The 144,179-nt window shown below is 48.2% G+C and overlaps 1 protein-coding gene across 1 annotated transcript; it reads right to left on the minus strand.

Moving 5' to 3' along the window:
* Window positions 1-3,142: 3,142 nt before the first annotated feature.
* On the minus strand, window positions 3,143-116,248 carry LOC147736656 (glutathione S-transferase P 1-like). The gene is made up of 7 exons (XM_086953412.1): window positions 115,759-116,248; window positions 113,454-113,489; window positions 63,511-63,623; window positions 58,969-59,056; window positions 58,101-58,204; window positions 34,271-34,372; window positions 3,143-3,432 (listed from the first exon to the last, which is right to left on the minus strand). Coding segments are annotated over exons 1-7 (633 nt in total). The 5' UTR covers window positions 115,760-116,248; the 3' UTR covers window positions 3,143-3,243.
* Between the last annotated feature and the right edge of the window lie 27,931 nt (window positions 116,249-144,179).

Below are 144,179 nucleotides of genomic sequence, written 5' to 3' on the forward strand. Positions count from 1 at the left end.
GTTTTAGGGAGCCCTATGAGTGGCCCGAGAGGCCTGTGTCTTCCCCCGTGGGATGCCTCAGTGCTTGGGGGCAAGTTCTTCTATTTTGGGTGCATAACTAGTTAAGGAGCCAGAGTGCTCCAGGGGCCTTATGTATCTTTCTAGAGCCTAGATTACTCCATCGTTTGGGCGCAGTTTTGTTCCAAGGGCTAGTAGGAGCCCATGCCGCAGTTTACTTTCCAGCGGCCCAGCAAGAAGTGGGCAGCTGCACCGTTTAGGAATTTATTTTCAGGGGACGTCTTTGTGAATCTAGGAGTGAGACGCACTCCTTCGCCCTACCTTGGCCTCCCACAGCTGCGCAGCACGAAGTGCCAGCTACAGCGTTTAGGCCCCAGTTCATTGTTCTCAGCTGCCCAGCAAGTAGTGGGCAGCTGCAATGTTTAGGTTTTGGCGCAGTGGCGCAACCTTGACCTTCGCTGCTTAGGCTGCAGCCCTGACTCTCTGGACATAGGGCGTTTGAGCCCCCTTTTTAGATGGCCAGTTGGCCAGGGGGATGGTTACTTTTATAGGGCGCAGGCCCTAATGTGATTTTATGTGCTGAAGTGATTTATGTGCTAATGCTTTTGGGTGCTAGGAAATATAGAGTGTATAGTATGTTTTGCGCACCCTGTTTTTATACCTCTAGATATGGTCTATGCATATGAGGTTGTGTTACCTGTTTTGGTTTGTGTTGGGGATATTATACTTCCCCGTGTGATTTACGACCCTAGTGTAATGTTAACTTAGGTGGTTAGGGTCTAATGTGTTTAGACTTGTGGGATAATGTGCATAATGTATTTCATGTCACAGACTGTTGCAAAGTGCAGTGATTACCAGTGTTTACTGGTTGTACGTTCATGGCCTATTTTACTTTTACCAAGTTATTTATTTTACTATTTCTTTACCAAGTGCTAATTCTGACAGTGGCCCACGTGGCCCTGTCATGTGTACCTTATCCCTTGTAGATATATGCCCAGTGCCAGTTGGCACAGTGTACATAATGTGATTATTATTCTAATATGTTTTGAGATACCAAAGGCTATTTTTGATATAACCTTGTGTGGAATTCCTTTTGTGGGGGGCCTGGGATGTTGTTGCTGATGGGTGCGTGCACAAATGCTTTACACATTGCCTCCGGGATAAGCCTTGCTGCTCGTGCCACGCTACCAAGGGGGTGAGCAGGGGTTATCTTTGGCATGTAACTCCCTTGCCCTGACTAGAGTGGTGGTTTCTGCCTGGCTTTGGCGCAAGCCTTAGCCAATCAGAAATCCTATTTCTAACAGCACCACATACCTAGTGGAGAAGTGTGGCTCAGTGGTTAGAGGCGGCAGACCCGGAAGCTGAGAGCGACCGTGGACCAGGGTTCGATTCCCGACGCAGCAGGGTCTTGGGCTCAAAAATTCCACAGACTCGATAATTCTCGTGCCGGTGCCTACTCAACTCACGGGGTCACACTCTGCGACTCTGGGCAATAGCTTGCTTAATCTCCACTACGGCCCCTTGCGGCGGGATGCCTGGCTTTCACCTTGTGGATACCCTGCCGGGGTATCTCACAGGGGAATACCAGGACGGGTTCCCTAAGCAAGCGCCCTGAGACCTTCGGGTGATTTGTGCGCTATATAAGTCAAATTACATTACATTACATTACCTCCTTTTTTCTCTGACAGCTTGAGCACTTTTTAAAGATATTCCAGAGGTGATCCATGAATAATACTCATAGTAAACATCTACAGAAATGCCACATTTCAAATCAATAAATAACATTTTGTTTTCAGTTCTGTTTAGCATCCGCTCTAGGCCTTTGCAGACTTTTTTTTAACAACAATTAATGAGCAGTTATGTCTCTATTCGAAAGGTATCAATTCTAAGGTGACTCACCTGAGGGCTACATTTTGTACAGTGCCTGGGAGTGCATCTCAAAGCTGAGATTCTAGCCGGCTAGCTTTGTGTCTTGCTACTTGAGGCAGGGAGGAGAGTAAACAGCTACAGCTGCAATATAAATGTGCTGGAGCACGGCGAGAGCCATCTTCTGATGTTCCTCGCCCAGGGTCTTAGCAGTTTTTACTCCTTACAGGATCCTCTGCATGCTGTTTCACAGGAGCCCGCCAGTGTGGCTCAGCAAATGTGAGGTCATCTACAAAGCTCAGATTACCTTGACCCCCTTCAAGCAGGCGTCTGTCCACTGCATGAAACAGAATCTGTGATTCTTCCAGTGATCGTGATCTGTGTTGGGTTGGTGACAGAGACCAGACTTCTACATTGGTTTTATTGGATCTGTCCGCTGCTTTCGATGTGGTCGACCCTGAAATAATGGTCCATCATGTGGAGGTTACGGGACTGCAGGGTCCCATGGGGAATAGGGTAACGTCTTTCCTAGTAGATAAATCTCAAGCAGTTCAGCTGTCCCCTTGCCGTGGCTTCCTGATACCACCATCCGTAGGCTTCTAGTGGATCAAACAAGGCTGCCAATTTAATCCATAAACTGCTCAGGAACCCCCATGTTACCATACTATTGAAGCAACTCTGTTGGCTGCCAGTGAAACAAAGAGTTCAATTTACAACTTGCTGCCTCATTTCTGAGGCCTTGAAGAACTGTTCTCCTCACTAGGTAGCCCAGAGGATCAAACACTAAATTCCATCACTTGTTCTCCAGACATCCTACTTCAACCTTCTGACCATACCCAGTTACAAAAAGAAAAAGCTATGGGCAGATGCAGCTGTTCAATGCAAGCCGCACAGCTGTAGAATTCACTTCTGGTCCCTCTATGCAAGGAAACTGAGCACAGGTCATTCAGAAGAATGGTCAAACAAGCTACCATTATTAATACGGTTTTCCTCCCACTCCTATAAATGCTCATTCAATTTTTCACTTAGCGCCAAGAAACCTTTGGTGAGCGTGCCCTCTATCAAAATTCCTCAACATAACATTACATAACCTTAAGCGCTTTGTGGGAAGTTGGTTCTTGTGCTATGAGTCAAGCAGCATCTTACGCCCCATCACTTTCCGCACCAGTTGCCACCACTTTTGCTTCACTTTGCACATTGACTCCTCAAGGGTTGGATGGATCTAGGCAGGTGAGGGCAGGATAGGGTGGACATGTAGACACCTCAGTCTAATAACTGTTTGTATTTGTTTATTTTTTGAAGGCATACAAAAGTTAAGAAGGTCCACTGTGGTGCACTCATGTCCTCCTCTGATCCACAGATGTTCTGCCATTGAGGGTTTCACAGGTTGTCCTTGCGGTGAGCAGGGCGTTTCTTGCAGGCGTCGCTCTCCTGGTAAGCCTTGAGTTTTGGGCGGGCATTCATCTTCGCTACGAAGGCCTTGAGGAGTGGAAAACCACTGAGGCACCCAGGGACGAGCTTCGTGTGCACATAGAGGACATGCAGGAGGTAATAGTCTGCATATGAGATCTGTGGGGAGAAAACAGAGCAATGAACAAACCTGTAAGAGACTCCATGACCAGAAGCCCAACCAGCCAGCCACATACATGCGTTGAGTAGAATAACAGAGTGAATGGACCTTGGGCTCTTTCTGTCTCTGGCGCTTGCAGGAGAAGTCACCTCCTCGATACAGGGGTGAAGTTCACTCCATGGATGTCAAGATTCCCTCAACTACTTCCAGCCTAGCATTATTTGGCCAAGGACTTCACTGACGTGTGGGACAAACTCCATGGAGAGGAAAAATGTACTCTCTGTTTCGGTCTCTAGGCAGTGAGCTCAGCGCGAAAGGAGGGACACACTCAAGGAACAGGAGACCACAGTGTCTCTGTCACTCTCTAGTGTTACGAGTACTGTAGGAGACAGACTCCATGGACAGGAGTCCACACTGTCTCTTTCGCTCTGCGGCTAGCGAGGTGAGTGCAGTAGGAGCGCAGACTCCATGGACAGGAGTCCACACTGTCTCTTTTGCTCTCCGGCTAGTGAGGTGAGTGCAGTAGGAGCACAGACTCCATGGACGGGAGTTCACACTGTCTCTTTCGCTCTCCGGCTAGTGCGGTGAGTGCAGTAGGTGCGCAGACTCCATGGACGGGAGTTCACACTGTCTCTTTCGCTCTCCGGCTAGTGAGGGGAGTGCAGTAGGAGCGCAGACTCCATGGACGGGAGTTCACACTGTCTCTGTCGCTCTCCGGCTAGTGAGGTGAGTGCAGTAGGAGCGCAGACTCCATGGACGGGAGTTCACACTGTCTCTTTCGCTCTCCGGCTAGTGAGGTGAATGCAGTAGGAGCGCAGACTCCATGGACGGGAGTTCACACTGTCTCTTTTGCTCTCCGGCTAGTGAGGTGAGTGCAGTAGGAGTGCAGACTCCATGGACGGGAGTTCACACTGTCTCTTTCGCTCTCCAGCTAGTGAGGTGAGTGCAGTAGGAGCGCACACTCCATGGACGGGAGTTCACACGGTCTCTTTCGCTCTCCGGATAGTGAGGTGAGTGCAGTAGGAGCGCACACTCCATGGACGGGAGTTCACACTGTCTCTTTCGCTCTCCGGCTAGTAAGGTGAGTGCAGCAGGAGCGCAGACTCCATGGACGGGAGTTCACACTGTCTCTTTCGCTCTCCAGCTAGTGAGGTGAGTGCAGTAGGAGCGCACACTCCATGGACGGGAGTTCACACTGTCTCTTTCGCTCTCCGGATAGTGAGGTGAGTGCAGTAGGAGCGCACACTCCATGGACGGGAGTTCACACTGACTCTTGCTGCGGGAGGGACAGACTCTATAGACCAAAAGACCACACTGTCTCTTTCGCTTGCTGGGCAGGGAGGGAAGTGCCACAGGAGGGACAGACTCCATGGACAGGAGTCCACAATGTCTCTTTTGCTCTCTGGGCAGTGAGGTGAGCGCTGCAGGAGTGACAGATGCCATAGACTCTGGGTAGGGAGGTGAGGCGCTGTGGTGCAAGGGTGCCTGTGTTGCAGGCAGGATGTTTAGGTGCATTAAGGGACACCTTCCTGCACAAAACAATCTGTAGAGGCTGCTCCCTCTTTCTAAGAGTACTGCATAACAGTGGCATAGCTAGGCCTTTTGCAGCCAGTGGGCGACCCAGCCTTTGTCACCCCACGCAGCTGCAGGTAAGAGTAAGGTGGGGCCGCCACCCTGAAAACTCATGCCGCCCACGGCAGACCATCCCTCCACCTCTGCCTCACTACTCTGCACTTCCTTGTGTTACTCCAAATTTACCAAGCCACACAGGGCCACACAAGGTGGCCTTGTGTTGCCCTTGTGACATCCTGCGTGACTCAAGGGCAACGCAATGCAATGATGAATCTGACTCTATGTATGACTCACCGTTGCTCCATGCTCAATGCCAGGAGAAGAAAAGCTCCATGACTTAGAAGGAGCTAGACAGACTGAAATCAGGACAAGACCTCTCTGTCGCATTATCCCCTGTGGTAACAAACTCTGTGCGATGAGTACCCACAGAAGCTCTTGCTGAGGTTCATATATCAGAATATTATTGTCAGAAATATGCAGGGGCGGCTGGGGACATTTGAAAGTGGTGTGGCGCAAACTGATTTGCATACTGCACCATAGCGAGCGAGCCCGAACCCAATAAGGGAGGTTAGGGGGGTTACCCCCCCCCCCCGAGAACATTTTGAAAAAAGAGAAGAAAAATCGTGCATTTTCAAGCAAATTTAATAAAGCAATTGTGAAAGTGCAGTTATTACATTAATAGATGGCATAACATAGGTAGCTGCTTATTCAGTAAAACTACAGAGCTTCATACATTCCGTCCTATTATGCTCAGGTGCTGAATTCAGACTGTAAGACTTTCATAAAAATCTCAGCTCTAAGAGTAGAAGAAGTTGCACAGCAGTTGGGAAACAGCCTTCAAAAGCATTGGGAACCACGCCCTACATTTACCACGTTTCCATTAGAACACATGTGACTTTATCACGCATGTCTTTCCACACAGATGATAGTGTTTAGGTGAAACAAAATGTACTTAATATGCCATTTGATCAGTAAAATCTGTTTAGTCCCCAAATAGAACAAACCAAGAGAACAAACTCATTCACCAATTTACATCATATGCATTTTGTGATCTGCATCAGGTACATGTTCTTTGCAGCAGGCACATTTCACTACAGGCAGGCTATTTCACTACTGGGCCCTAGGTTTCCTCTGCCATCATCTCCATCTCCCTGTAACTATTGAGTGATCCTGTTCGGCAAAAGGTTCAGTGTCCTGGGTTTGCGTATCCGGTCCCTCGTCCCCCTACTGATCTCTGTACATCTTCTCCATCAATATAGCCCAGGCCTATAAGTCTTCCTGCAACTTGTCGTACCTACGATTGAGTTTCATGTGTACCTACTACAATCACCCCCTCATCTACATCCCTGTACCACAGTATGATGGAGGGGACTCTGACACCCAATCACAACCACCCTATGGCCACCCTCCGCCGGGCAAACACTAGTGCCAGCTGTAGGAACACTTTTCCAGTGCTTTTTTACCCCCTCTAAGTCATATAACAATACCATGCAAACACACTTGGGGCATTTCCTCAATTGCAAGAGCAGTCACTTCTTTCAGTCTCGCAATCACTTGTAGCCAGTAAGGATGCACGTTTGGGCACTCTCATGCTATATGCAGGAACGATGCCCCCTCCACACCTCGGACAGTCAGCCCTCTGGTCACATACATTCTGTGGAGTTTGATCAGTGTTAGGTACGTGCGATGCATGTAATTGAAAGGAGCCAGTTTGAATCTAGCATTACATTTTCTGTAGCCCTTCTGGGTCTGTCAGTGGTACCCCCAGGTCCTCTCCTCACGCCCAGCGGGCCACATGCTCGGTCCAGGCCCTGTCCGCCTTGAGTGCCTTGTATACATGTGCCACCATGTGCCTTGCCGAATCTGCTATCAGTAAGCAGCTGCAATGTGACCGTGTTTCACCGCCAATGGCTAAATTGCCACCCAACTGCAAAGAGCAAATGGCCTAATCTAACCAGGTTCAACTCCCTGGCACTATATCCAAAACCCCCAGGGGAAGCAACAGTGATTTTTCAATACACAGGACTGACCCCTCCCTGAAGGCCTCCTCTAGTCCCACCAGAAGCAGCTGCACTGACTAAGCTGGGTGCTGCAAACAAAACAGCATGTCATCCACATATAGGATATCCTGTGTGATGACGTCCCCTCCCCAGCCTCAATGCTCAAGTCCCCCATGTCGGTTTGGTGTTTCACCGTCAATGGCTAGAATGCATTGCCACGCCACCGCAAAGAGCAAATGGCCTAATCTAACCAGGTTCAACTCATTGACAGCTCCAGTCCAGATTGCTCTTTCTTTATTAAAGTCAATGCAGGAATACAAAACACCCCTCAACTACAATAGCCCATCCCATAAACATTCTGAATAGAACAATTTGCTCCAGATCTCCCCCCTCACTCCCGCAAACCGCCAGGGCCTGAATGCATGAATTTTATTATGCAATGACCACTTCCCTGTTTGGCTAGGCTCAAGGTGTATCCCCCTATAGTGGGTCCAGTCTCACCAACCATATGCTGCTATATTTGTGTGGACAGCCATGTGCAGTGTATATGGGAACTTCTCACCGCAGGCAGTGGTCCAGTCAACTCTTATAGCCCTCCAGTGGCGGTGTCTTCCTGTCCTTCCAGGGATTTGCGCTATTTCGTTTGGCTAGCACAAGGCCAAGCCACTCAAAGGCCCCCTTGGAACTATCACTCTCAATACCTTTATTCATTTGAATAAGTGCACATCTAGGGTCCCTCCACCCCAGGAACCCATCCACAGAAGCCTAAGATTCTGTCACTTTTCTACACTGTGAGCATAAAAATTCCTTGTCTCCATGTTGCACTGCAAGCAGCGCCTGATTGTAATGAGCATCTTTCTTCACCACCTCTCTCTCTTGTGAAATGTACCCGATGTAGATACTTTGAGTCCTATTCACACAAAGGGCTTCCGCACTCGTGACTGCGGCCCCCACTTGTGGCAGGACCTCCGCAATGAGAAACTCGACTGCAGAGGCCCTGTGTGAATTGGGCTCTTTAACTGTATAATTCAGTATTAGGTTGCAATGGCTGCCTCCTATGAAGATGCCAACACCTTCCGCCGCCCTTCATAATCTGTGAGTGGGCCTAAGGGCAGGCCCGAGCCAAGGCGTTGCATATGCGGCGAAAGGAGTCTGGCATATAAACTTATAGTGATCGGTATATAGCCACGATTTTGTGGTCCATCAGGCGTCACGTCCCCAGCCTCAATGCCCACATCCCCCATGTCAGTTTGGTGTTTCAACACCAATGGCTACATTGCCATGCGACCGCAAAGAGCAAATGGCCTAATTTTGCGCAATTACACAATGGGAATGGTCTGGATTATTATCAACACAGTGATTCGTTATGCGTTGCCTACCTTTCGTTGCACAGCACAAGTCACGGAAGTCAGCACACAGCACAGCAGCAGTCGTGACGTCGGTGAGGCGCCTCAGGGAGTCGGTCACGGACACGGTCTTGTCGGTCTCTGCCTGCGCACAACAGTGTGGTGAGCTCCAGGGAGGGACCACGCTACAAGAACCGACATCACAGTGCGGCGCAGGCATCCCGGGGAAATGGCCAATCACTGCATGGCTTAACATTGAGTCACACAGTGATTGGCCATTAACAGTGCGGCTGAGGCAGTGTGCCACCCCCACGCGCTGCATCCAATAATGGATTGCCTGCCCTGCTGCGCGGTGCAGCGCCAGGATTGGCTAGGGGGGCACATTTGCTAGTCGCCCAGTCGCCCTTTGTAAACCCCGGGGGCTGCGGCCGGCTGCACCAGCACCCCCTGGTCCCTCTCTCTAAGGGGAACCGCATAATGACAATATGCGCATGCTCGGGCTAGTTTCAGCCCCAAATTGCACTTGCGCACTAGGGTCTGCTGCAGCCTGAGTGTGTGGACTGTCTGTCACTCAAGCTGCAGCAGGCCACCCCCCTAAAACGCCGGGTGTGTCCCAGATGCCCGGCGGCGGATGACTAATTAAATTATAGGATTGCGGGAATGCGGATTGCATTGACGACGCGCGACGGTGGGTCCATGGTGGCTGGTGGGGCTACGCCCCTACTCCCCAATGGACGCACCATGCCTGGAAATATGGTCTGATATAAATACCGGGTCCTACAAATCATTAACAAAAGCTCGATCCTTTTGGGTAGAAAAATATTTTTGTAAATGATATTTATGACTTCCAATATTTATGTCAGGAAATATTTTGTCCACAAATTCAGGTAACTCACCTCGCTGAGGTCTGGGACTCAAGCTGCCTCACCAGAGCTGGACTCAAAACCATGAATGAGCTTGCCTGCATTCAAGGAGGAGCACTCACAGGTGTTGGAGCTTGAGCGCTGAGTCAGGGAGCAGCAGTGAACGGAGCTGTGGTGCGGCGGCATTTCATCGCTGTGAGGCAGGCCATGAGAAAGGCTGTGAGAAGGACGTGAGCGGGCTGTGGGGGCTGCGAGGAAGACCCGCGACGGGCGTGTGGTGAGCCCAGAGCGTGGTGAGCCCAGCCACCAACTACAGCACTACCGCCGCCAAGCCACTACCACCGCTGCGAAGCTGCAGTGCTGTGTGCATCAAGGCGGGCTGCCAGGAAACGCAAGCAGTGTGTGGTGAGCCAACTACAGTACCGTTGCCGCCAAGCGGGTGGCGTTTGGAGATGCAGAGCAGTGCCGTGTGGTGAAGTCGAGTGGTGCTGGATCAGTGTTGAATTGGCGTCGCGCCGCACCCTTTGTGTACCGCAGTCTGCCACAGGAGTACCAGGGAGGCAGATGAGCTGTGTGCTCTTGTGACAGTGAAAGAAAGTGGCGAGAGCGAGGCTGACTCAGGAGATGCTACACTGACTGCTCACTGAGCACCAAAGAGTGGCAAAAGAATTAATATTGAGCAGCACTAGAGCAAGGGGGAGCAAGGGTAAGCAACCCCTCCTGGCACGAGTTTCTAGCTTAATCCTTCAAAGTAATTGCGCCTGAAGTGAAGAGGCACTGAACAGACTGGATTTTCCATTTCACCGTAGTCAGCAGAGCAGCGGTGAGGCAGCCTCGGAGTGTGTTGGGGCAGTGTAACAGGACCAGCACCTGGCCACAGTTTTTTGGACCCGCAGGCCTGACCCCCCCCCCCTCCGCCAGCTGTCTTGGAACAGCCCCCAGAGCAACGGAGGGCGGTGGGCTATGAAGTTGGACCAATAGCGGTGTTTAGTCTGCTTGTCCCGCGGGCCAGAGCCCGCCATCTCATGGAGCGCTGATGGTGCAAAGTTGGATCTGCGGCGGCTCCCAGCTTGCATGTTACACGGGCTCGAGCCTGCTACTCCGCGAAAGCAGCCCGTTAATCTCTGGACCAGGAGCGGTTGGCGGAGTGTGACGCGGACAGCCACATTGGCTCACCCGCCGCGTTGGATTACCCACCATGCCCACCTGGAAACTCCAGCACTTAGGTTCCCACTGCCATTAAATATGGGAAAGAAGGCTTGCCAGTCAGCGCCATATTCTTGAGCACGATGAGGTGATCACCTGGAAACAGGCGGTGAGTTGGTGGCAGGAGTTGCACTCAGAGCTAGGGTAGAACCTGGCTCGCGGTGCGTGCAGCTTAATAGTTTATCCGCTCAGGTTGCCCAGTTTTTTCAATCTGCTGGCCACGGGCTGCTTGGCTGCATACTGTGATATCACGCTCTTCTTCTCTGTGCTTCCTCGTGGCTTCCCGTTAGTCCGCCCCAGCCCGCCTCAACCCGGCAGCGCCAAACTGCACCAGCTGTCCGGCTGCCTTTGTTACCTGGACCACCGGTCCACTTAGGTAAACTGAGTTCCAGCTCTTTTCAGCTAAGTGGCTGATTTGTGGTGGACTTGCGGCAACACTTGGGACACCAGGGCTTGAGTCGACAAGCGTGAGAGAAAAGTGTAAATGACAACGAAGCACCAAAGAAGTGAGAAGCAAGGACAATAAAGTAAGCAAAGATTCCTCAACAAGTAAAAAAGTGGAAGTAAGGTCACTACAAAGGCCCAAAGACTCAAAGGCTTTGCAAGGGCAGGGCATGGCAAGTAGTGAATTTCACACTGACCCTACTCCCCCTGCTCTGCTGCTTTGCTCCACAGCAAGCTTGGGTTCACCTGCAACTTCTACGTAGCATTCGCGTTGCCCACACAGTCATTTTGAACAGTCATTTTGTACAGCCTGGACAGGCCACCCAGCTCTCCCCTTCTTTCCCTTCTCCGGCTAAAGCAAAGGATGAGATCAGGGAAGCAGAGGTCTACAGTCCCGCAAAAGAAAAGGAAATGGAGAGAAAAACTAGATATATCTACCATGGACACAGACTGGTTACTTAACCTGTCGCCAAGCATTTCTGAAAGCACTACAGTCAGTACGCTCCCGGTGCAATCGAAGGAAGCAGGCTTGGTGGGCCAACATCTATTCAGTAATCAACCAAAAATAACGACAAAATGTGCCTTCCTGAAAGACGTAGGGTCGGCAGTAATTTGAAGCAATATGAAAATTAAGGGACTACCCATTCCTCTGAGCCCCACAGTGACCATCAGCAGGTGTAGCTCAGGCGGTAATAATGAGAGGGGCAAATCTCAAACCAACAAAGCGATAGTCACCAGCCAATTTAACGAGTTCACCCCATCACAGGAGGGAGGAGTCCCTAACATATCCACACAGAGCAGTTTAGGGGTCCTCATAGTTTCAACTTCAGAAAGTTCCAAAACAAAGACCACCTATGACAGAGGGGGGAGAAGTTATCTACTCCCCTTCCTGCTCTCATACCATCCGCACCGCAAGTGCTTGCACCCTCCGGGGGGAGGGAGAAAGTGAATCCGCCCAATGTGCACAACATGATTCTACCGGGTCTGCTGCTTTGCCATATACAGAGGAAGCTCACGCCGTGGAGAGAGATCTCTCCTTTCTTGAATCAAAAGAATGGGAAAAAATGCTGTCCTCATATGGTAAAGACGCCCCTGACCATTTTCGACCATCAACATCTCCAAACGAGGAGAAGAAGGAGGACTTTAAACAAGAGAAGGCATGGGCTACACCTCCGGACATCCTACAAAGGTTAGCTGATGCAATGACATATCAAGCAAATAAAATGGACATACAAATACGCCTTTTGAACACACTAGCTGTGTACGTAGCCAAAATAGATGACAAATTTACAAACTTGAATAACCTGATCAGACGGGCCCAAGCGGCCGCAGACCACCCACAACAAGGATGTGATTGCTCACCAATAATCGAGAAACTGAGCACGCTCCCAGTAATGATGGAAAAACTGTTGGCAGACCTAAAAGAAATTACAAACTCCAAGCCATCTCCCTCAAGTAATAGCGACGGTGACTCATGTCATGTAACCAAAGAAAAGGTGGCAGCAGATCCGGGGGTGCGAAGGGATGAAATCAATGCATTGTCCTCACCTCTGGATACATCAGCCACTGGCAGTTCAAGGAGCGACCAACAAAAGTCCCCAATTGCGGGCAAAGCTACATCCACCTCACCACCTCAAACTGATCAGGACATGGAAGACCAGATTGGCGAAAAGACAAAGAAAGCGAAAAGGCCGCAATAAGATCTGCAGGAGCAAACAAGATCTGAGCCTTTACCCTTTGTTTAACACCGACAGACGAGCTGCTGCTACAGAGCATAACGACCCACAAAGAATTGGCGAGCCAAAAAATCAACAAGAGGTCCAAACAACCCCACTGGAAAGCGACAAACAAAAAAAGATTGGCACTCTGTTCCCTGCAATAGAAAAGGTCGCAGCCGGGGCAGATCATGATCACTTGGCCAATAGGAGGAAAAAGGAGTCAACCACAACCACCCAAATGGCATTTTTTGACCCAGTACCATTGCAAGAGGCAGAGGGCCAAAGTTCCACCGGGCCCACGGATCTTCTTGGTAGCGCCAATTCAGCGAATCCGACTCAAATCAGCAGTTCACACCAAGATCACTCGGGCAATTTTACTATACTGGCAATGGGCAAGGGAGGTGAAGTTCCCACCGTCCGTGGCATAAACGAAAAGAGCTCTAGTACACGAAACATGCCACCTCACACACCTGTTTACAAAGCAACGAACGTGCAATTATCAGAACCCCCAACAGGAACAGATCCAATGCATTGGGCCCAAAGATCAGAGCCACAATCAAGGCTTCCAGTGGCCCCCTCCCATGGAGATCCAACTTTCATGTTTTTTTACCCGGAGTATAAGTCCAAAGGCAGCTGCGACATATTAAATCATGGGAATATCATCAAACTGTTAGAAGTGATAGGCCTGTCCAATGTCGTAACCTCAGAGGGCATTAAACCAATAGAATTCATAGTACCGGGTCAGGGTCAAACAAATGAAAGCACAGAGGTCACTTGGAGCTCCATAGAGGCAATAAATAATGTCATACGACAATCAGAAACCTTCAAGCAGCGGGGCATACTCCTACAACCCGGTAGGGAACCAGGCTACCCACACGTTCTGCAAGAAACCCGAAGCCTTGAGCGTCCACGTGCCGAAAAAAGAGCTGTCTATTTAGTCTTGAGGAGTACATGTGATAAAACTCCCTCCTCCGTCTTAAAAGCACCAAATGCAAGAGAGGATCAGCCCACTCTCAAAAGGGACTCGGAAGAGGCCGTCACATGGTAATGGCTGGTGGTCTCCCTAAATTCGACCCGGCTGCTCCGCTGACATCACAACCACCAAACGGGTCATGACATCTGCCCATTAAGGATCTGCTCTTGGAACATTCATGGGTTATCAAGCAAATTGGGGGACACAGTAACCATCTTTTACTTACGATCATTGAGATAATACTACTTCAGGAGACATGGCTTGTGGAGAGGCAGCACATAGAAGGGTTCAAAACACATTACATCCCAGCCCTGATATTGAAATCTTTGGGAAGAGGCAGCAGTGGCTTAGCAATTAATATATCAAGAAAAATTGCAATCACCTCATGGGACCTCGCGAGCCCTTCCCATTTTCTCCAGTCGGTGGGAATCTCACTTAGCTCAAACAAAGGCCAGCCCAGGTCCATCACTCTAATGAATGCCTATATTCACCCAAATTTAGTGTCCAGACAATCCTTCTCAGAGGAGGTGACGGAGCCAGTGTTACAGAAAAATGAGGTAACCAAAACACAGGAAAGCGCCTGGGTCATACCACCGCAGGACCTTCACGGATGGCACTAGGAAGACCGGAATGGTCGCTCCTTACAAAGAAACCTGGAACATCTGGGTCTTAGAGCCCTCAACGGGCGCTTTCTCCCTGACAAGCCACCCGGCCTCTCATATTTACCGAAAAATGGGTGCATCCTTAATTCGTTACACCTTTGTTAGCCACTCCCTCCTGCATCAAATATTAGGTTTCGGATTCGGCAACAGAACAGAAAGTGACCACAGCCCTCAAGAAATATTGCTTAGCACTAGTCTAGTTCAACACGCAGAGGCAAGGGCTCAAGCTTTCGAAAGCTATATGATCAATTTAAAACAAATCAAGTGCTCGGTTAACAATCTACAGCAGGTAACAATGGAGGCAAAACAAATTTTTGAGAGTACTAGTAGGACAACCGATGATTATATTACTAACTGGACGACATTTATTACAAAATTGACAGACAGACACACAAAACCAATAACTTATTCAAAATCCAATGGGTCGAATCAGTCGACCTCTTGGAATCCAGCAATACGTTCAGCAAAAAGAACTATAAACCTGCTATGGCGGGAATTAAAAATAAAGCCAATGGACCCACCAACAATAATCAAATTGAGAGAACCTGCAATCACCTGAAGATAGTAAAAAGAGAACATCGTAGGGCTCACTGGAATTCTTTCTGGGCTAAATTACATCAAGACATTAAGTCAAATATTTCTGGGAGGTTCTGGCGTACCATCAATAGTTTTGGAGGGAATGTCCGGAAAGCCGCTTCATCAAACATACTGGAGTCTCAATGGTATTTTTTCTTGCACATCCACTTAAAACGATCATCAAGATAACACAGTTGATCAGCGCCCCAGACAAGATGGCAGCAAAGCTCCAAAAGTGGTGATCATGCCTCCAAAGCAATTAATTAAAACACTAACCATGGAAGAATATCCCTACCAAGGCCAATTACCTGAAAAGCAATCAGTGTGATTAAATCATCCAAGCAGCATCGTTCAAAGCACAGTCCTCGAGGACCAAATCGAAAAACAGATTAAAAAGGCGCGGAAAGAGGGAGCTCTAGGCCCAGGAGGCATCGCTCCAGCTTTGTTTATGGAAGATTTGGCCTTCTGGGCTTCTAAGCTATCTCCACTCTTTACCTCTATCTTACAAAAGAACATCATTCCGCCCTCTTTCAAAGGTGGGGCCAAAATATCTCCAGGGAATTACTGATTGGTCGCCCTTATCGACAACGAAGCAACGTACTTCGCTGGGACACTGCTCAACTCACTTCAGGCATGGGCCGACAAACATTCAGTAATTCTTCCGAACCAAACTGGCTTCACAAGTGACACTGGTACCTCGGTTAATCTCATGACTCTCTCTTGCTTGATAGATCAGGCGGTAACCAGCCCTAGTCCGTTCTACATGGGATTTATAGACTTTAAATCTGCGTTCGACAACGTCAACAGGGCAAAGCTCTAGCAGAAGCTTTCCAGATTGAATATCCCAAATGGTCTTTTAAGAGCCATACAGCTACTGCACTGGGACACATGGGTCAGGATCAATATCGGGGACGGCTCCAGACTGTCCCGCCTGATTGCAACAACTAAAGGACTAAAACAAGGATGTGTCCTGGCCCCCACACTTTTTAATCTATTTTTATCAGATTCCTCAGATTCCCTAAACAAGGTAAACTCTCATGCTCCTAAACTAGCCAGCTTTCAGCCGTTAACATCCTATACGTAGATGACGTAGTTCTCCTAAGCAACACAAAGATTGGCCTACAAAGACTTATGGACGTCACGGCCGAATATTCAATAAAGAACAAGCTCCAGATAAACAATAAGAAAACGAAAATCTTGGCGGTCCATCCAGGAAGGCCCCAGAAGCTGGCTTGGGTCCTAAATTCTGAAAGCATCATAGAATCCAAGTGCCACAAGTACCTTTGAGTTCTCTTCGATAACAACAGTAGATACAAAACCCGCCTAGAAGAGCAAGAAAAGAAGGAAGTCGAACTATCATTCACACTCAGTTCTATTCATAAGAAGCTTTTTGGCCCAACATTCTCTCCAACACCACAGGCATCACAGGCAAAAGTCATTCCTACACTAACATACGGAAGCGAGGTGCTAAAAGGGCTTGACAGTGGCCAATTAGACAAAATCATTGCGAAAATCTTCCGAACAGTGTTCCAGTTATCAACATACACGTCACCTGCCCAAATCAGGCTGGAACTTGGCATCTGTAACCAATCACTGGCCAGATTGATGAGCATCCTAATGTACTGCCACAATCTGAGGTCGTCAAAAGAAGGCAGCTTAGCGCAACACCTGTGGTCAAACCTGAGTACGTAACGATGGCGGGCAGGGTACGAACATTGGGCGAGAGGGCTAAAAACTTTAAGCCTGAACGAAGTTTGGGATTTACATGTCAGCCAAAACAAATTTAAAAGGCTAGGTAAAATAAGTGCAAAAAACTCTCTTCACTAAAAGATAAGGCATGTCTCGCAAGAAGAAGTCACGGCCGGATGACTCTTAGATAGTACGACCAGCCGACGCCTCAGGGGTATCTAATTTTGCTGTTCATTGCACGCACTAAACTTTGCTTCTTAAAACTAAGAATGGAAGTGATCAACTTGTCCTGCCATCTTCCCAAATGGAAAAGAGAACTAGCCCAGTAACTCTGTCGGCTTTGTGGAAACCATAGACATAACACACATCCTTTGCCTGTGTCCAAGTCTGTTGAAGGAAAGAAGGTCCCTTTTACGGAGAGGCTGGATCATCAATGAGGTCAGATCGTGCTGAGCCACAGTACTAGCCTGCTTTGATCCACGGAACACCAACCTAAACTGTGCTCTAGTAAGGTTTATGGCTCGTGCTGCAAAAAAACTAGGGGGGGGGGGGGTTCATTAACAGCAACCTCCACCTGAAAAATAACCAACAGATCCCTCTTGCAGGTACTCAGGCAAGGAAAAAATATTTGTCAAAGGCACCAAACTAACTGACCAGAGGGGCTCAGCGCATAGGTTAGCACACTCCGGGACTCGATTTCCAAATCTTGGTCACCACCACCAATGTCCCAAAGGGTTAATATTAACGTTTTGGCAAAAGGCAACTATTATTGTGTATTCTGTAAAATGGGGAGCCTCGGGCCCTTTACCAAGAACTGGGGTTATATCTTCTTTTAATGCGGGACTCGATTTCCAAATCTTGGACATTACCATCATTCCCCCAAAGGGTTATATTTAACATGTCGGCGAAAGGGTAACTACGATTTTCTACTCTGAAAAACGGGGGGCCAGGGGTCTTTTACTAGGAACTGGGGTTTTATCGTCTTTTAATGCGTATATGATTTTTCTTTTGTAACTTGCAAAGGTTTTTTTGAATCATGCAATAAAGTTTTTGACTCAAAACCAAAATCAATTAAAATCAAGAGACTTCAAGCCGGTCCCAGACTGCAGGAGGCTTTGAGTAGAATGGGGATGGGGGTATGCTTGGGTCATGGCAGCCTCTACTGCTCTGAACGCAGCCCCCTAATCCAGCAATCCACTGGGACAGAATGTAAATGTAAAATGTAAATTGATACTTGTATAGCGCACTACTCACCCGCAAGGGTCTCAAGGCGCTTGTACGAATACCGCTGTGGAACCCATCCTGGCTTTCCCTGTGAGGCGTCCACTCCTGGGCACCCCCAAGGTGGAGGCCAGGCATCCTTAGCATTGTGGGGGCTGTTGTGGAGATTAAGCAAGCTATTGCCCAGAGTTGCAGAGTGGGACTCCATGATTGGAATAGGCACGAGGCGAGAATTATCAGGTCCGTGGAATTTTGAGCCCAAGACCCGCCGAGGCGGGGAATTGAACCCTGGTCCCGGGCTAGACCTCTGCATCAGGGTCTGCCGCTCTAACCGTTGAGCCACATCCGGCCCTGCGCACTAAACTGATGACACCAAAAACGGACAGCACCAGTCTGGGTTGTGTGTGTGCTTCTTTGCAGATCAGATATGGCCTAGCAGTTCTGAGCAGATGCTACTTTGGGGCAAGATCAAGTGTGATTTGCATAGTTGCAGTCCCCGTCTGGAGTGGCATGGTCAGGAACAGTGCGTAATCTGTAAATAAATAAGTGTCAGGGCCCTCGTCAGGAGAACACTGCAGCTTACACCACCCTTTGCCCCTGCCAGCGCTGCCACTCACAGGAGCAACACAACTACTACCCATCGCACCCCTACAAGGGTGACAATTCACACTGTTCCAGGGCCGCAGGTATCAGTAACTTTTTATCTGCATTGAATTAATAATCAACTGTTGATTTGCTCATCTCTTAATTAGACAAACACCGCCAGAGTGACCTAAGTGCTGGTGATGACAATTAAGTGCCGCTGCCAAGCCCCAGAAACCACGGGCTCAAATTAAGCACTTGAACGGAACAGACTGAGAGTAATTACTAGTGTCTGACACTAATTCGAATATTTAACCCATCGCTGTTTTTATTCGCAATACGTTCATCAGAGAGGTGGTTTATGCTGCTACCTTTTGGGCAGTGAGTCTGTGCCAGAGACAGGTAGATTCGGTGACCACAAAGATTCCTCTGTGTCTCTTTCACTCTCTGGGCAGTGAGGTCCCTGTCTCTCTCACTCAAAATAATTCTACAAAGAGCTGCAGGTCAACTGGTGGTTACTAGATATCCCTCACGAGTCAAATGCAAATGCTCGATGAAAAGGTTTCAATGGTTTTGCATTTGACTCGTGAGGGACATCTTGTAATGACTAGTGGAACTGCAGCTCTTTGTAGAAATATTTTGATATTGGATACTACAATTTTCACTTCCCACTGCTAATCTCGTCCCATAATGCTTTGCAGGGCCTTTGGTTGGGATTGTTTTTTTGCCAATAACTGTGCCTGGGGTGGTCCTAAGAGGATGGGACCAGCACTGAAGTTCAACAAAATGTGCTTTTTGTTTATGCTCTTTCTGTTCAAAGCATCTGCTTGGTCCTCCCCCTAGGTTAGGGGGGACCCCAAAATAATCAGCTCTCTCATTGACTAATGATTTCATTGTAAAAGTTCACTTTTGTGAATTGGTTATATCATTTTACGCATGTAGAATTGCTTTTTCAAATTATCTGAGGATGTTGTTGATTTAACTGCTTAGTGACAATTTAGTACAAACTTTGCATGGTCTGGTAACAAGGATAGTATTATGCCCAGGGTTAGTGTATACTACAGGCAGGTCCCACAACTTTAAGGCCATCTGTCCCATTCAGTGTTCATGGTCGATTTCTCTAAGCAGTAGGTTTGAAAGGCGATACAAATGCCACTGTGTCTGTCACTGGGTCTTTCGCCTACAGGCAGTGGGTGTGACAGGCTCCAAGGCCCATCTTGTGTCTGTCACTGGGTCTGTCCCCTACAGGCAGTGGGTGTGACAGGCTCCAAAGCCCATCTTGTGTCTGTCACTGGGTCTGTCGCCTACATGCAGTGGGTGTGACAGGCTCCAAGGCACATCTTGTGTCTGTCACTGGGTTTGTCGCGTACATGCAGTGGGTGTGACAGGCTCCAAAGCCCATCTTGTGTCTGTCACTGGGTCTGTCGCCTCCATGCATTGGGTGTGACAGGCTCCAAGGCCGCTCTTGTTTCCGTCACTGGGTCTGTCGCCTCCATGCACTGGGTGTGACAGGCTCCAGGGCCCATCTTGTGTGTGTCACTGAGTCTGTCCTCGCCATACAGTGGGAGTGACAGGCTTCAAGGCTCATCTTGTGTCTGTCACTGGGTCTGTCGCCTCCATGCACTGGGTTTGACAGGCTCCAAGGTCCATTTTGTGTGTCACTGGGTCTGTCGCCTCCATGCAGAGGGTGTGACAGGCTCCAAGGCGCATCTTGTGTCTGTCACTGGGTCTGTCGCCTCCATGCAGTGGGTCTGACAGGCTCCAAGGACCATCTTTGTGTTTCACTGGGTCTGTCGCATCTATGCATTGGGTGTGACAGGATCCAAGGCCAATCTTGTGTCTGTCACTGGGTCTGTCGCCTCCATGCTGTGGGAGTGACAGGCTGGAAGGCTCATCTTGTGTATATCACTGGGTCTGTTGCATCAATGTGTTGGGTGTGACAGGCTTGAAGGCCCATCTTGTGTGTGTCACTGGGTCTGTAGCCTCCATGCAGTGGGTGTAAAAGGCTCCAAGGTCCAACTTATGTCTGACACTGGGTCTGTCATCGTCATGCAGTGGATGTGACAGGCTCCAAGCCCCCTATAGTGTGTGTCTCTTGGTCTGTCTCCCTATGCATTGGTTGTGACAGGATCCAAGGCCCATCTTGTGTGTGTCACTGGGTCTGTCTCTCCTATGCAGTGGGTGTGACAGGCTTCAAAGTTCATCTTGTGTCTCACTAGGTAGGTCTTCTCCATGCAGTGGGTGTGACAGGCTCCAGGGCCCATCTTGTGTGTGTCACTGGGTCTGTCTCTCCTATGCAGTAGGTGTGACTGGCTTCAAAGTTCATCTTGTGTCTCACTAGGTAGGTCTCCTCCATACAGTGGGAGTGACAGGCTTTAAGGCTCATCTTGTGTCTGTCACTGGGTCTGTCTCCTCTATGCAGTGGGTGTGAGGGCTCCAATATCCATTTTGTGTGTCACTGGGTCTGTCGTCTCCTAGCAGTGGGTGCGACAGGCTCCAGGGCCCATCTTGTGTGTGTCACTGGGGTTGTCGCCTCCATGCAGTGGGTGTGACAGGCAGCAAGGCCTATCTTGTGTGTGTCACTATTTCTGTCTCCTCTATGCAGTGGGAGTGGCAGGCTTCAAGGCCCCTCTTGTGTGTGTCACTAGGTCTGTCTCCTCTATGTAGTATGTGTGACAGGCTTCCAGGCCCATCTTGTGTCTGTCACTGGGTCGGCCTCCTCTATGCAGTATGTGTGACAGGCTTCCAGGCCCATCTTGTGTGTGTCACTTTGTCGGTCTCCTCCAAGTAGTGGGTGTGAAAGGCTCCAGGGCCCATCTTGTGTCTGTCACTGGGTCTGTCGCCTCCATGCAGTGGGTGTGACAGGCTTCAAGGCCCCTCTTGTGTCTCTCACTGGGCCTGTTGCCTCCATGCAGTGGGTGTGACAGGCTCCACGGCTCATCTTGTGTCTGTCACTGGGTCGGGCTCCTCCATGCAGTGGGTGTGACAGGAAGAAAGGCCTATCTTGTGTGTGTCACTATGTTTGTCTCCTCTATGCAGTATGTGTGACAGGATTCCAGGCCCCTCTTGTGTGTGTCAGTGGGTCTGTCTCCTCTATGCAGTATGTGTGACAGGATTCCAGGACAATCTTGTGTGTGTCACTGGGTCGGTCTCCTCCAAGTAGTGGGTGTGAAATGCTCGAGGGCCCATCTTGTGTCTGTCACTGGGTCTGTCCTCTCCATGAAGTCGGTCTGACAGGTTCCAAGGCCCATTTTGTGTGTCACTGGGTAAGTCGTCTCCATGCAGTGGGTGTGACAGGCTCCAAGGCCGCTCTTGTTTCTGTCACTGGGTCTGTCGCCTCCATGCAGTAGGTGTGACAGGCTCCAAGGTCCATCTTTTGTCTGTCAATGGGTCTGGTGCGACCATGCAGTAGGTGTGAACGGCTCCAAGGCTCATTTTTGTGGGTTTCACTGGGACGGTCTCCTCCATACAGTGGGTGTGAGGGCTCCAAGGTCCATTTTGTGTGTCACTGGGTCAGTCGCCTCCATGCATTGGGTGTGACAGGCGCCAAGGTCGCTCTTGTTTCTGTCACTGGGTCTGTCGCCTCCATGCACTGGGTGTGACAGGCTCCAAGGCCCATCTTATGTGTATCACTGGGTCTGTTGAATCCATGCAGTGGGTATGAAAGGCTCCACGTCCCATATTGTGTGTCATTGGGTCGGTCTTCTCCATGCAGTATTTGTGACAGGCTTCCAGGCCCCTCTTGTGTGTGCCACTGGGTCTGTCCCTTCCATGCAGTGGGTGTGACAGGCTCCAAGGCCGCTCTTGTTTCTGTCACTGGGTCTGTCGCCTCCATGCACTGGGTTTGACAGGCTCCAAGATCCATCTTCTGTCTGTCACTGGGTCTTTCGCCTCCATGCAGTGGGTGTTAGAGCTCCAAGGTCCATGTTGTGTGTCACTGGGTCTGTCGCCTCCATGCAGAGGGTGTGACGGGCTCCAAGGCTCATCTTGTGTCTGTCACTGGGTTTGTCGCCTCCATGCAGTGGGTTTGACAGGCTCCAAGTCCCATCTTGTGCCTGTCACTGGGTCTGTCGCCTCCATGCAGTGGGTCTGACAGGCTCCAAGGACCATCTTTGTGTTTCACTGGCTCTGTCGCCTCTATGCATTGGGTGTGACAGGATCCAATGCCAATCTTGTGTCTGTCACTGGGTCTGTTGCCTCCATGCTGTGGGAGTGACAGGCTCGAAGGCCCATCTTGTGTATATCACTGGGTCTTTTGCATCAATGTGTTGGGTGCGACAGGCTCCAAGGCCCATCTTGTGTGTGTCACTGGGTCTGTAGCCTCCATGCAGTGGGTGTAAAAGGCTCCAAGGTCCACCTTGTGTCTGACACTGGGTCTGTCATCGTCATGCAGTGGATGTGACAGGCTCCAAGCCTCCTCTAGTGTGTGTCTCTTGGTCTGTCTCCCTATGCTTTGGTTGTGAGAGGATCCAAGGCCCATCTTGTGTGTGTCACTGGGTCTGTCTCTCCTATGCAGTGGGTGTGACAGGCTTCAAAGTTCATCTTGTGTCTCACTGGTTAGGTCTCCTCCATGCAGTGGGTGTGACAGGCACCAGGGCCAATCTTGTGTGTGTCACTGCATCTGTCGTCTCTGCAGTGGGACTGGCAGGCTCCAAGGCCCATTTTGTGTGTCACTGGGTCTGTCACCACCATGCAGTGGGTATGAGAGGCTTGGAGGCCCCTCTAGTGTGTGTCACTGGGTCTGGCTCCTCCATGCCGTGGGTGTGACAGGCTCCAGGGCCCATCTTGAGTGTGTCACTGGGTCTGTCTCCTCCATACAGTGGGTGTGACCGGCTTCAAGGCTCATATTGTATCTGTCACTGAGTCTGTGGCCTCCATGCAGTGGGTGTGACAGGCTCCAAGTCCCATCTTGTGTGGGTCACTGAGTCTGTCCCCTCCATACAGTGGGAGTGGCAGGCTTCAAGGTATATCTTGTGTCTGTCACTGGGTCTGTCTCCTCTATGCAGTGGGTGTGAGGGCCCCAAGGTCCATTTTTTGTGTCACTGGGTCGTCGCCTCCATGCAGTGGGTGTAAAAGGCGCCAAGGCCCCTCTTATGTGTGTCACTGGGTCTGTCTCCTCCACGCAGTGGGTGTGACAGGCTCCAAGGCCCATCTTGTGTCTGTCACTGGGTCTGTCTCTGCCATGCAGTGAGTTTGACAGGCTCCAAGGCCCATCTTGTGCCTGTCACTGGGTCTGTCGCCTCCAAGCAGTGGGTCTGACAGGCTCCAAGGCCCATCTTGTGCCTGTCACTGGGTCTGTCGCCTCCAAACAGTGGGTCTGACAGGCTCCAAGGCCCATCTTGTGTGTTTCACTGGCTCTGTCGCCTCTATTTACTGGGTGTGACTGGATCCAAGGCCAATCAATTGTCTTTCACTGGGTCTGTTGGCTCCATGCAATGGGTGTGACAGGCTCCAAGGCCCATCTTGTGTATATCACTGGGTCTGTTGCATCAATTTAGTGGGTGTGACAGGCTCCAAGGCCGATCTTCTGTGTGTCACTGGGTCTGTCGCCTCCATGCAGTTGGTGTGAAAGGCTCCAAGGTCCATCTTGTATCTGACACTGAGTCTGTCGTCTCCATGCAGTGGGTCTGACATGCTCCAAGGCCCATTTGTGTGTCACTGAGTCTGTCGTCTCCATGCAGTGGGTCTGACAGACTCGAAGGCCCCTCTAGTGTGTGTCACTGGGTCTGTCGCCTCCATGCAGTGGGTTTGACAGGATCCAAGGCCAATCTTGTGTCTGTCACTGAGTCTGTCGCCTCCATGCAGTGGGTGTGACAGGCTCCAAGGCCCATCTTGTGTATATCACTGGGTCTGTTGCATCAATGCATTGGGTGTGACAGGCTCCAAGGCCCATCTTGTGTGTGTCACTGGGTCTGTCGCCTCCATGCAGTGGGTGTGAAATGCTCCAAGGTCCACGATGTGTCTGACACGGGGTCTGTCGGCTCCATGCAGTGGGTCTGACATGCTCCAAGGCCCATTTGTGTGTCACTGAGTCTGTCGTCTCCATGCAGTGGGTCTGACACGCTCCAAGGCCCGTCTTGTGTGTGTCACTGGGTCTGTGGCCTCCATGCAGTGGGTGGACAGGCTCCAAGTCCCATCTTGTGTGGGTCACTGAGTCTGTCCTCTCCATACAGTGGAAGTGACAGGCTTCAAGGTATATCTTGTGTCTGTCACTGGGTCTGTCTCCTCTATGCAGTGGGTCTGAGGGCTCCAAGGTCCATTTTTTGTACACTGGGTCGTCGCCTCCATGCAGTGGGTGTGACAGGCTCCAAGGCCCATCTTATGTCTGTCACTGTGTCTGTCGCCACCATGTAGTGAGTTTGACAGGCTCCAAGGCCCATCTTGTGCCTGTCACTGGGTCTGTCGCCTTCAAGCAGTGGGTCTGACTGGCTCCAAGGCCCATCTTGTGTGTTTCACTGGCTCTGTCGCCTCCATTTATTGGGTGTGACTGGATCCAAGGCCAATCTTATGTCTTTCACTGGGTCTGTCACCTCCATGCAGTGGGTGTGACAGGCTCCAAGGCCCATCTAGTGTGTGTCACTGGGTATGTCACCTCCATGCAGTGGGTGTGACAGTCTCCAAGGCCCCTCTAGTGTGTGTCACTGGGTCTGTCACCTCCATGCAGTGGGTGTGACAGGCTCCAAGGCCCATCTTGTGTCTGTCACCGGGTCTGTTGCCTCCATGCAGTGGGGTTGACAGGCTCCAAGACCCATCGTGTGCCTGTCACTGGGTCTGTCACCTCAATGCAGTGGGTCAGACAGGCTCCAAGGCCCATCTTAGTGTTTCACTGAGTCTGTCCTCTCCATACAGTGGAAGTGACAGGCTTCAAGGCACATCTTGTGTCTGTCAGTGTGTCTGTCTCCTCTATGCAGTGGGTGTGAGGGCTCAAAGGTCCATTTGGTGTGTCACTGGGTCTGTCGGCTCCATACAGTGGGTGTGACAGGCTCCAAGGCCCATCTTGTGTCTGTCACTGGCTCTGTCGCCGCCATGCAGTGGGTTTGACAGGCTCCAAGGCCCATCTTGTGCCTGTCACTGGGTCTGTCGCCTCTAAGCAGTGGGTCTGACAGGCTCCAAGGCCCATTTTGTGTTTTTCACTGGCTCTGTCACCTCTATGTATTGGGTGTGACAGGATCCAAGGCCAATCTTGTGTCTGTCACTGGCTCTGTCGCCTCCATGCAGTGGGCTTGAAGGGCTCCAAGGCTAATCTTGTGTCTGTCACTGGGTCAGGCTACTCTATGCAGTGGGTGTGACAGGCTCCAAGGCGCATCTTGTGTCTGTTACTGTGTCTGTCTCCTCCATGCAGTGGGTGTGACAGGCACCATATCCTATCTTGTGTGTGTCACTGGGTCTGTCTCCTCTCAGCAGTGGCTCTGACAGGCTCCACGGCCCATCTTGTGTCTGTCACTGTGTCTGTCTCCTCCATGCAGTGGGTGTGACAGGCTCCAAGGCCTGTATTTTGTGTGTCACTGGGTCCGTCTCCTCTATGCAGTGGGTGTGACAGGCTCCAAGGCCCATCTTGTATGTGTCACTGGATCTGTTGCCTCCATGCAGGTGGTGTGACAGGCTCCAAGGCCCATTTGTGTGTCACTGAGTCTGTCGTCTCCATGCAGTGGGCTTGAAGGGCTCCAAGGCTAATCTTGTGTCTGTCACTGGGTCAGGCTACTCTATGCAGTGGGTGTGACCTCCATGCATTGGGTGTGAAAGGCACCATATCCTATCTTGTGTGTGTCACTGGGTCTGTCTCCTCTCAGCAGTGGCTCTGACAGGCTCCACGGCCCATCTTGTGTCTGTCACTGTTTCTGTCTCCTCCATGCAGTGGGTGTGACAGGCTCCAAGGCCTGTATTTTGTGTGTCACTGGGTCCGTCTCCTCTATGCAGTGGGTGTGACAGGCTCCAAGGCCCATCTTGTATGTGTCACTGGATCTGTCGCCTCCATGCAGGTGGTGTGACAGGCTCCAAGGCCCATTTGTGTGTCACTGAGTCTGTCGTCTCCATGCAGTGGGTGTGACAGGCTCCAAGGCCCCTCTAGTGTGTGTCACTAGGTCTTTGGCCTCCATGCAGTAGGTGTGACAGGCTGCAAGGCCCCTCTAGTGTGTGTCACTAGGTCTTTGGCCTCCATGCAGTGGGTGTGACAGGCTCCAAGGTCCATTTTGTGTGTTACTGAGTCTGTCTCCTCAATACAGTCGGTTTGATAGGCTCAAAGGCCCATCTTGTGTGTGTCACTGCGTCTGTTGCCTCCATGCAGTGGGTCTGACCGGCAAAGGTCCATCTTGTGTCTGTCACTGGGTTTGTCTCCTCTATGCAGTGGGTGTGTCAGGCACCAACACCCACCTTGTGTGTGTCACTGGGTATGTCGCCTCTATGGAGTGGGTGTGTCAGGCTCCCAGGCCCGTCTTGTGTGTGTCACTGAGTTTGTCTCCTCTATGCAGTGTGTGACAGGCTCCAAGGCCCCTCTAGTGTGTATCACTGGGTATGTTGCCTCCATGCAGTGGGTGTGAAGGGCTTCAAGGTCCATTTTTTGTGTCAATGAGTCTGTCTCCTCCATACAGTGGGTGTGACATGCTCCAAGGCACCTTTAGTGTGTGCCATTGGGTCTGAGTCCTCCATGCAGTAGGTATGACAGGCTCCAAGGCTCATCTTGTGTCTGTCACTGGGTCGGTCTCCTCCATGCACTGGGTGTGACAGGCTCCAAGGCTCATCTTGTGTGCGTCACTGGGTCTGTCACCTGCATGCAGTGGGTGTGACAGGCTCCAAGGCTCATCTAGTGTATGTCCATGTCTCTGTCACGTGTATGCAGAGGGTGTGACAGGCACTATGGTCAAGAAATCTCTTTTGTTTGCTTTTAAACGGGCCCTAACCTAAAAGACAAACTGGTGCACACAAGACCAAAGAGCAAGATCCAACATTCAGTCGGCACACTTTGGGACCTACCGGCAGTGGTGGTCCACCATCCTTGCAATACGTGTGCTGCTTGCCCCCAGACTTGCCGATCAGTTAGCATTGACATTGGGACCAATCGCCCTTGGCAACACAGGAGATTCACCAATTGTAACAGCCAAAATTTGATTTATCTGATAGCATGCCCTTGCCAACTAAAGTACGTTGGCATGACAACAAGTAAAATTAAAGTCCGTATTTCTGAGCATAAGAGTACAATTCGATGCAAGAAACAGGCAACTCATCTTACGAGTCACTTTCTGGAGGCAGGTCATGGACCTACAGAATTTTCTTGGATCATGGTAGAACAACCTTTCATCCCCAATCACGTAGCCGACATTAGTAAATATTTATTCAACAAAGAACAAAAGTGGGTGTATAGACTTAACACTGATAATGAAGACTTGAACAAAGACATTCCATGGTTGTCACTATGATCACATACATACAGTTCAGGTTTCTCCTACTTGTATCACCCAGTCGGCCTTAATATATGTGAGTCCCCTGTACTAGTTATGGGATGAGTGTGGTTCTTATCTTCTATTTACACACATTGTGAGAAGATCGTTGGGTCCTTAGTACGAGTCTATCGTATTGAATACGAGATGTTTGGGGTCTTCCTCTTTAAATCCCCATATAACTAGCAGATCGATACACAGAGTTTCCACATGATTCTGCAATAGTGGGTGTGACGCTCAGCAGATACAAATTTCCCTTACCACTAAGTTTCGTTCTGTCCTATGTTATGTTATGTTATGTTAAAAATGCTTGTTACCGCGCACAGACACCAATTGGTTTCATGGCGCTCGGAGACAAGTGGAGAGGAGACGCAGGAGGGTAAGAGAGGCTAATCGTAGGCAAGATGGAACAGATGAGTTTTCAGGAGTTTGCGGGAGGTGATGTAGTCCGGAGTGAGCCGAATTGAAAGGGGAAGGGAGTTCCAGGTAAATGGAGCAAGAAAAGAAAAACAGGCACCATCGTGTTTCTTGCGTTTAAACCTGGGAGTGATCAAGAGATTATGGGCAGAAGACCTAAGGTGTCGTGAAGGAACGTGAGGGTGAAGGCTGATAGAGACAAAAGCAGGGGCAGAAGTGGATAGAGATTTAAAGACAGTGCATCCCATTTTGAAAATACAGCGGTACGCTACCGGGAGCCAGTGTAGTCTTTTCAACAAGGGTGTGACATATTGGTATTTAGGCTGTTGAGAGACCAGTCTGGCTGCCTGGTTTTGTACCAGCTGGAGCCGGTGAAGGTGGAATGCAGGGATCCCCACGTACAGACAGTTGGCATAATCAATACGTGAGGTAACCAGGGCCATGATGGCAAGGATGAGAGCCTCTGATGATAAGAACCTTCGGATTTTCCCGATTCTACGTAGGTGATAAAAGCAGGCCGAGGTGACAGCGTTGATTTGGGGCCTCATCGATAGGTCGCTGGAAATGATGACACCAAGGCTCTTCACAGAGTTGACTGGGCAGGGGGGGGGAACCAAGGGCTAGGGGCCAGAAATTAGGACTCCAAGGGTTCGTGGACCCACCGATCAGAACCAACTCAGTTTTGCTGGGGTTGAGCTTCAGCTGGCTGAAGTTCATCCACTCATAGATGGTGAGCATGATTGATTGAAAATTAGAGCAAGAGAGAGGGAAAGAGTCGATGGGAAAGATTAGTTGCAGATCATCTGCGTAATTGAAGATAGTAACAGTAGAGTGACGAAGAGAGGCTAGAAGGGGCTGCATATATAGATTGAACAAGAGAGGGGACAAGGCGGAACCCTGGGGGACACCACAGGAGAGTGAGGTTTGGGGGGCAGAGAAAGTGGACAGCTCAACCGATTGGGAGCGGTGTTGAAGGAAGGACCCAATCCATGACTCCATTACAGGGCTAGGCCCTGAATACCCGCATTTCTGACACGGTCGATCAAGATAACATGATCGACCGTGTCAAAAGCGGCCGAGAGGTCTAATAACACTAAGGCCTGGGCCAAGTTCTTATCCGCCCCCTGTCTCAATGCGTCCATGACCGCTACCACCACTGCCTCCGTAGAATCGGCCGGTCTGTAGCCTGCCTGCTGGTCATCAAGAAAATGAGTTTTCTCGATGAAGGCGCTCAGGCAGCGGGTGACATAGGTCTCCAGTACCTTCCCCAGATAGGGGAGAAGGGAGATAGGTCGATAATTCCCCAAGACAGCAGGGTCAGATCCGGGTTTTTTCAGAATGGGTACTACCACTGCTTTTTTGAAAGCATCGGAGACAGAGCCTGTAGCGAGGGAGCGGTTAAGCAAGTCAAGAGGAGGACCTGGGCAGGCCATGAAAGCGTCCCTTAAAATTTGGGGGGGCAGCAGTCATGGGGGGAGCCGGATCTAACTGCCTGCAGTATCGAGAAGAATACATCTGGGGAGATAGGAGGGAACTCGTGCAGAGAGCAAGGATTCGAGGGAGGGAGGACACTGACATGGGACAGGGAAGGGGGGATATTATTTTTGATGATAGAGATTTTGTCTATAAAAATTAGTTAAGAGAGTCACACAAGGCCTGCGAGGGTTGAGGCTGGGCCGTGGCACGGTCAGGAAGGGAAAGTTCAGCCACAATGGAAAAGATCTCCTTAGTTTTTGATGCTGAGCTAATGATTTTCTGGGAGTAGTAGGAGGATTTGGCCAAAATAATAGATTTTTTGTATGATTTTAGTAGATCGGTGAAGATGATCTTAGATGAAGGGTCATCATTTCGCCTCCAACGGCGCTCAGCTTGTCTGAGAAGTAATTTATTCCGCCTTGAGTTGTTCGGTGAACGAACGCTGGGCGTCGTGTGGGCGTTTGGATTTGATGGTTTTCACGGGAGCAACCACATCGCTGGCTTGGGACAGCCATTGATCCACTGTGGTGGTTTGAGAATTCAGGTCGGAGGGATCATTGGGAAGTGTAGTAGCGAGGGTTGAGTGAAAAAGGGAAATGTCGGCATGTTTCCAGTTGCGTGCCGAGAAATTCGACACTAATGGAGGGCGAGTTGGTAATGACAGTTTCAGTGAAAAGGAAATAAAGAAATGGTCAGACCAAGTGCAAGGGTAGACCAGGGGAGGAGAGATATCCAAGTTGGTTGCCCATACCTGATCAAGGATATGACCCCTGTTATGAGTTGCGGCGGAGATATGTTGCAAAAAAATAAGGCAGAGTAATAGGTTTGTGAATTCAGTTTATGAGGCGGTTTCATGGGGGTCCAGTGGCCAATAGTTAAAGTCGCCTATAATCATAATCCTGGCGGAATTAATGACCAACTGAGAAATAAGATTGCCAAACAAAGATGAGAAAGAATGCATATTAACGGGGGGCGGTAAACTAAAACACAAATGAAGGAGTATTTAGGGGACGTGAATTTCAAAGTAAGTATGTCAGAATGTAATATAGGAGTAGTTATTAGGGAAGTGAATTGTAGTTTGGAACGGATGATGGCGGCTACACCACCGCCCGGTCTGCCAGAGGTCCTATTAGATTATTGGAGAATATAGAACCCTGTGGGGATGGCGGCCAGGATGTCGGGAAGGGAGTCCTCATGGAGCCAGGTTTCTGAGAGGAGCAGGATATCGATGTTGCCATTATCCAGTAATTGAAACACTTCAAGTTGGTGTTTAGGGAGTGAGCGGGTATTAAGGTAAACAATCGAGAGGGAGCAAGCATCTAGGGAGCTGATCCTAGTGGCAGTGGGGGCGGGGTTACAATGAGGGGAGGGGGCAGGGGTGGAAGGCAGAGGGGTATGAGAGGGGTGGGAAGACAATATGCCACAAATCTGGGCAATAGTAGCAACGTGGGGGGCAGGAGGGGCTGAGCAGTGGAGAGAGTGAAGATCCTGGGAGGAGTAAGAAATGCGACGGGCAGCATGCGAGGCCCCAGGCCCCGGTCGGCCGCGGACGGGTGCAGACAGGCTTGACTTGTGCGCGACTTCGGCGCAAAGTCGGCGCTCCCGCTGCGCTTCCTCCAGGTCGCCATTTATACTGCCTGACGTGAACCACTAGACCTCTCAACTGCACGGTGGAGAGGCAGGGCGAAAGTGGTGCAGAGCAGAGCAGGAAGTGTCGCTCGTGAAAAGGACCCTCCGCACAAACAGTACACTTCCGGGGCGGACCGGGGTCGAGAGCGAGGGTAATGAGGTAAGCTGTTTGCCGAATCAAGAAGTTAGAGATGCGGGCGCAGTAGCACAAAGCACAATGTCAAGTTAAAAAATACACAAACAGCTCGTAGTCAGCTGAATTGCAATTAAAATTATCAGCAGCGCTGGAACACGCCCGCGGCCTGCCCGCCACGTTGACACTGATGGCTGAAAGAATTGCGGATAAATCATGTATTGGCTGAGGATGTAGCGCGTCCATATGAGTTCTGATATAGCGTTCATGATTTACATACAACACATGAGAGAAGAAGCACTACAAATGAGTGATTACTACATCTCCCACTGTCCTTCACAGGAACACGTAATCCATGCACATACGATATGGGATGATTGAGGTCTCAACTTCTATCTTCCCATATAGCGAGAAGATCAACAGGGCTGTCAATACCAGTCTCCCATATTAGACATGAGATGATTGAGGTCTTTCTTGCCCCCGCCCCCCCAACTCAGCGAGAAGATCGTTGTCTAATATAGACTGCACAAGTTTCGGTAATAGTGGCAGTGACGCTTGATAAATACAAACCTGACCTGTCACTATTTGACGCTTTTTCTAAGAAAAGTATGGTAACACTGAAGGCTGCAAAAATAAAGTACTGGCTGATTCTGTAGCGCATACATATGGTTTCCGTTGTAGTGCTAACGATTTCCACATAACTCATGAGGAGCTCTGCAATTGGGTTTTGACTACATCTCCCACTGTCCCTTATCGGAATACGCGATTCACGTACGCACGTGACTAAGGGGCTGACGCTTATTGCAAAATACAAACCTGACTTGTCACTATTTGCCGCCTCTTTTCTAAGAAAAGTATGGTAACACTGATGGCTGCTAAAATAAAGTACTGGCTGATTCTGTAGCGCATACATATGGTTTCTGTTGTAGCGCTAACGATTTCCACACAACTCATGCGGGTAAAAGCACTGCAATGAAGTTATGACTACATATCCCACTGTCCCTCGTTGGAATATGCGATTCCCGTACGCATGTGACTCACGGGCTGACGCTTGTTGCAAAAATAAAAATGGCGCCGCGGTCCAACTGGTTACCTCCCCGAGTCGGCTCAGAGGGACGCCTGGAGTACCGACGGTTAGGCAAGCAGACGTTCTGTCCTTTTCTTCGTTTTCTTGTTAAGAGGGTCTCTTTACTGGTATGGTGCTACAGCTAGAAAGAGCGTGCCTGCGTGATGGCCGACTCGATCCAGGCATGAGCAATCGCTCTCTTTCTCTTTAATTTTACCTAGTGTGGAGAAGAGTGTGGTGTAATAACATTGTAATGCTGCTAAGTGCGTTACGGGAGACGATACAATGCTAATGCCACAGAAACAATGTTCTATGAATAAGACAGACATGTCCCACTGCAGCACGGCACGGACACATATTTAGCACTCTTATTGTCCATTGCAATGCTGCAGTTTCTGAATAACTTTTACATATATAGAAGAAACTGACAAGATGCACCATACCGCATGTTGTATATTCTTTTGTATATATTTTTAAAGGGTCTACTAGCTGGTGCACTGTACTCTAATTAATAAGGAGAGGTTGGGCAACATGACCTAGATCCCTGACCTTCATCTCTTTGTTTTGACCAGAGCGGTGCTCTACTTACCTGAGCTGCTGCCAGGTGAGGCGATGCCTTATCCTCCTACCCAATAGGTAAGCGGATCCACATCTCGAACATGGGGTCAATATGTGTACGGTTGACGCATATAGATCTATCATCATTGATAGCTGTTAATGGATGTTTTTATGATTATGACACCATTTGTTATTCTTTTTCCTTGCTTCCTGTATCTGGCATGACTCTCTTTCACCTCTGGACATCATTCAGTACCCCGGAGGTATTACCCTATGTACCTGGGATATCCAGGTGACATGATTGTTAACTTGTATTATTTATCACTTCTCACTCCTTGCAGTAGCGATCATTTGGTCCTGATGAAGGCAGCTGACAATCTAAGTGCATTCACTGCTGAAACATGTTGACCTGTAACTTTATATAGCAGATATTTGTCAAACCTACTGTTGTTCTGTACTGTTTTTAAATATTAGAAGTTTGAGAGGTACAATTAAACTTCTTTTCCTCTCTTCTCTCCAATTTTACACACATCATCACTTTTTCACTCTCACTTTTTCACGCATTGCAAATCCGTTATCTCAACACATTCTCTCCTGATACCCTCAAATTCACCTCATATCACTGGTTTAGAAGCAACCACTCCAACATCTAGTGGCTGCAAGTATATTCTCCTTGGTTTGAGGAGATCCAGATGGTGACAAGGGCGGTATCGGACGATAACTGATCGGTACTTTTTATACCCTGGGAATATCCTGTTATGCTTAAGTCACACATAGGAATATGTTCTTTTTCTCTATTCTTTTTTTCTAATCCTTACTGAGTAGTTCATGCCTCTGACAGGACGTGTAGGTGATCCTTTAGACCCATAGGCACCTTTTGTTTCTGTACAAGAAATCTCTCAACCATACTCCCCTTGAGGCTCTCTGCCCCATTTAATAAATATACGGATGTTTTTTATGTTTTTGTCAGCGCCCCCTCACCACCAGACAAGTAACTGGAAAGATGCGCCACTGTTGCCCAGTCAGCAGAACCCCAGGCCTCTCAGATGCAGTTCCCACTTTATGTCACTAGAGGGGGCTCATGTGCACATTGGATGGTGCCATTTCCTCTTCTGACCCTCATACTCAGAGGCATAACACAGCCACCTGTGGACCCTGTGGCACATGGGGCCCCACCCTCCAGGGAGCCCGAAGCACCCTACGATCAGCGCATGTCTGTGAGGCATTGATAATCCCAGCTTCCCCTCACCCCTGTTCTACCACTTCTCTTACCTGGCTTCCTGCGACAAAACCCCCTGGATGTTCAGAGAGGATGCGCTCGAACGGTTGAAACTGATTAGGCAGGTCTGCGATGAACTTTTCTCTTCCGGTTTCCTGCAGTGGGAGATCAATATTATTAGAACACGTTGCCTCCTGTAGGGCGAACGATGCACGAGGCACACCATGGTGAAACAGTTGTGCTCATCACAGTTTGAGCATTATTGCTTGAGTTTTATACCTGATGCACTCGAGGCTGTGGAAAGGGATTCAACGGGCCCTGCCTAGTATGTGTTTATCTCCGGGGCAGTGTGATTAGTGCTTGATGTACTTTAGTGGGACCTTGCAGTGATCTGGGGGATTAACTAGGACCCCGATAAAACCCACTGATGTGGAACAACCCTCTCTGCTTTTGTGGTCTGGCCTTTGGGGACACTGGAATATGCTACTGGGGGGGCATGGACCCTGTTGGTGGTTGTGAGTGTATTGTTTTTGGTGTTTGGGTGTCCCCCACAAGTGATAAAGTCACTATAATGTTAGGTCCAGGCAAAGATTCCAGTCATTTACCCTGAACTCAGACCCTGGTAGCTGTGGCACAGAACAGACAGACCTAATTTGGAAACAATGGGTAAAGCATTTAGAAGTACCAAAACAGTTACAAAAAGGATAAACCCCAAAATATAAAAATCCAATTTAATTTAGAAAAATAGAGCAAAAAGTAATAATGAAAATGACACCCAATGACAAAAATCCATTAGGTGGAACTGCAGATTATTTTTTAAAGATTTTAGTGAAAGAGATTTAAGTGAATGGCTGTCAATGGTCATGGTGGAGCAGACATGGGCACGATTTGAGGCCGACCACAAAGGAGCATGATTTGGACACACTAAATAGATTGGTCCCACTGGTACCTGGAATTATGGAAGTTCCAAAATGTTTCCAAGTTCCAATCTGAAAAAGGACTATGTCATATTTCTGAAAAAAACTTCTTTTCTGCTCAAGACAAACTTGGAAATCAGCCTGACGCTGCGGAACTGTTGGTTGGATACCTTACACTATGGGTGGATATGTGGTCTGGTGGCTCAACCTGCCGCCTTTGAAACCTTGAGACCCAGGTCTAAATCCCAGCATCACCAGCTCAACCATTGTGTGAATATGGCCAAATCACTTAAATATCTATGTGCCTAAATGTGTAATATGTATTTGTGTAATCCCCACTTGATGTACACGATCTACTACTCTTTCCTAATACCTCATGAAATGTTCAGTCCCCCATTGCTTCAAAGCTAGATTTGCATTATATTAATACCAATGTATACCAACCATAGGAGTACACTGCTAAGGAGCTTAAGAGAGGCATTTAGAGACTCTCTGGGTATGAGGCAGAGGGCAACAACAAAATCCAGTCTAGGTCCAGCTTCCACTGGTCAGATGCAATTCTTTAAAGGAATGTCCACTTCAGCTTTTTTTAATGTTCATAACTTGTCCTTTTTCAGAGTCAGCAGTATTAGTATTTTAATATGCACTGTGGATTTCTACATAGGACAGCTAGGCCTGCCACAGTTACACTAGCTTGTTGGGCCTTGTCACTGTAGGACATATTAACATTAATCTACCTGTCCTACTTTTAAATACCATGCACAATACCTTGTGGGCTACAAGGCCAAAATACGGTTGACTTACTAATATTTAAAAGGGAGGGGCCTGATTCACAAACGCAGCTTGCAGTTTTGAATACGTTTACACTTTTGAGTTGATTTTCAACTTTTTGGTATTCTCAAGCTGCACTTTTGTAGAAACTTACATTGTTATAGTAAGGATAACACACTCACATAGAAATTATGAGAGTAGATACTCTCTACAAAACTGTAAGTTACAACTAAATTATAAGTTATTACAAATGTGCTAATTGTAAATACCGAAAAGTAGTAAACGTACTCAAAAGTGTAGGTGGCTGCAAAAGTACAGTTTGTGAACAGCACTTTGTAGCATATTTTGTAGTACTAAAGTAGTACTACAAAGCCTACTACAAAGTGCAGTTATTGAATCAGGCCATTGTTTTTACCTGTCAAAAAGGGTTCTTGTAACAGGCACATTGCAGGCGTAGAGTGCTCTGGTCAGGATACAATGGTAGGCTCAAGCCATGTTTCCTTGTCACACTAGCAGATGGTACAATAAATGCTGCAGTCCATAGGTGACATGCAACTTTTCATGCCATGGGTGCATTTCTACAACATATACTGGCCTTGTGGGAGAGTTAAATACGCCAATCCGGGATTTGCCAGCTCCTACATGTTTTAGGGGTCAGAGCACATACACTGGGCTGTGCCCCAGGGTGCAGAGTAAAAAAATTCAGCAATAAAGTTCAGCAAAAATACGGACGGTGGTGACCACACAAAAAAGAGGCATTTGCTTACAGTGGAGGTAGCATCCCCTGGGCCACAAAATCATGTCAGGGAGTTTCTGTTCAGTCCCAAGCATGTGAGGACTTGTGCTTCATCTAGTAGGGAGTGCAGGGAGAGGTAGAAGGTTGTTGTTGTCACTCTTACAGGTTCAAAATGGTGCTTGTGTGTGAAGAACGATACCAACGGGAACACACCCACCTTCCACGGTGTGTCCCCTGCCGAACCCTCTGTCGATCTCTCACCCACTGTTTCTGCACCCCCCCTTCATGGTGCTTCAGTCCCCCAAGTGTTGCTTCTGCTCACTGGTGTGCCCTCTGGGTTGCTTCCACACCCAGCCATCCATGTTATTTCCCTCCACCCAGGACCCCATGCCCAGAACCTGGATGCCTGACCCTAAGATGGCGCCCTTCGCCACCAGATAGTGCATATAAAATGAGCAAGGATGAGGGGAGCACAACAGGAGGCAAGAGACACGTTGCCCTAATAGAGCTGCCCAGGAGAATATGGAGTACCAGCCTAGGAGTACTTGTATTGCCTTTACCGAACACCTGCTGCTTATGAGGGAAGCCTTTCACACTCCTTTGCTCAAGGTATACCTTGTTTTTTTTGTTTTTTTTAGTCCGGTGTTTGTCACATACAGGCACGGTGATCGGCACCGTGATAATGCCTCACCCGACCCCGCTCCTGCTCACCCTCCATGACACTTGACTCAGAGATTTTTCCATCAGCAGCTGAGACCTAGACATTTTGACTGACGCTCGGTGGAGCTACCTCGCGAGCTAAAGGGGAGATGGGCTATGGATTTCCCTCCTTGGCCATCACCTACCCAGCCAGTCTTTGGGCAAACTCTCCTGCGTCTCTCTAATGGACTTTTCTCCCTTCTCCTCGTCTCCATACTCCCTACCCCTCCTCTCTACTCTTCTCTTTCCAGCTATTGACCTTTGCCCTCACTCCACTGGACTTTCTTCTATGAGCTTTCCCTCATCAGTTGAGACTTAGCAATCTGACTGATGCCCGATGGAGCTACCTGTTTAGCTATTAGGGTGATGGGCTGTGGATTCCCTCCTCGGACATCACCTACCCAGTCGGTCTTTGGGCAGACTTCCTTTCGTCTCTCCTGCCGTCTTTTCCTTCATCCTTACCCTTCCCCTCCCTCCTCTCTATGTGTCTCACCTTTCCTTCCTATCTCAATTTGTTGCTTAATTTTTGACGTAATGTGTATTTGTTTTCATTCTCGATAACATTGTATTTGTTTTCATTCTCAATTACATTGTGTAGCCCAATGTAAAGTGCTCTGATACCTACGGGTCTAGCCAGCACTATATTTGACTCTTACATAACATTCCTCTGAACTTCTGATGGACCTCTGATGATGCCCCATGGGCATCAAAACTGTTTGTACTCACCTCGATACACGAGCAACATTGGATGATTCCCGGTGGAGCTGTCATATGCAGCTATTGAGGAGTCAGGCCCTGGTTTCACCCCCTCGGCCGTCACCTACCCAGTCGGACATCTGTCATTGTTTTCCTCGTTTTTCCCGTTGTGTATTCCCTCCCTCCCCATCCTCCTCCCCCTGTGAATCTTTGATTTAAGTGATGTAACGATGTAACTTGTAACTAGCTGTAACTCATGTAAAGCACTCTGATACCTCCAGGTCTAGTAGCGCTATATAAAACTTTTGAAATAAATAAATAAATGGCTAATATTGTAAATTTGCTGTACCCTATTTTTGCCAGCTTTAGAACTTTGTGTACTTTACCCCTGCTATCTAGTGAAAAGTAAAAGGAACAAATGATGGACTGAATGCTGAACAATGCAAACATTCACCCCCAATCACAAAGATCTGGGTTTAATACATCGTTTTTTGCTCACCACACAACCCCAGTTTGGACACAGCCATATGCAAATGAGCCTTGACCCTGCTACTCATGGGAACAGTCCAGCTGGAACTGATGAGCCAGGTTCTCCCTGGACCAGAAACAAGTATCCAGGGACCGGCTTCGTGGTATCACCCATCATCAGCCAGCTAGCATGAATCCAGGGGCACAGTGAGCACAAGACCTTTGTCTGAGCATATCCTCCCAGTGGAAAGTGCCTGTTATCCCCTTTAAACATGATGACATTTACATAGCCATAATTAGCATCTTCAACGTACCTATAAGTTCCTAGTATACGGTACGTAAAGTGTAAGCATGGGCGGAAAATCCGTTCCGCTCGCGGATTTTGCGGATTTTCGGTAAATTTGCAATCCGCGAACTCTCGCGAATTTACCGAAAATCCGCAAATTCGCACGCAGCGGATTTTTTTTCTTGGTGATACAATATTGCGGCGTGCGGCGATCACTTACCGTCATTCAGCGTTTGCCGAGTTGTTTTTCTCGATATTTTGCGAGTGCTGCGCCATTTTGGATCTTGCTGCGGGATCCCGCGGGAGTTTGGCGACGCATCGCGAGAGTTCGCAATTGCGAACATGTAGGTGCGGCGGGCAGCAACAATCTTGCACTCGCGAAATTACAAAATTTGCAATTCTGCACAAGAAATCCACTAGCAAGCAGCATAGACCTTCTGAAAATGATGATTTTTATCAGAATAACTCCTCAGGTTGACATTTGCCTGCACTTTTTTGGATTTGAGGCCTTTTGACTTTCTTTGGATCACTTTTGGATTAGAAATCAACTTTCACAAGTAAGTTTAAATGGGGCATTACAGTTGCTGTTCTGCAGAAAAACGAGTTTTGCAAAACTGAAAGCACTCAGCAGGTGCAAAAGTTCACTCATCATTAGTAACCATTCCCTGTAGTACTTCCTGAGGGGCCCCTCCAAATTCAGTTGCCTATGTTTGTTTGGGGCATTACAGTTGCTGTTCTGCAGAAAAACAAATTTTGCAAAACTGAAAGCACTCAGCAGGTGCAAAAGTTCAAACTCATCATTAGTAACCATTCCCTGTAGTGCTTCCTGACTGGGGCCCCTCCAGAGTTCAGTTGCTAGTTGCAACAATTCTATGACCCTGCTCTGACCCTCTCAGCAGGCTCATAGAATAGCTACAAGTAGGCCACAAAGGTCCTGGAAAAAAAAATTGCACTGCAACAGAAAGCAAATTACAGATAAGGAAGCAGGTGCCAGACTGGAACTTTAAAACAGTGACACATTAATAAATCAACCCCAAATTAATTCATGTCCGTTGAAGCCTGGCAGGTGTGCTTGCTTTCCCCCCCCCATAATCTACAGTGATGAACCAGAGGGTTGCATTGATGTACCAGAGGGTGGCATGGGTGAAACAGGGTGGCAGTGGTGAAACAGAGGGTGCTGTGAACCTGTGATGATGAACCAGACATAGAAACAACATAGTCGCGACCGTTGCGAGCCGACAAGTACGTTCGCAATTGCAAACTGGTACAAAACCCTCGCGAACTGGCAGAAACCCTTGCGAACACAAAAAAAATCCGCAAATTCGCAAGAATTCGTGGATTTTGCGGATTGCGAGTTCGCAAATACGCAAATTCGCGAACGCCAGATTCGCAAAATTCGCCCATGCTTAGTAAAGTGTACCAAGGTCTTGTAAATTAAATGTCACACGTGGTCTGCAGTAAACATTGTGCCACCCAAAGCAGTGACAGAAAAAAACATGACTGCAATCCTGCCACCAGCAGCCTGGCTATGCAGGTTTAAACTTCAAATTCAACCTACTAAAATAACACCTGTTATAAAGAGTAAAACTCTCCCTTTGAATATGTATAATCACTCCCATATGAACCCTACTGACTATTAAGGCAGGCACATTGTATTTAAAAGTAGGACATGTAAAGGCTAAAGTTAAACATGTCCTTACAGTGACCTGCACTGCAACGCTATTTGCACGGTAGCAAGGTTGGCTGTTCAATAGGAGGGCATTGGGATACAATATTAAGTTTATTAAATTTTATCTTCACCTAGAAAACAGCTACAAATTACATTTTAGGAGTCTTAGAAATATTTAGTATACGCGCAGTTCACTGATGAACTTGGATTTGTAATACATTTTGGAAAATTGAGTTTTAGCTTCCAGGTACTTCGGTCAAGACAAAGGTGACTTTTTAAATCTGCATTTGGTCTATCCCTCCTGCCAGGCAGTAATTAGCATGTGAATGGACGTGAACAAGGCGTGAACGTGCTACCATGAGAGGTACAAAAGGCATTGGGCATAGGGAGGTGTTGCTGTGCCCTTGACCGGGTGGACTATGGGCTTGGCCCAAGAACTTAATTAACTTCAAAGAGGCCTACCCTGTCACAAGCAGATATAGCTATCGCCCTTCTTTTTGCCCTCTAGCAAGACTGGCCTCCATCACAGTGTGCTTCTTGGTGACATCACAGTGCCAGATCCTGCTGGAGTGTCAAGACCTTAGTTGGGGGTACAGGGAGTCAGTGACATCTTAAGGATTTTTGGGGACATTGGGAAAGCTATATTTTTGGGCCTCCTGTTTGGAACAAATTTAAATTTGCTTCCCTTTTCTTTTCATTAAAGCCCTCATGATAGCAAACACAAACAATATTGAATTATACGTTTAACCTTCAAAAACGGGGGTACACAAAAACAGCCGGAAGCTCAAGCTGCCAAATTGTACCAAAAGAAAGCTTAAACAGGCATTAAATTGGAGCTAGGTTTTTTAATTGCAACAAAAAAGTTTTACGTAGCATTCTGGGTTGAAACAGGGTTGAAACAGCTTGCTGTTTCCAATGCATGGAAAACATGCTGTGAGTGACTTCTTAGATGTTTAGTCAACAATTATACAATATTTATTTAAGAACTATGCACATAGCACTTGAAATTACAGCTTTAAGTGGCAATTAATTATAATCACTAATACATTCTCCTTCACTAGTGCTGCTATTCCTTTAACAGTGAAACCGAGGTGGGTTGAAAGATAGAGAAAGAGTGGTGGTGAAAAGAAAAATGGGGTAAAGAGGGAGATGTGAGGTAGAGAGAGGCATGAGATAGAGGGGTGAGGGGAGTGATGAGGTAGAGAAAGGGCTAGGAGAGAGATAAGGTAGTAGAGACATGGAGTGAAAGAGGTAAAAATAGAGACCATGGGTCCCATTATGTAACAGAATATGGGACTGACCCCAGAGGTGCGACGGTCCCACGAGGCCTATTAGTGTGGCGGGCGCATTCTTGCCTTTAACACGGGGTGGTGTAAACAGCACCCGCCGCAATGTTAAAGAGGCATCTTGTCCATTGCAATGCACAACGAGACAGGCACTGTGCGGTGCCTGCCACCTTGTGTAAGGCAATGTAGGGGGGTACCATAGGTATCTCCCAAGTGCAGCTCTCCACCCCCACCCCCCTGGGGGCCCGTAACGGGCCCCAGTGCACTTTCGGCTGGCCTCATCGCCGCCATGGAAAGGCCTTGAAAAATGCACATTATTATATGGATGGCGGTCCCTGCTCGGCACCGCCACCATATTGTCATCCCAGATCTGCATGGCAGGCCATCGTAACGATTGCCTGCCAGCGGAAAAGCTGAGGAAATATAAATTTTATGGTCAAGAAATGTTCCCTAACGTGTACCCCACCGTCTCCATGTACGAGCTTAAAGTGCATGTAACTTCCCTCCTGTGCCAGCTATGAAGACGCAAATACATTTGCGTCCAACGTTAACATGTCCTCTTTCAGATCCACCCTGAATGGGTTGAATATTCCGTTCCTAAGTATGCCTTGCCAACGTCTTTATGTGGTGTACTTTACACGTTTCCCAGCCCAGGCGAAGTAGGCCCTGAATTCTGCCATCAAGCCTTTTCCTGCCTTCTGACTCTAAATGCCTTAGCCTGGGCCTGCCTTTGTACCCGTGACCTCTACCTTACTCCCTGCGCGGCTAACGGCGCTTAGCTCAGCCTGTTGCCTGCCAAGACTGTATTCAACCTTCGAATTATCTGCTCCGCTCCTCAGAAATACATTCCTGCCTACTAGTTCAAGTAAACATCCTTCCAGCTGCAGAGCAAAGGGCCCGGCCTCACTGTCTCCGTGCAAGTAATTCATAGCTCCTGTTACCATGGTAGGCCCATGCCCCTCGCATCTCATGCAGACACGTAGACGCTTATACATGCACTCACAGTCAGTATAGAATAGCCTCTGCCCAAGAGACCTTTCCCTCTAGAAAATATGGTTCCCAAACAACAGATATCAGATATGATATAGGAACGAGTTGATCTGACATGCCAGACTTCTGTCTCTTTCCGCTAGTGTAAATGTCAAGTCCCCTGCACCCTCCAGCTTCACGTCAATCACACGTCATGCAGCTGCCCGTGCATCCAGATCTCAGATTTCTGCTGACATTGCCAGATTCTGCTATGTACCCACCCACTTGTGACACTTTCATGTGACGTTTCTAGCACACACCTCTATGTTCACGCCTAGTTCACGCCTTTTGATTACGTATTGCTAACACGTGTGTGCTTTTATCTTGTTTCTCTCAGCTGTTACGCCTACTGTATTGGTATCCATTATATGATTTAAGTATAAAAGTTATGTCTTGTCAATAAAGTATGCTCTATCCCTTCCTGAACCCCAGTGGTGTCAGGAACATGATATCCGGTTCAAGAACCATTCCTTTTTAAGGAATAAAACCCCTAAGAACTCTAACACCACGGACTCTGCGTCTTTCTTTCCGATTGAGTTATTTTTTTTTCAGTACTTACCTGCATAGAAATTAAGACGGTAATTAAATATTTACCACATTATTTTGGCGCCCGAACAGGGACCCCTCCCCCACCTCACGCGCCGGTTGGTGCGTTGCAACCTTTGCCCCCTGCCATAAGTCAAGACGGACAATTACGCGTACCCGCAGGATTTCCTGTATCTCCCTCAGGCCTACGGAGGTGACGGAGACTGCGATCAGCACCCAGACGAGGCGGTGAGGAGTGCGGAGGATCCCGACCAGAGCCTAGCCAAAAGAAGCAAGGTCCGAGGTGTCAAGAGGCCCACCAGTTCCGAAGTATTCACGTATCGAGCCGAGTTGAGTCCAGTCCGGTCCAGTCCAGTCAAGTTTTCCGAGGCCTTCTGTTCCGTGCTTCCCGGTGAGTACCATTGCTGGGGACGCATCTAGACGGGTGCATTATTATGTATCCGGTAAAGACGGGTTTGGGTACACAAACACGGTCTGCACTGTTTTAGACAGTGTATCTGTGCTGTTTAGCAGTACATCAGGTATTCAAGTTCTTGCGCTGTTCTCCACAGTGTATCTGTGCTGTTTAGCAGTACATCTAGTATCAAGGGTAGTCATATGCGTTTAATATGTTTTTCATGTGATTAATGTCGTGGTATGAGTGATCGTTTGATGTACATTACTGTGTTTTTGTGTAACTAGCTGTGTTCAGAGTAAGTAACAAGTATCGAGTATCCAGTACTAAGTAACAAGATGCCGTTTTTCAATAAATTAAGACAGATAGGAACTAGGAAGGGGATACTAGAGGAAGAAATTCCTATTCCCCCTAGGGACACTCCTGGAAATTTTATGTATCATAAGCATGGCTTAGATGCCATACTGTATCTAGATTTATGGGCCGATTATACCAAGCACCTAGACGAGAGACACAGATGGCCCGTTACAGGAACATGGGATGCCGAGTGCATCATGAAGGTAGAAGAAGCGCTATGGAAAAAGAAAGCCAGACAATCTCAGAAAGACGCCATAGAATTTTGGCGAAAAGAATCACATAAACGTGCCGAAAAAGCACTCCGAAAAGAAGACAGACATAGAGAAGAGACGGATAAAGTCCGAGAAAACGAATTAGTTAATGAAGGGATCCGAGTAAAAGCAGAACAAGTGGACCGCATGCGAAACAATCTTGTAAATGGCATGTACTTTGTGGCCGAGGGTTTGCCTGAAGCCACTTCAGAAATACCGAAAGATCTGCCGCCGCCATTGGTTCCGACTAAAGTAAGTCACAGGACCACTAAAGATATATTCCTTGCTTCCTATCTAGACGATGTAGCTCCCGCTTACACCAATTCACGTGCCCACGTACCGCCTACTGACGGTGACGGAGGTGGCAACCTACTCCAAGACAATGTCCAGTCATCACCGCAACAAAGCTCACCCGTTCAACAGTCTGCTCCACCTGCTCCTCCACCTCCACCACTTCCCACACCTAAGATTAATATTCCAAATCCGCTTGCGCCTGATTCTAGTAAGAGACAAGTTCAGGTACAGATACCGACTCCACAGACATACAATTTTCAAGCTTCCGCTACAGGAGGTGCGACAGGAGGTCTCCAGACTCCGCCACCAACACACAGATTGAACGTTAGGGACATAATGAAGCAACGTACACCCCAAACACCACGTTTGGACATGCTAAAAGAACCCCTTCCAATTTGCAGATACGATCCAGTACCAGGTAAAGACGATAGAATGTTGTTAGCATCACTACGCATACGAAAAGTTGCAGACTACCTAGTGTTATTACCAGGAATGACTGAACACCTAGATAGAATATATCATTTTATCCAGACTGGGGAGAATCCTGAAAGTATTAAAGAGGCCCTGGCTCACCAGAAAGTAGACATTTAAGGTTGTATATTAAGTTTTTTCATAAATTGCTTAATAAGAGAACGAGACAGGCCTGGAGTAGACCAGGAAGAGATGGAAGCACTAAACAAGTGGGGTCAAAATATAGCCGAGGGAAAACATGACAAACTGAATTGTATAGCAAGCATGTACAAGAAAATCAGAAAAGCAGTAATAGAAATACACGAAAAAGAACAAGAAAAAGAAAAAGAAAGTGACAGGAATGACTCCTCCGAGGAGGACGGACCTGAAGAACATGACACGGCTAAAGAAATGATAGCATATGTAGGTAAGGGAAATTATCATAGGAAAGGCATTCGTCCAGAAAGCAAGAGAGTTTTTCTCTCTGGTATATCAAAACCAAATTCTCCTGAATATCTGTTTCAAGGTACCGATAAAATTCTTCAAGAACAAATGGGGTACCATGTACTCAATTCTATGGATGAACAAGAACTAGCCCGGTCAGCAGTCCTATGGGCTGACAATCCTAGCACATACAATGATGATACAATAGCACAGACATTTCTGAACCTTTCCCCAGACGAGCAGAAATTAGCTGGTGTATACATGATTCAGCATCTCATCACTTTATACAGACAACAACATTCTGATCCAGGTCCCTTACCGGATACATTAGAAGCGCTACTTATGAATAGATGGAGAGGCCTAAGTACCAGATTAATTCAAATAATTCTAGAACAACGCCGCAGATATAACACTTTCTTAGGCCCACAATATGTTTCAGCTCCGCCCCCAGAAAGAAAAATGTTTCATTTTGACAGGCAGAATCCTTTACGAGAAGTACACCCAGTTATGAATGCCAATAATGCCTTGGAACGTGTGTTTGTGTACACACCTTTGACAAAGTTGGAATTGTTAGAAATGAAGAAACTAGTACCCTGTCATGATAAAGACCCTGCCGGTTTTCACCGAGAACTTAAGGACATGTTACTCATGGGAGATTACACGTATACGGATATTATGAAATTATTAAAAGTACTGCTGCCCACCGGCATTTACGAGAAACTGAAGGAAAAAGAATGGGAGGTGGGAGATAAAAAGATTATTTGGACTGAAATAGAAGACGAGGAAAAAGCTCGTACCCCCGGGCTAGGCCTTGGGGACAAAGCTAAAGCATTACCAGGTCTAATAGTACAGGTTTTGCCAAGATTATTGACAACTAAGAAGGAAGACTGGGACGCAATCTCAGCCTGTAAACAGAAACACGATGAAGATACTAGTGACTTCTATTCAAGATTCGAGAAATGTTTCATTATTAATAGTGGCCTGAAACCAGGTAGCGAGTCATACCCACATCTCTTCGTAACAAAACTAGTCGAGAATTCCCTGACACAAGTTAAGAACCGTGTATATAAAGTTGAAAGTACATGGCAAGCAAATACGCCATCCCAGATGTTACAAATGTTACAATATCATCAGAACAGAATTAGAGAAGAACAGGATCATGAATAGAGACGTATGAAAGACACGAAAATGAAAATGTTAGTGGCCCAGTCGGTCCCAGCCGACGGTCAGAGAAAGGGTGCGACCCAGACAGGTAATTCAGCAGCTCCCGTTAAAGGGACATGCAACTATTGCAAACAGCCAGGTCACTACGTACATGAATGTCCGGTCCTGAAACACAATATAGCAACAGGTAAAACTAAAGAAAGACCGCGTCCGCCTAGACAAGACCAGGTCCAGCAACAGACTTCACAGAATACACAGCCTATGCATGCTCCACCACATACAGTACAGACCACAGCGGTATCACAGCCACAGCCCATTGCCGCGACGCAGCAAGTTTCACAGCAGATGTATCAGTATGCCCAATCTGATTACCCCGATTATCAGCGATACACATGAAACAGCCTAGAGAGGGAGGTTGGCTTGCCTCTTATTGAGATTCCTGTAGATCAAGAGGGTCCTTATGTACACAGTCAAGTATTGGGAAAAGACCGAAAGTTTTTAATTGACACAGGGGCAAGCCGCACAACAATCAGCCATGATGAAGTCCCAGGGGCACCCCTCTCAGGCTCACAGAATGTTTCCCTTGGTTTTTCAGGACAGCCTATTGTGAATGAAGTATCGAAACCAGCCCCCCCTAGCAGTAGGTCCATTATCACGTGTTACAGACTTGTTACTAACTAAATCATGTCCAGAAAACTTGTTAGGTATCAAAACGTTGAAGGCTCTAGGAGCTGTGATATGTTGTTCTCCGGAAGGAGTTAGACTTTTTCTGCGTGACTTTAAGGGTCACTATGTATTACGAGAGTTTGATGTCAGATTGAAAAATGTACCGAAACACCTGTGGGCACAAGGCCCGACCGATGTAGGTTGTATGCACATTACACCATACTGTGTTACACTCAAACCAGGAGTTGTTTTACCACGAATCAGACAATACAAGTTACCACCCGATGCTGTAGTGGCTTTACTGGAAATCATTGAAGAGCTCATTGCCCAAGGAGTGGTCGTAGAAACCGACTCCAATATCTGTAATTCTCCTATCATTCCGATTCTTAAACGTACTGATCCCAATGCACCGCCAGTATATCGGCTGGTGATTGATTTACGAGAACTGAATAAATGCATTGTTCCACAGTATCCTGTGGTTCCCGACATCTCATCCTTATTGACTGCTATTGATTCAGAAGCGACGTTCTTTACCGTAATTGATCTCAAGAACGCCTTCTTCAGTGTACCCATTGATCCAGAGAGCCAATATCTCTTCGGATTCAGTTTAAATGGCCGAAGTTTCAAATTTTCACGCGCACCTCAAGGATTCACAGAAAGCCCCAGCATCTATAGCCAAGCACTGAAAAGACAACTTGACTGTATCCAAATGCCAGTTAACACTGCCTTACTACAGTACGTCGATGATCTGCTGATCACCGCACGAAGTGAACCCGAATGTGAACAAGCATCACTGACAGTTTTACATTTTCTGGCCGACAAGGGACACAAGGTGTCTCCTTCGAAGCTACAATTCTATGTTCAGCAAGTTTTGTACTTGGGTCACTTGCTGTCCAAAGTGGGGAGACAGCTCACTCCTGATCGCATCCAGTTAATTGTAAACATGCCACAACCCCAGACACAAAAGGAAGTGCGGGCCTTTATAGGTCTCACCTCGTACTGCAGACAATGGATTCCTCAGTATGCATTTCTAGCTAAACCACTCATCCAGTTGACAACACAGGAGGCAGCGACTTCGACTGCCCTCCCTTGGAAACAGGAACATACACAGGCCTTTGAGGAATTAAAGAAAGCTTTATGTAAAGCACCAGTTTTAGCGACACCATGTTACAGCAAACCTTTTACACTTTTTGTTACAGAACGTGATGGTACAGCGTTGTCTGTCCTCACACAAGATCAAGCAGGTTCACATAGGCCTTGTGCTTATTTTTCAAGTACATTGGATTCAGTGGCCCAGGCTCTGCCTGCGTGCTTAAAATCAGTTGCAGCACCAGCCCTAGCAATCAGACAGAGCGACTCAATTGTATTAGGACATCCATTGACAGTAAAAGTTCCACATTCTGTAGAGGTCCTTCTAAACCGAACCCAGACTCAACACTTGACTGTAGCACGACTGACAGTTTATGAATTGACGCTATTCCAGCCACACATAGAAATCAGACGCTGTAACATTCTAAATCCTGCAACATTGTTACCTTCGATTACGACAGATTCAGCCCAGCATGATTGTATAGAGATCATTAATGCAGTAACAAAGCCCCGACGAGACTTAACAGACGTTCCATTGACAAATCCGGACCTGACACTTTACGTGGATGGTTCATGTATGAGAACAAACACAGGAGAATTAGTGGCCGCATATGCAGTGACCACTGAAACTGAAGTTAAAGAAACACATCGTATTGATACACTGTCCGCTCAAGCAGCAGAGCTTATCGCTCTGACCCGAGCCTGTATACTAGCCAAAAACAGAAATGTTAACATATTCACAGATTCACGTTATGCTTTCGGAGTCGTACACGACTTCGGAGTGTTATGGCAAGAACGAGGTTTCTTGACCTCTCACGGTGCCAAGATTCAACACGGTCCCCTTATTCAAGCACTGTTAGAAGCAATACATCTGCCTTCAGGCATATCCATCATGAAGTGTAAAGCACATACTAAAGATCAAGACTCTATTTCCCAGGGTAACGACCTGGCAGACCAAACAGCAAAACATACAGCATTGACTCACACTCAGACAACGGATGTAACAAAGATCATAGTGCCGACACATTGTATGACAGTTAGGGATCCCACACTGGATGTAATCGATATTCAGACACATGCTACTCCAGATGAAATCAAGAAATGGACTGAACTAGGAGGGATCCAGACAGATCAGGGATGGATGACGAAGGGAAAATCTACATGGTTTCTCCCCGACTCTATGGTTCAAGTCATAATAAATACCGCACATAGTCCAGCACACCTAGGAGAAAAAGCTATGTTAGACAGTTTACAGAATCTCTGGTACAACAAACATTTACGAGCAGCAGCAAAACAGAAAGTGCGTACTTGCATGATCTGTTGTCCGTTCAATCCAGGTAAAAGCGTCCCTGTAGAGCAAGGTGGATTTCATCCTCCCGATCACCCTTTTGAAGTCCTCCAGATGGATTATATCCAGATGGACCGTTGTCGAGGATTCAAGTACGTCCTCGTAGTTGTTTGTGCACTTTCCCGTTGGACCGAAGCATATCCAGTCCCAGATTACACTGCCCCGACCACTGCCAAGCAGCTGGTTCGAGAATTTTTCCCACGGTACAGCTTGCCTCGTATCGTGTAGTCAGATAACGGACAGCCATTCTCATCCGAGCTCATGAAGCAGGTTTCACTTCTGTTAGGTTACCAGTGGAAATTCCATTGCGTCCGACATCCCGAGGCAGCTGGCCTTGTAGAAAGGCACAATCAGACATTGAAGACACGTCTCGCCAAAATATGTAAAGAGAAAGGGGTCGACTGGATAGTCGCCCTGCCAGTTGCACTATTCTACATGAGAATGGTCCCGCATTCGAGATCAGGACTATCCCCGTATGAGGTGGTCTTTGGCCGACCACCAAATATGTGGGGGATGCCCATGCCTAAGAAAATAACCGATGTTGACTGTAATATGCTGACAGATTACCTTGCCTCCTTGATGTCTGCACTCCAATCATGTCATTCACAGGTTGCCGCAGCCTTTCCCGACAACACTGATGTGAAGCCACACGATGTCCGTCCTGGTGATACAGTCTTAATACGAAATTTCGACAGGAGGAGTCCGCTGGAGCCTCGCTGGCAGGATCCGGAGCTCGTCCTTCTGACCACGAGGACTGCAATTAAAGTTGAGGGCCGAAAGGGGTGGATCCATACGAGTCATATTAAAAAATTTAATGAACTGTTGCCAGAGACTGACTCTTCCACCCCCTCAAAGGACTGCCCCGATTCTAGTGACTTTAAAGTTTGCAAGAGAGAGAAAACTCCGCAAGAGGAGTATAAATTAAAATTGCGGTCTAGCAAGTCAGACAGTTTAATTGTTTAAGTCCTCCCCTAGGCGAATCGGTTAAATTAGTTTCTGACATGTATCCCCTAGACCGAGACAGAGAGAGAGAGAGACAACTCAAACGTGCATATTGTAAATCACTTCGTAGTCACTGTATAGTGACATTATTGGTTATGTTTTTTCTAAGCCTTCTGATTATTGCTGCCAGTATATTGTTGCATGTATATTACCCTATCTTCAAGCGTGTCCAATCTGCTTACAATGTCACTGCCGAACATTCTTTTAGTGAATTACCCCCACATGAGCTATCTTACAGACTTGCGCTGCGCAACAACACATTCATTAGTATGTTACATCACTCCCATCAGACTAATAATGCTACAAACTGTTGGATATGTGGCCGACTCCCTCCCTATCAGAAATACAAGGGAGTTCTGCCTCTCTTTCCATACCCGTTCACTCACAATGGCTCATGCGGAGCATGGTTTAGATTAATTAATTCTTTAGATTCTGATATTGCTGTTTTCGAAGGAAATTGGGTTTGGGGAAACCTGAACTTAGTTTTGCTTAACGCCTGTTATCCTGACAAGAAGGGACTTCCCACTAGGATAGGAACTGATCTAGAAAATGAAGTATATGGATTAGGTAATTATACAATTACCCTCATGATTCTTACTGTTGAATCCGAAGCTGCACCAGTTCTCTCTGCTATGTCAGTATTACCAGTCACGGGTGACTTATGTGTTAGAAAGAAGAGCAAATGATGTTACATGAACAGACTGATCGATTCATGAGGATCGATATATCATGAAGGGTCCGTAGGGAACAAGGAGGGAATGAGGAAATATAAATTTTATGGTCAAGAAATGTTCCCTAACGTGTACCCCACCGTCTCCATGTACGAGCTTAAAGTGCATGTAACTTCCCTCCTGTGCCAGCTATGAAGACGCAAATACATTTGCGTCCAACGTTAACATGTCCTCTTTCAGATCCACCCTGAATGGGTTGAATATTCCGTTCCTAAGTATGCCTTGCCAACGTCTTTATGTGGTGTACTTTACACGTTTCCCAGCCCAGGCGAAGTAGGCCCTGAATTCTGCCATCAAGCCTTTTCCTGCCTTCTGACTCTAAATGCCTTAGCCTGGGCCTGCCTCTGTACCCGTGACCTCTACCTTACTCCCTGCGCGGCTAACGGCGCTTAGCTCAGCCTGTTGCCTGCCAAGACTGTATTCAACCTTCGAATTATCTGCTCCGCTCCTCAGAAATACATTCCTGCCTACTAGTTTAAGTAAACATTCCCCCAGCTGCAGAGCAAAGGGCCCGGCCTCACTGTCTCCGTGCAAGTAATTCATAGCTCCTGTTACCATGGTAGGCCCATGCCCCTCGCATCTCATGCAGACACGTAGACGCTTATACACGCACTCACAGTCAGTATAGAATAGCCTCTGCCCAAGAGACCTTTCCCTCTAGATAATATGGTTCCCAAACAACAGATATCAGATATGATATAGGAACGAGTTGATCTGACATGCCAGACTTCTGTCTCTTTCCGCTAGTGTAAATGTCAAGTCCCCTGCACCCTCCAGCTTCACGTCAATCACACGTCATGCAGCTGCGCGCGCATCCAGATCTCAGATTTCTGCTGACATTGCCAGATTCTGCTATGTACCCACCCACTTGTGACAATTTCATGTGACGTTTCTAGCAAACACCTCTGTGTTCACGCCTAGTTCACGCCTTTTGATTACGTATTGCTAACACGTGTGTGCTTTTATCTTGTTTCTCTCAGCTGTTACGCCTACTGTATTGGTATCCATTATATGATTTAAGAATAAAAGTTATGTCTTGTCAATAAAGTATGCTCTATCCCTTCCTGAACCCCAGTGGTGTCAGGAACATGATATCCGGTTCAAGAACCATTCCTTTTTAAGGAATAAAACCCCTAAGAACTCCAACACCACGGACTCTGCGTCTTTCTTTCCGATTGAGTTATTTTTTTTTCAGTACTTACCTGCATAGAAATTAAGACGGTAATTAAATATTTACCACAAAGCGGCGGACAGTCTTTCCGTCCACCGCCGTACCCCTCGCCATACTAACCCAGGCTGGCTACACTAGTCTCAGGTTTTGCATCAAAAGCTTTGGGTGCTTGCACTAGTCTGAGTAACGCCTCCTGATGGAAAATGGCACAGAGTGGTGTTTGCGCTGAGAAATGGGATCCTTTCCAGTGCGAAAAACTTGGCGCACTGGAAACTAAACACATTACTAGAGTCTGCGCTGCTTTGGGCACTTTGTGTGACCTTGTCGCGCCTAGTAATCTGGCGCCACAATTCTGTTAATCATGCTTGGCTTGTTGTTATGAGCAGCGCTATAATGGGAGGAATTTCTACTATCCCACTAATTTTACCAGGGGCCTCTTGAAAGGTGGGGCCCTGGACAATCGCCCACATTGCCCAGGCCTTAAAATGTCTCTGTGGATAGAAAACAAATAGGGCTCTAACCACCCTGTTACCCTCCAGAGTGGGTAGAGGGATCACTCCTGGGGATACTGACGGGATTTCTCCCCTGCTCTGTTCAATAGGGTCCCTATTACACATAGGGCTCTCTCTCCATGTTTTCACCACAGGACACCTTAAACAGGCATGCTAGGACAAACAAAGAAATTGCACCCTATCAGGAAGAATGCGCTGCCTTCACAGTAACCGCGAACACGCACTGCTCTCAGGGCAGCGCATTCAGGAGGAATACAGAGCGGCTGTTTAAAAGCTGCTCCATGTTTCTCTGTGAAGGTGGCAAACAGCCTGCATTTTAAAAAAGAAATAGGGGCATATTATCAAGGGCCTTATCTCTGCTTTTATGGCTTTAAAAGCCAAAAAAGCAGAGATAATGTTTTCGCCCTATTAACAAGAGGGTGATAACATGTATTAGCGCATGTTAGCACCCTTTTACCCGACGCCTCTTTTTGCCTCTCTAATGAGATGCAAAGTGGGCGTCACTGGGCAGAACAACATTGTAAATATCACTGAAGTGCACATCGTGATATTTACAAGGAGGCCCAAGCATTTTTACAGACTAACGTCTGCAAAAATGCTGACTTACCTATACTTTATATTGGAGGTGGATTATGCTGATAGAACCACAAGGTCGAATCAGCAAGGTTATCTCCGTTTTCCATTGAACATCGCTGGAAAACCAGTGATGTTTCACCTGTGGAAACTATGAACCTGCTCCCTGTTGTCCCAGGACCGAAGAGTGAGTGCCATGAGCTAGTGGGATAGACTCCTGCTAAGCTCCAGGAACACAAACGCTGCAAGTGGTCTGCAACAAAGAAGAGCCCAGCTGAGCCGTTTCAACTATATTTGCCCAGGACTCTGCTGGCAGCATCTGGGACATTGAATCTTTACTCACTACGTGGTATCCAAAAGGGTTCCCTGAGAAATATCGATGTAATAACTAGGGATATATACAAATAGCAACTCATATAAAAACAAAATGCATACATTTATCAATAATTTAAAATAAAGCATTCTATAATTAATTAAAACATTAAACTATTAAAAACAAATGTACATTTCGCAACACAATAAATATAACAGTATGGAAAATGTTGGATAGCGTAGGGGTAAAAATTACTATTCCCACTCCAGTGAATGAAACAGTAGGGAAAGCACTGGATGGTGTAGCGGTAAAAAATTACTATTTCCACTCCAGTGGGTGCAACAGTAGGGAAAGTATTGGTTAGCAGAAAAAAATAAATTACTAATAACATTTCAACAATAAAAAAAAATATTTATATTTCCAAAAATAGATAAACAATATTTAAAAAAATACCATTGAACATATAAAAATAACACATATTATAATGATAGTTATATATAATACTAACCTCCAAATATGATATTAAAGAAAAAAATACATTTATAAACAATATTTATTTAGGAGAAACAAATATTCACAAACAATCAAATTATTTAAAATATATATGTATTTCTTTTATTTCCTACCATATAACACCACACCAATAAAAAAGGCAACATTTTTATTAAATTTCATTTCCATAACTAACATAATCAATATTAATTTTAAAATATGTTATTATTAAAAAAGATAATAAACATTCATGAATTACACATTCTTTAACAATATAATATCCACAATACGCACCTAAAATTAATTACACAATTACATTTATTAATGACAAATTCATTAATTTAAATTAATTAACAAATAATTAATCATTTATAAAAAAAGATACTTCCCACCCTTCCCTCCAGTTACACCTATAAACACCAAAACACACACCTAAAATTAATTACACAATTACCATAATTAATTACTAATTAATTAATTTTACTTAATTAACAACTTTTTATCAGACAATCACTCATGAATTAATTTACACATTTCACACTATAACATCACAATTATACAAGTATGAATAAATATAAATATTCAATAAATGTCATATAGTAAAATTACTTCCCACCCTATTCCCCTATAAACCCACAACCTGTTACCAAACTAATAATTCAAAAATCAATAACAAAAATTAATAACTACTATAAATAATAAATAAAATGTATATAAATAAATTACTTCCCACCCTATTACCCTACAAACCCACAACACGCTGCGGGACTAAAAATGCAAAATTCAATTAAAAAACTGATTACCAACTAACATTTTGACATATATAATTAAAATACAAACAATCTTATACGAAAACAAACATCACACAAATAGAAAATATATACTAAAATACATAACATTAATAAAAAATCGATATTTTTAAAAACTATGGGGCCCATTAGGATCCGCCCTACATCCTAGCCCGCCCGCCACCCATTTCCCCCCGCCACATTAGTAGGGCAGGGGGGACCGCGGCAGACGGGAAGACTGTCTGCCGATTTTCCGCCCGGTCAATGAGTTGACCGGGCGGAAAAGGGTTTCATTTGGTGGCGGTATCTGCTAACACTGCCTTCCATATCAGGATGCAGATGGGAGGGTGCCTTTCTGTGGAGGCAATGCCGCCACGGAAAAGCATGTAGTGTTAGTGTTTGGGGGCCCGTAGTGGGCCCCCAGGATGTTTGAGGGGTGGTACATGGGGGTACCTATGGTACCCCCCAGCAGTTCCATGCACAACATGACAGGCACCGCGTGGTGCCTGCCATGTTGTGCATGGAAGTGCACAATATGCCTTCCTGGCATTGTGGCGGGCGGTGCTGAGTGCACCGCCCGCCACAATGCCGGGAATGCAGGAGGCGCCCGCCACTGTGGTGGGTGCATCCTAATCACACACACGGGACCCCCGCCCTTATGGCAGGTGGTCCCTATTCCCGAAAGGATGGCAGACGGACAAAATCCGCCCGCCATCCTAATGACCCCCTATATTTTTACAAACGATATCTAACACTTCAATATTTCTTAAATCGATATTACTTACCTAACATTGATATTCTTGGCCATAATATTGTTTTGGTCAATATTTCTGACCCACAATATTTTTACCTGGATATTTGTGAAAGTCGATATTTTTACATCAATATTACTTACCTCAACTCGATATTCCTGACCCACAATATTTTTACCTCAATATTTCTGAATCAGGATATTTTTATCTCAATATTTTTGCAAGCTGATATTTTTACATCGATGTTGTGTCTCTGCACCATCCAAAAGGTGCTGGCCCCCGGTCTGGCATTAGAATGTGCTCTCTCCACCTCAAGACTGCAAAAGTAGATAGTTTGGTACTTTCATTAAAAAGTTCGGAATACGTTTCTGAGGCATCAACTGGACCTCCATCGAACTGCAGCTTCTGACAGTGCCTCGCCAATTTAATTCAACTTTCTGGTTTCCCCACTGTAAGCAGCTCGACTAACAGAAAAGTTTCTAAGTGTCAACATGGAGGATTTCACCTGGTCCAATGCCGAGAAGCCCCTGGCCATCGTTGAGCCCTCCAAACTATCCAGCTGGCAGTCAGCGCTGACCAATCAGGCCATCCTACGCCAGGGCGATGGAGTATTTTACTTTGTCGCCCAGACGAAGGGTTTGACAGACAAATTTAGAAATGTCGATAGGTCTGACAGACATTTCTAGAATTGATTGGAACCATCAAGTTGGTTCCTGTCAATGCATTGTAACTTTGCCATATGACTCTGTCAAACATGACAGAGTCATATTGAAAAGTTAGAAAAAAAAATTCAAAAACGAAAATCTTTGGGGGATTTTGCTTTTGAAAATAAAAAAAAACACAATGGCCTACCTCACTATGGGAGTTATTTCCAATGGCCAATGGGTCTGTTTGAAATTTTTGCTGCCCCTTACCACCAGGATGCACCTACTGTTAACGGCCTTAATAAACGGCTATATTTCTGTTCATCTAAACTGGGCAGGCAGGCATATAGTTTATTCTCCAATGGCCCTTACTTCAGTGGGTTGTTAAAGATGTTTGGGTACAGCAGAGATACTTTTGGTAGGAACGTTACTTCTTCACTGTGGAGAAGGAATGCCCTTTTCACCATGGTATTAATAAAACCCTAAGTCTGAAGGTAAACATTTCACCAGAATGACCCTGGCTTCTGTATATTAGCGCGCGCTATTGCGGTCGGCCCTAATTTTTTACTTTGACCTGATCTCCTGATCAAGCACGACCAGATACCTGCGATTAGCATTTTTCTGTTTTTGGTGTTAGAAGTTTTAAAACTTCTAAAAATCACATCTCTGTTTCCCTTCATCAGATTTTTGATGTCTTGGTGTATATTTAAACTAGGCCTGGGAGGTAAATTCCGTTCCGCTTGCGGAATTTGGGTAATTTCGCATTTCGCGGAAAACGCAAAATTGCCCAAAATTCTGCATTCGCGACTTCGTGAAATTTTTTGCTTGTTCACGTTCTCAAATGCGTGTTTGCAAGATATTTCTGCCGGAGTACGCAAACAGCGATTGTGAACAGTAACCAAGCATCACGAACAAGAAAATGACACGTGTTCGTGGAGATTTTTTACCGTTTCGCAGAGATTTGTGTAACGCGATTACTCAAATTCCACCCACCCCTAATTTAAACATTACAAAATGCAGACTTTTTTTACTAGAATTTGTATTTTAATTGTGTTATGTTTTTTACTTATTCACTGTTTTGGTACTGACAAATGCTTTCCACTTGTTTTCCTTTGAGTTAAGCCTGATTTCTCTGTGCTACAGCTACTCAGGACTGAACTAAGGCCTGATTTAAAGAAACCGAACTGGACCTGATATAGAATAGTGACATTACTACAGAATGAGGTCTCACAATCACCCCTACTATTAATACACTTCCTCACACCAAACAAGCTTCCCCTCAGCAACATGTACAACCCCTAGATCCTGAGATGTGGACAATATGAAACAAGTGCCTAGAACGTACGTATTCAGTGTGAATGTGGTGTCCAAATTTCATGCGTAAGTCTTCCACCCCGTCGTTCACCATGTCAATAAGTGCGGCTTCCTTGTCATTCTTGCCGCAGAGACCTGCGGGGAGCATAACATGTATAAGAGATGGAAGGCAGGCGTTAGAATAAACATTCAGAAACTAGGGCTAGCAAGAGGATCTGGGTTGTGACGGCCCATGCATGGGTGTGACGGACAGTGTGGGCGGCTCGAGGGGTCTTTGTGGGTGGATGTGGGTTGGGATGGCCCACGCATGGGTGTGATAGACAGTGTGGGGGGCTCAAGGGGTCTGTGTGGGGATATGTGGGTTGGGATGGCCCATGCATGGGTGTGATGGACAGTGTGGGGGGCTCGAGGGGTCTGTGTGGGTGGATGTTGGTTGTGACGGCCCATGCATGGGTGTGATGGACAGTGTGGCGGGCTTGAGGGGTCTGTGTGGGTGGATGTGGGTTGGGATGGCTCACGCATGGGTGTGATGGACAGTGAGGGCGGCTCGAGGGGTCTGTGTGGGTGGATGTGGGTTGGGATGGCCCACGTATGGGTGTGATGGACAGTGTGGGCAGCTCGAGGGGTCTGTGTGGGTGGATGTGGGTTGGGATGGCTCATGCATGGGTGTGATGGACAGTGTGGGGGGCTCGAGGGGTCTGTGTGGGTAGATGTGGGTTGGGATGGCCAGTGCATGGGTTGCAATGGACCGTGTGTGAGATTGTCCTCATCCTGCCCCAGGATGTGGACAGTCTCTGACCCAGGGCACTGGTCATGCTGAGGGCACTTGTCTGACAGATATCCCCACAGGCCCGTCACCTCTCCGCCCACAGGTCCCCAAAAGACTCCTGCATTCTCACCATATTTACGCCCCAGGTACCGCAGGATGGTGTTGGACTGGTACAGGACAAAGTCTCCATCTTGAAACTTAGGCAGCTGTCCAAACATCTACAGGAGATACAAATGAACAAATGTCATACTGATGGGGCCCCAGAGGGCCTTGTGACTGCCAGGAGTGAGTACAGTGCAGCAAGGGCCCCTCTGAGAGGCCTGTGGTCTGGCCTGTTTACTAGTAGAGGCCCAGGTCCTCAGAAAGGCCTGGGGTCTAGCATGCTTTGTAGTATATGACCTTGAAGAGGTCTGGTCACTAAAGTCAGATAGGGGCCCTCAAGGAGGTCTAGTTACTAGAGTGAGGTAGTTGCCCAAGCACAATATGCACAGCAAGCATAGCACGAAAGCTAAGCACAGTATACATGCCAAGCAAAGTATTCATGCCAAGCACAGTATTCACTCCAAGCACAGTATTCACGCCAAGCACAGAAAGCATGCCAAGCACAGTATGCATGCCAAGCACAGTATTCATGCCAAGGACAGTATTCATGCCAAGGACAGTATTCATGCCAAGCACAGTATTCATGCCAAACACAGTATTCATGCTAAGCACAGTATTCATGCCAAGGACAGTATTCATGCCAAGCACAGTATTCATGCCAAGCACAGTATGCATTCCAAGTACAGTATTCATGCCAAGGACAGTATTCATGCCAAGCACAGTATTCATGCCAGACACAGTATTCATGCTAAGCACAGCATGCATGCCAAGCACAGCATGCATGCCAAGCACAGTATTCATGCCAAGCACAGTATGCATGCCAAGCACAGTATTCATGCCAGGCACAGTATTCATGCCAAGCACAGTATGCACGCCAAGCACAGTATGCAAGCCATGCACAGTATGCACGCCAAGCACAGTATGCAAGCCACGCACAGTATGCATGGCAAGCACAGCATGCACGCTGAGCACAGTTTGCAAGCCAGTCACAGTATGCATGCCAAGCACAGCATGCACGTCAAGCTCAAAAGTATGGCAGTTACAGCATGAGGTCCAGGGGTGTAGCTTGGTTAGTCTAGTGAGATTCGGGGGCTGTGAATCTTAAATCTCCCAACTAAAACAGCAGTGGGCCGCCCCCAAATCACCCTCTATGTGTTAATATATGGAATCTGTGTGGATGGGTGAGATAACCAGGGTTTGGGATGGACTGTTCCCATGAGGAGCGGGGCCAGGACTGATTTGCCTTGGGGGCATCTGGGGCGGAATTCGAGTTGAGCGGCTTGGATTTTGCAGCTATGTCCTGGCATCCCTATATCTACCACAAAAGTAACACTACACCCACAACAAGCCAATCTATGGGCCTTGTCGATGCTGCATAAGATATATCAGCCACAACTGCATCTCTGCCGCACAGCACATTGAAAATTGGTTCCATTCTGAAATGGCGAGACTGTGACGTATTTGTATTTGTAACATTGAATTAAATGTCTCAATTAAATTAAAAGGGCACGTTCTACAGCCAATGAGACGTGAAACTAAAATCAACCGTACCGCCCTGTGGAGTGGACAAACGTAGGTGCAGCCCAGCTCTTACCAAACAAATGCAATAGAAGCGGGACAAGCCTCAGCCAAAAACGCACGAGGGTGACCTCACTGCAGCAAATGTGGCTTCAAACCCCTGGCCGCGGGGGACTTGAGATCCCAACAGGCTGGGCCCCCTTCATCCAGAGAAACCCTCAAGTTTACCCAAACTGTAGCCCCTCAGCAATGATCCCCCCTTACGTTGCCAACACTCAGTGACCAAAATCACAGTCCAAGCCGCCCCGCCGAACAGGGAAACATCACAGTGGACAAGGAATACTGGGAGCCCGGGATTGGAACTCTCCGGTGACTGTATGCTCAGGGGTAACAAAACTTGAGGGGGCCTCCCTGCAAAGCACCTGGAGGGGGCACCCCCCGGGCTCCATCAGGAGCTCTGCAACCAGAGTGCTGCTGTGCTGAGGGGGCCCCTGGAGCTCGGGCCCCCCCCACACCTCGGGAGCTGCAGGGGCCTGTTACACCCCTCACTGCGTGGACGCAACCATTGACGGTGCCTCTGTGCTAGATAGAGACACCTACTCCAACCGGTGGGATCGGCCTCCTGCCGATGCGCCGCGAGACTCCGGCGCAAGACTCTCTGATCCCCCATATTATGCCGGACCAGGCGAACCCGAGACAACCAGGGCACGACCAATAGGCGTGATACAGATCTTTGCGAGAAACCTCAAGACCTGGCTCTTCGACAGACCCCCTCCTTGATGGACTGGAACCTGCACCCCCTCCCCAGCACCTTGAGACCCTCATGGGTGGGTAGTCGCACTATAACAGACTCCTGGTTGATTGGTTGATTGATTGATTGATACACACCCATTGTGTAATAGACACGTGATTACCCCTCTCAAGTCCCCTGCAATCACAATATCCACCGGATGTAAGGCCCTGAACTCAACACCATAATACCGAGTTCCTTTGCGGTCTTCGGACTATTAACGGCAATATCGTTGCTACCTATTGATGCCACTCAAACAATCCTATCATCAACCAGGGTACAACATGTGTAGGATCATTAAGGTCCCCGGTGATCGGCATCTGAGGCTCGAAGCAGAACCAGGCAGTGCCATGAGGACACCGCCACACCCTACCCTCGCGGCCTGGCCCGGCAAGGATGGATACACTCACCTTTCCCAGATGACACCGCCTGATATGCCCTGAGCACCACACGCATAACGCAGTCACGCTTGCGCACACGACTCAGCTGGGCAGTGGTGCTGATACAGAAACCCTCAGGCGCGCCTCCCAGTGATGGCCTGATAGTTCAAATTGTGAGCCAAGGGTTTGGCTGCATCATCCTGCCCTTCCCCCATGAGCCGCCACCCATCATGAACATCTCTGGAAATAACGTCACATGAACGTGACAGGTCATGTCTGGGTCTTGACCTGTGAAAATCTACTATGTGTATATATATATATATATATATATATATGTATATAGAGATAACTCTAATCACTAGTATATGCGTAGACCTTTGTACTCTCTACCACTCCTATGTGACTCTTAAAGTATATCCATTTGTATCCCTTCCCTATGTATTCAGAGATAACTCTAACCACTAGTATATGCAGTAGACCTTTGTACCATCTACCATTCCTATGTGACTCTTAGAGTATATTCATTCGTATCCCTTCCTTATGTATATAGAGATAACTCTAATCACTAGTACATGCAGTGGACCTTTGTACTCTCTACCATTCCTGTGTGACTCTTAGAGTATATCCATTTGTATCTCTTCCTTGAGTGACTTTACTACTTGTACATTTGCAATTGTTCTTTCTGTCTGTATCTCCTCCTTGTGTGACTTTACATCTTGTACATTTGCATTTTTTTTCTGTTTGTATCTTTAACGTAACGCATGTAATCCTAAGTCCTTATGTTGTGCAACTAGTTCTTATGTAAAGCGCTCTGACACCTTCAGGTAAAGTTTGCGCTATATAAAATCGCATTAAATTAAAAAAAAAAATAAATAAATAAAATAAAATAAAACGCAACAAGCCTCTGATCAAAGGACATGGCCACTCAGTTCCAATCACATGTGATATTATGCAAAATAAAGCATATTTTTAAACATCACTTCTGATAACATATTCCTTTCCGCACTGAAGACTGGCGACGGTATTGAAAACTCAATACCTATTTTCAATTTTAAAATATTGACAGCCTCCGAGTGTAAATACTTACTCATCTGCTGTTCTTTCTTCCACCTTCTGCACTCTGCCTTCGGCGCTTGAATGGCAACAAACCCGGCCATTCCAGCGCAGTCACTCAGAAACTAACGTGCTTGGTTAGGGATAGATAGGGCCGGAACCAACTTGCATAGACATTATGCCTTCAATAATTCAACCATACACTCAGGAGGCAAAAGCAAATTTAAAACATACTTTCCCTCCAAGTATTGAGGGACCTCGGAAAGGTTTGTGGTTAAGCAGCCAGGGATAGATGAGAGGGTTTGTGCAGCTGTGGCGGGTACATGCGCAGTCTCCAGAGACGGTACCTCTGGCCCCATCGGACACGGTATAAAACCTGAACTCGGCATGTTCCAAAGGGTCGCCAGGTGGACGGGAGAGGTAAATATACCTGGTGCACCAGAAATGACGCCGGGACGCACGCGCGTCAGACGTACAACATAGTGCTCTTTTAATTACAGAAGGGGACGCAATGACTGAGGGGCAGGATGGAGAGCGGCCAGGCAGGGGAGGCGGCAGACAACAGGTAAGGGCCTTCGTTTACATTTTTAAAGACTTTGGGAGGTGGGATGGAGTGGCTAACTCCGCTCCGCCACAAAGGTGGAGTTTGTTGCCTACTCCGCGTTCACCATGGAGCCCGGAGTGAGGCAAATCTCCACAAACTCCGCTGGCGGGGCAGAGTTACTCGCTCACGGTTAACCATGACAGCAAGCTCATCATGTACACCAAACACAGCAGGCGCAGGCACTCCAGAGTGTACCATGAAAGACGAAAGAGAATTTCTACTCACCGCCTCCTTTTTCAGCGCTATTTTTCCATCCATCCAATCCTGGATCTGTATTACTTCATCCTTCCACTGGGCGCCCTGGTCAGAGAGCAGAAGCCGTATGGCCTCTGCCCGTCCTGTGGGGGGCAAAACAACTTCATTAGCGCTGGCAGCCACCCTTCCGTTCACTTCTTAGGAGAAAAGGTCCTAAAATCCTCTGCCCACAATTCATGTGGACGCTTACTGACCCATTACAGTCTGATGGTACAGGCTTAGAAAGATTTGTGAGTCCAGGGAAACAAGCATTTGCAATGCAATAGGTCTCGCATTCATTAGGTTTTGAGCTACTGGCATTGTAAATTACAATGCCTTTTAGTTATGTGTTTGAAAACCTACAAGCGGTGCGCAAATACGCACTTTCTACTTATGGTCGTTGCAAAGCTGGCAATAAATAAGCCTCTTTTACTGCCAGCCTGGCTTCTTCCATTATAATATTTTTTCTTTTTATATATTTAATATATTTACTTTTTTATTTCTAAATATTGTTTATTTATTTTTATGATTTGTAATAATTTGTATTTTTTTTGTTTTTTCTTTCAACTGTTTGAGTGTGAAAGGAAATACTTGTCTGTTTGCTATCCAAAATGTTTTTTAATGTTGCACTCACTGGAGTGGTAGCAGTAAGTTTTTTACCTATCAGCTATCCAACACTTTCTCTACTGTTGCACTAACTGGAGTGGAAATAGTAATTTTTACCCCTCTGCTATCCAATACTTTGTCTACTGGGTCGCTCACTGGAGTGGGAATAAAAATGTTTACCCCTACGCTATCCAACAGTTATTCTACTGTTGCATTCAGTGGAGTGGGAATAGTAGTTTTGCTGTTTCGCTATCCAACACTTTCTCTACTGTTGCCCTTAATGGAGTGGGAAAAGTAAATAAATGTTACCCCTTTGCTATCCAACAGTTTCCCTACTGTTGCAGTCACTGGAGTTTAAATATTAATTTTTACCCGTCCGCTGTCCAACTCTTACCCTACTGTTGCATTCTTTGGAGTGAGAATAGTAATTTTTACCCCTCCACTATCCAACACTTTCCCTACTGTTGCAGTCACTGGAGCTGGATTAGTAAATGTAATTCATCCACTATGCAACACTTTCCATACTGATGCTTTGAGGTTATTTTTGAAATGTAAGTTTGAATATTTTTTGATAGTTTAATGTTTAAATTTATTATAGAATGCTTTTTTTACATTTTAAATGACCTATGTATATATTTTTATATATAATTTTAAACATTTGAATTGAATTAAAAATAATACTTTATTTATTATTTTAAAGTAAATACATATATTTATATTAATTATATTTGTATATTTATATTTTTTTATTAAGCCTGTTTGTTATAGTTTGTTAAAATGTGTATTAAATTAAATGTATTTTGTTAAAATTAATATTTATATTTAATATATTTAATATACATTATTTTATTTTATATATATTGAAATCAATATTTTTTACATCTATATTTTTGATTCAATATTTTTGTGCTCATCTGTTTAGGTATGAGAGGCAATATTTTTGTAGACTACATTTTTTTTCCGATATTTTGAACAACGATATTTATGTCATCGATATTCTATCAGGGAACCTTTGCGCACCAAACTCACACAGATACAAAATGAATACACCACAAAGAGACTCCACACATGTTTAGAAACATTTTAATTATTTATCTATACAGAAGAATCCAAAAACGATAACATTCCAACAGTAGATCATGAGGTATCACTGTTAAATGGATTATGGTAAAAGTGTTGCGTTCAAATATATGATTTATGTAGAATACGTAAACATACATGAACAGATAAAGAGATACCACGTTTAAATAAATCGAGGCAAGCAGTATTTTATAGTATATATATATATATATATATATATTACCTACTGGCGGTCACCAGTAGGTAGTTATAGTTAGGACCTATTTTCCATAGGAAATCAGCAACATTCTATTTGGAATACCTTTTGCGCTGGTTGATGAATCTTCGCCAAATTTTCAAAACTAATGGCCAGCTCCGTTCCGCTCTTTCCCTGAAAGTTTTGGGGTATTTCGTGTAGCGGGGGCTGAAAAGAAAGGGGGTCCCCATGCAATTTCCCATAGGACCTTTAGCCACAGCTACAGCCCGAAAAGCTGAACGGAATTACGCCAAATTTGGCAGAGATGTAGTCCTCAGTTCAGACTAGTGCCTTTTGATTAAATGGTGTCAATCTGTTTAGTATTTCCTGAGAAAATTAAAGTTAAAAGGAAATATATATCTATGGGTGTGGTGGATCCGCGGACTATGAGCGCACCGTGAGTGTATCATAAGTGCACCCTCCCGATCACGCGCTGAATTCTAATTGGCTGTCAAGTGGTTGTCAACATTCAAAACCAGGAACTATTGGCAGCCATTTTGTGCCTTGGTAGAAGCGAGGCTGAAGAAGTCAGTGGAACAAGTGCACAAAACGTAGAGAGGGGGCAGAGTAGAAATACTTTGACCCTCTAGACCTGCTTAGGGGGCCCGAGAAGGACCTCCAGGGCCAATTAAAATATATACATTTGTTTAAACTGCAAGTGGCGTAGGGTGCTATAAAAAAAATAATAATAAAATTGAGCGCCCCGGGGATTGTCCAAAAAATATGGTTGGGTGAGGCTCAAAGGTCCCCGGGGCTTTATGTATTGTGGGAGTGGGGCTGCGTGGCCTCCTCCTGGAGCACTCGAGAGCCTCATCATCCCCCAGGGCTAAAAAAAAAAAATGGTGGGGGGACTCCAAGGTCCCCAAGGCCCCGGGGACCACTACTTCCTGCGGATTTATGTATTGTGGGAGGGCTGGCTCCTACAGTGTCCCGGGGTGCCCATCCCGCCCTCCCATAGGAAGGAAATCTGTTCTCTCTTTCAAATTCTAAACTAGATTGCTTTTCCACTTGGGGAGCTGCATGTTAGTAGCTCTCCATGTGGAAAAGCAATGCCGGCGAACAAACGCGTAGAAGTTGTGCACAAGAGGCGCTGGAGTCATGCACCCTAAGGATTATGAGATGTGCACCCAGCCTGTGCACACCAGGGGGCCGCACTGAGCGCCGCGCTAGGTACGCGACTTCTAATTTTACAGTAAAAAATAGCCCCTATCAGTAATTTCTAATATCTCCTGGGACCCTATCCCGCGGGTCTTATAAAAAGTGTTGGTGACCATGGGGGGAGCCAAATTGCCCCCACGTTCCCGCCGGTTCCCCGTGTCCTTCGGGAGCCGGCATTGCTTTTCCACATGGGGAGATGCTAACATGCATGTGGAAAAGCAATCTAGTTTGGATTTTGAAAGAGAGAACAGATTTCCCTGCTCTTTCTTTCAAAATCCAAACCAGGTTTGCTATGGGAGGGCGGGAGCCACGAGACTCCTGCCCTCTCATAGCAAACAGCAGTGTCCCGGGGGTAGGGACCATTTATTTTATAGCCCCAGGGGGTGGCTCCCACTCTTGCACGGTGTAAAACCTGCCAGCCCTAGGGTGGTCTTTCCCTATTTTTTTCGCCTTTGCCTCATTTTTCCCACCTTCTTTTTGTGGCCCTTAGGTCTCCGGGCACCTTTCCATGGCCAATACATGTTAGGGTGCAGGTGCTCTCTACTACAAACATGGCTGCCACTGGCCCCTGCTACTGCAGTGTGGTCTTTTAGTGTAGCACCCTAGTTGCCGGGAGCTGACTGGGACCTCTTACATTGTTGCAATGCCAGCCTGCCATCCCCTGTCCATAGGTAGAGTGGGGAAGCTCCTGGAATCTTCCAGAAGAAAGGCGGGGCCTAATTTTTGCCGCCTTAGAGAGTGGTCACCTGACCTGGGCATATATAAGCAAGGGAAGGAACTTTTTCTAGTCAGTTGGGGCATCACTGACCTGGGGGACCCACGCAGGAGATGTAGGCAGGAGGGCCTAGTCAGGGACTTATGCCACTGGGAGTGACAGGATTTAGGTGCTGCCTCTTAAGTTGAGTGAGGTATCCTAGACTAGCCCCCTGATATGGCCCAGCGGTAGGGGAACCCAGGGACCATCTTCAGTGACCTGAGGGAATTTGTAAGCCTCCAATTCAAGCCCCCCCTTCTTCAAGAAACCACCTCTTAAGGGCGCAGAACCATCCAAGCGCCGAGAAGACTACTTGCCCTTCATCTAGAGACTACTGGGGGATCGACCAGGTACTGGATTGTGCTGCCCCTGTACATTCCCTGCCTCCATCTGGGCCTATCCTGTCCTGCCTGCCTCCCCCTGACTGAATTGCTCTGATTTCCATCCTGCCTGCATTCACACCGTCGGAGCCGCGTTGAGGGGAAGGCAGCCTACCAGGCCTTGCAGTAACCGTTGCCACATTGAGCAGGAAGAAAGAACCCCCAATACTACGCTTTGGTTCATGAGGCCAGTTAGCCTTTGTCCATAAGTTCTGTACTATTAACACCAATTGGGTGCAACAGACTTCATTCGCCATAACACGAATAGGTACATTTCACCTTTTTAATTTTTGTAGAGTACACTTTCACATCTATATTTCTATGTGAGTAAGGTGAGGATAGATGTGCATATCCTATTCCTGAAGAAGGAGTTCTTACAATCCAAAACATGTCGACGCACTTTTGAGGTTGACGTACCCTAATCAGTAACCGACAACCTCACCCTGCACCTTTTTATTGATACCAGCCGAGGGCTTAATAAAGACTTTCTTTTTTTCCTCCTACGAGCCAGGTATATTTTAACCTTCACTTTCCATCACCTCACCACTCACACTTATTTCCCTCACACACCAACACATAGTTCACTTTCAGTGCTCCTACGTATTCGTGAGTCGTAGCACGCCGCATCCCGTAGAGGGGTGCGAAGACCCCAATGATGAAACATGACTCCAAGGGGCCTGTTGGTGTGTGAGGGGTATTTAAAAACAACACTGTGTGCTCCCCACCACTGTAGGGATTACTACCACTACCAGAGTGGATTCCATTTTGTTTATGTGAATTGCTAGGGGAGACAGAATCCACTCCCTCCTCTTGTTATTTTCTTCTTCTTCTTCTTCTTCTTCTTCTTCTTCTTCTTCTTCTTCTTCTTCTTCTTCTTCCTCCTAGACTAGCCCTCTGATCTGGCCCAGCAGTAGGGGAACCCAGGCACCATCTTCAGTGACCTGAGGGAATTTGTAAGCCTCCAACTCAAGCCCCCCCTCTTCAAGAAACCACCTCATAAGGGCGCAGAACCATCCAAGCGCCGAGAAGACTACTTGCCCTTCATCTAGAGACTACTGGGGGATCGACCAGGTACTGGACTGTGCTGCCCCTGCACACTCCCTGCCTCCATCTGGGCCTATCCTGTACTGCCTGCCTCCCCCTGACTGAATTGATATGATTTCCATCCTGCCTGCATTCCCTGCTGAATCGCTTGAAAAGCGCTGTAATCTGCTCCCCTGTCAAGCGCTGTGTCATAGACTGTCTGCCCTGTCAAGAGCTGCTGAGGGTGCTCCCCTTCATGTGCTCCTGAGCGCTGTAATGTACCCCCAAATGCTGGATTGCCCCCACATAACTGCCGTGTGAAGTGCTTACTCAGACTATACTAGCAATTGGCAGGCCGACTCACCGCCACGGCCCGGAGCCGTATGCGCCCTCCTGAGGCGCCATGGAAACTCCCCTTGTGGTCGCGGCTCCAGAGCCGCAATCGTGCCCCTCAGCGGCCACCGCATGCCAGGAGAGGGCCGCCGGAATCCTCCACAGGCCTCCCTAGGCCGGAAGCCTTCCGCCTTCCAGCACCCCGGCGCTCCCCTGGAGTCCCCGCCGACATCGTGCCCCCTCGGCGGCCCCCGTATACCAGAAGAGGGCTGCCGCACCGAGCGCACTAGGCCTGAAGGCGAGCTCTCCCTCCTCACGTGACGGGGAGTGCTGCCGCGTCATCGGCCGCGCCCCCGCCAGAGCCGCGCAGCCATTGGCTGCCAGGATCGCGCCCCTTTCAACGAGGCCCGGCACCCGGGGAAGGCCCAGCCAAGCCCGGACTAGTAGCGGAGGGGGTCGTGGAGCACAGGAGCCCCCCTCCGATCTCCCCACACACGCTGGGCCTGCCCCTCCACGGGCGCCGGTGCCCCGCATCTGTCGCCTGCACCGCGCTGGGCCAAGTGAGGCCCACAGGAGGACCGGAGCCCCTCCCCCAGCCGCAGAGCCATCGCAAGGGTCCCGGAGGGCCGAAGACATCAGGTAACTCCCAGGGGAGGAGGGCGGAAGGCCGAACAAGGCCCCGAGTTCGCCCCTCCCCCGGGGAAAACTGTGACTGGGCCCCGTTGGCCCCAATGAGCCTCTGGTGACTGTGGGGCCTTAATTAAACGTCTAGGGTACTCGGTCCCATTAACTGTTCCTGCCCAGTGACAAGTTCAGACTTGATTCACTGTTTATGCCTGACGCTAGGCTTACACCTAATCAACTGTTATGCTTGATGTCTGGTTGACTCAGCCTGAACTAGTTAGCCCTGCACCAGGGAGTTGTCAGCCGTAATGAAATGTTAATACTTGCTAATTAGAGCTTCATGAAATGTTTAGTGGTTAGCTCTGGCCAGAGGGATTGACGACCGGTACTTCTACTTGATAAAATGTTTGGTTGCTTGTATTAAATGAAACCTGAGACCAATGCTGAAAAGGTTATTGCGACAGGATGTGTTACTTATTGATTTGCTACTGTTGCTCACATGATGAAAATGCTTTATTGAAGTGTTCTTGGAAATGTTGATGAATTGATTACCCTGATCTGAATCCTATATAAAAGCTATTGACTTTAATCAAAAGAACAGATGTGGTCTCCATTATTGCGCATACTTATTGACTCAGTGGATGAGTGTGTTATGTAGCTACTTTACACGTAAGCCCCTGGTTGCCTACCTGCTCAAGCCAAGCTACCCCCCCCCCCCGGGGAACTGGTGGTCCCAGTTCTTACACATAGCAAACAGCAATGTTGAAAAAATCTTCTGGTACGATAACAAAGCATGTTGAAGTCCATTTTCGCCATTTTTGTTGTAGTTTGCTGCTGTTAAAGTGACGACAATTTTAAGGCTGTGTTTGTAAATATGCCCCAATGTTTTGTAGTGTCGACAATCCCATCTCCCATTTAAATAGGCACGAAGTATTTATTGAAGTGCATCTTGAATTGTGAAGCAACACTGTCGAATTGTGATCAATAAAGAATTGAATGAGTTGTGTACTTCTTTTGCTCGTAATGTGCACAGGGGCAGATTTACAAGTTAATTGCGTTACTGTTGGATAATTTTTGAGATGGGAAAAGTGACGCGTTGCACAAGTTACTTGGAAATCTGCTACACAGTGTTCTGTATTACTTTGCTTTCCTTTCTGTTATGTAAAGGGTCCTGGGTAAATATAACCGTTTCTGTACAGCCAGGGCCTTCCAACCCTACCCCCAAACTGCTTACTGCCTGTTGCCATAGTAACAGTTCATGGAACAGTTAAGTGAGCACAGAGGTTAGAAGTTCACTACACAATGTTGGTAATTAAAACAGTTACTGTGCTGGAGTTTTAAAATTTTTCCATAGGAACAGTTAGTCGTAGAAGAAGTCACTGGAAAATATAATAAAAATAATAGCAGGGGTTCGCTGGGGCCCCCACAGACCCGGGGCTTCACTCATGTTGGGAGTGGGGTGCAGTAGGCTGTGGAAATTATATCGGGAAAACAACAATGCGGCGTATTGCGCCTTTTCTTTAATATAATGTTTAATAATGTTTATTTATTAGGCAGTGTTCACTTTTGTTACGGATAGAGTCACTCTGTTCCATGAAATGTATTAATTTGTAGGAGGGTGTGTTCTGTATGTGTGCGTGGAACAAATTTAACGTTTAATTGGCTAAGGTGTTCCAACAACAAGTTTTATGTTGAAAGTAGAAGTGTTTTCTACAATTCACTTCTGCTCCGGAGAGTAGCAAGGACATCTAATTGGCTTACATGTTGTAAGGAGGACTTTCCTGAGCTTTATGTTGGTTGGTTGCGAACTATTGAAAGTAGAAGTGTTGCCAGCCATTCACTTCCACTCTGTGGAGTAGGAGGGACCTCTGATTTGCTGACGTGCTCCAAGGAGGACTTTCCCAAGCTTAATGTTGATTGGATGTAAACTGTTGAAAGTAGAAGTGTTGTCAGCGATTCCTTCCCTCTTCGCGGAGTAGTAATTTAATTGGGTAACTTGTTCCAAGCTGTACCTTACGAAGCTTAATGTTCATTAGCTGTGAAGCATTAAAATCAGAAGTTTTGGTAGTCATTCCTTCCTCCTCTGTGGAACAACATGGACATGTTATTGGCTAAAGTGTTCCGAGTACAAGTTTGCTCCTTATTGGGTGGGAACGGTACACTATTGTCAGTGATTTTGTGATGCACTTCCAAAGGAGTATGGGAAAAGAAAGTAGTAGAGGGGAGGTTAGGAACACTATTAACTCTGTACAATGGTCACAAGGTGGTGGACAGGGATTATGAAGTTAAAAATAGTTTTTATATGTTTTAAGGGCCATTTATATAATTGCTGTGTGGTGTACAATCACGGTGGAAAAATGACAGTGTCTTGCTGTGTTTTTTTTATCAAGTTTGCGGGTGGGATACTTGCCAGGAGCACTATTTACTTATAATGTGTTGTTTACTTGGTGTGGGGAGGTGTGGTTTGGCAGCAAAAATTTCAGTCTAGGTTTGAAACTGACACTGTATAAGTGGTGACAAACAAAAATGGAATTTCATAAAGAATCAGTTAAGCATGGCCATACCTTCCCTTTTTCTGCTATAGTTTGTAAAAGTGTTTCCCCATATTCTTGTTAATGTAAGAGGGCATCAGTTACTTCTAGATAAAGTAGAATAGAAGTGCTACAACAAACACTCTCGCACTACATTATCTGAGATAAGGATAACAAGTAAAAACAGTTAAATACAAGTGATCAAAAGGGGGGAACAGACTAAAAACCAGAAGCTGGTGACGTTGCTTATATATATTTACTCTTTGTGCCGACAGGTCATGAACTCCACTGAGATCGGCATTACTGTTAATATTACAATATTCATATTAACAGTATATGATCCCTAGGGGAAAACACACTAACAACTGGAAGGTGGTGACGTTGATGGTAAATGTTTAGGGTTTGCACCAATGGGTCACCAACACCTCTGAAGAGAAGTACAGTGTCAATATTATAATATAGAAAGTCACAATATATAAGCTGAAAACAGCCAGAAAAGGATCAATGTTTGTTGTAATCTATCTGTTTCTGAAAACAAGCTGCTGGTGTTACAGAGAAAGAGGGAAAACATGCAATAACACTTTTTTCTAGATATAAATGTTGAAATATTTACAAATAGACACAAAAATATAACTATCTACTATGCCATAATGAAACAACATACAACTCCAGAATATGTATGTTGACGCAAAACAAGAATCCAATGCTAGAAAAGGGAACCTGCGTCACAGATTGGCGATGCAGAAATAACTCACAGAAACAAAACTAATCACACAATAGGTGTGGTTTATATAGTTTTTAGTGGTTTAGTAGTCTATGGAAGGATGATTTGGCTCCGCCTATGTAAATGTCACGTTTTACAGTTTACACGTGCTCACATTTTAACTGTTTTACTTGTGCACATGTTGGGAAAAGTTACAAACTGTGAAGCTGTAAAGGTTTCGATTTCCATAGTAACACGTATAAGGTTCTTATTATCTACATTTGTTGGAGAGTTTAAAAAGTGTTACCTGGTAAACTGTGTCCTTTAGATTCTCATGATTAAAAACATCTAAATAGAGACATTAAAAAAAAAGATTGTTTACATTAGAAGAAAAAAAATTCTTAATATTTGTTATCACTATGCTGTTAAATTAAAAAAAATTCCATCATTTGTAAAGCGTAAAGCTACCCCCGGAAAGGTGGGCCGGCGCTTGGGGCATTGGGAAGATTAAGCAAGGTGTTACCTACAGTGAGATAGGGGTGGGCTCAGATGCTGATGGACTTTGGAATCGAACTGTGTACGCTGTCGTTCGAAGTCAGGTATTATAGGTGCTGTGTCATACTTTTACCGCACTTATATGTTAATTACTTCTAATTATGTTGAAAACATTAATACATTATAAGTAGGGCTCCTTTTTATGTTTTTACTGATTTTTACAGATAAATACTGACAGAAAAGTACTTATTTTCCTCTCTTAAAGTGTGGATAAATACAGACATTGAGTTATTTTTTTAGCAATTCTAAATGCTGTCAATGATGAGTAGTAAGACAATAGGTCTGTTGTTCTAAAAGTAAAAGGGTAAAAACAATAAAAGACTTTTAGTAAAGAGCCTTAAAGAGCAATATATATGCTCGTATGAGAAAACTTGCACATTTTAATGTGAAGGTTGTGTATAGCTTATCATCTAAGAGTGTTTACATGACTGAAAACGGTCAGTCTTTCAGCGATGATTGCATATTTAAACAAGCATTTACAATGCAATAGGTCTCGCAGCATTAAAGTTTGAGTTATTGGCATTGTGTATGACAATGCCAATAGTTATAACTTTTGCAAATGTGACACCTATAGAATTTGTAATGCAATATGTGTTGTATTTAAGTGACTTAGATGTATTGATATTACAAATAACAATGGCTTTTAATTTTTTAAAATAATTAATACTTAAATAAAAGTTATTGTAATTGTCTTGCCTTCTGATCTTATACCTTAGGTGATAGTTATGACGATGATGGGAGCTGATGTGTGAGTCAGCCAGGTGTCTATCAAGATAAGCAGGTAATTTGAGTTGTGTGGAACACACAGTTGCCATAAACACCAGGACCTCAAACTTCCCACAAAGACTATAACTTGCTTTGTAAACTGGCGAGCTGTGTAAAGAGCACAGTGAACGTAATGAAGCCAAGGGGAAAAAATGTGTTTGTCTATTCAAGTCCAGAGAAGTAGGGATGAAGAAGGCCAGTAAACGAAAAGTGCATGAAGCCACTAACCAGCAGAGGGACAGGGTGGTTGGTAAGTGACGCACATCTGGTGCTGCTTCCGTCTCCATGACCTGCTGTGATTTCACAAGCTGCACAAGTGAGACACAATTAGAGAACTGAAACAATAATCGGTGCCCTCTTAAATTCACACCAGTGGTGGTTAAAATAAAAGACGAGTGCTTCCTGTCAAATATGCCTTCCAGCTTAAAAAAAAAGTGAAAGCACACACCGTCAGCATATGTATACCGCGAATGTACGGGTAAATCGGCAGCGTGCATTCAGCTTAAAGAGCTTACTTATCTGGCAAAGTATAGTTGCAAGATTTGAGCACGGAAAAAAGAACACGGGAAAAGAAGGACGAAAAAGGCTGTTCTGCGTTTTTGCAACGTGTTTTTCTTGCAATGCTCAGGATATATAGCCCTGAGCGATAATAAAATAATTTGTAGATCTCTAAATTCGACTGCAGGTCTGTGAGCAGACTCAGTGCATTTTACACCCCAGAAACGAGTGCAACACCTCGCACGTTATCAATCCCATGATTTAAAAAAGCAACAAAAAAAGGAAGCAGCCTGCTAAGTGCCATCGGTGACTGAATAAACAATGGTCCGTAAGTATTCTGGAGACAGCATACAAACATTAAAGGGGAAAGTATTCATGAACTGCAATCTGAAACACCCATTAAAAAGCTGCGCTTACTGTAGCCAGGGAACTTCACAAACAAAGGTGAAGGTTTGCGTTGGGTTTTACATTTCTGCTTTCGTTTTTCTGCTGCACAGACCGTGTAGCCAACAGTCAGCTGTACATTCTGTCATTACATTTTCTCAGCTATCCGCCGTCAGAAAATCGTTTTTGTGGGGGTCCATATATAGGCGCAGACCCCTTTGCAGCACAATTATGCAAGTCCTAAGCTTTATTTTATACTGTTTGTGTGTAAACACATTTCACACAAATTAAACAAAACGTTTAGAGCTAGAACTGCAACGGAAATACGCGAGAGCACCCAACACAATGCGTGTTGATATTTTCTCCACTCCCTCCCCTCAATCCTTTTGTAATCTAATTCACTTACTTTTTTCATGCTAGCTTTCGCTGTGGAAGGCTTTCTTCCACCCCACATGCAGAGTTCCAAATAGAATCAGCCAACTAGCCAATCAGAGAGGAAGTTGAACCCTAGGCTTGCTGGAAGCTGTGTTTAAATACAATGGTTTGACATTTATTTGATGACTGTTCAGTGGAATTATGTTTTTTTGCTGGATTTTTATTCTTATTCATATCTGGAGAAAATCGCGTACGTCTGTTTTAGACCAGTATATACACACGAATAACATCACGTCATACAACAGCAGATGCCAACAAAAAAGTACGACAACTGTTTAAAAACGAACTGCATATTTATCTCTTAACTTATGCGTTCAAGGTTTCCCCGTCTCACGAGCATAAATCGGGTGTATATAGTTATACTGAAATTAAGATATGGAGAAAAAGTTACTCTTAACCTTCAGATTGTTTAATCTATCACATTACCCAAGTGTTAACCTCTTTGCTCTGTCTAAGCTGTCTCTCTTTTAACAAACAAGGGTGATTAAATCAGAGCTGGATTCACCTGCTGCTCGAAATGCCTGAGACACGCAGCTGCGGAGGGAGCGTCCTACGCTGGCTGGAGCTTTCAGCTGGACGGCTCTGCTGCGGCGGGCTCTCTCCTCATTTCAGGTAACAAGCATTGGCGGCCGCACAAGCATTTGCGGCCGCGAAATTAAATAAATACAAGCAGAAACAAGCGAAGGACGTGAGCATGCACCTCAGCTGTACGTGAGCATGCACCTCAGCTGTACGGGAGCAAGTCACGCTGTGCGCGTTTCCATGTGCCGTGAGCATGCACATCGGACGTCTAGGGAGCTCGTCATCACCTTCTGCGTCGCCTGCTGTTGCCGAGCCTGAGCCGCTAACCCTGCACACCTGAGGAGGAAAGACCGGCCTCGAGAGCAGCGGGGGACTCCTGAGTCAGCCCGGTGAGTAGGGGGGGGGGGACGATGTGTAAATACTGTGTTTTTGGTGCATCAGGCTAGCGAGACAGGAGATGGGCACTTCAAGTGTGTGGATGCGCGTGTGTGACTGTGTGTGTGTGTGCGCGTGAGCCAGTGAGTAGGTGAGGGTGTGTGTATGCAGTGTGTGTGCCTGCGTGTGTGTGTATGCAGTGTGTGTGTGCCTGCGTGTGTGTATGCAGAGTGTGTGTGTGTGTGCGCGCAAACGAGAACTGAGAGAGGCATGGCTGACTCTGACTGAGAAGTGCACGGCTGGGGGGGCGGGGGCTGGGCGTGCGCGGTCACGATGGGCAATCGGCGCTCGTCCACCTGTGAAGGTCGCTTCACAGGCAACTCGGCAGCAATAGGTCTACGAGACCTAAAAAGGGGGTAGTGATGGACGGAGCATCTGAATCAATCAAACACTCACACCCAGTCAAAAGATCTGGGTTTAATCCATCACCGTTCTTTAGCCCACTCTGCCACCCCAGTTCAGACATGGCTATATGCAAATCAGTCTGACCCTGTGCCTCTTGGGAACAGTCCAGCCCGAACTGCAAAGCCATGTCGTTCCTGGACCGGAAACAAGATTCCGAGGACCGGTTTCTGGCATTCCAGTCGTCTTCAGCCCGGCTTGCATGAATCCAGTGGCAAAGTGAACAAGGGACACGTCTGAGCATACCCTGCCAAAAGCAGGAGAAAAGGGGGTGGTGATGGACGGAGCATGTGAATAATTCAAACACTCACACCCAGTCAAAAGATCTGGGTTTAATCCATCACCATTCTTTAGCCCACTCTGCCATCCAGTTCAGACATGGCTATATGCAAATCAGTCTGACCCTGTGCCTCATGGGAACAGTCCAGCCCGAACTGCCAAGCCATGTGTTCCCTGGACAAGAAACAAGCTTCTGAGGACCGGTTTCTGGCATTCCAGCCGTCTTCAGCCCAGCTTGCATGAATCCAGTGGCAAAGTGAGCAAGGGATTCATGTCTGAGCATACGCTGCCACACTTATGGTGGCCAAAAGCAATACAAAAGGGGGTGGTGATGGACGGAGCATCTGAAGCAATCAAACACTCACACCCAGCCAAAAGATCTGGGTTTAATCCATCACCGTTCTTTAGCGCATTCTGCCAACCCAGTTCAGACATGGCTATATGCAAATCAGTCTGACCCTGTGCCTCATGGGAACAGTCCAGCCCGAACTGCCAAGCCATATCTTCCCTGGACCGGAAACAAGCTTCCGAGGACCGGTTTCTGGCATTCCAACCGTCTTCAGCCCGGCTTTCAGTATTGCTTTCAGCCTTTGATCATTTAGCCTGTTTTTGACTTTGTTAGTCTTTTTTAACTAGCGGCTTAACATTACGCTCACCTCCTTTATTTTCCGTTTAAGCTCCGGTACCTTTAGACCAAAAACCTGCCGATCCCAGTAAGTCCCGTTCTCTCATTGGAGAACGACACATTTCGCCGTACTGCATGTCCTTTATACACCGCTCACGTTCCCCTCACCACACACTTCTTCACTTGGGATATATTGGTTAAACATCATTGTATTGTATTGTTTGTATTTGTATATGACATGAGGTGCTTAAACAGTAATTCTAAGTTATGTCGTTCCTTCTAGATATGCTCCCAGATGATGGGCGGTAGCCCGAAATGCATTGGAGCTAGAAACACCTATGTATGGATAATGGAATGAACCATTGTATGAAAATGAATACAATTACTAACATAATATCGTGAATATGAAGAAATGAATTTGGACTGTACAATCTTCAACTTAGCGTCACTAATATTTTTTGAAAATTGATTGAGGAATTATTCCCGCAAAAGCTGCAACCACCCAGCCGTTTGCGTCTAAAGGATGAGATGGTGAGCTGAAGGTGGTGGGGGGAGCGGAGACAGCGGCTGGGGTTGTATTTAGTGAGCCGACTGCTGTTAAATTTAGGGCAGTTGCCGTGCACAGCTTTACAAGCAGCCAGCCTTGAAAGACACCCTGTGGGTCAGCGGGAGCCAATGGAGTTGAGCAAGGCAAGGGCTGGCCGAAGACCACTTAGGGAGTTTAAATATCAGTCTGGCTGCTTGATTTTGGACCATTTGGAGCCTTTTTAGTAAACCAGCAGGAAGACTGAGGTAGATGGAGTTAGAAAAGTCCAGCCATGAGAGTATCAGTGCTATTACCACCTGGATCAGGGCAGAGTGAGTAAGCAGATGAGCGATCTTCCTTATTTTCCGTAGCTGGTAGACACTGGAAGAGATCACAGCGCCCACCTGCCCGTGAAGCGAGAGGTCGGCCTCAATGATAATCCCCAAGCTTTTCACAGAGGAGGAGGGGACTGGTGGAAGCCCGAGTTCGGTGGCCAAAATTGCGGGCCCCAGCTGATTTTACTATTTCCAGGCAGGACCAACTCAGTCTTGCCTGAGTTAAGTTTCAAATGATTGATGTCCATCCAACGCTGGATATGGAGTAAGGTGGCCTGAAACTCACTAACAGCATTGGGGAACTAAGGGAAAAGATGATCTGGAGATCATCAGCATAATTGAATAATGTGATGTTTCTAGTTTTGAGAGAGTGAATAAGGGGTCTGAGGTAGAAATTGCAAAGCAGCGGGGACAAAGAGGAGCCCTGCGGGATCCCACAGGTAGAAGGAAGTTTGGGAGCAGTGAATTCTCCAAGCCTGACTGCCTGGGTGCGGCCTGTAATGAAAGATTTGATTCATTCTAAAACAGCTCCTCGCAAGCCGGCCTGCTCGACACGGTTGAGAAGGATGGTGTAGTCAACCGTGTCGAACGCGGCCGACAAATCCAGGAGCACCGGCGCTTGATGTTCACCTCTGTCTGCGTTAAACCTCATGGTATCCATGACCGCTAAGATCACGGCCTCCGTGGAGTGTGCCGGGCGAAAACCCACTTGATTTGGTTCTAAGAACTCTGACCGTTCAATGAAGTTGGACACACAGCTGGTCACATGGGCTTCCAAGACTTTAGCAAGGAAGGGTAAAAGAGAGATAGGACGGTAGTTAATAGGGTCAGTGGGGTCCGTTTCAGGCTTCTTTAGGAGGGGGACAACTGTGGCGTTTTTGAAAGCGCTTGGGACCATACCTTGAGACAGAGACTCATTAAGAAAAGAAAGCACACTCTGGGGCAAGGTGGTAAATATGTCTTTGGCGACAAACGGGGGCAGCAGTCGTCGGGGGAGCCTGATTTGACATGAGTCAAGAGTGCTGCTAAGGTTTTGAAACAGATCGGTTGGAGCGTATCTAGGGTAAATTGGTTACTGGCAATGTCTTGTGGAGGTTCCCAATTAGAGGTGTTAGGAAGAGTAGCTTTAATGGCAGAAATTATATCGCAAAAAAGCGATTTAAAGAGTTACAAAGTTCTTGAGTGGGAGTCTGGGTCAGCGAGGTTCTGGTGTCGTTGCACAAGTCATTAACAATTTTTAAAATTAATTTAGAGTTGTTGGGGGCATTGAGTAATTTGGAGGAAAAGTAAGCTGCTTTAGTTGAAAGGATAGCAGTTTTGTACTCTCTACGAGAACTGACAAAAAGTTCCCTGTCTTTAGTAGAGTAGGTGGATCTCCATTTCCTCTCAGTGTGGCGCAGTTCAAGTTTTTGTTGCTTAAGGTCCTGAGAGAACCACCTGTGTGCCTCCGAGTGGCGGGCGCGAGCAAATTTCACTGTGGGGGCATGAGTGTCACTTGCAGATAAAAGCCAGTTGGCAATGTTTCCCTCCATAGAGTTGACCTCACCACAAAAAGAGGGAACGGAGTTCTCCAGAGTTTTGATAAAGTCAGATCTATTTAAAGAGTTTCACTTCCTAGATTCTCTGCCCGCTAGCGTTGTGGCTTCTTTACAGATGGAAGATGCAATGGTAAATTGTATCAGGTGATGATCTGACCAGATGCAGGGCTGGATGACTAGGGTGGGTTTTGATATGTTATAGGTCCCTATATGGTCCAAGATGTGACCCCTTCGTGAGTGGGGGCAAGGACCTGTTTGCAAAGATTGAGGTTAGATAAGAGTTCGGACAGCTCAGCTGACTGCGGACCTCCAGAAGCATCATTGAACCAGTAATTCATGTCCCCAACCAAAAGCACCTTGTTGTAGTTAATCACCAACGTAGCCATTTGCTCACTAAGGCTCGTGGGAAAAGTGGGCGCTGACTTGGGAGGGCAGTAAATCAAAAGCAGCACCAGGGATCCCGACTCCATCTTAAGTTGTATAACCAGATTCCCAGTTTTGGCGAGTGCCAGAGGGGCTAAGGTCGTGAATTTGAGGGTTTTATTGATAAGTGGTGAAGGTAGGGGATGGGGCCTGAGGTGACGTGTGCAAACACGCCCTGTGGTGGGTTTTAAGAAGGGGAAGTAAATTGTCTTCAATCCTGAGGACCCCTGGGGGCCAACTAGTCCACCAGGTGCTTCCAGTAAACTCCACTGCGCAGCGTTGCAGAGAGGTGGTCCAGGCTGTGTCACTTTTCACACCTCTCTGCAAAGTAGCTCTTTGACGCTAACTGGAGATACCTGGTGGGCTAGTTGGACCCAAGGGACACTCAGGATTCAAGGGGACTTTATCCCCCAAATTAAAACACCACGGGGCGTGTTTGCACACATCAGCTTATCCCACCCTCCCTTCATCAGTGTGCAAACGCACCCTGTGGCGCGTTTTAAGAGGTAGTTTTAATCCCCCTGCTCTATTATGTACTAGGGGCTTACAGAGGAGGTCATTCTAGTCACAGATGAACCCCAACGCATAGTGTTCCCTAGTGTATGTAGGTCTTTTAACTGTATTCTAAGTGTCTTTTAGCATAGCATTGGCTCTAGGACTGGTTAGTCAGAGTCAGTTACCACCAGTACCCATATGAAAAAAACTGTAAAAACTGCACCAAAACCCAACCACTTATAAATTCACCCAGGCACTCTCCTTGCCGTGCTCTAATTACTCAGTCATTACCCAAGTACTCATCCAGTGAGCCAGGCCTTAGCACATGGACTGCTTCAAACCCTTATCCACTATGCATGCAGTCCCCTTACTAACCAACACACTTATAGTTCTGCACTTATGCATTTAACAAAAAAAACAATATTTCAGTTTCAATATTTTAAAAAACATTTTTATTACCATTTATACAAAAAATATATAATGTAATTTAAAAAATAAAATATGTAAAAATAATCAATTAAAAAAAGAGAATCAGTATAAAAAAATACATATACCTATTATTACATTTACATTGAATGATGTAATATGTGGCATCATCAGCAGTGGATTGCGGGAGCGCGAGTTATAGTTCGCAGAACTAACTATAGCTGAGGAATATCAATGGTTTTGTACGAGTGAAATGTCCAGCTAACTATAACAGCCCTGAAGCCTACGGTTTTTTCAGTGATTTTCTAAGGTTTTTTAAATGCTAATTCCTAACTATAAAATGTCTGAAACCTTTGTTTTTTTTCAGTGAATTTCGATGGTTTTTTAAATGATAATTCCTAATTATAACATGTCTGAAACCCATGGTTTTTTCAGTGAATTTCAAAGGTTTTTTAAATGCCAAATATGCAATCATGCGGTACAAAAGGGGGAGTAAGCAATACTCACAATGGAAGTTAGAAGCAGTAACACAGTCTCCATTAAAGTTCAGGGTTCCGTGGTCTCGACATGGCTGGGTCGCAAAGTTGTTAGCGGTGAAACTAATTAAAAACCTGTCTCAATGAACATAAGTCCAATATAAGGACTAAAAATATTAAATCATCAGTGGCAAACCACTTCATTGAAATGAATCACAACATTTCCCAACTCAAGTGTATGTTGTTAGAAGTGGTTCAAAAAGTTGAAGGAAGAGACAACACCAAACATCTACTCCGTCGAGAGAAATATTGGATTTATAAACTCAATGCTACTAAGCCTAATGGACTCAATGATCACATTGAATTTTCATGTTACCTATAATGTAGTGTCATTTTTGTGCCCATATTTACTATGATATTTCATAGCCTGGATCCGGGTATTAACAGTTCTGTACATCATCCTGATCGTATTTATGCTCATGTTTACTTTTAGACATTTGTTTATTCTCATGTTCATATTATTTCATTACACTTTTCACACCAACACGCGACCCACTAACTGGTCCGTTTTCTATTACTTTCCACCGTCTTTCGCTTTCGCATATTCAGCCTACCATCTTCGATCGGTATTCTCACAGTCCGCTTTTCATACCTCCGATTCACCTTGATCACGTGATGCGTTCAGGTTACCTCGTTTTTTGTTAAAAACTCACCGGCGTTTAGTTTCACCGCTAACAACTTTGCGACCCAGCCGTGTCGAGACCACGGAACCCTGAACTTTAATGGAGACCGTGTTACTGCTTCTAACTTCCATTGTGAGTATTGCTTTCAGCCTTTGATCATTCAGAACCGTTTTAGACTTTGTTAGTCTTTTTTAACTAGCGGCTTAACATTACGCTCACCTCCTTTATTTTCCGTTTAAGCTCCGGTACCTTTAGACCAAAAACCTGCCGATCCCAGTAAGTCCCGTTCTCTCATTGGAGAACGACACATTTCGCCGTACTGCATGTCCTTTATACACCGCTCACGTTCCCCTCACCACACACTTCTTCACTTGGGATATATTGGTTAAACATCATTGTATTGTATTGTTTGTATTTGTATATGACATGAGGTGCTTAAACAGTAATTCTAAGCTTGTAGATATGCTCCCAGATGAAGGGCGGTTGCACGAAATGCATTGGAGCTAGAAACACCTATGTATGGATAATGGAATGAACCATTGTATGAAAATGAATACAATTACTAACATAATATCGTGAATATGAAGAAATACATTTGGACTTTACAATCTTCAACTTAGCGTTACTAACATTTTTCGAGAATTGATTGAGGAATTATTCCCGCAAAGAGTGCCCCCAGGGATGCTATCAATTTTCAATTGAACGCACTCTAGATACTCAAGTTATACTCGTCTGTTGGGAGGGAGACGACACCTAGGGAGCACCTACTAAACTTAGTACCCAACAGCAACCATTGACTAAACAGCTGTGCACTCATCATAAATGGTTGCAGCTTTTCCCATCTTGCCCCAAAATTTTGGAACTCTTTGCCTCTCTCACTCCGAAGCTGTAAAGATCTTATCAGCTTCAGAAAATCTTTAAAAACCCGGCTATTCGTGCAAGTAGCTGGCTAAGCGCCTCTGTTTCATCCGCCTTCCTCACTCAGCGCCATGAAACCCACGGGTGTACGTGCGGTCAATAAATGCCTGTTAACATATCATAACTGTGTAAACGTGTCCTGTGTCCGTTTTAATTTGGGAGATTTAGTCTCCTTGAATTCTGAGTGTCCCTTGGGTCCAACCAGCAAACTAGCCCACTAGGTACCTCCAGTAAGCGCCACAGAGCTGCGTTGCAGAGAGGTGTAAAAAGAGGTACGACCTGGGCCACCTCTCTGAAAAACAGTGCAGTGGCACTTACTGGAAGCATCTGGTGGACTAGTTGGCCCCCTGGGGCTCTCAGGATTGAAGGGGAATTGTTTCCCCAACTTAAAACGTGCCACAGGGCGTGTTTTCACACGTCACCTCAGGCCCCATCCCCTCCCTTCACCACTGTGTAAACGCGCCCTGTGGTCGTTTTAAGTTGGGATATTAAGTCCCCTTGAATACTGAGGGTCCCTAGGGTCAAACTAGCCCCCTAGTTACATCCAGTAGGCACTGTTGGAGAGAGGTGTAAAAAGGGGCGCAGCCTGCCCCACCTCTCTGCAAAGCAGCACAGTGTCACTTACTGGAAGCACCTTGTGGGCTAGTTTGCCCCCTGGGACCCTCAGGATTGAAGGGGATTAAATTCCCCAACTAAAAACACGCTAAGTCTGCCGTAGTAAACTACAGTGTCCCGGGGGGGGCACCCCAGGACACTGCAGAAACTGGCCCTGGGGGGTGGTGGTCCCCAGGGCCATGACAAGGCTCCAGTAGGGGGGCCACACGACCCCCCTCCCACCATTTCTAAAGCCCCAAGGAGGCGGTGGTCCCCGAGGCTGGGGGGTCCATCACGGACCCCCTAGTATGAATATTTAGAGCACCGGGGAGGTGGCAGTCGCTGGGGCATGTTGGGGGGCTTCAGCCCCCCCACACAGGCTTTTATTTTTTTCAAAACAGAAGCCCTGGGGGGGTGGCAAACCCTGGGCCTTGGGGGGGGACTTTGAGCCCCCACCCATGTTTTTAAAGCCCCTTGGGATGGCGGTCCGAGGGGCTGGGGGGCCATTACTATAATATATTGCCCCAGGACTTGGCTCCCCCGGGGGCTAATTAGAAACGAAGCGCGAGCGCCCGGTCTTCGTTTTTTCGAGGTGTGATGCGTGGAGACTACGCGCACCCAGAGATTTTTAAAAAACAGGTTTCAGGCACGTTATAGTTAGAAATTTGCATTTAAAAAACCCTTAGAAATTCACTGAAAAAAACCTAGGTTTTGGGGGATGTTATAGTTAGTTAGAGATTTCACTCGTACAAAACCATAGCAATTCCCCCATTATAGTTAGTTCAGCTAGCTATAACACATGCCCCCGCAATGCACTGCTGATGATATCCGTCACATATTACATCATTCATGACATGGTCAGTGACATCACTGATGACATCACTGATGACATCACAAATGAAATCACTAATGACATCATCCAGTGGTTGTGTGTTTCTCTAAAGTTTAAAAATGTTTTATGTATGTGCCAAGGTGTATTGAAGAATGAGTGAGTGTATGAGTGTCTGAATGGAGGATTTAGTTTGTGCGTGACTGACTGTATAAGTGAGTGATTAAATGTGTCTTACTGAATGCATGTGTTAGTGACTAAACTCTCTGAATGTGTGTATCATTATGTCTGTTGTTGTGTAAGCTGCTGTATGTGTTGGTCAGTAGCTACATGATTGTCTATATGGGTTATTGATTGGTTGCCTGAGTATTTGTATGGGAGACTGAGTGTGTGTGTGTTTGGGTGGGAGGTGTGTGACTCTGTGTATAGATTTGTGAGCGGTTGATTCACTGGGTATATCGGTTCAAGAGTGCATGTGGAAACAGCTGTATGGGAGGGTGAGAGTGTGTATGGGTATGTTGGTGAGAGATCAGATTTTTCAGTGGTACATGTCCAAGTAACTACATATGTAAAAGGCAGTGTATGTGAGACTTGGAGTATATTGCTTTCAAAGGAAATTTTCATGGCATGTGCCGATCCGCAATCTACGCTCTGCTTCGGCTAGGATGCTGACTACACCGAGATTTAGAAGATCCGGAGCAGGTGGCAGGTCGTTTAGCGTGGCTGCGGCCAAGCTCTGAAACTCGCTGCCTATTGATTTGAGGAAGATCAACTGCCTTCTCACTTTTAGAAGGCAGTTAAAAACCTTGCTCTTTCCCACCCGGGCTTAATCTGTAGTCTATAACTAATCACACCTTTCCCTTGGGTTCTCCAGCGCCAGGATGCCTCTCGAGGTGGTAGTGCGCTTTATAAGTATAATAAATAAATATAAATGACTAAACATGAGAGTTAGTGACTTTGAGAGTGGCTGTATGGATGAGTGTGTACTTGTATCATTGATTGTGTAAGAGTAAGTATGTGTTAGTATGTGTTTGAATAAGTGAGGTGGTGTGTGTATAACTGTATAGGTGAGGAAATGGGAGTGTGGTTGATTCTTTGCATGACTGACTAGCTGTGTGAGTAACTCCATGGATGAGTGGCGGTGTGTGAGAGTCTGTGTATGTGTATGAGTGAATATGATATGTGTATGAGTGCATATGATAGTGTTGTATTGATGAGTGACTGTATGTATGAGTGATTGTATGGGAGAATAAGTGGATGTGTGTGTAAACCTATGAATCAGTGAGTACATATGTTGTAACTGGTATTGGTGTGTCGATGGTTTCGAAAATGGTAGTCTGTATTTTACAGTGGCTGTATCAACGATTATATTAGAGTGTGAGGAGGTGCATCAGATTTTGACATGGATGATGTCATCAGTGATGTCATTTGTGAGGTCATTTGAGATGTCATCAGTGATGTCACTGACCATGTCATGAATGAGGTAATATGTGACACCATCAGCAGTGCATTGCAGGGGCGCAAGTTATAGTTAGCTGAACTAACTATAACGCAGGAATTTCTATGGTTTTGTACGAGTGAAAAGTCCAACTAACTATAACATCCCTGAAACCTATGGCTTTTTCAATAAATTTCTAAGGTTTTTTAAATGCTAATTCCTAACTATAACGTACCTTAAACCTATGTTTTTTTCAGTGAATTTCAATGGGTTTTAAAATGCTAATTTCTAAGTATAACGTTCCTGAAACCTACGTTGCCTCTAGTCAGGGTAAGGGGGTACACTCCTAAAATAATCCCTGCTCACCCCCTTGGTTGCTTGGCACAAGTATACAGGCTTATCTCAGAGGCAGTGTGTAAAGCATTTGTGAACACATACAGTAACCCAGTGACAACACTACAGATGGACACCACACAGGTTTTGTATAAAAAATAAGTATTCTTAATATATGTTTAACACAAGACCATAAATGACAAAAATCCACAATACTGTACTTAAAATGGTAGTTTTAGCTTAGTTCAGTTCAGTTCTTAAGATGCAAAACTTTGCGTCAATGTACCTTATGATGAGTTGCGCTTTCACAACAAGTAATGTTGCAGCGATGGAAATGCAGCAAAGTTCCGGTGCAAAGAAATAAAGACGTGAAGATCTTCCAGATGAGGTACGCTTCTCCGAGGATACGAGAAGTCTCGGTTCGATGCGTCAGCTGCAGCGGTGACACCCTTGTTCAGCGATGCGACGCCAACAGCCTTGGCTGCGGCACTCTTCTCCGACGTTGTGACAGGCTTCTGCACAATGCGACAACTACAGCGGCGACATCCAAGATGCGACGGCAGCAGCTCCGACGGCGGCGCACTTCTATGGGGATGCGAGGAGCTTTTCTCGATGCGGTGCAATACGACAGCTACAGCGCAGACATCCACGATGCGATGGCAGCAACAGCGATGGAGACACGCTTCTCCTTCGTTGCGAGACTCTTCTCCTGATGCGGTGCAATACGACAGCTACAGCACCGACATTCATGATGCAATGGCAGCAGCAGCGACGGCAACACGCTTCCTCTTCATTGCGAGACGCTTCTCTCGATGCGGTGCAATATGACAGCTACAGCGGCGACACCCTCCTTCGGAGTTGGAACTGCAGCAGCAGCGACGGCGACATGCTTCTTCTTCTTGAATCGCGCTTCCAGCTCTTTGCGACACGCAGTCCCTCAGAAGGCCCACAACAGCAGCAGGCACTTCCAAAGAACTCTGGGGAGCTTGGGTTTGAAGTCTGTTGCCCCTGAGACTTGAGCAGGAGGCAAGCTCTTTTCCAAGCCATTGGAGATCCTTCACAAGTTTAAAATAAAGCACACAAAGATCTTTCTCCTTTCTTTGGCAGTCAGGCAACCACTGCAGGCCAATCCCTCAAGCAGCACTTCAGCTTAGGGATAGTCTCTCCTCAGTTTCTTCAGGTTCCTCTCCTCAGTAAAGGTTTCTTCTTGTTTGTATTGTATTGTATGTTGGATTTATATAGCGCTTATCACCCAGGGGTCTTTAAGCGCTTGCCTTGGGAACCCGTCCTGGCTTTTTTTCCCTGTGAGATAGCCCCTACAGGGCATCCCCAAGGTGAAAGCCAGGCATCCCACCGCGGGGGGCTGTTGTTGAGATTAAGCAAGCTTAATGCCCAGAGTTGCAGAGTGTGAACCCATGATTAGGTCAGGCACCGAAGCGAGAATTATCGAGTCCGTGGTCATTTGAGCTCAAGACCCTGCCGCGTCGGGAATTGAACCCTGGTCCCGGCTCTGACCTCTGCTTCAGGGTCTGCCTGCTCTAACCAGTGAGCCACACTTCTCCACAAGTGATCTGCCACCGGGTGCCGGGATCAATGGAGTGGCACCATAGGTGCCCCCAGGCAACCATTTGGCCACCTCACACCCATGGGGGCCCTGCTGGGGGCCCTAGAGACAGTTTACGACTGCCTTTTCATGCCGGACACACTGGCACGAAAAGGCAGTGAAAATCTGCCATCTTACTCCCTCGGTCGTAAAGAGGCGACTGGGGGAGTACTGGAGGATTTCCAGATAGCAGACGGGCTCTCTGAGCCTGTGGTAGGCCATCCGGAAATCCGAGTCGGATTCCTTTCCGACCAAGCCCATCGGAATGGCTTGGTCGGAAAGGAATCCGGCTGACGCGTTCCGATTCGGTCGGAAGGGCCCAGAACATGGTTCGGAGCCCGGACTCTGAATCGGCCCCAGAATGTGAAAACCAACTTTACTAAAAGACGTATTTTATCATTCTGAGTTCAGTCATACTAAACTCGAATTTTAGGTAGAGTTCTTTATAACAAAATCTTAGATTGGGCAGAGGAAACTAACATCTTGGACCCTTGTCAGCTGGGTTTCAGGAGTAAGGTGGGAACAAGGGAGCAATGCCTTAACTTGAATTTAATTATTAGTAAATATGCTATTGCTAAGAATCCCCTGTCTATATGGCCTTTATGGACTTGTCCACAGCTTTTGACCTAGTTAATAGGTCTAAGCTGTGGGCAACCCTTCTATCCCAAGGGTCTGGACGTAACTCTGGTCAATTTCCTGGCTTATCTGCACAGAGATCTTAAGGCCCAAGTAAGAATGGGGGTGGGAGGAGAGGTCTCGGGGTTCATTGATATTGGCATGGGGGTCAGACAAGGTTGTGTTCTGGCCCCCTGCTTTTCATTATATATATCAATGACCTGTAGCCCCCTGCTTTTCATTATATATATCAATGACCTGTACGCCTCCCTGAAATTGGCCACCCAAGACGTCCCATATATGAACAAAGTACCCATTCCTGCGTTGTTCTACGCCGATGACGCAGTTGTAATAGGGGGCACATCAAATTCTTTACGCCTCCTTGTCGAAGATTTTAATATTTTTATGAAAAATCTAGACTTACAAGTCAATTTAAAAAAAATCTTTTTTAATGAGCAGTGGCCCGGGCTATACGCTATACACCCGATTGCAATAGACGGCCATAAGATGATGGCGGGAAAATCCTTTGTATATTTAGGTTTGGACTTTGCTGCAAACAGCTCCTGGAGTGAGCACTTAGCTCGGGCCAGGAGCAAGTTCTGAAAGGCCAATAACTCGATTTTAAGCATACCTTGCCCTAAGACCATGGGCGCTGTATTAACTGTCCAAAGGATTTATAAACATCAGTGTACCCCGGTAGCGACCTATGGCGCTGAGATATGGGGGACGACCAGCTGCTCTGGTATACAGCAGGAGGAGAATAGATTCTGCAGAAAAATACTGAATGTCCCTATTTCAACCTCCCATTACATATCTCATAAAGAGCTCAATATACATTTTATTTCTGATTTTATCAGGGCTCGCACAGCACTTATGTGGATTATTGTATGGAAGAACGAAGCAGCCACCCTGACCCAGTCAATCATTAAGGACTGCTTAGGTTGTGCTAGGGGCCTAGATATCCCGTGGTTGGGTGGAGTGTTGAGCAGTTTGCGCAGTATAAATATAGAAAACATTTTTTGGGACCATTCACTTGCTGCTTTAGTCGCAAAAAAGGATATGCAGAATGCTCTGTACTCCTTATATAAGACCGAGCGTGAGGCAGTAGAGGTCAGTAAAACTACTGTGCGTAACTATATGGCCATTGAACATTATAGGCACCCACTCCATATCTATTTGTTACTACCGATGACTCGCTGGGAGACAAGTTTACTGTTCCGTTTAAGGGCTGGCACAATTCATTTTGTACTCTCCTTCCCACTTGGTTATTGTTCTAATTTAAACTCAATCCCGTGTCCGTGCGATGGGAGGAGTGAGCAATCTGTAGAGCATTTTATATTCTCCTGCAAATTTTATATCAAATATTTTAAACAGTTTTTATGCTCGTATTTTAATAAGAGAAGACCAATTAGTTTAGAGGCAGCATTTGATTCCATGTTAACTTTAGAATCCCATCCCCCGGGACATGGCAATTTAAAAAATATCTTTTTTTAAAGCAGGTGGGGACCCCATCCCCCGGGGCTGTGCCTCATTTATTTATTATTATTATTTTTTAATCATTGATGGAGGGTGGCCACATGACCCCCCTCCTAGGCCACTCATTGCCCCAGGGACCCCTTCCCCGGGGATCTCGCCTCTTCGTTTGGGACCATGGGGGAGCCCCCATTCCCCCATGGTCCGGCTGGCTCCCTGCCTCCTGCAGAAGCCGGCATTGCTTTTCCACATGGGGAGCTGCTAACATGCAGCTCCCCTTGTGGAAAAACAATGTGGTTTGGATTTTGTAAGCAGGAGCAGGAAACCTGCTCTCGCTTACAAAATCCAAACCATAGTTTGCTATGACAGGGCGGGAGCCGCACAGCTCCCGCCCTGCCATAGCAAACAACAGTGTTCCGGTGGTGGGACATTGCAGGAGCCGGCCCTGGGGGTTGGCGGTCCCCAGGGCCATGAAGGGCCCTAGGAGGGGGGCAGCACGGCCCCCCTCCCACCTATTTCACAACACCGGGGAGGTGGTGGTCCCCGGGGCTCGGGGGATCTGTAACGGACTCGCATATTTTCATATTAGTGCCCCGGGGAGGTGGTGGTCCCTGGGGCGTGTGGGGAGGCTTGAGCCCCCCCAAAGATTTATTTATTATCATTGAAAAGCCCTGGGCATGGTGGTCCCCAAGGCAGTGAGGGGGGGGTGCCCCCGCAAATAATTAATAAAAACCCTGGGGGTGGCGGTCCCCGGGGCTTGGGGGGGCCTTGGAGGCTCCCCACACATTTAAAAATTAGCCCCAGGTGTGGCGGTCCTCGGGGCAGTGTGGGGGGATTGGGCTCCCTCCACATATTTTTATAAGTGCCCCCAGGACCTGGCCCACCCGGGGGCTTTAATACAACGAAGTGCGTTTTATTTTCTCGGCCGGATTTGGAACCCCAGCACGAATTCGGCAGATGTATTTTTTGAAATGCTTTTGTTTGACCTGGGGGTCTTTGTGGGGCCCCCTGAGCAGGCCTAGGGGGTCAGGGTGTTTCTACCCTGTCCATTTTCTTTTTTTCACCTTTGTTTCTGTTTTCTTGTGACTCTGTTCTACCGAGTCACAAGATGGCTGCCAACACTTCCTGGTTTGGAGTGTTGGCAGCCAATTAAAATGAAGCTCTTGGTCGGGAGGGTTCGCAGATCCACCGTGCCCCTAGATATCGAGATTTGTTTTTTGTTTTCAATTTCTCAACAACTACTGAACGGATTTACACTATTGTAAAAAGGTCACTTTCTGAGCCAAGCAGTACCTTTTTGCCAATTGTGGTGTAATTCCGTTCAGCAGTTGGGGCTCTAGCCTTGGCAAACGTTTCCTATGGGAAATTGATTTTTTTATTCTTATTATTTTATTTTCCCAGCAAATACTGAAAGGATTTACACCATTTAAAAAAAAGGCTGCTTTCTGAACCAAGAGCTACCTTTTTGCCAAATTTCGTATAATTCTATTCAACTGTTCGGGCTGTAGCCTTGGCTAAAATTTCCTAAGGAAATTAACATGGAGAAAACACTTTTTGGCACCCCCCTTTTTTCTCAGCCCCCACTTAACAAATCACCACCAAATTTTTTTGGGGAGAATTTCGCAAAGATTCATCAAACGGTGCCAACGTCTTTTCAATAGAAACAAGGTCCTAACTATAACTACCTACTGGCGATCAGAAGGTAATGTTATATATATTTTATATATATATATATATATATATATATATATATATATATATATATATATATATATATATATATATATATATATATATTTATATATATATATTACCTACTGGCGGTCGCCAGTAGGTAGTTATAGTTAGTATTATTTTGCATAGGGAATTCGCAACATTCTATTGGGAATAACTTTGGCGCCGGTTGAGGAATCTGCCTGACATTTTCCTCAAATTTGCCTCGTGGCGATACGCTCCTTCCCTGAAAGTTTGGGGGGCATTCGTCAAGCGGGGGCCGAGATAAAAGGGGAGTCCCAAAACATGTTTTCCCCATGTTAATTTCCATATGGCGGTTGAACTCACTTTTAGCCCGAACGGCAGAATGGATTTCCACCAAACTTGGCAAAATTGTAGGGACTGGTAGCCCGATGTGCCTTTGCTATGTCTCAAGATATGTGCTCCAGTGGATTTTGAGTAATCTATGTTCAAAAATATATATATATCTATAAGCGCGCCCGCGACGGAGAAAAGGATTTTCCTAACACTTCCAAGCTCGAGGAATGAAAGGGAGACAAGGGAGGTAACCGCCTCACCTTTGTAAGCCACAGACAATCCAGCAATGAATTCCATTTCATTTTGGCAGCATTGTGTGAACGCAGACTTCTCTGGCACTTTAAAATATGCAGAGTTACGTGACTGTAATGAATGAGCAACTTCTTTGCAATATTCAAAACTCCACTTGGATTTCGAACATTGTTTTGCCATGAACAGTGTATTATGGGACATTGAGCCTTCTAATGCATAACACGTGACTTCTAGCATAAAACACCTGGTGCTCGTGGAGCTTGAAATCCTATGACTAAGGTATGGCACCGAAACGCGTCAGGAGTTCATTTGATGTGCTGCTAACAAGACGAATAAATGCTGCTTTGAACCTGGCTGGGCTGTGGCAAATCTGTTTGTTTGTATGAATTACCGGGATCTCCTTCCCCGTTCGCCACAGCCGCCCTGCATGGGTCGGGGGCCCTCGACGAAGGAACCTCTTTGAAAATGTTTAAATTGGAGGGCATGACCCGCTTTCCTCGCGACGGAGAAAAGGATTTTCCTAACACTTCCAAGCTCGAGGAATGAAAGGGAGACAAGGGAGGTAACCGCCTCACCTTTGTAAGCCACAGACAATCCAGCAATGAATTCCATTTCATTTTGGCAGCATTGTGTGAATGCAGACTTCTCTGGCACTTTAAAATATGCAGAGTTACGTGACTGTAATGAATGAGCAACTTCTTTGCAATATTCAAAACTCCACTTGGATTTCGAACATTGTTTTGCCATGAACAGTGTATTATGGGACATTGAGCCTTCTAATGCATAACACGTGACTTCTAGCATAAAACACCTGGTGCTCGTGGAGCTTGAAATCCTATGACTAAGGTATGGCACCGAAACGCGTCAGGAGTTCATTTGATGTGCTGCTAACAAGACGAATAAATGCTGCTTTGAACCTGGCTGGGCTGTGGCAAATCTGTTTGTTTGTATGAATTACCGGGATCTCCTTCCCCGTTCGCCACATCCGCCCTGCATGGGTCGGGGGCCCTCGACGAAGGAACCTCTTTGAAAATGTTTAAATTGGAGGGCATGACCCGCTTTCCTCGCGACGGAGAAAAGGATTTTCCTAACACTTCCAAGCTCGAGGAATGAAAGGGAGACAAGGGAGGTAACCGCCTCACCTTTGTAAGCCACAGACAATCCAGCAATGAATTCCATTTCATTTTGGCAGCATTGTGTGAACGCAGACTTCTCTGGCACTTTAAAATATGCAGAGTTACGTGACTGTAATGAATGAGCAACTTCTTTGCAATATTCAAAACTCCACTTGGATTTCGAACATTGTTTTGCCATGAACAGTGTATTATGGGACATTGAGCCTTCTAATGCATAACACGTGACTTCTAGCATAAAACACCTGGTGCTCGTGGAGCTTGAAATCCTATGACTAAGGTATGGCACCGAAACGCGTCAGGAGTTCATTTGATGTGCTGCTAACAAGACGAATAAATGCTGCTTTGAACCTGGCTGGGCTGTGGCAAATCTGTTTGTTTGTATGAATTACCGGGATCTCCTTCCCCGTTCGCCACAGCCGCCCTGCATGGGTCGGGGGCCCTCGACGAAGGAACCTCTTTGAAAATGTTTAAATTGGAGGGCATGACCCGCTTTCCTCGCGACGGAGAAAAGGATTTTCCTAACACTTCCAAGCTCGAGGAATGAAAGGGAGACAAGGGAGGTAACCGCCTCACCTTTGTAAGCCACAGACAATCCAGCAATGAATTCCATTTCATTTTGGCAGCATTGTGTGAACGCAGACTTCTCTGGCACTTTAAAATATGCAGAGTTACGTGACTGTAATGAATGAGCAACCTCTTTGCAATATTCAAAACTCCACTTGGATTTCGAACATTGTTTTGCCATGAACAGTGTATTATGGGACATTGAGCCTTCTAATGCATAACACGTGACTTCTAGCATAAAACACCTGGTGCTCGTGGAGCTTGAAATCCTATGACTAAGGTATGGCACCGAAACGCGTCAGGAGTTCATTTGATGTGCTGCTAACAAGACGAATAAATGCTGCTTTGAACCTGGCTGGGCTGTGGCAAATCTGTTTGTTTATATATATATATATATATATATATATATATATATATATATATATATATATATATATATATATATATATATATATATATATATATTTATATATATATATTACCTACTGGCGGTCGCCAGTAGGTAGTTATAGTTAGTATTATTTTGCATAGGGAATTCGCAACATTCTATTGGGAATAACTTTGGCGCCGGTTGAGGAATCTGCCTGACATTTTCCTCAAATTTGCCTCGTGGCGATACGCTCCTTCCCTGAAAGTTTGGGGGGCATTCGTCAAGCGGGGGCCGAGATAAAAGGGGAGTCCCAAAACATGTTTTCCCCATGTTAATTTCCATATGGCGGTTGAACTCACTTTTAGCCCGAACGGCAGAATGGATTTCCACCAAACTTGGCAAAATTGTAGGGACTGGTAGCCCGATGTGCCTTTGCTATGTCTCAAGATATGTGCTCCAGTGGATTTTGAGTAATCTATGTTCAAAAATATATATATATCTATAAGCGCGCCCGGGGCGCGCACCGGGGCGCGTACCAGCGTGCTACGCGAGTTCGCGTGCGGAAAGCTGATTGGCTTTCGGGTGTCTGTCAACATTACAAACAGTCCGGAGTGGCCACCATCTTGTGTCTTGGTAGGATCGAGACACAAGAGGTGGCAAAAACAAAGGGGGAAATGACCAAAAGGATGCAGAGTAGACCCCCCGATCCCCTAGGCTTGATGTGGGGGCCATAAAAGGGCCCTGCGGGGCAAAAACTTTTTTTTTTTTCGATTTGCACGGGGGGGGCGCTCGGTACGCGTACCGGGGAGCGTACCGGGGAGCGTACCATGGGGGAAAAAGAATGACAGAGTTTTTAAAAAATGTTGCCTTTTTTTATAAATTGGAGGTAGTTCTAAAAAGAACAGTTTTTTTCTTCTTTTTGTTGTTTTATATTTTTTTAATGTTTTTTTGAACATTTTGTACTTTTTTTGGCTTTTATGAATAATTTTATATTTTTTTGTTATTTTTATGGGGAGAAACAAAAAACAGGGAATTGTAAACGGCTCAATTGGAGCAAAAAAAAATCAGGAAAAAACTATGTTTTTTTGTGGCAATTGTGGTTATCACCAGCACGATTGATGAGCATTATGCTTTGCTCACCATAGGTGATTGTTTTACCACAAAATATACAAGTGATTTTGTATTGCCCAAACTGGGGTTGTATGTTTGGGACCATCTCCCTTGTCTCTGGTCCCGATGGAGTGGGTTGCTTTCTTTTGGAGGTGCTGGGTGAAGATTGGGGAGGGTTTCTGGGCAGTTCTCGGACCTCTGCCGCAGCATAGTTGTTAGGATGCCTGCGCTGCATGTGGCGAATCATGGTGTTATTGCCAAATGAGTATTTCTTATTAGGGTTCCCCCTTGAAAGTTCAGTGCCACAGATTAGGCAAGTCACCTTTTGGTGCATTCACTTTTTTGAGGTCCTTTGGGATGGAAAAAAACTCCCATATAATGTGCTGCTTTGGCCTATATGGGGTATTATCTTCTGGCAGGAATGTCCTCCTCCCCTCCTCCTCCTCCTCCTCCTCCTCCTCCTCCTCCTCCTCCTCCTCCTCCTCCTCTTTTTCATCTCCACCACTGTGGTGTTGGGGTGGTCCTCTTGGTGGTGGTGGTGGTGGCGGTGGTGGCTGAGATGCTCCTGCTGCTGCTGCTACTGAAGCAATTTTTCAGTCCAAAAAGGTACAGAGAGGTCTTTCAACAGGTCTTCTTCACTCAAAGTACAAAGTGAGAATGAGGAAAAAAGGTGGGGGCTTTCATCATTAGGAAAAAAAACCTGTCCTGAACCAATGAAAAGTGTTATTTTCAGGTCACATGACCAGGGCTTTCATCATTTGGAAATCAAAACTGTTCTGAACCAATAAAAAGTGTTATTTTTAGGTCACATGACACAACGCGCTTACGCTACGCACCCCCGGGCGCGCCCAGGGGCGCGTCACATAAGCGCGTTGGATGCTTACTTACGTTACACGATCGTATGCGCTCGAGTTTTTCCGAGTGCGTTCACGCCGTTCGTATCACGCGGACGCGGCTACGCGATACATCACGATGATGTTTTCGTTCGCGGCAAAAGCACTAACGGGACGCTCACCGGTATGCGCCCTGGGGCGCGCTACAAGACTGCGCTTACCGGTGCGATCACTGGGACGCGCACCGGGAGCGCTCCAGGGCAAAAAAAAAAAAAACATGAACAGTATACATAAAAAAAATAGTATTACATAAATATACAATATAGGATTCATTATAAAAAATATTACATTTCATAGCTATAGAAATTTGCTATTAAAAAACCTTTGAAATTCACTGAAAAAACCAAAGGTTTCACACCAGTTATAGTTAGCAATTAGCATTTAAAAAACCTATGAAATTCACTGAAAAAACCATAGGTTTCACACCAGTTATAGTAAGGAATTAGCATTTAAAAAACCTATTAAATTCACTGAAAAAACCATAGGTTTCACACCAGTTATAGTTAGCTGGAAATTTTACTGACATAAAACCATTGAAATTCCCATGTTATAGTTAGTTGAACTCACTATAACTTGCGCGCCTGCAATGCACTGCTGATGACGTCACATATTACATCACTCATGACATGGTCAGTGACATCACTCATGACATCACTGATGACACCATCCTTGTGACAGACTGACAGACCTCCTTTCAGTGTAATGTAACCCTTGAAACACATATTCAAAAATAGAAACTAACATTTTCAAAAAAATGGAGATACCCATACCAGTTACAACAACCAATTCAGTAATTCCACCATCTATATACGCATCCTCTCATTCCGCAACAGTTCTATATAGTCACTCATACATATACTCACTCATCATATGTAGTTATACACATATACATCCTGTTACACACCGACAGTCATCCAAAAGTTACTCACACACATACTCGCACATGCAAATAAACTATTGAACATCCCTTTATTTGCATATACAGCTATACACACACTAGCACATTACTTCTAAAGAAACTTACACATACTTACTCTCTTAAACAATCACTTATAGAAACACATACTTATTTAAACAGGAACTTTTTCAATCTCTCACTCTCACATATACTCACTTATATACATCAATACTCACATATACTAGATTAAAACATATGTAGTTACTCATAAAGACACTAGTGAGGCAGGCATTCACTCACTAACACACACATATACACACTCATCCACCCATATAGTTCTGCACATACGCTGTCTTCAAAACACATACAAACAGTGAGTCAGTCACCAACCCATGCAGCCACTTATACACAAAGTGAAACCCTGATACATATATTTAAATATTTAAACAATACTCGCTAATATATGTATTCACTAAGATACACTTAATAAGTCAGTTAACCAATCATTTTTTTTTACAAAAAACATATTGATTTTTCAGAAAGACACACATTCACTGGATGGTGTCATCAGTGATGTCATGAGTGATGTCACTGAGTGATGTAAATTGCTTCTGCTCCCTCCCTCTGTTGCTTCTTCCCCTCCCTCTGTTGCTTCTGCCCCTCCCTCTGCTGCTTCTGCCCCTCCCTCTGTTGCTTCTGCCCCTCCCTCGGTTGCTTCTGACCCTCCCTCTGTTGCTTCTGCCCCTCCCTCTGTTGCTTCTGCCCCTCCCTCTGTTGATTCTGCCCCCTCCCTCTGTTGCTTGCTTCTGCCCCTCCCTCTGTTGCTTCTTCCCCTCCCTCTGTTGCTTCTGCCCCTCCCTCTGCTGCTTCTGCCCCTCCCTCTGTTGCTTCTGCCCCTCCCTCTGTTGCTTCTGCCCCTCCCTCTGCTGCTTCTGCCCCTCCCTCTGTTGCTTCTTCCCCTCCCTCTGTTGCTTCTGCCCCTCCCTCTGCTGCTTCTGCCCCTCCCTCTGTTGCTTCTGCTCCCTCCCTCTGTTGCTTCTTCCCCTCCCTCTGTTGCTTCTGCCCCTCCCTCTGTTGCTTCTGCCCCTCCCTCTGCTGCTTCTGCCCCTCCCTCTGTTGCTTCTGCTCCCTCCCTCTGTTGCTTCTTCCCCTCCCTCTGTTGCTTCTGCCCCTCCCTCTGCTGCTTCTGCCCCTCCCTCTGCTGCTTCTGCCCCTCCCTCTGTTGCTTCTGCCCCTCCCTCTGCTGCTTCTGCCCCTCCCTCTGTTGCTTCTGCCCCTCCCTCTGCTGCTTCTGCCCCTCCCTCTGCTGCTTCTGCCCCTTCTGCCCCTCCCTCTGCTGCTTCTGCCCCTCCCTCTGTTGCTTCTGCTCCCTCCCTCTGTTGCTTCTTCCCCTCCCTCTGTTGCTTCTGCCCCTCCCTCTGCTGCTTCTGCCCCTCCCTCTGCTGCTTCTGCCCCTCCCTCTGTTGCTTCTGCCCCTCCCTCTGCTGCTTCTGCTCCCTCCCTCTGTTGCTTCTGCCCCTCCCTCTGCTGCTTCTGCCCCTTCTGCCCCTCCCTCTGCTGCTTCTGCCCCTCCCTCTGTTGCTTCTGCCCCTCCCTCTGTTGCTTCTTCCCCTCCCTCTGTTGCTTCTGCCCCTCCCTCTGTTGCTTCTGCCCCTCCCTCTGCTGCTTCTGCCCCTCCCTCTGTTGCTTCTGCTCCCTCCCTCTGTTGCTTCTGCCCCTCCCTCTGCTGCTTCTGCTCCCTCCCTCTGTTGCTTCTGCCCCTCCCTCTGCTGCTTCTGCCCCTTCTGCCCCTCCCTCTGCTGCTTCTGCCCCTCCCTCTGTTGCTTCTGCCCCTCCCTCTGTTGCTTCTGCCCCTCCCTCTGCTGCTTCTGCCCCTCCCTCTGCTGCTTCTGCCCCTTCTGCCCCTCCCTCTGCTGCTTCTGCCCCTCCCTCTGTTGCTTCTGCTCCCTCCCTCTGTTGCTTCTTCCCCTCCCTCTGTTGCTTCTGCCCCTCCCTCTGCTGCTTCTGCCCCTCCCTCTGTTGCTTCTGCCCCTCCCTCTGCTGCTTCTGCCCCTCCCTCTGTTGCTTCTGCTCCCTCCCTCTGTTGCTTCTGCTCCCTCCCTCTGTTGCTTCTGCCCCTCCCTCTGCTGCTTCTGCCCCTCCCTCTGTTGCTTCTGCCCCTCCCTCTGCTGCTTCTGCCCCTCCCTCTGCTGCTTCTGCCCCTCCTGCCCCTCCCTCTGCTGCTTCTGCCCCTCCCTCTGTTGCTTCTGCTTCCTCCCTCTGTTGCTTCTTCCCCTCCCTCTGTTGCTTCTGCCCCTCCCTCTGCTGCTTCTGCCCCTCCCTCTGTTGCTTCTGCCCCTCCCTCTGCTGCTTCTGCTCCCTCCCTCTGTTGCTTCTGCCCCTCCCTCTGCTGCTTCTGCCCCTTCTGCCCCTCCCTCTGCTGCTTCTGCCCCTCCCTCTGTTGCTTCTGCCCCCCCTCTGCTGCTTCTGCTCCCTCCCTCTGTTGCTTCTGCCCCTCCCTCTGCTGCTTCTGCCCCTTCTGCCCCTCCCTCTGCTGCTTCTGCCCCTCTCTCTGTTGCTTCTGCCCCTCCCTCTGCTGCTTCTGCTCCCTCCCTCTGTTGCTTCTGCCCCTCGCTCTGCTGCTTCTGCCCCTCCCTCTGTTGCTTCTGCCCCTCCCTCTGCTGCTTCTGCCCCTTCTGCCCCTCCCTCTGCTGCTTCTGCCCCTCCCTCTGTTGCTTCTGCCCCTCCCTCTGCTGCTTCTGCTCCCTCCCCCTGCTGCTTCTGCCCCTTCTGCCCCTCCCTCTGTTGATTCTGCCCCTCCCTCTGCTGCTTCTGCCCCCTCCTCTGTTGCTTCTGCCCCTCCCTCTGCTGCTTCTGCCCCTCCCTCTGTTGCTTCTGCCCCTCCCTCTGTTGCTTCTGCTTCCTCCCTCTGCTGCTTCTGCCCCTCCCTCTGTTGCTTCTGCCCCCCCTCTGCTGCTTCTGCTCCCTCCCTCTGCTGCTTCTGCCCCTCCCTCTGCTGCTTCTGCCCCTTCTGCCCCTCCCTCTGCTGCTTCTGCCCCTCCCTCTGTTGCTTCTGCCCCTCCCTCTGTTGCTTCTGCCCCTCCCTCTGCTGCTTCTGCCCCTCCCTCTGCTGCTTCTGCCCCTTCTGCCCCTCCCTCTGCTGCTTCTGCCCCTCCCTCTGTTGCTTCTGCTTCCTCCCTCTGTTGCTTCTTCCCCTCCCTCTGTTGCTTCTGCCCCTCCCTCTGCTGCTTCTGCCCCTCCCTCCGCTGCTTCTGCCCCTCCCTCTGTTGCTTCTGCCCCTCCCTCTGCTGCTTCTGCTCCTCCCTCTGCTGCTTCTGCCCCTTCTGCCCCTCCCTCTGCTGCTTCTGCCCCTCCTCTGCTGCTTCTGCTCCCTCCCTCTGCCCCTCCCTCTGCTGCTTCTGCCCCTTCTGCCCCTCCCTCTGCTGCTTCTGCCCCTCCCTCTGTTGCTTCTGCCCCCCCTCTGCTGCTTCTGCTCCCTCCCTCTGTTGCTTCTGCCCCTCCCTCTGCTGCTTCTGCCCCTTCTGCCCCTCCCTCTGCTGCTTCTGCCCCTCCCTCTATTGCTTCTGCCCCTCCCTCTGTTGCTTCTGCCCCTCCCTCTGCTGCTTCTGCCCCTCCCTCTGCTGCTTCTGCCCCTTCTGCCCCTCCCTCTGCTGCTTCTGCCCCTCCCTCTGTTGCTTCTGCTCCCTCCCTCTGTTGCTTCTTCCCCTCCCTCTGTTGCTTCTGCACCTCCCTCTGCTGCTTCTGCCCCTCCCTCTGCTGCTTCTGCCCCTCCCTCTGCTGCTTCTGCCCCTCCCTCTGCTGCTTCTGCCCCTCCCTCTGTTGCTTCTGCCCCTCCCTCTGTTGCTTCTGCCCCTCCCTCTGCTGCTTCTGCCCCTTCTGCCCCTCCCTCTGCTGCTTCTGCCCCCCCTCTGCTGCTTCTGCTCCCTCCCTCTGTTGCTTCTGCCCCTCCCTCTGCTGCTTCTGCCCCTTCTGCCCCTCCCTCTGCTGCTTCTGCTCCCTCCCTCTGTTGCTTCTTCCCCTCCCTCTGCTGCTTCTTCCCCTCCCTCTGCTGCTTCTGCCCCTCCCTCTGCTGCTTCTTCCCCTCCCTCTGCTGCTTCTGCCCCTCCCTCTGCTGCTTCTGCTCCCTCCCTCTGTTGCTTCTTCCCCTCCCTCTGCTGCTTCTGCCCCTCCCTCTGTTGCTTCTGCCCCTCCCTCTGCTGCTTCTGCCCCTCCCTCTGTTGCTTCTGCCCCTCCCTCTGCTGCTTCTGCCCCTCCCTCTGCTGCTTCTGCCCCTCCCTCTGTTGCTTCTGCCCCTCCCTCTGCTGCTTCTGCCCCTCCCTCTGCTGCTTCTGCCCCTCCCTCTGCTGCTTCTGCTCCCTCCCTCTGTTGCTTCTGCCCCTCCCTCTGCTGCTTCTGCCCCTTCTGCCCCTCCCTCTGCTGCTTCTGCTCCCTCCCTCTGTTGCTTCTTCCCCTCCCTCTGCTGCTTCTTCCCCTCCCTCTGCTGCTTCTGCCCCTCCCTCTGCTGCTTCTTCCCCTCCCTCTGCTGCTTCTTCCCCTCCCTCTGCTGCTTCTGTCCCTCCCTCTGTTGCTTCTGCTTCCTCCCTCTGCTGCTTCTGCCCCTCCCTCTGTTGCTTCTGCCCCTCCCTCTGCTGCTTCTGCCCCTCCCTCTGTTGCTTCTGCCCCTCCCTCTGCTGCTTCTGCTCCCTCCCTCTGTTGCTTCTGCCCCTCCCTGTGCTGCTTCTGCCCCTCCCTCTGTTGCTTCTGCCCCTCCCTCTGCTGCTTCTGCCCCTCCCTCTGCTGCTTCTGCCCCTCCCTCTGCTGCTTCTGCCCCTCCCTCTGTTGCTTCTGCCCCTCCCTCTGCTGCTTCTGCCCCTCCCTCTGTTGCTTCTGCCCCTCCCTCTGCTGCTTCTGCCCCTCCCTCTGCTGCTTCTGCTCCCTCCCTCTGTTGCCCCTCCCTCTGCTGCTTCTGCCCCTCCCTCTGTTGCTTCTGCCCCTCCCTCTGCTGCTTCTGCCCCTCCCTCTGCTGCTTCTGCTCCCTCCCTCTGTTGCTTCTGCCCCTCCCTCTGCTGCTTCTGCCCCTTCTGCCCCTCCCTCTCCTGCTTCTGCTCCCTCCCTCTGTTGCTTCTTCCCCTCCCTCTGCTGCTTCTTCCCCTCCCTCTGCTGCTTCTGCCCCTCCCTCTGCTGCTTCTTCCCCTCCCTCTGCTGCTTCTGCCCCTCCCTCTGCTGCTTCTGCTCCCTCCCTCTGTTGCTTCTGCCCCTCCCTCTGCTGCTTCTTCCCCTCCCTCTGCTGCTTCTGCCCCTCCCTCTGCTGCTTCTGCCCCTCCCTCTGCTGCTTCTGCTCCCTCCCTCTGTTGCTTCTGCCCCTCCCTCTGCTGCTTCTTCCCCTCCCTCTGCTGCTTCTTCCCCTCCCTCTGCTGCTTCTGCCCCTCCCTCTGCTGCTTCTGCTCCCTCCCTCTGTTGCTTCTGCCCCTCCCTCTGCTGCTTCTTCCCCTCCCTCTGCTGCTTCTTCCCCTCCCTCTGCTGCTTCTGCCCCTCCCTCTGCTGCTTCTGCCCCTCCCTCTGTTGCTTCTGCTCCCTCCCTCTGTTGCTTCTTCCCCTCCCTCTGTTGCTTCTGCCCCTCCCTCTGCTGCTTCTGCCCCTCCCTCTGCTGCTTCTGCCCCTCCCTCTGCTGCTTCTGCCCCTCCCTCTGCTGCTTCTGCCCCTCCCTCTGTTGCTTCTGCCCCTCCCTCTGTTGCTTCTGCCCCTCCCTCTGCTGCTTCTGCCCCTTCTGCCCCTCCCTCTGCTGCTTCTGCCCCCCCTCTGCTGCTTCTGCTCCCTCCCTCTGTTGCTTCTGCCCCTCCCTCTGCTGCTTCTGCCCCTTCTGCCCCTCCCTCTGCTGCTTCTGCTCCCTCCCTCTGTTGCTTCTTCCCCTCCCTCTGCTGCTTCTTCCCCTCCCTCTGCTGCTTCTGCCCCTCCCTCTGCTGCTTCTTCCCCTCCCTCTGCTGCTTCTTTCCCTCCCTCTGCTGCTTCTGCCCCTCCCTCTGCTGCTTCTGCTCCCTCCCTCTGTTGCTTCTTCCCCTCCCTCTGCTGCTTCTTCCCCTCCCTCTGCTGCTTCTGCCCCTCCCTCTGCTGCTTCTTCCCCTCCCTCTGCTGCTTCTGCCCCTCCCTCTGCTGCTTCTGCCCCTCCCTCTGTTGCTTCTGCCCCTCCCTCTGCTGCTTCTGCCCCTCCCTCTGTTGCTTCTGCCCCTCCCTCTGCTGCTTCTGCCCCTCCCTCTGTTGCTTCTTCCCCTCCCTCTGTTGCTTCTGCCCCTCCCTCTGCTGCTTCTGCCCCTTCTGCCCCTCCCTCTGCTGCTTCTGCTCCCTCCCTCTGTTGCTTCTTCCCCTCCCTCTGCTGCTTCTTCCCCTCCCTCTGCTGCTTCTTCCCCTCCCTCTGCTGCTTCTGCCCCTCCCTCTGCTGCTTCTTCCCCTCCCTCTGCTGCTTCTGCCCCTCCCTCTGCTGCTTCTGCTCCCTCCCTCTGTTGCTTTTTCCCCTCCCTCTGCTGCTTCTGCCCCTCCCTCTGTTGCTTCTGCCCCTCCCTCTGCTGCTTCTGCCCCTCCCTCTGTTGCTTCTGCCCCTCCCTCTGCTGCTTCTGCCCCTCCCTCTGTTGCTTCTTCCCCTCCCTCTGCTGCTTCTGCTCCCTCCCTCTGTTGCTTCTGCCCCTCCCTCTGCTGCTTCTTCCCCTCCCTCTGCTGCTTCTTCCCCTCCCTCTGCTGCTTCTTCTCCTCCCTCTGCTGCTTCTGCTCCCTCCCTCTGTTGCTTCTGCCCCTCCCTCTGCTGCTTCTGCCCCTCCCTCTGCTGCTTCTTCCCCTCCCTCTGTTGCTTCTGCCCCTCCCTCTGTTGATTCTGCCCCCTCCCTCTGTTGCTTGCTTCTGCCCCTCCCTCTGCTGCTTCTTCCCCTCCCTCTGCTGCTTCTGCTCCCTCCCTCTGTTGCTTCTGCCCCTCCCTCTGCTGCTTCTGCCCCTCCCTCTGCTGCTTCTGCCCCTCCCTCTGCTGCTTCTGCCCCTCCCTCTGTTGCTTCTGCCCCTCCCTCTGCTGCTTCTGTAACTAAGCCCCGCCCCCAAGGGCCCTTGTGCTCTTCATCCTCCCCATATCTCTGGGTCAGTGACGGACCTTGAGGGGACGCTGAGGGCACACATGCCTGTTATTGGAGGGAGGGGACGAGAGGGTCATATAAAAACCTCCCACCGCAGAGTTGTGTAAACTTTGCAAACCTTTCCCCGCAGAGCAGCTGTGACGCCCTGTTGGACTTGGCCCTTAGGGCAGGTTCACCCCTAGACTTTTTGCCTTATGTGTGACCCTGTGTTAGTGATTTTTGGGTCTCTGCGCACTTTCCCCTGAGTCCCAGAGTGAAAGTGCGTGCGTGTAGTATGGCTGGCCTGCCCTCCCATAGGAATGCATGGGGAATGTGTGTGTCCCTAGTAGTTCCTGATGCGTGGGGAGTACAGGCTCGAGTTTAGTATGTGTAAACTCGTGAGAGTGAAGGCTGCAAGATGGTGTCTGCTGCATGTTTGTGTCTAGAAGGGAAGTGCTACTTCTGGACATTGAGATATGTGTGCAGTGAGGGTGCTGGAGCGTGATTGGCTGGAGCTGGCTGGCATGCCAGGCTCCAGGAAGTCTGGATGGGACTGCCCGGTGGTGAGTGGGAGATTAGCATGAGTGATGTGTGGGAGGAGTGTACCTGTGTCCTGGATGGGCTGGGTTTTCCCCACACAATGCTGGCTCCGCCCCCCTGTGGTGTGTCTAACGACCCTATCCTCCCCAGTGAAAGAAATGGGTGGTTGGGCCATCAAGAGTGCTCCAGAACCAGCTGCGACTGGTTTTCCCCCCACCCTGCACCCTTAAACAAAGGATTTGTCAGTATAAGAAGGGGCTGTGTCCCCACTGAAAATGTTCTACCTTTGGATCCTGCCAGAGGGGGCTGTTGCTGCTGCTGGGCCAGAGGACCGCCACTTGGGGAGTCTCCCTGCCTGGAGACCCAGTGTGCTGGCTCTGGGCCCAGCCTTGCCCCCCTGCCCCTTGAAAGGACTTTTGCTGGGCTTGTTGGCCCCTAGCGCCTGGGAGCGCTTTTGATTGCTGTTTAGCGCTTAGGAGCGCTTTATTTTTGCTTGCAGCGCTTGGGAGCGCTGTGGTCACCCCTCTAGCGCTGGGAGCGCTTTGTCTGCAGAGGCCGGTGCCCACCCGGCATTGTCCGCCCTAGCGAGTGCCACCTCGCTTCTTAATTGAATTGGAGGCCGGTGCCCACCCGGCATTGTCCTCGGATCACCGCCGCAGCCCAGGAGTGTGCTGCCGCCGCGCTGCCTACCGCGACCCGGAAGTGCTGGGTCGGCGGGCCAATCGCAGCACGGCCCGGGAGAGTCAACCCGGAAGTCCCGCCCCCGCAGCGGAGCCGAGAAGCAGCCTGCCGAGGCTCCCCGAGTGGAGAGAGAGCCCCGGGAGAAGGAGCCGGGAGACCCGAGGAGCGGCCGCCAGAACCCGGTGAGTGCAGGCGCTTGCGGAGAGGAGAGGGGGGCGTCGGGACACATTGCCGGTGTCCGCCCCGCCCCCTCTCTGTAGCGCGACCACCGGGGGCATTTCATTGTCGCTTGAGCCCCGAGAGGCTCCACCAGTCTGGGGGCAGTTCCGCGAAGTGCAGAGTCCCCCGTGAGGGACTCCAACGCCCCACATTTGTGCCTAGAGCCCTGAGAGAGGCTCTAGGCGCGCCAAGTGTTCCTGGGTCCCCAGAGAGGGACCCCACAGCCCAGCGAGGCTGCACCTTTGTTGCTGGAGCCCTGAGAGGCTCAGCAGTGCCCTTATTTGTTTAAGAGTCCAGAGAGGCTCTGGGGGCAATTTTGTACTTTGCGAGCCCTGAGAGAGGCTCGAGTGCCCCCCTTGTCTGAGAGCCTGAGAGAGGCTCAGGAGGGCCAGTTCATTGTTCTTGTCAAGAGCCCAGAGAGGCTCTGAGGGTGCCATTTCCTCGTTTTTGGAGCCCAGAGAGGCTCCAGCCCTTTTGCGTTGCAAGCCCAGAGAGGCTTGCGTGCCCATTCAAAGTGAAGAGCCTGAGAGAGGCTCAGGGCGCCATTTCTTCTGAGAGTCCAGTGAGACTCAGCAGAGCCACAGTGGTGGTTTTTGAGCCCAGAGAGGCTCCAACGTTGCCCTAACTTTCCCTGCTCCAGTTGCCCAGCACTTTGTGGGCAACTGCCACGTTTAGGCCCTGACATTGGGACACCGGGACAGTCACAGGTGGTGACTGGTGAGTTTGGCGCAATTGTAACTGTTTGTACACCTCTGAATGTTAATACATCATGTGTTTTATCCTTGCACCCCTATAGGTATTTGTGACATGTAGGTGGTTGTTTTCTCCCTAGTACAGGTGGTGCTAGTGAGGTCCTGTTACCAGTGATCACTGGTTGTATGCTCTACTTTTATATTGTGTGCTACACTGGCTATTACTGAAAGTATTGCTTCTAAAAGTGCTGATACCCTTGACAGTGGTCCAAGTGGCCCTGTCCTGTACAAATATCCCTTGTAAATTCCGCCCGTGCCTGTTGGCACAGTGTAACAAGATGTGTGTTTTATCTGATGTATATTTATTATAATACAAAGGCTATTTTTATATAACCTTGTGTGGAGTGTTCCTTTGTGGTGGGCCTTGGGTGTTGTTGCTGGGGTGCGTGCGCAAATACTTAACTTACATCGCCTCCAAGTTTAGCCTTGACTGCTCGCGCCACGTTACCTAGAGGGCGAGAGGGGGTTATCTTGGCGTGTAACTCCCTTGCCCTGACCTTGGGAATGGTGATCCCTGACTGACCTCGACGCGAGTCTTGGCCAGCCAGGGTCCCGTTTCCAACACGCCCCCTTGTATTTACGGTAGAACTAACCCTCTAAGGGGGGGGGGGGCGTTATAGTGTAAACCAAACTATTGCGCAATTCAGCAACTTTTGTACAGTTGTCGAGCCTCGGAGTTGTGTAGAGAACTTCAGAAACTTTGTAGAGGAAGAATCTTTACACCTGCGCGCACAGTGATGGAACGCAGACAGATGTGTCATTTGTTTTAGCGCCTTGAAGCCAGAATGGCACATGAGGTGGGTGCATGTGAGCGAGGGCACGAGAGGGCGGAGGGTCGGCGAGGATCACGTGTCTCTGGGTGTGGCTCGTGTCTCGGAGGAGGGACCTCTCCCCCTCCCCTTACCTCCCCCCCCTCCTTCCCTGCCCTCTGCTCCACTCAGCAGATATGGCCGTTGCTTCTGAGAGGTGATTAGAGTGATAAGGCAGTCCACGGCAGCTTTTTATACCAGGATTTCGTGACATATAAAGCACTTATGCCCCCTCCCCCTGATTGCAGGGGGTCTAGATTCATCAGCCAAAGCTGTCAGCTCCCCCTGCCTCGGTGTGGAAGCAGTCAGACAGGAGCCCCCCGTGGGCAGTACCCGGTGCCACTGACCTGCTGCACCCCACACAGCTGGCAGAGCCGGTCCAATCAGAAGCCACTTTATAAAACCCAAACTTCTGACACTTGTCAACCTAGCGCCTCGAAAAGCACTAATGTCAGCCTAGCGCCTCGAAAAGCACTAGTGAGGCGTTGCATGGTAATTAGGGACTAGTGTGCACAACCTCAGCATACCCTCTGTGTTAATACAAAAGATCAGTGTGCACCATTCAACGCAGCCTCTGTGTTAATACAAGGGATCAGTGTGCACCACTCAAAGCACCCTCTGCGTTAATACAAAGGATCAAATTGAACCACTCAAAGCACTCTCTGTGTTAATACAAGGGATCAGTGTGCACCACTCAAAACACCCTCTGTGTTAATACAAGGGATCAGTGTGCACCACTCAAAGCACCCTCTGTGTTAATACAAGGGATCAGTGTGCACCACTCAAAGCACCCTCTGCGTTAATACAAAGGATCAAATTGAACCACTCAAAGCACCCTCTGTGTTAATACAAGGGATCAGTGTGCACCACTCAAAGCACTCTCTGTGTTAATACAAGGGATCAGTGTGCACCACTCAAAGCACCCTCTGTGTTAATACAAGGGATCAGTGTGCACCACTCAAAGCACACCCTGTGTTAATACAAGGGATCAGTGTGCACCACTCAACACACCCTCTGTGTTACTACAAGGGATCAGTGTGCACCACTCAAAGCACCCTCTGTGTTAATACAAGGGATCAGTGTGCACCACTCAAAGCACCCTCTGGGTTAATACAAGGAATCAAAGTGAATACTCAATGCACCCTCTGTGTTAATACAAGTGATCAGTGTGCACCACTCAATGCACCCTCTGTGTTAATACAAGGGATCAGTGTGAACCACTTGGAGCACCCTCTGTTTGAATACAAAGGATCAGTGTGCACCACTCAAAGCACCCTCTGTGTTAATACAAGGGATCAGTGTGCACCACTCAAAGCACACCCTGTGTTAATACAAGGGATCAGTGTGCACCACTCAACACACCCTCTGTGTTAATACAAGGGATCAGTGTGCACCACTCAAAGCACCCTCTGTGTTAATTTAAGGGATCCGTGTCCACTACAGAGAATCACACTCTGTGTTAATACAAGGAATAACAGTGAACCACTTGGAGCACCCTCTGTGTTAATACAAGGGATCAGTGTGCACCAAATCACCACATGTGTGAGAATACAACAAATCAATGTTCACCACTTCAGATCACCTTCTATGTGTGGATACAAGGAATCAGTGTGCATTACACAGAACCACCCTCTGTGATAATACAAGGATTCAGTGTCCACCACTCAAAGCACTCTGGGCCATAATATCAAAAACAGCGATAACATTATCGCCGCTATAGCAGCGATAAGGGTCTTGATAATATGCCCTTGAGAATTCCAATCCAAGCCCAGGTTCTGGTGTGAAGGACTTCAAAGCTGGGCTTCTGTGGGAATTCTCAAGGGCATATTATCAAGAGCCTTATCGCCACTTTAGCTGCAGTTTCCTACCGCTAAACGGCTATGGTGTTATCCCCATTCTTTATAGCATGGCCCTCGATGTGTTAATGCAAGGAAGCTGTGTGCACCGGCCCAGTTCACCCTCTATATTAATACAAGGATTCAGTGTGCACTACCCTCAAAGCACCCTCTGTGTGAATACAAAGGATCTGAATGTAATACCCTAGGTCCTACACCTTTATGTGTTAGTACATGTGACCTGTGTGCATATCCCTTCAGTGCAGGGAGTTTATGTACTAGTGCATGTATCCTCCGTGCAACACCTCTAGGTACTGGGGCTTTTTATGATGCTACATGACCTTGTGCAACACCTCAAGGTGCTGCATCTTTATGTGTAAGTACATGTGAACAGCATGCAACATCCCACAGTACTGGATCTTTATGTGATAGTACATGTGAACAGAGTGCAACATCCCACAGTACTGGGTCTTTATGTGTTAGTACATGTGACCAGCATGCAACATCCAGCTGTACTGGGTCTTTTTGTGTTAGTACATGTGACCAGCATGCAACATCCAGCTGTCCTGGGTCTTTATGTGTTAGTACATGTGACCAGAGTGCAACATCCCACAGTACTGGGTCTTTATGTGATAGTACATGTGACCAGCGTGCAACATCCCACAGTACTGGGTCTTTATGTGATAGTACATGTGACCAGCATGCAACATCCAGCTGTACTGGGTCTTTGTATGTTAGTACATGTGACCAGCATGCAACATCCAGCTGTACTGGGTCTTTATGTGTTAGTACATGCACCCAGCATGCAACATCCCACAGTACTGGGTCTTTATGTGATAGTACATGTGACCAGCGTGCAACATCCCACAGTACTGGGTCTTTATGTGATAGTACATGTGACCAGCATGCAACATCCAGCTGTACTGGGTCTTTGTGTGTCAGTACATGTGACCAGAGTGCAACATCCCACAGTACTGGGTCTTTATGTGATAGTACATGTGACCAGCATGCAACATCCAGCTGTACTGGGTCTTTGTGTGTCAGTACATGTGACCAGAGTGCAACATCCCACAGTACTGGGTCTTTATGTGATAGTACATGTGACCAGCATGCAACATCCAGCTGTACTGGGTCTTTGTGTGTTAGTACATGTGAACAGCGCGCAACATTTCGCAGTACTGGGTCTTTATGTATTAGTACATGTGACCAGCATGCAACATTCCGCAGTACTGGGTCTTTATGTGATAGTACATGTGACCAGCATGCAACATCCAGCTGTACTGGGTCTTTGTGTGTCAGTACATGTGACCAGAGTGCAACATCCCACAGTACTGGGTCTTTATGTGATAGTACATGTGACCAGCATGCAACATCCAGCTGTACTGGGTCTTTGTGTGTCAGTACATGTGAACAGAGTGCAACATCCCACAGTACTGGGTCTTTATGTATTAGTACATGTGACCAGCATGCAACATTCCGCAGTACTGGGTCTTTATGTGATAGTACATGTGACCAGCATGCAACATCCAGCTGTACTGGGTCTTTGTGTGTCAGTACATGTGACCAGAGTGCAACATCCCACAGTACTGGGTCTTTATGTGATAGTACATGTGACCAGCATGCAACATCCAGCTGTACTGGGTCTTTGTGTGTTAGTACATGTGAACAGCGCGCAACATTTCGCAGTACTGGGTCTTTATGTATTAGTACATGTGACCAGCATGCAACATTCCGCAGTACTGGGTCTTAATGTGTTAGTACATGTGAACAGCGCGCAACATTTCGCAGTACTGGGTCTTTATGTATTAGTACATGTGACCAGCATGCAACATTCCGCAGTACTGGGTCTTTATGTGTTAGTACATGCGACCAGCGTGCAAAATCCCACAGTACTGGGTCTTAATGTGTTAGTACATGTGACCAGCGTGCAACATCCCGCAGTACTGGGTCTTTATGTGTTAGTACATGTGATCAGCGTGCAACATTCCGCAGTACTGGGTCTTTATGTGTTAGTACATGTGACCTGCGTGCAACACCCCACAGTTCTGGGTCTTTATGTGTTAGTACATGTCACCTGTGTGCAACATCCCACAGTACTGGGTCTTAATGTGTTAGTACATGTGAACAGCGCGCAACATTTCGCAGTACTGGGTCTTTATGTATTAGTACATGTGACCAGCATGCAACATTCCGCAGTACTGGGTCTTTATGTGTTAGTACATGCGACCAGCGTGCAAAATCCCACAGTACTGGGTCTTAATGTGTTAGTACATGTGACCAGCGTGCAACATCCCGCAGTACTGGGTCTTTATGTATTAGTACATGTGATCAGCGTGCAACATTCCGCAGTACTGGGTCTTTATGTGTTAGTACATGTGACCAGAGTGCAACATACCACAGTACTAGGTCCTTATGTGTTAGCAGATGTGACCAGCATGCAACATTCCACAATACTGGGTCTTTGTGGGTTAGTGCATGTGACCAGCATGCAACATTCCACAGTACTGGGTCTTTGTGTGTCAGTACTTGTGACCTGCGTGCAACACCACTAACTTACAAGATGTGTGTGCAACTCCCTCTCGTGGCCGGGGCTTCAGTGGTGACACATGACAACTGTGAGCAATACTGAGTTTCTTTGTGGTATATCAGTGTCCACCCCCCCTCAGTAATGGACCTTGATGTGTGCGAAACACGTGTCAGGGGCTTCCAAGCACTGAGCTGGCATTTCAAGCACCCACGCTCTCTGGGAATAAAGACTTCCTATTACTATGTCTCCCAGCATGCACTGGGGATGAACAGGACAGCATTGCAGCTCCGCCCCTTTTGATGAACTTCCTGTAAAACTCTTAACGTGGTCATGCACGAGACATTAGGGGAACACCCCAAATAGCGCTTCTGTGTCCTCTGTGCGCTTTTATGTTGTAATGCACATTACATGTGGACAACCCTCAACAACCCCCAGGACTCCTGTGAGCCTTAGCGTGAAAGACATGGTGTCTGCCATACGACCCCAACCCAGCCACCGCCCCCCCAACAAGAAACCACATCCCAGCACCACCTGTGGGGTTTAATGTGGTAACACGAGACATGCCTGTGTGATGACCCTGTAAGAGGGTCTGTGTACGAGATTGCACACACCGTGCAGGAGTTGGTCTCCGGGGGAGGGGGATGTGTTACGCAAGCTGCAGGTGGTTCAGAACTCCGCCGCCAGACTGACCTGTCAGGTTCCCAGAGCTCTCTCTATCTCTGCCTCTATCTCTGGCCCTATGCGTGGCCTTCACCGGCTCAGGGTAGAGATCCGAATCAAGTTCAAAGCCCTGAGCTATATGTTTACAATCAAAGCTGGAGTGGCTCCCCTATACCTGAGGCTCTGGTTCGCCTTTACCTGCCTCCACGCCCCCTTCGCTCCGCCACTCAGGTGACATTTTCTGTTCCAAGAATTAGACTGTCACGCATGGGCGGTCGATCGTTCGCCTATTTGCGCCCTTAATTATGGAACTCTCTCGCTGTTTAACCAATAATTTCTCCCTTACTTTCAGTTCCTTTTAGGTTGGCTCCAGGAAACCCTTTTTGGGTAGCTGTTGCGCCTTACAAATTAAAATTAAATTAGCATACCAGGGGTGTGTGGGGGTGGGGGGGGGGGGCTGGAGGGATCCGCGTCTTACCATTCCTGCTTCACCCACTGCTTCATTTACACAACGGTCTAAACAATTAAAAATAAAGTGTCAGAGGGTGCACTTACCTTGCACCGGGAAGTAGGTGATGGTGTACTGCGCCACTGCAAGAAGAGAGAGAACGAGTTACACAACATATAGGAAGGAGGGAGGGTGGCAGAGTGTGGCTGTGGTGGAGTATGTGCAGGAAGATGTGAGGGTGCATCATGCGAGGGTTCAAACCTGAGTCGGTGTACAAGAGCACACAGTGTATGTGCGAGTAACCACAGTTATTGTCTGTGCGAGAATGTAGTCCAGGTGCGAGTAGTGGTGGTGTTTTAAAATGTAAGGAGGGGCAGTTGTCGCTCTTGTGTCAGGCTCTCCCCGCTGCAAGTTTTCTCCTCTGTGGCCCCATAACTTCCCTGGTTTAAGTCTTAGGTTGATCCTACGGAAAAAGAAGAGGGCATGAATGCGCTGTATCTATTAGTCACAGGACATCCCTGTCCTTTTCCCTTGCGCCAGCGCACAGTGGGCTGCCGTGCACCAAAGCAGGAACCTTTGCGCCATGGTGCAAGGGGCCTGCTTTGCAGGGATGATTACTTTTGTGCCGGAATGGACACCTTCCGGCACAAAAACAACCAAAAGAGGCTTTTTACTCTTTCTATTTGTGCACACCTGCAGGACATATAAAAAAAGGGAAAACAAGGGGAAACAATATATTTCTCCTTGTTCTGCCTCCCTTATGCCTGTTTAGGCGCTTCCTCAGAGTTACAATTTCTCGTAAATCTAGGGCAGTGTCAAAGAGCCATGGATGTCGCGTCGTGACGCCCCCAGCAACACACATTGCATGCCCCTTTCAAGCAGTTTTGTGCGTGAAAGCGGCACACATTTATAAGGCCATGGAGAGCCACGTAAAGTGACTTGATGTGGCCTTCTAAATATGCCTTGGCACAGTGCGCCACCATAACGTGAAAATAGTGACGTTCCGGTGGCGCAAAAGTGCCAAATGGGCCTCATAAATGCTGGCCCTGGCCTTAAAACCCACCAATTGCTTTCTGTTGGCTTCTGTTCTTGTCGCTCGCATTTTCTTGCTTTCTTTTGGATGACAGTGCTGTTTTCAACCTGTCCACCTTGTGTCTGTCCCTCCACAGCCTCTTTACTATCCCTTTGTTTCATTGGCTATGATGCTCTTTCAGCTCACTTTTGAGGACACATTTTTTAAAAATTTGTTTACACACTCCATGAGAGTAAATGTGTTTTACAGCTGTCTCCCCTGTGTTCTTTTCTCCCCTCACACATTGCTCTTCCTTGCCCATGTGCTTCTCTTCCACCACCCGTTGCTATGTCTCATCTATGTACTTCCCCCGCCATGCTCCACTTTGCTTTCTTGCACCCGTGTATTTCTTCCTTTGCCCCAATGAACTCTCCCATGTGTTGCTTCTCCCCAACCTGCTGTATTGCTTCACCCCCATGCACTCCTCTACCAAGTCCTCCCTTTCTTTTTTTAAGTTGCATTTATTGATGAACCGTGGAGTGCTAAGCAACACACGTGTTCATGTGAGCCTGGGATAATAAGCAGCACAGGTGTGTCCAGGTAAGGCTGGGAGTGCTAACCAGCCCAGGTGTGCCCAGGTGCACCCTGGAGTGCTAAGTAGCACGTTTGTTCAGGTGAACCTGGGATGCCAAGTAGCACAGGTGTGTCCAGGTGAGCCCTGGAGTGCCAAGTAGTACAGGTGTGTTCAGGTGAGCCCTGGAGTGCCAAGCAGCACAGGTGAGTCCAGGTGAGCCCTGGAGTGCAAAGTAGCACAGGTGTGTCCAGGTGAGCCCTGGAGTGCCAAGCAGCACAGGTGTGTCCAGGTGAGCACTGGCGTGCCAAGTAGCACAGGTGTGTCCAGGTGAGCACTGGCGTGCCAAGTAGCACAGGTGTGTCCAGGTGAGCACTGGCGTGCCAAGTAGCACAGGTGTGTCCAGGTGAGCACTGGCGTGCCAAGTTGCACAGATGTGTCCAGGTGAGCACAGGAGTGACAAGCAGAACACATGTGCAGTTGTGTCGAAGTGAGCCCTAGAATGAAAAGCAGTTGGACGTGAGTGCCAGGCTACAGGTGGGATCAGACAAGCCCTCGAGTACCAAGCACCAGGTGTGTGCAGGTGAACCATGGTGTGCCAATCAGTTTAACTTGTCTGGGTAGCACTTGAGAGACGAACAGCAAATCTACTCAAAGGTCTGTGGGCGTGCACCCACATATTTGGCGCACCTTGCTGTCAGTGTGCGCAGGGAAGTCCTGCTGCGGGTGTGCACATGTAAGCGCTCTTGCATCAGTGTAGGTATTCGCAGCTCCGTGTGTGTGCACAGGACAGTCTTGCTGCAACTGTGTGAACTGAAGACAAACTCACTGAGTGCTTTCTCCTGACGATGAGCCTCTGAGCTGCTGGCTGCCTCCTCTGCTGGTGTCTGCCTCCCTCTGCTGGTGTCTGCCTCCCTCTGCTGGTGTCTGCCTCCCTCTGCTGGTGTCTGCTGCCCACAGATAGTGTCTGCCTCCCTCTGCTGGTGTCTGCCTCCTCTGCTGGTGTCTGCCTCCCTCTTCTGGAGTCTGCCTCCTCTGCTGGTGTCTGCCTCCCTCTGCTGGTGTCTGCTGCTCACAGATAGTGTCTGCCTCCCTCTGCTGGTGTCTGCCTCCTCTGCTGGTGTCTGCCTCCCTCTGCTGGTGTCTGCCTCCTCTGCTGGTGTCTGCCTCCCTCTGCTGGTGTCTGCTGCCCACAGATAGTGTCTGCCTCCCTCTGCTGGTGTCTGCCTCCCTCTGCTGGTGTCTGACTCCTCTGCTGGAGTCTGCCTCCTCTGTTGCAGGTATCCAGGTGCACACTGATGCCTCTTCAGCTCCCCCTTTTATCTGACCTGTGTTGCTGAGTCAGGATCAGACCATGGAGGACAGAAAGTAGAAAGGCAGTCCGGGCTCTCAGCCAGAGAGGGAGTGACCAGAGGGAGTGACCAGGAGGGCGGGTCCGAGGCAGGTAGGGAAGTGCCTGCTAAAGGTCAAAAGTTTTATGAAGCAGCTGCCGCAGGCAGGGCCCATAGTGCCAATATCCGCAACACACCCCTCCCGCAATGCAGCAATCCCATAATAAAGAACACACAAGGCACATTGTTTGTTGGAGAAAACATTGCGTCAGGTTTATTTGCATAAGAAGTATGCATTCACAGTGGGTCAACTCATGGGCGATCCAAGGGCAGGCAGCAGTGACAGCCCTAAGCTGCCCTGCCCACCTGAAGAGCCAAATTGCATTGTGGCCCTAACCAATCAGTGCTCACCATTTCGAGGGATTGCCCCTTACATCACTTAGATCACCAGTCCACCCATTTACTCACGCCCCTTGTGGGGGTGGAGGGTATCCAGGCAAGCCCCTGGTTGTTCAGATTTACAACCGCCTGCAGCACTAACGGGGTGGCGTTGTTTCTCCAGGGTCCTGCCTTAAGGACTTCCTGGGGTTGTTTGGCATTCATACCCTTGTTGAGCTCCTGAGGAGGGTACCCCTATGTACCATTCATCTCTGGATCGCCCTGTAACTCCGCCATGGTTCTGAGTGTGACACCCGTCACACCCAGGGTCCCCCCACCAAGGCAGGCTTTCTTACTTAGACCCAGCTGAATTTAAGGCATCTCCCAGGTCCAACAGAAAAAGGCCAATGCCCACTCTAGACAAATGAACCCCGTCCTCTTCAAAACATCCCATGGACTTAGCATGCAACAGACCGTGTCTGATAAATCCCAAACCCCTGTTTTGTGAATTTGTGCATGGAGCAGTTTATTCTCCTGCAAGAGATAGTCACTGCCTCACCAGAGCGAGCCCCATGCCAAACGAAACATGGTGCAATCTCAGACCACCATAATTCACACACGTCTAAATCATTACTCAACTCACACATGGTGGATTTCATTGCTAGCAGCAGAACCTCCTTCCTACCCAGGAAAGTCGTCATCACCTCCCTGGTGTATTACCACAATGTTGGGAGGGGATTCAACTCCCGCTAGTCTGTGCTGCAGCTTCTTCAGTAAGCTGTGCAACGCATGCCAGGGAACCCCAACCAGACTATCTCAGTGAAGGAAAACCCATGCCTCCAATTCCTGCTTTCGGCCCATTGCGCCACTCTGGCGATGTAAGAATGGCCAACCACCCAAACCTTTGATCCTGGCAAATTAAAGAAATGCAGGGTTGCAAAACACCTTTTATTTAAAACACTGTACACTGTTCTATAAATATGAGTCAATTTGCACATAGTTTGCTCAAAAATCACACTGCACACATAAAACCGCAAGATTGCACATAGTTTGCCTCAAATTCACACTGTAAACATCTGAAAACACACGGTGCCGCTCAAGAATGCACTTAGTTTACTCATAGGTTGCCCTGCACCCCTTTTGACACCTGGTGCAACACCACACACTCAGCCTTTGCCATACTATAGGGCGGATGAACCATTTGAAACAATGGGATTCCCACCGCCCAACCTGCCTGATGCGGTCCAGTGACATGCCTACCTTGAATGCTGAAGCGGCCGCCCCTATCCTAAAGGAATGGCTGCAAAAGCACTTGTCAGGACCCGCATTCCCCGACAGTGTTAACCATGGCTTCATAAGTTGTTCTATCTGAAACTTAGTCAGGGGCGTGCAGTCCACATGGATCAATGAGTAGCCTCCCCCAGAGAGTCGAAGTGCCAAATCAGCTGCGACCAGGCCCACTGGGCAGTACCTTGGGTCCCCATTTGATGCAAACATATAACCTTCCCTTGCCCTGCCTGTTCAGTTGTGGATCTTTTAACTGGGATTTTAAGGGATCCTCCTGTGAGCACTGCATCCTGCACCCTTAATGTATCCCCAGATCTATCATTCTTGGACCTAGCCACCAAGTCGCTTATTCTCATCCCCAAAAAAATGCCGGGTTGAAAGCTGCTGAAAAGAGGGCGGTTTCAAAAGAAGAAAAGGTTGCCTTGTCTATTACATTGATCATGCCCTGCAATGTTCCAAATTCAATGGGGGATCTGGTGTCAGGGCCCCGGGGTTCTCCTCTCACAAAACCCTTTAGCGCCACCCTAATGAGGAAAGACTGATTGGGATCGGTCTGGCTATTCAACTTAGCATAATGACCCACTGCAGCCAGGTATACAGAGACCTGGAAGTGGCTCTTACCCTGGTCCTTGGCCCACACTATAAAGGTTTGAACTTTGTGCTCCAAGGATGTCAACCCCACCTCCCAGGTTCCCGTCACCTTGCAGAACGTAACAATGCAAGCGTTGTAATGCCTCCTGGCCCCAGGTGCTAAGGAAAGCTTGCCGAGTTCCCTCTATCATTTTTCCTCTGGAGAAGGATCCAGCAGTGTGTTGGGAAAGGGGTCATCTCCTCTCTCGCTCTCGGCCACAGCACATGGAAACGGCTCCACTGAAAACGAGAGTGAACATCATCTGCCACATTCTGCACCCTCTGCATATGTGTTGCCCTGCATTCCACATTGTTGTACAAGCAAGCCCGCACCAGTTCCCTCAACAAGTAAAGCACGGACATGCTGATTGCGTGTTTATAGCTCAAACCACTGCCATGTTATCTAACCAGAAAAGGACCCGTCTGGCTGCCAGCGCCTCTGGCCAGAGATGGAAAGCAACAACTATTGGAAACAGTTCCAAAACCGTTATATTGGCCGTGATTTTTCTCTTGCGCCTTGCATTCAGCCCCCTTTCAGTGCACGACTCTTTCCCCAAAATTGCCCCAAAGCCCTCCCTTCCCACTGCATCCGTGAACATGGATAGCTCGGGGTTGCCAGCCCAGGGGGCCCTCCAGATGACTGAACCGTTGAAGTTGGCCAGAAACTCTGCCTGCATGCTGAGGTCTTACCCACCTCTCTATCTCTCTTCTTACTTCTGACACTTTCTTTCCTCACGTCTGCTCTCAACCCTACGCTGTTTAACGTGTATGTGCGCCCCCTGGCCCTGCTAGCTAAAGAACGTAGGATCAAACTGATTTTGTACGCAGACGATACGCAGCTTATCTTCACCTTCTCCAACAACACCACATCGGATTAGGCAAAATTTCAGGAAGATGTTACAGTCATCTCGAGCTGGATGACGGAGAACTGCCTCCAAATCAATGCCTCAAAAACGGAGGTACTCCTAATCGGCAGTGACTCTCAGAAATTGGGCGACCAGTGGTGGCCTTCGACGTTGGGCTCTCCCCCGACGCCTAAGAAGGAAATTAAGAATCTGGGAGTCTTAAATGATAACTCTCTCTCCTTCGAGTCGCATACAAAAAAGGTGGCTGGTACCTGCTTCAGATGCCTACGCACATTTAAGCCCATTCTGGGCCTCTTTGATCCGTCCACCAGACAAGTAATAGTCCAGTCTTTGGTGCGATCCCACCTGGACAAATGCAACAGTCTATGTCATGATGCCAACCTAACAACCATTAACAGACTCCAAAGGGCTCAAAACGCCGCGGCCCGCACTCTCCTTGCCCTTCCCAGACGTTTTCACACTTCCCACATCCTTCGTCGCATTCATTGGCTGCCAGTGAAACAGAGAATTCAGTTCAAAACACTCTGTATAACTAGGATACCACACGGTCAAGCCCCCCAAATTCTTCAGGGTCTCTGCTCTTTCTATGTCCCCCCACGTGCTCATCGCTCTGCTGACCTACACCTCGCCCTCACCATTAGGGTGCGCAAGAGTAGAACAGGCGGACGATCCTTCCAATTCCTGGCCCCGGCCCTCTGGAATTCCATCCCCCATGAGGCACGCGCCACTCAGGACCACTGGCTCTTCCGGAAAAAAATTAAAACCTGGCTGTTCGCCTCCATCTAGCACCAATTACCTAGCTGAGTTTGCCAATCTGGCACTCTTCACAGTATCCTCCACAGCTCTCTGTTGGTTGTCCCGTCTGCAAGCGCTGGGACGCCCTATTGCTGGGGTAGCCATGCGCTATACAAACACAACTAACATCTGTTCCTCCTCTTTTGGTTTTCCTCCCTCAGTTTATCGCTCCTCCTCCCCCTCACCTCTTCTTCTATCCTTGCTCTCTGTCTTCTTTTGCCTCCACCCGTTCTTCCCCTCACTTATCTCCCTCCACCTGACACACTGACCGACCCGATTCTTTTCCCCTCTCACTCCCTCCAATAAACTGACCACTGCTTATTCTCTCCCTACTCATTTCTCTCCCTCTCTCGTGCCCTCTGATGCACTGACTGTCTGCTTCTACTATGTCCTCTCACTTCTCTCCCTCCCTGGCTCCCTTTGACACACTGACTGTCCCACTTCTTCTCTCCCCTCTCACTTCCCCCTCCCTCTGGCACACTGAATGCCCACTTGCACTCTCCCCTCTCACTTCTATCCCTACATCCCTCTAACACACAGACCACCCGCTTCTACTCCCTCCCTCCTTCTTTCTCTCACCCTCTCTGACACAGTGACCACCCTACCTCTACTCCCCCCACTCACTCCTCTTCCTCCCTCTGTCTGACGCACTGACCGCTCTGATTTTACTATCTCCTCTCACTTCTCTCCCTCCCTTGACACACCGACCACCCACCTGCTTCTATTCCTTCTCTCATTTCTTTCTCTCCCTCACTCTGACACACTGAGTGCCTGCTTTTTGCTCTCTTTTTCTCTCCCCTCTCACTTCTTTCTCTCCCTCCCTTGATACTCTGACCAATATAATGTATTGTGGATATGTATAGCTGGACCCTCCTAGTCCCTGATAGACTCGGTATGAGAATGGCATCATCGTTTAGGTGTGTCTGGGTGTGGTTCATAAAGTTCACAATGCAGTATGTACAGTTAACGGTTGCACTCCAAACAATAAAGCCCTGCATTACAGCGCTCCGTATGTGGCGTGGTCATTTGCATGCTATTAGGATGGGAAGGATGCTTCAACTGGCGACAAGGATGGGATCTGGAACCCGAAGCAATGAGAGTGCACTCCCTGAAAGTTTGCTGAGGTTGAGCAGACTGATTCTGCATGCCACGTGTGCCTCAGCCGACAGTTGGCGTATGTGGAGTCAAAGTGCCGCACCAGCCATTGCAAGGTTACAGAACGTTTTGACTCAGTCGGCCTGGAACCTGCTGGTAAGGTTGAAAGAAAAGGTACTGTGCCACAAAATAAGAAAATGGCCAAGCTACGTACGGTATGATAGCGTTCAACACAGCGACAATCATGTACAGAGTAGCACAGAAGGCTGCAATAGCCAGGTGCAAAAAAGTGTGCCAAGTAAAACAGATGCATCTAGGCGGAAACAACATAATTGCACCCACCGGCAAGAATGAAGAACGAGGCAGTTTACATTGAGTCGAGCTCTGGCCGGGGACCGGTGCGTTCAAAGTGGAAAGCAGCTTTCATAATGATCCATGCAAATGCACAAGGGTTGGGCTTACGGAGCCGCTGGTACCTGAAGCGACAAGCTCCAAAGTCGTTCTTCCAGATCTATTCCAAGAGTCATACCTAATAGGGTACCGTATCAAGTGCATGTTGATTGGAATATGCACAATTAAGTCATTTTCTTGTAGCAATTTTTACATTTTAAGTATTGATCACCAACATTGAGAGTGTTGAAGGGATCTCTTTAGGTCCTGATGAAAAGCCAGGTGAGGGCTTCGAAACATGTTGACGAAGGACGTGCGGCTCATTGGAGCATAGTTCCTCCACTTGTTCCCCAACTTTTAATGATACCAGCTAGCTGGAACATTAACGTTTATTTTTCCACATAGCCTGGTATCTTTTACTTAATTCACCACTTCACTAACTTACATTTGACCCTTCCACTTGCACTCCTGCATCACACATAGTATTTACTATTTAGTGCTCCTGCATCTTCGTAGGTGATAGCACGCCTCGTCCAGCAGCGGGGCGGGAATAACCCGATGATAAAGCATGCCACCAAGGGTCCTTTTGGTGGGTGAGGGTTATTGTAACAAATCTGTGTGCCCCCCGCACCCCCCCCCCCCTCCCCCCGAGTTTAGGAGTGGCACAACTTCTGGAAGCATACGAAGGCAATTTTAACAATGTATGCAATTTGTATGTATGTATGTATAAACTGTTTTATAACGCGCTCTGTTACTTGAGAGTATCCTGGCGCGAGTTTGGGAGAAGCAGAAAAACAGAGCAGCAGGAAAGCATCTTAGATTACACTCTTGAATCAATGGGTTTTCAGGTTTTTCTTGAATAAAGCCACAGTTTGCATAGAGCGCAGGTGGAGAGGGAGAGCGTTCCAGGCCCGAGCCACGATCACGGAGATCGACTGACCGCCGAGCCTAGCTTGTTTAAAACGGGGAAGAGACAGTTTGAACAAGGTCGATGATCTGAGGGTGCGAGCGGGGGCGTAGCACGTAAATCTCTTTCTCAGATACAAGGGGCCTTGATCATGGATTGCTCTAAACGCGAGCACCAGAGATTTAAACAGTATGCGCTGCGCTACAGGAAGCCAATGAAGAGTGCGCATCTCAGCGCGAACGCTCTTCCATCTAGGGATGTTAAATAGAAGACGGACAGCCGCATTCTGAATGATTTGCAGGCGTTTCACCAGGTAGGCCGGAATGCCACTGAACAGTGCATTCGCGTAATCCAGCCTTGCCAGTATGAGAGCCCGAGCAACCGTCTCCTTGGCATCCCTGGGGAGCAAAGGGAAGAATTTGCGGAGCATTCTCAGCGTGGCAAAGCAGGTGCCAGTCAGCTTTTTAATACGGTCCTCGAATCTAAGGTCCTCTGCAAACCAGATGCCAAGGTTTTTCGCAGGTCTCCCCATCTCTTTCGGGCTGGGAATGTTAGGGGGCCATAGTGTGTTCTTGAACGAGGGGGGAAAGGAACCATAAAAAAGCACTTCAGATTTGTCCTCATTGCATTTCAGCTGGGCCTTGGTTAGCCAGCGAAATACAGAGGACAAACACAAATGTACTGCCGACGTATCCAGATTGTCGTCTGGCCAGGTAAACAGCAGTTGGGTATCATCTGCATACCCTATGATCTTAGCCCCATACTGTTCCGCTAGATAAACCAGGGGGGTGATGTAAATGTTGAACAGTAGGGGACAAAGAGTGGATCCTTGAGGGACCCCCGTGAGAAGTGGTTTAGGCTCAGAGGCGTGGGGAGGCATCCAGACCTGCTGAGTCCTGTCGGAAAGAAAGGAGGACAGCCAGGCCAGAGCCACACCCCCGATACCAATAGCAGACAGCCTGGCGAGGAGAAGCTCATAGGGGACGGTTTTGAACGCAGCAGAGAGGTCCAATTAAATAAGGACCGCTCTGCCGCCTCCGTCTAGACAATCCCGAATCGCCTCAGTCATCTCCACCAGCGCAGTCTCAGTGCTATAGGCAGCCCTGAAACCCGATTGGGCACGATGAAGGGCATTGGAGGTTTCTACAAAACTCTCCAATTGCTGAAGAACCACTTTCTCACAGATTTTAGTGAGTGCTGGCAAAAGGGATATGGGACGATAGTTCCCGGGGACCGAAGCGTCCAATCCCGGTTTTTTCAGGAGCGGCAGAAGTTTTGCTCGTTTCCAACCGAGAGGCACCTCGCCTGAAATCAGGGAAAGATTCACTATCTGCGTGATCTCGCTACAGACCATTTCCGCCACCTCCGAGAGCACTCGGGGTGGGCACGGATCAGCGGGAGAGCCAGATTTCAGGGACTGGAGGAGAGGCAGGACAGCACACTCAGCAACTTGCACAAAGTTTGTAAGCTGCTGTCCGGAACATGGGCAGGGTGTAGGACAGAGGTCGGCCGCTGAGCAGACAGCAGGCAGAGCCGCTAATAAGTCCTGCTGAATCCTCGCTATTTTGCTGATAAAAAAGGTGGACAGATCCTCGCACCATTGTGCAGAGGGCGGGAGAGTAGCGGCATCAGCAACAGGGGATACAAAGCTCTTAACAATAGCGAAAATCTCTCTACTATTGTTATCTGCTTTGGCGATGCGCCCTGCATAGTAGTTCCCTTTAGCTACCTTAATGGCTGCATAATAGTCTTTTTGGGCTAGACGTAGAGCAGATTTGGCTTCAGAGCTATACCCACATCTCCACGCTCGTTCTAGTTTTTTACAGCCAAGTTTCATTTCCCTCAACTCAGGGGAGAACCAGGGTTGTGAGGGAGACCGTCGGAGTCTAGACACAGTGGTGTGTTTAGTGGATACAGAAGCCGCCTGCCGCACCCATTCATTAAACCCGCAGACCGCCTCATCCAGAAGCATCGTAGATTTTGGGCGGGTTCTGGACAGGGCCTGTCTAAACGCGGGCAGGTTGATCTTTTGGGTGTGACATGGGGGGGGGGTGAGACCGGATTCCACCATTTCCCAGGCGAACCTGACCAGATCGTGGTCAGACCAGGTAGTTTTTTCAACGCTCATGGTCTGAATGGGGAAGTTGGAGCAGACCAGATCAAGTAGATGACCACCCGCATGCGTCGGAGCTGTCACCCATTGCTTGAGCTGTGCTAGGTCGAGAATTTCACCAAGCCTGCGGGCTTCAGGTGAGTCAGGAGCATCCATGTGAATATTTAGGTCGCCGACCAAAAGAAACTTTGGGAAACTTAAGGCCCGCAGCACTATATATTCTTCTAGAGAGTCAAGAAAGTGATTAGCCTGGCCCAAGGGCCTGTAGATCAGGGATCCACCTAAGGTGAAATGTGGGGAGATTATTATGGAAAAGTGGAGAACCTCACCCCCAGCACCCGCAATCGGTGGCTCAGAAGCGAAGCGCCACCCCTCCTTAAAAATAACGGGTAATCCGCCCCCTCTACCCAGGGGTCTGTCTACCCTGGCAATCTTAAAACCTCTGGGGACAGCAAGTTCCACGCTAGGGGCGGATGTGCTGGTCATCCACGTCTCCGTGACGAACAGCACCTCCAACTGGCCATCCACCAGTAGTTCAAAGACATCAGCGGCATGTCTCACCACGGATCTAGCATTTATCAGTTCCGCCCTGATGGTGGTAACACCGGCGTTGCTGACTGAACGTGGGGGTAAGGAAGGTTGGGGGAGGAAACCACAACTGGGGCACTTCACCAGAACGCAGTCTAGGTCGGCACGTAAACAAGGCAGTCCTCCGCCGGGGAGAGCAAGTCTCATAAGATTGTAACGAGAGTACTTACGTTTCTCTGAGATGGCCGTCTCCAGAGGTCGTCGAGCAGAGTGGCTGGCCCTGGGCCCGTCCGGAGCACGGACGGGCACAGACGGGCCCTCCTTTGGCGCTCCTTCGGCGCGCAGACAGCGCGCCCGCTGCGCGCGTCCGCTGCGCGCGTCCGCTGCGCGTCCAATGAGGCATCGCTATTTGAGGCCCAAGCCCCTCCCCGAGCTGGATTTTGCATTACAAAAATAAGAAACAAGGAGTAACTAGGGTTTTTTTTTTAAAAAGGTGGTATTATTCACCAATTGAAACAAAAGGAGGTCTTTCACATGGCAATACAGTTAAAACAGCACTGTACAGAACAGATCATGTGACAACCCAGTGGCACTTGGTGAGTAGTGATATATACAAATGGTGACTGTGAAGGTGCAAGTGCTCAGGTGAACAGCGTGATCGGCGCATAAAGACAAATTATAAATCAATAATGGCTCCACAAGATCGAGTTGTAGTCACTTAGAACATGATTGCATGAATTTAAACAGGAGCACAAACGTGATATGCTTCATATAATTATGCTGTAGAGTCGACGGCGTTTCGATCCCCGTAGGTTGGGCTCATCATCAGGACAGGGTTGTCGATGAAGACAGTGCTGTGGGGGAAGAGAAGGGCAATTGAGAAGGGGACTAGGGAGGGAAAAGCGGGGAGGAAAAGGTAAATTGGGGTGACTTGGATGTGCACCATTAATTGGGGAGGAGGAGCAGAAAGTGCTGGTGTAGTGTGATTTACAACTACAGGACTGGGAAGTTACCAATGGCCAGTGGGCAACTATCATTAGAAAAGGCGCGAGTGACTAAGTGGCTGACACCCTGTACACCATAGTGTAACAGGGTAAGGTATAGCGATTAAATTAGAGAGGTGGCAAAGGGTGGGGAAATTAGCAGTGAGCGCAGCATTCATGAACTGTGATAACTTACAGAGTCACCCAAGCGGAGGCGCTTGGGTGGCTGGGGTTCATGCAGTCGCTCAGGAGTCAATAGCTGCAGGGGAGCGGATGGTGGAGACAAGAAGGGGGAGAGTTAGTCTTCGGACACAGGGTGGTGTGAAAGAAGGAAATACGTCTCTGTGCCGAGAATTTACCTGATCGTAGATTGAATCTGTTCAGCGGGAGGGGCGGGCGGCGCCTGTGAGGAAGGAAAGCAGCGGGGGTAAGAAACGGGCGGTGGCGTGACAAATCTACTAACTAGATAGTAGGGAGATCGCACGGATTGTGCGTATCCCAGGCGTACCTGTATGAGTCAGGGCGGCAGAGGGCGATTAGAGCTCTTCGGGTTAGTTGGTACTCGCAATTAATGCTGGAGCTACTTGGGGATCGGTGGCCTCAGTCTGAGTAATGAAGCCGAAGGCAAGGGGCGGGATAGGTGCGGGGCGTGAACGGGAGGGGAGGCGGGGCTGAGGGCGTGTCCCCGTGTTGCCGAGGCAACACTGGCAAACAGGAAGTGTCAGGGTCGGAGGAGGGGTGAGGGCGTGTCAACGTGTTGTCGAGGCAACACTGACAAACAGGAAGCGGCGGAGACGAAGCAGGGGTAGGTATGGCAGTAGGCTAGAATCTGGGTTGCAGCCGAGGCAGTCAAAGAATAAGCGGGCTGGTTGGAAAGAAACAAATCAAAGGGGGAACACAGGGTGTAGAAAACAGTCTAGGTGTACCATAACAATAGGTTACAGATAAATGGATTACAGGCCACCAGAGGCGATATAAGTCTCATAATTCACAATCCTACGATGTCAATAGGTACAACTTTTAAAACCCAGTGAATAATACCGCCTTTTTTTTTAAAAAACCCTAGTGACTCCTTGTTTCTTATTTTTGTAATGCAAATTGCATACATTTTTTAAATTGCCTTCGTATGATACCTGTTGGGAATTGTTCTTGTTTACATTACACACCCATCTCAACGTGGACTATGGGTTCCCTCCTGTTGCTTCTACACAACTTCTGGAAGGACACTTTTTTCACAGATTGTTTCATTTTCCATGAATTTGATAAGGTGGGTCCCTGTGTTTATTTCATGACCAAAAGGCAGCCATGATTGAGCACCAACCGGGTCAGTTGTTAGAGCCTGTTGCTCCCACGGACCTCCAGGACAAATGGAATGGTCCCTAACTCCTTTTGGAGAAGAAGGGGGAAGTCACCTACAGGGTGGATTTAGGCACCCCCAGCAGGGTCGCACCGAGTACTCCATGTGAGTCACCTAAACTCACACTAAGACAGGGCTGACATGTCAATGTTGATGGTCACTGATGCAAGACAGGAGGAGGAAAGTGAACCCTTCCCATATCAGTTATCAACTAGCACACAAGATGGTACAGTGATGGGTTTACTCTTGTCTGACACTCTCACTGTGAAGCAGCAGACTGACTACGGGCAAGTCCTCAGCCAATTTGCAGAGCTCTTTACTTTGACCCCCAGACAGGCAACCAGGTGTACTGATGATTTAGACACTGGGCACAGCCTCATTGTCAAGAATAAGTTTTATAGATTGTCTGACCAAGTCAAAGCATGCATTACGGCTGAAGTAAGCAAGATGCTAGAGCTTGGGGTAATTTAACCTTCGACAGTCCCTGGGTCAACCCAGTGGTACTTGTCCCTAAGACTCACTCAAAAGGTGAGGAACCTGAGATGAGTTTTTGCGTTGATTACAGGGGTTTGAGGGCAGTGACCAAGACTGATGCACAGCCCATCCCAAAAACAGATGAGCTTATTGATTAGCTAGGGGCAGCCAAATGTCTCAGTACCTTTGCTTTGACATCAGGGAACTGGCATATTGGACTGATCCAGGGAGCCAAGGGGAGATCTGCATTCTCCACCCCAGAGGGCCACTTTCAGTTCAAAGTCGTTCCTTTTGGATTATAGAAGGCACCTGCCAATTTTTAAAGGTTGGTGAACCGAGATCTGTCAGGGCAGGATGACTTTGCTGCAGCATATCTGGACCCTACTGCTGTCTTTAGCGGCACCTGGGAGGATCACCCAGTCCACCTGAGAGAACTGCAACAGACAGGCCTCACAATCAAGGCAAGCAAATGCCAGATTGGGCAGAGTTCTGTTGTCTACTTGGGCCAACTTGTAGGTGGAGGCCAGGTAAGACCGCTTCAACCCAGATCCAGACTTTCCTGGACCGGGAGTCTCCAAAGACACAGACTCAGGTCAGGACATTCCTTGGAGGACTAACAGGATACTAAAGGAGGTTTGGGGAGTTCTATGGATTCATTGTGGCCCCTCTCACAGAGCTTACCTCATGGAAACAGCCAAAGAAGGTCATTTTGATGACAGGTGGTCTAAATGCCTTTGACACCTTGAGAGCGGCCATGTGCTCAGCACCTGTCTTAAAATCACCTGATTATGGGAAACAATTCACTGTTCAAACAGGCGCTTTTGAACATGGGATTGGGGCAGTGTTGTTACAAACCATTGATGAGGGTCAAAATCAACAAGTAGCTTACATTAGCAGGCGACTCCTCCCTAGAGAGCAGGGTTGCATCGCCATTGAGAGGGAAGCCTTTGCTCTGGGATGGTCTAACCTCCTGCTGGTGGGTGGTATCACTTGCAGAGGACATAAGACAAAAGGACTGAGAAGGAAGGAGGTCACACCTCCACCCTCCCAGGATGGCTAGTAAAAGACCCATCAGGGAGTTGAGCTTTAAATGCTTCACTGCCTCAGACATGTAAGTGACTTGTCTCCCAGTGGAGACAAAGGACCCCTACTGCCAGGCACTCTTGTACGCAAGCAGGCGGTAAATGAGGTATTTAGAAGGCGTACACTCCTGAAGGATAGCCACACCTCTTAGGTGGGCTAGTGAGTCTGTACAGCTTAGGATGACCCATGCCATTTTGAAAAGTCCTAAGAATAGTGGGTTCTGGAGAGTTTGGTGACATATCCTCCTCCTGCCCTGGATGTTGTCACCTCAGCAGCACAGATAACCAGATACACCCCAGCCCGTGAGACGCCCGAGTTAGGCTGAGCTGTTCTGCCTGGTGATTCCTGGTAAAAGAGTCCCTCCAAACTTCACCTCCAAGGGGCTCCTCTGAACTCACCCTGCAAGTACTGTTTTGTGAAACATGTTTTTGACAACTTCCATGGCTCCCGTTCGGCACCAATGATAGCCAAGTTACCTCCGCACGAGGACTCCCTGGGCATGGAAAAATTGTTTCGACTGTTGAGGTTTTTTCTCTGGACCCGCAAGACCTTAACTCCAAGTCTGACTGTAAATTCTATGGGCGCGACTCACAGAATAAATCTGAGACGAAAGTCTAACTTTACGACTTTCGGTATTCACAAAGGGCATTTACAAGTAGTAAAGTTAGCACCCAACGAGAGAATTCAGGACTCCAGAGACCCGCCTCAGCAGTGGGCCAGCAGCTCCAGAATCATTGCTCTAAGGTGCCAGACGCTGACCGCAAAATCCTTCTTTGCATGCCTTTGCAGGGCTGCCTATCTTCACTGCATCCAGCCAGCCCACCCAGCCTGGGCATCTTTAAACCAGCTGTGCTCCCATGGCCCCAGAGTCCTTGTGACCTCCTCTCTCCCTTGAGAGCCCTCAGACTTGCCTGCAAGTGCCTCTTTGCTTTGCTTTTACAGGTGGCCCACTGGCGTTATAGCACCAGGTACTGTGTCTCCTTTCTACTTGTTTCCCAAGAAACCCAGTTCGCTCTCAAGAACTTGGCCTTGGTACTTTGGACCTTGGCCCTGAACCTTCCGATTTCCAAAAGGGTAACCCCACAACAGCTGTGCTGCATTGCTTTTTCCAATTGATGTTTCCCCCCCCCCATAGGAAATGTACTGAGCGCAATTGCACACAACTGTTGATATTGCATTTATTGAGATTTTATCATATTGTATTTACCTTGTACCCAAAGTTCTTCAACTAATATTTATATAAAAAAGTACTATTCTTGTAATCCAGACTCAACTTCATTCATTGAGAATGTGCCTCATTTATCGCCTTGGTGAGTACAACAAATTCTTAGCACTACTCTCTGATAAGCCTAACTGTTCACCCACACTACCACAAAATAGAGCATTATCTACTTTTCCCTCTGTGAACCGATAAGGGTCTCCCGACCTCTCTGCACACTGTACCCCATTGGGGTGCACTATAAAGAGAGAGGTTGGTTTCCTACATTGCATGATGGTCTTAAATGTTTCCCCTATCAAAGTGGTTCCGAAAAAAGAAAAAGGGCCTTTCAGATGCATACCGCAACTTCCTTGGCCCGAGGCACCTCTGCTAATGTCTTTATCCTTGGAGAGGTTTCGGTGAAATATTCCTCATTGGGTGCGGCTCTATCCTTGGTAGAGGGAGTAGGGCACAAATTGTTAAGAGAGACATCAAGTCGTCTTTCTGCTTGCTTTCGAGACCCCCAGACACTTTACTGTTGTTGAGCATTCAGTTTGAAGGCCAATGGTTTGCGAACAAGGAGCTTCCGTTGGGGTGTTTGATCTCATGCACTCTATTTCGTCTTTTCAGTACCTTTATGTAATGGCTGTTCTCATGGTGCACAGGACACAAACACATCACACACAATCTCAAAGACTTTTTCTTTGGTAAACCTGGTTCCATGGACTGCCAGCAGCTGCTGGTAAGCCTGCAGGAGGTCATGGGGGACTTTGGGGTACTATTGGCACTGGAGAGGACAGTGAGACCCAGTACGGTGCCGTCCTTCTAGGGAGTTGAGTTTGATTTGAGGGCAATGGAAACCATCTGACGGGATAAAACACTTATGATGTAATTGCTTTTCGACGCCATGTTGTCAGAAGCCAAGGTCACTGTTGAAGAAGTGCAGGTGCTTTTGGGACATTTGATCTTTGATTGCAGGGTAGTGGGTGAAGAGAGGACATTCTGTTGCTGAGTGGGAATGTCACTGTCTGGCTTGTCATTGCCACATTATCTTGTGCAATTGTTGGCAGGGGTTAGAGAGGATTTAAGAATGTGGCACATCTTCTTGCAATGAAGTGCCGCTGATAGCACTGAGAGAGATGGAATGGGACGCACAGATCTACTCCGATGCTGCAGGAGGGATCGGCTTCAGGCTATATTGGCAAGGAAAATGGTTCACTGAGTAGTGGCCACATGAATGGAAACGTGGGGGTTGAGTATCGCTTTTTTGGAATTCTTTCCCTTGGTGGTAGCGGTGACGTTGTGGTGGAGCACTTAGCATAGAAGAAGGTCATGTGTCGGATTGACATTATGGCAGTGGTAGAGGTGGTAAACCGGCAGTCAGTCAGAGATGCGCAGGTATTGAAACTTCTGCGAGCTTTGGTGCTGAGGTTTCTGAGGTGTGACATTTTGTTTAGAGCGTGACATGTTCCAGGAGTGGACAATGATATTGTGGATGCTTTGTCTCATTCACAGTGGGGGAGATTCCATGGGCCAGCCACGGAGGTGGCCAGAGTCAGCACTAGGATGCCACTAGAGCTTTGGACAGTAGGCGACAGAGGATGATCTAATTAGTGGCGAAGTCTCTGGCTGTGTTGACAAGAAGGTCATGACGCCAGGCCTGGTAAGAATTTTTAGATAGCGGGGAGCAGAGGAGATGTGAAGGATGTGCTAGGACAGAGGATGTGGAAATGTTCATGTTGCCTTTAATCGAGTAATGGCAATCTAGGACTACGATCCCAGGAAAATTTGACAGGTATAGCCTTTATGGGGAAACAGATTTGGGGATACGCTCCATCTGCGATGGGTACTGGGGAGAAGGATTCTGAAAGGTTGGGCCAGGGAAGCTGGTCGAGAACATCTTACCTGGGGTTTGTTTTGTGAGGTGATTGTGAATTTGACAGGGATCTGCCAGGGGTAAAATGGGGGCCTACCTACAGATGCAGGTTCAGTTAGGGTTGGGGAGAGTTTTCCACCATGCAAACGATAGGCCTGTGACATCATTCCAGCTGCTGGCGGTCTTTAGAAAAGCACTGGCACATGTAGGTATTGATGCAAGGGGCTATGATACTCACTCTTTTTGCATAGGGATGGCGACGGAAGCAGGTAGTAGAAGCTGGAGGTGGTAGAACATTATAAGTTTGGGTAGATGATCTTCTGAATGCTTCCAGAGCTACCTGATGGGTTGTACGTTAATGCTATTGGCCAATTTAGTGGTCATTCCTAGAATAAAGAAAGCTAAAAGGGGAGCATCTCTTTCTTAGCATGCGAGCTTTGAAACACCATGTCTCTTTCCTTGAGACCCCAACCAAATTGGTTACACTGTAGGAAATTATTAATAACTTGTCAGTTTACCTCCCTAGCTCTGCAGATCTTTCACTGCTCTCTTATAGGACGCCAGCGCCAAGATGCCTCGACGTTCGCTCACTCTGAAAATTCGTCCTTACTAATTTTGATTCATTACCAGTTTTCAATTGTTGTTGTTTTTAAACTCCCCCCTGGGCCGGAGGCCGCGGGTCTGTCCATGTGGACCATGGGTCATTCTTTCATGAAGTGGGCAGAAAGGCAGGATAGGCAGAGCAGCCATGGCACAAACCTGGGTCTCGACCCCACATGTTCCGCGTGTCCTGGCGTGGCAAGGGGGATATTCGGTGGAAGGAGCATCTTCCCTGCTTAAACTCACTGTTGGAAAGAGGAAAGGACCGGATGTCTTGCTCTTACATTTAGGTGAGAATGACTTGGTGATAGAAAAGGTTTGGAATCAATGAGAATCATGAAGAAGGATTTAAGGGAGGTGCAGTGTCAGTGGGCTGGGTGCCAGGTTATGTGGACGGAGTCCTGACTCCTTGAGAAGCGGTCGCTCCCCACGCTCCCTGGCCTGGGTATCGTAGTGCTTTGCCCGCATTGCTTGAATAGAATTGGTGCCTGCTTTAGCTCACTGCTGCCAAGCATTATTTTGCCCATTGCTCGCATTTCAATCTGCAAGTTTGCCCATTGCTCGCTTTTGAATCTGTTCATGTTTATACTTTGCTCGCATTTTAATCTGTTTATTATCGGAGCGCTCGCATTGCTCTATTTAATTTAATAATTACTGCCTGATTGTGCCGGTGCCACTGCCCATAGCGACACTCTACTTCGTGCCCCAATCTCGTCCTGTTTCGGTTTTGCCTTCGCTGCCATTTTTGTTGTTGTGCCTCGTAGCCAGCCTCTCCACCCCGCTCCCGCTTCCCAGCTGCTCCCCCCTCGCTCCGCCTCCCTCCACTATCCACTTATGTCAGTACAGCCTACGTGCAGCGTTGACGCGCAGCGGACGCGCCCTATGCGCGCCGAAGGTGCGCCAAAGGTAAGCCCGTCTACGCCCGTCCGCACCTGGACCGCGCCCAGCGCCAAACCCCCTGGCCCCCGCAAAATCCACTCCACCCGCATAACGTACTACGCCGCAACCCTCTCAGCCCTTAACCCCGGACAACCACCAAACTGCTACCAAGCAGTCCCAGGACACACCCATGGACCCTTCACCTGCCACTCCTGCAAGTTCGACTGCATCAAGACCCACACCAGATCCACAAACTCCAAACAGAGCTCCGACACTAACCACCTGAAGTGCATCCTGCTGAACACCCGCTCGGTCCACAGACACGCCATTGAACTTTGGAACCTACTCGACACCACCTCGCCGGACGTCGCCTTTCTTACAGAAACCTGGCTGAACGCCTCATCAACGCCCGACATCGCCATAGCCATCCCGGACGGCTACAAGATCATCCGAAAGGACCGCATCAACCAAACAGGAGGAGGCATCGCCATTGTTCATAAGAACACCATCCGCATCACGACCAATTCTAACGATACCCTCGCAGCTACCGAACACCTTCACTTCCAGATTCACATCGACCCCAAGACCACACTCAGAGGCACCCTCATCTACAGGCCACCAGGACCTCGCACACGATTCAGCGAAGACATCACTGACTTCATCAGCCCACACGCCCTCCCCTCCAAGGACTACATTCTACTGGGAGACCTCAACTTCCACCTGGAAATGAACAACGACAGCAACACCACCACCCTTCTGGACAACCTCGCGAATCTCGGACTCAAACAACTTGTTGACACCCCAACACACTATGCCGGGCACACGCTCGACCCAATCTTCACCTCCAGCAAGCACATCTCCTTCAATCACACCACAGCTCTCCATTGGACAGACCACAGCTGCGTTCACTTCAACTACAAAAAGACTACGACCCACAACCACCCACAACCAATCCCCTGCAGAAAATGGAACAAAATTACTAAGGGTGGGCGTAAAATCCGTTTCGCGGGCGAATTTGCGGATTTTCCGCGATTTCGCGATCCGCGAATCTCGCGAAATCGCGGTAAAATCCGCGAATCAGCGGAGACGAATTTTCAGCCAAGCAAGGGTTACAGCAGCAGGTGCAAAAGTTGAACCTAATTTCTTTGTAACCTTTTACAAAAGGGTTATAAACAAATTAACTTCAACTTGGACACCTGCTGCTAATTGCTTCCTGGTGCCTCATTGCCTACTTGCAACTATTCTCTGACCCTGCTCTGACCCTTGAAGCAGGGTCAGAGAATAGTTACAAGTAGGCAACGAGGCACCTGTCCAAGGAATTAAACCTCATCAGGAAGCACTTACAGATATAAAAAACAGGAAGAAGGGGGAGGATGGCAAATACACCCATTTTGAGTTGTCAGGAGGGGTTAAACTAAAACAGACCTTTACAGCACAATTTTCATATGCATTTTGCTAAAACTTAAAAGCTGTATGTTCTGTAGGGGCAACTCAGGAATCTGGCCCTTCAGAGATCCGGCCTCTCTTTCTTTCTCTCGTTCTCTCTCTCCCTCTCTCTTTCCCTCTCTTTCTCTCTCTTTCTATCCATCTATCTATCTATCTATCTATCTATCTATCTATCTATCTATCTATCTATCTATCTCTCTCTCCCTCTCCCATAAACGACTACATGGGTAACTTCGCTATGCAAGCGGCTCGTGAAGACGCAAAAAACCCCGTGAACACGCAAAAAAACAAAAAATCCGCAAATTCGCACAAATTCGCTAATTTTGCGGATCGCGAATTTGCAAATCCGCGAATTCGCGGATCGCAAATTTGCAAAATTCGCCCATGCTTAAAAATGACCACCGACCAACTCTTCACATCGCTTTACCAAAACCCTCCTGCAAAATCATTGGACCCAAACCTTGCAGCCACCAACCTTACACAATGGATCACCCACAGCGCTGACGAATTAGCACCCTTGAAAAAACATCAAATCAAGCAAAGTAGCAAAAAAGCCCCCTGGTTCAACGATTACCTTAAGAAATCCAAAAAGTTCTGTTGCATCCTCGAGAAAGCCTGGAGAAAAAACCCAACCACTGACAACATGGCCACCTTCAAGAACGCCACCCGCAAACACCACCAACTGATCCGATCCACCAAGAAATCAGCATTCAAGGATCGACTCGACAACAACGCCCACAACAGCAAGGACCTATTCAACATCGTCAAAGAATTTACCAACCCCACCGCCGGCACCAACGACATCACTCCCTCCCAAAACCTCTGCGACTCCCTAGCCTCATTCTTCCACAACAAAATCGCTGACATACATAACAGCTTTGAAAACCAGTCCGAAGACCAGTCCACCCCACCCACCTCCGAGCTAAAACCCCCCTCCAACAACCTTTGCGCCTGGAACCCAATCACCACTGAAGACACCATCCGCCTGATGAACTCCATCCACTCAGGATCGCCACCCGACCCATGTCCCCACCACATTTTCAACAAAGCAGACTCCATTATCGCACCCCATCTCTGAGACGTCATCAACTGCTCCCTCAACTCCGCTACCTTCCCGGAAAGCTTGAAACATGCCGAACTCAGTGCCCTTCTGAAGAAACCCACAGCAGACCCCACTGAACTTAAGAACTACCTTCACATCTCGCTCCTCCCATTCCTTGCCAAAGTCATTGAGAAAGCCGTCAACAGTCTGCTCGCCGCCTTCCTCGAATCCAACAAATCCCTCGACCCTTCACAGTCTGGCTTCCGAGCCAAACACAGCACAGAGACCGCCCTCATCGCAGCAACAGACGACATTCGAACTCTACTGGACAACGGAGAACCAGCTGCCCTCATCCTACTTGACCTCTCCGCAGCCTTCGACACAGTCAGTCATAGCACCCTTATACAACGCCTCAGCAACGTCGGAATACAAGGAAAAGCATTGGACTGGATCATCTCGTTACTCACCGGAAGAACCCAGAGAGTCTGCCTCCCCCCTTTTAAATCAGAGGCCACTGAAGTAATCTGCTGCGTACCACAAGGATCATCACTCAGTCCCACCCTCCTCAACGTATACATGAGTCCCCTCGCATCCATCGCGCGCCAACACAACCTCAAAGTCATCTCCTACGCAGATGACACCCAGCTGATCCTCTCCCTCACCAAAGACCCAAACACCGCCAAAACCAACCTACACGAAGGAATGAAAGAAGTTGCCGAGTGGATGAAGAACAGCCGTTTAAAACTGAACTCGGACAAAACGGAAGTCCTCATCTTAGGTTCATCCCCCTCCACCTGGGACAACTCATGGTGGCCAGCGGCCCTGGGAAACGCACCTATACCTACGGACCACGCACGTAACCTGGGCTTCATCCTGGACTCCTCCCTCTCGATGACCAGACAGGTCAACGCCGTCTCATCATCATGCTTCAACATCCGACGTATGCTCAAAAAAATCTTCCGTTGGATCCCCACCGAAATAAGAAAGACTGGTCACAAGCCGACTGGACTCTGGAAACACCCTTTACGCCGGAACCACAGCCAAACTACAGAAAAAACTCCAACGCATCCAAAACGCCTCAGCCAGACTCATACTAGACATCCCCCGCCAAGCTCACATTTCCGGTCACCTGAAAGACCTCCACTGGCTCCCCGTCAACAAGAGAATAACGTTCCGTCTCCTCACCCACGCACACAAAGCCCTCTACGACCTAGGACCCGAATGCCTCAACACGCGCCTGTCCTTTTACACCCCGACCCGCCAACTACGATCGTCCAATCAAGTCCTCGCCGCAATTCCACGCATCCATAGATCCACCATGGGGGGAAGATCCTTCTCCTACTTAGCGGCCAAAACCTGGAATTCTCTCCCCACCCACCTCCGCCTTACACAGAACCACCTCTCCTTTAGAAAACAACTAAAAACTTGGATATTCGATAAGTAAAGTACCCCCCTCCCTCAAGTGCCTTGAGACCCTCTGGGTGAGTAGTGCGCTATACAAATGTTAAACTTGAACTTGAACTAAGTTCATTCCTAGGAGATTGTGGCGTGAAGCTGTCAAGCCTGCAGCAATAGATAAGGTGAGAAGGAAACTCCACAAGGAGATGCACGTTTTTTGCACAGATTTGGGTATCAGTGGAATTGAACATGCACCCTCGCGACATGCGATTGTGCAGAGTTTCCACCTGTCAGACTGTAGCATGGAGTTGTATTTACTACAGTTGAGAGAGGTGTCGTCTAAGGCATGAGCGGCGGTGGGCAGAAAAAGTTGAGTCACAGCTTTTTTCTGGGTGGCAGTTGGCTAAGAAGTTGGTATGGATTAGCAAAGTAATTGTTGACTGCAGCAATTCAGGCAAAAATGGAATGAGAAGACAAGTTCACGCCTGGATGAAGCAGAACCTTTCAGGTTCATCAGGAAGTTAAGTTAGTTAGATGTTAAGAGTTGCAGTGAAACTGTATGGGAGGTTAAAGGTCTCAATTGCTGAAGTTCGGCCGTGGAGGAGGTAGAGACTTGCAGTTTTAAGTTTTCTGGGGGGGGGGGACATTTAGGGTGGGAGGTTGCTTAACATAGATGAACATATTTGTACATGAGGTTTCAGTTTCGTAAGGTAACAGGCCTAGGGGTTACAGGTGATGAGCACCTGTTTCAATTAAAGCGGCCATTTTTACACAAATCCAGTGTCAGTGGTCTGTGCTGCTTCCCCTTCCCCAATTCTCCTTTTGCCTCTCATATGCCCCTCTCTCACTACTGCAGCTGGACTCGTCTCTGCCTTGCTCTGTCTCTCCCACGCCTCTATCTCTCTTCTTGCTGCTGACTCTTTCTTTACTCCCCTGTTCCTTCCTCTCCTATCGCTCCTCCTCCCCCTCACTTCTTCTGTCCTCTCTCTCTGTCCTCTTTCTCCTCCACTCTCCCTCTCTCCGACACACTGATGGCCCGCTTCTGCTCTCCCCTCTCACATCTCCCCTGCATCGCTCCCTCCCTCCCTCCCACTGACACACTGACCACCCCGCTTTCACACTCCTCTCCCTCTGACACACTGATTGTCTCCTTCTACTCTCCCCTCTCTTTTCTCTCCCACTCTCCCACACACTGACCACCCCGCTTCTACCCCCTCCTCTCAAATCTCTCCCTTCCTTCCTCCGACACACTGACCACCCCGCTTCTTTCTCCTTTTGACTCTCCACTCTCACTTCTCTCCCTCTTGCTGCCTTCCTCTGTCCCTCCTCTTCCTCTTTCCATCTGCAGCCAGGGCCTCCTCAAGGGTGGTGTGTGGAGTGAGGAGTCTGGGCAAAGTGCAGCAGAATCAGATGTGTATCTTAAATATATTTAGATAAGAAGCAGCAACTAGACTGATGAAGGGAACAGAACACAATATACAACAAACACAAACAATACAAGGAGCCTGGGGGCTCGCGGTGACTATGGGGCGGGGCCAGAAGCTAAAACACATACTACACTGTAATGAAACTACGGTGCCAGCAGAGCCGGCTTTAGGGCAGTGTGACAGGTAGGGGTTTTGTAATTTAGGGTTTAGGGCAGTGTGACAGTTAGGGGGTTTGTAATGCAGGGTTTAGGCCAGTGTGACAGGCAGGGGGTTTGTAATGCAGGGTTTAGGGCAGTGTGACAGGTAGGTGGTTTGTAATGCAGGGTTTAGGGCAGTGTGACAGGTAGGTGGTTTGTAATGCAGGGTTTAGGGTGGAGAGAAGGTAGTGGGGTTGTAATTTAGGGCTTAGGCCAGGTGGAGGGGGGTTGTAGTACTGGCAAACTTTGCCAAAAATACACTTTTACCATTCATGCCTTTACCACAACATTGAATAGTAAGGGATTGCATGGTAAAGGAATACTTGTATATGTCGCATTTGTGTTTTGGGCTGCATGGTTGAGACTAACCCTGGCATAGTACTACGCTACGCTAATGGAGCATACGTAGTTTGCACTAATTCGTAATCCACAAATTGCACGTAGGACAGTACAAAAACTGTGCTTATTCACGAGCGTAGCAGTTAAATCAACAACATCCTCAGATACTTTTATAAAGCAATTTATCTTACTAAAAAGCATATAACCAATTCACAAAAGTGAACTTTTTCAATGAAAACATTTGGAAATGAGAGAGGTGAGAATCAAGGTCAGTGCATCTCTCCCTGAAAATCAGGGTCAGTGCATCCCTCCCTGGCAATCAGGGTCAGTGCATCCATCCTTGGCAACCAGGGTCAGTGCATCCCTCCCTGGCAACCAGGGTCAGTGCATCCCTCCCTGGCGATCAGGGTCAGAGCATCCATCCTTTGCAATCAGGGTCAGAGCATGCATCCCTGGCAATCAGGGTCAGTTCATCCTTCCCTGGCAGTCAGGGTCAGAGCATGCATCCCTGGCAATCAGGGTCAGTGCATGCATCCCTGGCAATCAGGGTCAGAGCATCCATCCTTTGCAATCAGGGTCAGTGCATGCATCCCTGGCAATCAGGGTCAGTGCATGCATCCCTGGCAATCAGGGTCACTGCATGCATCCCTGGCAATCAGGGTCAGTGCATGCATCCCTGGCAATCAGGGTCAGAGCATCCATCCTTTGCAATCAGGGTCAGTGCATGCATCCCTGGCAATCAGGGTCAGTGCATGCATCCCTGGCAATCAGGGTCAGAGCATCCATCCTTTGCAATCAGGGTCAGTGCATGCATCCCTGGCAATCAGGGTCAGTGCATGCATCCCTGGCAATCAGGGTCACTGCATGCATCCCTGGCAATCAGGGTCAGAGCATCCATCCTTTGCAATCAGGGTCAGTGCATGCATCCCTGGCAATCAGGGTCAGTGCATGCATCCCTGGCAATCAGGGTCAGAGCATCCATCCTTTGTAATCAGGGTCAGTGCATGCATCCCTGGCAATCAGGGTCAGTGCATGCATCCCTGGCAATCAGGGTCAGAGCATCCATCCTTTGCAATCAGGGTCAGTGCATGCATCCCTGGCAATCAGGGTCAGTGTATCCATCCTGAAGGACTGGGTTCTTTAAGACCCAGCGGTGCCAGGGCACAACACCTGAAACCTTCGTGGGTAACCTGCTCCGGCGTACAAGTCACAGAGACACGGGACACTTCCTTCGGCGTCAAAGATTCAAGGTTTATTTGCTGCAGGAAACACAGAGATCACGACAAGTACACAGCGTGCAACTGGGGAGACTGCTTCAAATTGGTTCTGTGAATCGCTCCTTTTATACAGTTTTTACCCATAGGATAACATTGAACACAAAAGTTTACAACCCGGTTCCCACAATTATCCCCCAGAGGGGTCGCTTTGGTCACTTTGAAACACACAAGGTCCGGAACATAAGTGCGGAAACATTTGGCGGTTCCCAACTGTAAAAACCATCTTCCCACTATTAGCAAATTCCAATCAGCAGTAAAATAGATCGAAATAGGAACGAGGACAGGTGTAGAGGAAGACGGAGACAGTGGGTAAATCGGAAAGGGTGTAAAAAGGGGAGGTATCGGGAAACACGAGATACAGGCATCAAAGGGACGTGCCTAATGAGATGCACGGCTGAGACAATAAGCCCGTGCAGCAAGATGAGCCTCGAGCGGCGCCATCCGCCTTACAGTAGCATCCCCCTCGTCATAAAGACACTTACAAAGGACATGTGTCTTCCGAAAATATCTTGGGAGTCCCAGGGTCGCGAAGCGGACAACGTCCGTTTGCTGGCTACTTGAGGGCAAGAGACAAAATGGATGCCGTATCTAAGATGGAACCCGTGGGTACAGATGAAAAACCCACATAACAAACGAACGGTTTAAGTTAGCACAGCGAAACTGCGCACACTTACTAAACTTGTCATTTGCGGTTCATAGATACCAGACTCGACTATATTCGTGCGAGTCGAAAACACCACTTACAATTGTCACGGAACCTCAGACGCTCCTTTTGCCCTCATGTAGGCAAGCACTAGTCGGAATCATACTCGATATTCATCAGACCATCGAGATGTTGCTGTAGCATAGCTCTGTCCAACCGAGTCCCCTTGGTAACAGATGGTTGTCTCATACACGTTGTAGCACAGAGGCCACATAAGGCAGGACCACACTGCACACAAAGGCAACACGTGAACAGGAACACTACCACAACCCCAATGATCATCAGAATTTTCCAACCCCAAGTCGACATCAGGCCCCAAAGCCATCCAAATAGCGTCCAATCCCCTACATCCACGTGTATGGATTCGGAGATCTTATGCAACCTCGAGATGGCTTGATAGACAGTAGGAGCATTATCTGGAATGAAAATGCAGCAGCTCGAATGGATCACCTTACATACCCCACCGCGATCTGCTAAAATGACATCTAAAACCATACGGTTTTGTAACGTCATAAGTCTCTCCGCCTGCAGTTCCGTGGTGATATTACCAAGGGCACTGGCAGTAATATTAGCTGTCGATTCTACCACTCGAGTCAACTGTCTCAGGTTCCTACTATTAACCATAGGTCCCCAAAACGGGAGGAAACCCTTGAAAAAGTCTCCTGCCTCTTGACCGGCAGTGTCTTCTTCGCTAATTACGCCTCGTACAACTCTAGTCTTATGATAATCGGCATCTACAGTGAACGTCGGAGGCAACAGATTTGCAATGAAACATGTGCCCATGAAGTCTGCGGGCAACCATGTGTATGCACGATCATAACAGATAAAGTATGTACCCTTGGCAGCCAGAAACACAGGGGACGAGAACATCGGCAGAATGTAATTTTCAGTGCAAGCACTTGCTCCAAGTCGGGCTTGCGATCTTCGGCCACGACCCATAAGACAAAAATTACCAGTGTGGGGTACGACCCATATTGGAGGCGAGCTTTTAAGCTGCTTTTCACTAGTGAACACACTATATTCACCTCTACTTAGGACCTTATAGGCCTGTACCTCTTCTTCGGGAATAAGCGAAGGATCATAGATCTCACTATCTAAATCCTCTATGGCTATCGACAAAGGCTTCTGATACGAGGTAGGGCCAGAGTAGGGGGAACGTGGTTCTCGAATGGGGTGGAAACCCAGTGCGCTTCGAAACATTGTTTGAAATGCTCGAGCCGACCCTTGGGAACTATACGGTAACACCAGATATGGAATTCCCTTATCCGTAGTATGTGGCATCAACCCACACACCCAACAATTAGTAGTGTTAACCACTAACTGATGCTGATGGAGGAGCTGAATAAAGGAATTGTTGCGGAATTCTACACGTCTAGCCTGCTCGTGTTCCGGTAACATGTGAAAGGAATGGGGGGAGACAGTAGAGGTAAGATTAGGGTAAGGAGTAGGAGTAGGTGTAGCAGGTAAGAAATAAGACATCGTGTAATACACCCCACCCGCCAATAATGCAGAAGCAGTCAAGAACAGTACAAACAGTTGGAATATGAAACATTTGGTACGACTGAGTTGCTGCAGCTTAAGTCTGTGCGCCTTAGCTCCCTCCAAATCATTCAGCTTCGAGAATGCCATTCCCTACGACCGTCCGCAACGTTTCTTGACGCACTTCGTTCTGTGCAGCAATAGTCAATCCCTAGGAGTTCCTAGGAACCGACGGCCTTTAACCTAGCGTCAAGACCTACTGTCCGGAAGGAAGTACGCGCGCGGCCCTACGGCCTTAAATACACAATATGTATGTACAAGCACAATGTCTCTCAGCTGTGGAAGTAAAAAGATACAAGGAAGGAAACTCAATATATATATATACAAATCATAGTTATACGAAAGTTCAAAACTGATCACGGGAAACGAGAATAATGCAGTTGTCAATTTCAGCAAAGCAAAAAGAATTTTATTTGTCCTTAGTGCGAGATCGCAAAGAATATCGGTGTTTCCCGGGACGTGTCTGCTCGTCGAACAAAGGATCCGTTGAAGAGACAGCGTCCTGCTGATCAGTTGATTGTTCTGGTCTTGAGTCTTTTGCTGATAAATGTTCGATAGTGGCTTTCTGCTGCGCTGAGTGTTCTCCAACAGGCTGTGCGTCGCTGAAAGGCACAAACGCCGGCAATGTTTCTGTTTCTGTTGACGCAATGCCTTTCCTTACCCACGGGTCTGCCGGCAAAGGAATAGGGACTCGCTTGGTGTGCGTAGCATGCACCCAATTTTTACGGCCCTCAAGACGAACGGCAGTCCTCGTGGCCAGGAGCACCTGGTAAGGTCCGGTGAACCTTGGGTCCAGATTGTTCTTGCGTGAAAAGTTCCGTGTTACCACCCAGTCTCCGGGCTGGAGCTGGTGGCCTGGACCCTCCGTCTGCGTCGGCAATGCGTCGTAAACCTGTTGGTGAATTAACCTCAGTTTAGCAGTCAAGTCATGTAAATAGTCAATCAACATTGGATACTCAAGATCAGAAAACATTCCTGGCCTAGGAACCCCCCACACATTCGCAGGACGGCCGAACACTATCTCATAGGGACTAAGCCCTACTCGGGAGTGTACAGTCGCCCTAGTTGACAGTAATGCTAGAGGTAAAGCGTCAGGCCACGAAAGACCAGTC

This window comes from Lissotriton vulgaris, chromosome 1_2 (genome assembly GCF_964263255.1).
Source record: "Lissotriton vulgaris chromosome 1_2, aLisVul1.2, whole genome shotgun sequence".
NCBI lineage: Eukaryota > Metazoa > Chordata > Amphibia > Caudata > Salamandridae > Lissotriton > Lissotriton vulgaris.

What these genes read in the sequence shown, in the direction of transcription:
- LOC147736656 (XM_086953412.1), bottom strand. An exon ending in TAGCGCTGAAAAAGGAGGCG is followed by an intron (nt 59,057 to 63,510) that starts GTGAGTAGAAAT and finishes TATCTCCTGTAG; the next exon opens with ATGTTTGGACAGCTGCCTAA. An exon ending in ACCACATTCACACTGAATAC is followed by an intron (nt 34,373 to 58,100) that starts GTACGTTCTAGG and finishes CTCCCACTGCAG; the next exon opens with GAAACCGGAAGAGAAAAGTT.